The 143344-nt window shown below is 38.2% G+C and overlaps 1 protein-coding gene and 1 long non-coding RNA gene across 3 annotated transcripts; both read left to right on the forward strand.

The window, feature by feature from the left end:
* Positions 1-35823: 35823 nt before the first annotated feature.
* Positions 35824-37195, forward strand: LOC131432226 (uncharacterized). Its single transcript, XR_009229818.1, has 3 exons — positions 35824-35973; positions 36367-36668; positions 36729-37195. It is a non-coding gene; the product is annotated as an uncharacterized LOC131432226 (long non-coding RNA).
* A 13131-nt stretch (positions 37196-50326) lies between these two features.
* Positions 50327-117015, forward strand: LOC131432876 (lysine-specific demethylase 5). Of its 2 annotated transcripts, XR_009229985.1 has the most exons (5): positions 50327-51230; positions 112898-114634; positions 114693-115583; positions 115642-116819; positions 116880-117015. XR_009229985.1 is itself a non-coding variant. In XM_058599435.1 (4 exons), the coding sequence occupies exons 1-4, from the start codon at positions 50907-50909 to the stop codon at positions 116716-116718; spliced, it is 4029 nt and encodes a 1342-aa protein (XP_058455418.1). In that variant the 5' UTR covers positions 50327-50906; the 3' UTR covers positions 116719-117015. The 2 variants fall into 2 exon arrangements, 1 of the variants encoding a protein (XP_058455418.1); XM_058599435.1 differs by having other exon boundaries at positions 115642-117015.
* Positions 117016-143344: the final 26329 nt, after the last annotated feature.

A 143344-nucleotide genomic window follows, 5' to 3' on the forward strand; every position in this document is an offset into this window, starting at 1 on the left:
ATCTCAAAGTATGCAGTATTCAACCCAAGCTATGAGAATCTAAAATGACAGAAAAAGGTTTCGCAATTACTTTTACCTGCTAATGCTCGAATTTGTAGTGGTTTTGGTTTTCCAAGAGGTACTGGGATGTAATTACTTCGATTTGTCATATTTTACTCTTTCTTTACAGCCAAGCGTCACAGATTTTCAATACATCGATGAAAGAATAAAAATTGAAATTCTGCTGCTGCTCCCTGCAGAAATTAGTTTGGTTTTGTCTTGTAACGTATTAAAACACACTGTTTCGAATTGATAACAAGAATTCTGCTTTATTTCGATATGTCTTAACTTATATAACTTCTCTCTCTTAGATTTATTCTGGTAGGGGAAGTTAGACTTTGCGTTTCAATTTCGGTTGGTTCCAAATTAATCACCAATGAGGTTTCAGTATCGCATAGTGTGTATAGTAGCCATTATGGATTAAGTAAACGCGAGAAGGTATTTACGTGTATAGTGTAGAGATGGGCAATTCGCTCCTGAGCTGTTCCAGTGAATCGAATCATTGAAGTGAGCTGACAGCTCACAGCTCTTTTCAAAAGAACCGCAGCTCACCAGCTCACTCATTTGCTACCCAGTTCACTGCATTATGACGAAGGGAACACGCTACGAGCTGATCGGATCTTCGGCTCTTCAAGAGATTCAATTTAGTCGACATCAATTAAAGATAAATTAATTCGCATTGCATTCATTGCATCATAACAAATTAATGATTCAATTTCGATCATGCATATGAAAGAAAAGCGGCGCACAAATTGAACCTTAAGTTCAAACTAAAAGAGCTGATGAGCTGATACATCGAATCGATTCACTTTGGTGAGCTGATCGGTTCGGAGCTGTTCACCAAAATGAGCTGTTTTGCACGCCTCTAGTATAGTGGTCAAAGCGTGCGCGTGAGTGTGTGGTAAGGAAAGAGAGGGCGAGAGCGCGTCTAATGAGTGGGCTGCTCGTGAGTTACCTGAGTTCTAAAGATTGTTTTCGCTGTTCTTGTTAATGGTTCCATATAATAAGTCATGCGTCGCGATTTGAATGTAGGTCTCGTGTTTGTAAGCATACGTTGTTGGTATCAAATATCTGCTTCGTATGTGTTATGAAGCTTTGGTCGTTTCATGACCTCGTTTCGTAGGCGATGTCATAATATCGTTGAATTTAGTTGCTGATTTTGAGTTTACCTTTATGTTTATAGGAAATGTATGTCGTTTGAAAATATCTGGTTCTTTCTAAAGTCTTTTGGAAAATGTACGGTTCTTTCTTGAGTTTTTGAAAAGTGTCTTTGGGAATGAATTCTTGAAGCGTTTCTTGGGAAAGTATGTATAGATGAAAGTTTAAGATGTTCATATCACATCATCCCTCTTTGAAAGAATGATGTAACGGAGTGAAATCATTCGGTTGTAGATTTTGTTTCGGTGAACTCGGTCTAACTCCCTAACATTTTTAATGGATATTACATAATTATCTTATAATAACAATAAGTGTTGATGTGTATTGTGTGTCTTCTGTTTACAATCTAATGTAAGTGTAATTTCGATTGGAATTTTAAAAGTGTACTGAATTTGATATGATTTGACATTGTTGTTAGGTTTTGATTAATCTGTTTTTGTGTACTATAATGGATTGGTTGGTTCTCGGGTTTTTGATTTTACAATTTGGGCTTAAAATTTCTTCTACAATAAAAGGTCCATCATAAAATGAATCTAATTTTCGTCTATTCTCTATTTTGAGGAAAACTGTTTCGTTAATGTCTAAGTGAATAGGGTTGATATCGTTTTCTGATGTAATAACTCTTTTTTCTTTACTTGTAATGAGCTTTTCTTTGGCAATTTCGTTTGATTTTTGTAATTTAAATTTAAGTTCTCTACTATATTGCTCAAAATTATAGATTAGTTCTGTTCCTTGTTCATAGATTTCTTGTGGTAATTTCGCTTTCTTTCCAAATATTAGTTCGTATGGTGTTATTCCGTGTTCTGAATGTGGTGTTGAATTGTAGTTAAATGCATAAAATTTCAACCATTCATCCCAGTCAGACTGATGCTCATTTACGAACGATCTCAGGTATTCGTTTAAACACCTGTGATTTCTTTCTAGCGAGCCTATAGTCTGAGGATGATAAGCTGTACTGAATTTTTGTTCAATTTGTAGTATTTTTGCAAATTTGTTCGAAAATTTCATTTTTGTATTCCGTTCCTTGGTCAGAACGTAAAATTGAACATTTTCCGTAAATTAGTAAGAAATCATAGATTAATGCTTTTGCAATAACGTTTGCTTCTTTTGTTGGTACGGGGATCAATACGACATATTTGGTAAGGTCGCATTGAATAGTTACTGCGTATCTATTGTTATTGTTGCTTTTTGGTAATGGTCCTATAGTATCGATGGATATAATTTCGAAAGGTTCTGAAGGGGTTGTTGTAACTACTTGTTTTTCTTTTGTGTGTTTCAATACTTTGTTTCGTTTACATAGTTCACAGGCCTGGATGAACTCTGCAATCGACTGTTTCATATTGTTCCATTTGTACAGTTCACGTAACTGTAAATAAAGTCTATGTTGACCAGTATGACCTCCGGTCGGGGTATAATGAAAATCATGTAATATTTTTTGGATTTCTATTTGATTTTCATCTCTTTTGGTGGGTTAAAGATTATGATTTGAATCGAATGCACTTGTGCGTTCGCAATCATTTTGAGATTTTCCATACTTATCATTTTGAATATATTGTCTTTCATACTGAGCGCTATTTTATTTTGATTCATATTTTGCAATATATTTTCTAATTTTCGAAATGCCAACTCTAAAGTTTGGTTTCCTTTTAACATGTATTGATGAACTTGTTCAACAATTTTCTCATTTTTCTTTATCATGAATCTTAATTCGGTTTTATTTATATCTGTTTCAAGTTTCAATAATTTGTTTGTTTCCGAAGGATTGTTTGTCATGTACATTGAGAGTTGATCAGGTTCTCTTGATGTACAGATATTTTGTTGACTCGTTTTATTTTGTAAATTTCGAGTTATAGACCTCGTGTTTACTCTTAAGATATTTAATTGTTTCAATTCGTCTGATGTTGTAACTATTCTTGACAACGCATCAGGTCCAACATTTGATTTTCCTGGTATAAATTCTATATTAAAATCATAATCTTCTAAATCAAGACGTATTCTTGTTAATTTAGAGGTGGGATTTTTCATTCCGAACAGATGTACTGATGGTCTATGATCTGTTCTAACTGTAAATTTTCTTCCATACAAGTACGGTTTGAAGTAATTAATGGCCCAATGGATAGCCGTTAACTCCTTTAGGATTATGGGTTTATTTTTTTCTCCTGGCGTAAAAGTTTTGCTTGCAAAAGCAACTGGTAGATGTCCGTTTTGCGATTGCTGTGACAGAACTGCTCCACATCCGATGTCTGAAGCGTCTGTCGTTAAAATAAAATCTTTGGAAAAATCTGGATATTCTAGTATGGTAGGAGATAATAAACTATTTCTCAGTGTTTCAAATGCATTTTTGCATTTATCTGTCCAAATGAATTTCGAATTTTTCTTCAATAATTGGTTAAGTGGATATGCTATTGTTGCAAAATTTGGTACAAACTTCCTATAGTAATTACAAAATGCGACAAATCTTCTAACTTCGTCGATATTTGTAGGTATTGTATAGTTTAGGAGAGCATTGAATTTTGAATCATCAGGTAACATACCTTGGTCTGTTATTTTATGTCCAAGATAGGTTACTTCTGTGCAAAAAAAATTACATTTCTGTGGATTGAGTTTCAAATTGTAATGTCTCAATCGTTCAAATATTTTAGCTAAATTCGTTATGTGATGGTTTACTGAACTTCCCATAACTACTATATCGTCTATATATATAAATGCTAATTCAGGTGTCAAACCTGCCATTGCAATAGTCATCATTCTTTGAAAACTATTTGGGCTAATGTTTAGTCCAAACGGTAATCGTGTAAATTGATAATGACCATTCCTAAAACTTGCTTCATTTAGAATTGGAACAAACTTTTGCTCATATTGTGGCGCTCCTGGTGGACGGATTTGGAAGCTCTTGGCGCCCACGTGTCGGGAATTTTGTCAGCTTCACGTATGATTTTTGACATTCCGAAAATCGACTGTACTTTGTAAACAATCAACATGGAAGCCGAAAGAAGGAAAAAAAAATTGTGCACAGTTATTTGGAAAATCCATTGTGATCTGCATCTAGGCTAGCTAAACAGCTGAAATTGCCCAGAAATACCGTATGGCGCGTTATCAAACGGTATAAGAAAACATTGACGACGATTCGGAAGCCTCAAGCCGATCGTCGGAGTCGAACTGACGACCGGAAATTGCGTGGTAAGATTTTGAAGACGATTAAGAAGAATCCTAATCTGTCGGACCGTGATTTGGCCAGAAAATTCGGTGCTGCCCGTAGTACCGTGAGGAGAACTCGACTCCGGGAAGGAATCAAGTCGTATCGAGCTAGCAAACAGCCAAATCGGACCATGAAACAGAATAGTGTGGTCAAAATTCGTGCTCGGAAACTATATGACCAGGTGCTGACCAAGTTCAACGGGTGTCTTCTGATGGACGATGAAACCTGTGTCAAGGCTGACTTCGGTCAAATCCCAGGTCAAAAATTTTACTTGGCAACGGCTCGGGGGGATGTTCCAGCCAAATTTAAATTTGTTTTTGCCGACAAATATGCAAGAAAATTTATGATTTGGCCGGGCATTTGCAGCTGCGGCAAAAAAACGAAAGTTTTCGTTACAAATAAGACAATGACATCGGAACTATACCAAAAAGAGTGTCTCCAAAAACGAATTTTGCCGTTCATTCGATCCCACGACCATCCTGTAATGTTTTGGCCAGATTTGGCAAGCTCTCATTACAGCAAAGCCGTTTAAGAATGGTATGCAGAGAAAGTGGTCCAGTTTGTTCCGAAAAACCTTAACCCACTCAACTGCCCCCAGTTCCGCCCTATTGAAAAATACTGGGCAATCATGAAGAGGAGACTCAAGGCAAAGGGAAACGTTGTCAAAGACATCAATCAGATGACAACCTGGTGGAATAAGATATCTAAAACGATGGACGAAGAAGGTGTGCGCCGCCAACTGAGCCGTGTTACAGGAAAAATTCGAGAATTCCTTCAAAACCGTGACGAATAATTTTATCCGTATTTTTTCTTAAAAGTATGAAGAAAACGCTACATTTGTATAAAAAAAGATCTTGAATACAATAATAAATAACTGAAATACAGGCAATTGTCTTTGTTCCAATTCTATTTGAAGCAAGCTTTAGTTGAAAGTGCTGTAAATTTTCTAGATTCTTCGTCAAGAGGTATTTGATGAAAACCTGACATAAGATCCAAGGTTGTAAAATATTTAGCCCTTCCGAGTTGATCCAAAATATCATCAATTCTCGGTAGTGGGAATTTGTCTGCTAGAATTTTTTTGTTTAGTTGTCTAAAATCGACAACTAATCTCCACTTTTTCTCCACGTCGTTTGACTTTTTGGGCACCAGTAGTATTGGTGAATTATATGAAGACAGTTCAATTATATTACTTTCAAGCATTATATCAACTTGCTTGTCAATTTCGTTATATTGAGAGTGAATTGTTTTATAATTAGGTATATACACGGATGTATTGTCATTTAGATTAATGTTCTGTGTATAAAAATTATTTACTGTGACTTCTTCATCAGTAAGGCAAAATATATCTTGGTATTGAGTGATTAAATTCTTGAATTTATCTCTGGCAAACGTAGGGATTTTATCTACGTTTATATCATTGAAAATTTTTTCACATCTTTGGAAATTATTTTTATTTTTGTTAATATTCACTAGTGAATAGTCTCTTAAGTAGCTAAGGGTTGGTTTAAACTTAGAATGATATACATATATGGGGATATTATTGGTATTTACAAATTTTACATAGGGTTTTGTTGGGGAAATTATGGTGTTTCCGCAGAAAACTCCTGGTATAATTTCATTAGAGTGAACTATCATATCCTCTGGTATATTCAAAAAGGATATTCTTCTAATAACCTCGCTGCGAGCGGGTAGAATGAATCCTTCATTTAAATTATCTTCTATTGGTATTGCTATTTGTACAGCTCCTATATGGAAGTTAAGTAACCAAGATTCATAGTCTATTATACACTTATATTTTGCTAAGAAATCTCGACCTAATATACCATCTGCTTGAATTGGTAGATTAGCTGGTACCAGGTGGAAATTGTGTTTAATAGTTAATGAGTTATTAAAACATAGGATGGTATTTACTGTGCCTAATGTTTCTATATTAGCTTCGGTAATTCCATTGAATTTCATCCTATCATTAGTATTCACAATTTGATCTGGGCGGATATTTTGCGCTTTGAATAATGAAATATCTGCGCCGGTATCGATGATTAAGTTGCATACAGTATCACCTGTCATGTGCACTCTGACACGGATGAAATTAGATGCTTTAAAATCTATTGTCATAATTTGGGTGTATCCATGTAGCAATCGTCCATCTTGTCGACATTTCCGGTCAATTGTTACTGGTGGGTTAAAAAATAATTACCGTTTCTATTTTCGTTATTCGAGCAAGGTGTCTGCAAGTTTCCCTGCAATGGTTGCTGTGTGGACAACTCATAGTTTGTTCGTTGTAGGTCTTGAGGAATATGTGTCATCGATTCAGCCATATGATATACTCGCCTATTATTCTGGTAAGAGTTCGGTTGTTGGTAACCATACCGTGTTTGGTTGTTTGGGTTTTGATGTCTATATCGTGATTGATTGAAAGAAATTTGATGTCCTCCTCTAGGGAAGTTATTTGAGTTTTGATACTTGTACGACCTGTAAGTTTGATTTTGCTGACCATAGTGTGGTCTGTCACTTTTTTGCCGTTGGTTGAATTGTTGGGGGTGTCTACTATTACCTCTGTAGTTATTAAAGTTTGATCGATTAGCCTGATTTTGTCTATCGTTTTGTGGTTTGTTTTTGTTATACTGCAGCATTGCCACAGTTTGTTCGGTACTAGAATTATCGTTTTCTATTACGATGTTTAATGCTTCTGATAGGTTGTCAAATTTTCCTATCTTCAATAGCATTTTGATTTCTTGATTATTTGAAGTGGCAATTAATGATTGGATTGCCGCTTTTTTCGCTAATTTCGAAGCTACCACGGCTGGTACTTCCTCTCTGATATAAGCCTGTTTGAGCTTATCAGCTAGTTGGTCAACTTCTTTCGTGTAAGTTGACATTTCTTGACCTCTTTTTGGTTTAGAATTTTTCAAATTCGCCATTGCTAATTCCGAACTACCTTTGTCTGTACAGTTTGCGGAAATTTTACTTTTTATTTCTAAATATGTAGCTGGAGTTTCGGTAAACAAATCTCTAGCTTTTCCAGTCAATTTCGTGAGGATTAATTGAATTGCAGCAGCTGTTTGTGCTACTGGCACTATGGTTTCTACTAGTGATAGAGCATCGTTAAAGGACTTAACGCCTGTTGCATTACCATCATAAATGGGAATCAACGACGCTAATTCTGATGCTGTTTTTATATCTAGTGCCATTTTAGATTTAATTAAATTTAACCACACTAATATTTTGGCTATAATTTTCAATCTAAAATTTCTTTTTGCTAGATTAATGTCACTGTTTGCTCTTAATAGTGAGTCTTCTTCATGCGGCTTCAAATCTTTTCCGCTAACGGTAATATCATTCACCTCAGCCTCACTGTCGTACTTTTCTTCGATAACGCAAGTGTTATCTAGTATGTAAATGCTTTTGGCATATACTAGTTTGAGTGCTGAGTATGTTTCAACTTCTTCATTTCATAGACTAGACTTTATTCTAGATTCAAGAGTCTTTAATGTTCTTCTATATTCTGCGAAAAATTCCTGCAGTTGTATTCTTTTTGTTTCTATATTATTTAGTGATCTAGGTCTATATTGACTTTTTACTAAATTTTTATTTTCCTTCTTTAAATAAGACTCGATTTCACGGAGTCTATCCACTTAAATTTGTAATTGAACCCATTCATTATAATACCAATGTGTATACTTTTTGGAAATTGTAAATAATATTTTATTTTATACTAGATATATCTGTTTTTGGTTTTTTAGTTTTTATAAAATCAAAAAATTTGCCTACTATCACCCACACTTCTGGTGGTATAGGATCTTCCATTATAAAAATTTTAAATAGTACAATTATATAGTAAAGGTATTCAATATTTCGTGACAGTAGCGTTGGTGTACTTATCGTCTTCTTCTGGTGTTCCAGCGGGATGTCCTCCAGTTGATTGTTCCACGAAAGTTTCGTCGTTTTCATCTAGTTGCCATAAACGAAGAACACATTCTTGTTTAATCAGTTTATATTTTTCGTGCGGGTGCTTTATTTTGCTCCTCGCTTCATACACTGTTCCCTTTTGGGTGTTTTCTCTCATTACACAGTCATAATTTTTCACACTTTCTCTCACCGTACAGTAAAAGTTTTTCTTTACTTGATCATTGAACCGTGATCGTGGCTAATGAAACAGCTTGTTTTATTTCGCGCTGGGTGCGCATTCGTTCGTAAGTGATTATTAATTTATACGCGAAGTATAGTGTCAATGCGATGACACCAGCTACGCACAGGTATGCGATCAGATTTAGGGATGTTGCAGATGTTTCTGCTGTCTTCGCATGGTTTTGAGACACCACGTTCACTACGTTAAGTACGTGCTCATGGGTGACTGTGTTGTCTTTACTCTGGTCGTTGCCCATTTTATTCTTCTCTTTTTTTTGTCGGGCTGCCTCACAATTTTTCTTCCCGAAGTTCGAACAATTCTTTTAGTTCATTTATTATCCATCTCCGTGGAATATGTCGCACGGCTTCACGGCACACACGTTCTAACACTGCTTCATAAGTTTGTTTCCTAAAGTTTTCGGAGTTTGATTAGCTCACTTGTACACCTCTTAACTTATTATCACTTGGAAGGTTTCGCACAGTACTTTTCTAACTATGATCATATTCTTAACTTCGCTTTTTTTTTCACTAAGTTCATTTCTAAACTGATAGGCATTTCTGATCTCCGCGATGCAAGCTCGGAATGTCCGGTCGCCATAACGTAATAAAACACACTGTTTCGAATTGATAACAAGAATTCTGTTTTATTTCGATATGTCTTAACTTATATAACTTCTCTCTCTTAGATTTATTCTGGTAGGGGAAGTTAGACTTTGCGTTTCAATTTCAGTTGGTTCCAAATTAATCACCAATGAGGTTTCAGTATCGCATAGTGTGTATAGTAGCCATTATGGATTAAGTAAACGCGAGAAGGTATTTACGCGTATAGTGTAGATATGGGCAATTCGCTCCTGAGCTGTTCCAGTGAATCGAATCATTGAAGTGAGCTGACAGCTCACAGCTCTTTTCAAAAGAACCGCAGCTCACCAGCTCACTCATTTGCTACCCAGTTCACTGCATTATGACGAAGGGAACACGCTACGAGCTGATCGGATCTTCGGCTCTTCAAGAGATTCAATTTAGTCGACATCAATTAAAGATAACTTAATTCGCATTGCATTCATTGCATCATAACAAATTAATGATTCAATTTCGATCATGCATATGAAAGAAAAGCGGCGCACAAATTGAACCTTAAGTTCAAACTAAAAGAGCTGATGAGCTGATACATCGAATCGATTCACTTTGGTGAGCTGATCGGTTCGGAGCTGTTCACCAAAATGAGCTGTTTTGCACGCCTCTAGTATAGTGGTCAAAGCGTGCGCGTGAGTGTGTGGTAAGGAAAGAGAGGGCGAGAGCGCGTCTAATGAGTGGGCTGCTCGTGAGTTACCTGAGTTCTAAAGATTGTTTTCGCTGTTCTTGTTAATGGTTCCATATAATAAGTCATGCGTCGCGATTTGAATGTAGGTCTCGTGTTTGTAAGCATACGTTGTTGGTATCAAATATCTGCTTCGTATGTGTTATGAAGCTTTGGTCGTTTCATGACCTCGTTTCGTAGGCGATGTCATAATATCGTTGAATTTAGTTGCTGATTTTGAGTTTACCTTTATGTTTATAGGGAATGTATGTCGTTTGAAAATATCTGGTTCTTTCTAAAGTCTTTTGGAAAATGTACGGTTCTTTCTTGAGTTTTTGAAAAGTGTCTTTGGGAATGAATTCTTGAAGCGTTTATTGGGAAAGTATGTATAGATGAAAGTTTAAGATGTTCATATCACAAAGAGCAAAGAGTAATGTTGGCAATTATACTACAAACGAATTTCCAGACATGGTGATAAATTGGTTGCACTGCTGAGTTCCCATCATCACATTCATAATGTAAATGTCTAACCGCGAGAACGCTTCCGATTCGTTAGCTCATTTGTATATATATATATATATATATATATATATATATATATATATATATATATATATATATATATATATATATATATATATATATATATATATATATATTTATATATATATATATAGATTTTATGTTACACTTAATATTTTGTTTGTTTTCCCTCCCGTGGTTGATGGGCTTGACGGTATTGCAAACATCATCAGATACGATTAATTATTGTTACAATTTAATAGAAATATGTGTTATAACATTTAGTTTAACCGACGACACGACCAGGCGCTCCGAAGGAAAATCGGAATAAAATTTGTTCGTGAGCGATTTACCGCCAGTTACCGCAAATATAGCGACCCCTTGTTAATGATAAAAATTAAATTCTTAAGTAACACTGTTCTAGTTGCTACAACATAGTTACGAAGGTACCCTAGAAATAAAAATAAACAAATAAATTGAGAAAGTTCGTCTGAATTCGAATATCGCAACATTGCTTCTGGGAAGTTTTGAAGATTGTTTAAAATATTTCTCATTACAGATTTATAATTTCAGTTTGACCAGATGGTGGTGTTTTTGAAGAGCCTTCAAGCTTTTTAATCGAGTAAGCTTTCAAATATGAATCTCCAGAAAATATACGAAATCTAGCTGTGTATATACCAGATTTCGCTGTGGAGCTCTACATAAACTTCGACTGCGAACTTCACTATCAATTAATTAATTGTTTCAGTTCCTGCTAGCATCTCATCAGACACAGTCGACAATTGCTTACGGTCGAGACGATAAAAACAAAAACAATACAGTGTAATTGACAATAGAGTGTACGAAATGAGCAAATACGATTTAATAAAGCCTGAAACTTGGCCAAATTCAATCTGTATTGATTTCAAGCCATGCAAAGTTAGACCAGCAGCAACCGAAATTGAAATCTTGCTTAAGGAACGAATGCATCTAAACGTTACTGATGTAAGTGAGATTCAATTCAACAAGGCGTCTAACTGTGTGTACATTATGTTTAAACGTGAAATTGCATTCGCTTCGATTAACAACGAGGTGCACAGCGTTGAGTGTGACAACATTAAATACAAAATTTCTGTGCACATGGTGGACAATACCATACAAGTACGCGTGCATGACCTTCCCCCGCAGTCCAGCGATGAGTATGTTCGGGAAAGTATGTCGCAGTACGGTGAAGTTCTTTCCATCGAAAGGGAAGTATGGCGAAATTTTTTTCCGGGTATCCGGAATGGCGTGCGAGTGGTACGTATGCAACTACGTAAAGCAATTCCATCTTACATCATTTGTAATCAAGACTGGAAACATCCGTGTAAAACGCTGATTACGTATGAAAATCAACTGGTTACATGTCAGTTTTGTGAACAACCTGCACACTACGGCAAACCTTGCACTGAAACCGCAAAAACGACATCTTCATACAAAAATAAGGACAACCGCCCAACAACGGAAACTAGTGAGCGCAGTACTCCTGTTGTACCATCAAACCCACCAGCAACTGCAATTAATGCACAACAAGGCGCGTCTACAGCAACTAATAACCAACCCAAGAATGTGAATTACAAGGAAAACGAAGAAAAAACGGAAACCAATAACGATACAACCGATGCGGCAATGGAGGACGAGACGAGCCACGAACAAAGTGCCCCTCACTCATCGCAAGATAAAAATGGAAGCTTCTCTCCCCCTAGAAAAAGGGTGACAACGAGATCCAACGGTAGAAAAATTATTTTATGTAATAAAAACAAGGCTTATTCGGCCACGTAAAGCTTGTACGCAAATTGGCCTGAATAAAGAAATTTAAAAAAAAAATAATTGTTTCCTGATAAGAAATTAAGAGAGCGTGTATAAAACAGCCCAAGAATACGGCCGGTTACTCACTCAAATTGTTATCTGTTCATAGAATAAATATCGATTCTACTATGACACGACCGACCGCAGTAAAATGCCTTTTCTTTTTTTTCAATGAAAAACTAAAAATAGTTGTTGCATTTTACTTTACATCTCGTTCAGGGATGTTCTGTTTGTACAAGTACCGAGTGTTTGAATACGGGTGGATTATCTTAAGTATGACTCGCAAAATTTTTAATTCTGTCATATCGAAAATACTTCTTCACTAAGAATCTGGGTGAAGTTAATCTAAGTCGTCTTAATCGTTTTAATTTTTCGTCATATTTTCCCTGTATGAGTTTTTATTGATATTTTGACGAATTGGTAATTATATTCGATAGTATCAATTTCGAATGTAGGGAAGAAAAAGATGCTTTGATTACACCCAAATTGGAGCGAACATAGTCACAGCTACACTACACCGGTGCAGCGCTAAAAACAAAAAACGGCATTATATTTCCTCTCCTTTTGATCCTTTTTCTATCTTGACGGCTGTCCACAAACTTGGATTTCTAAGCATAGGCGCATAAGCAAACGATTTTGCAGCCGTTTTTACAAAAATCGTTAGATGGAATATAAGCTAACCATTTAAATTAAACCCATAATACATTTATAATTGCAATTTCGTCTTCTTCCTTTGCGACATACAATAGAACCATGGTTAAATACTTATTGATTTGTTTTGTTCTATTTCGTTTTTTTGAATTGAACAACAAACGTAACCAAGGATATTGTTATTCTAGAATCAACAGTTTATCAACCTGGGTTGCCAGTTCCAAACATATTTACCAAAATCTCATTTTGACATTACGAGTTACTGAGGGGTAGTTAAATTTACGATACAGTTTTAAAAGCGAGTGGCAGGTCGTGTCGTCGGTTTAACTATTGACCTTATTGAATGAGGTATGAAATGATTTGAATAAGATGTTGATTGCAATACGCTCCAACATCCGGAGTTGGAGAGGCCGGTAGGGCTTAACTGAGCTCTTTTTTATGTTTCATTTTCATACTACCGGTCCCTATTACCAGTGTGAAGAGGAAGTTAAGTGGAGTGAACGTATCCCAATTGGGTTTCACACGATGACAACAGGTGAACGGTGAATCGAGTCCATATTTGACGTTTATTGGTGGTTTGTGTACAATGGATTACTGTGGAATGAGATAGAATATTGTAGAATAGAACGAAATAATAATGGCTTAACCAATGAACAAACCACTGATAGCTGTCAAACGATGTTCATCCAGCTTGTATTGTGAGGATGTATCGTTTGGGATCTGATGGATGAGATGATGTGTGAGTGAAATGTAAGAGTAAGTGCATGCACGAATGGTAATAAAGGCCACCATTTCAGCTCAGGACTAAAGATCGACCATTAGAAGAGATAGAAATTGGGTAACGGTGCCCCCATTCATCTCAAATCTATTAGTCATTTCATATACGAGAACCATTAGTTATAGTGAGATCTGTTGGGTAATGGTGTAATTTCCTCATATTGAAAGATGCGTTTATATGGCGCGCATGCGCTAACTCGGCCTGATACAAACTAACGGGGAGGAAAACACATTTTGGACAGGGCTGTAAAGCTGATTGGAACCCTTTCCCCACCAAAATGCTATGCAAGGAAACTATAAACATAATATTTTGTTTGTTTTGAAGTAATCGGCTAATACCATGATTTCTCGTGTATTTAAATAACCGCGAGAGGACAGTTTAAAGCAGATATGCATTTTAGCAGTTACATTAAGGAAGTTACAATGTATACTTTTCGCGTAGGAAGTAAAGGTACATACTATTACTTCCGTATGCGCTGACAAACCTCTGAAAGCTCGTAATCAAAAATGTTAACAGAGTAGATTTCCTACGTCCCATTATGTACTACGAAAACTCAGAGTAGATTGCATAAATAATGTGAAAAAATGAAAATCTATGGTTGACGAATATATGAAAGAAATGAGTCTTTATAAACGTCTTTATAATCGAACGCCTTAGCTAATGTTTTTCAGAGGAATGTTCTACTTTTTTATTTCTTTGATTGTGGCACAGCATGTGTAAATTTGAACGCACAAGGTTTTAAAAATTTATTGGAAATTTTATTCTCACACGACAAAAATTTGATTCTGTATTCTTAACAGCTTTCATCGAACAACCTGCTTATTGTCAAGATGTCGAGTTCCAAAAGAAGAATGAAATGATATGAAATACCAAGACTATACTCATTGTAGAACAGAGAGCAACAAAAAAAGGGAGAGAGGTATAAAAGATATTTGCAAAAGGATGTCTGGTTTGATATAAATTCAGTTGGTACAGCATCAGGTTTTAGGCTGCATGGAGTTTATGAAAAAATAATGAAGTTTATGTTTATCCAAACAATAAAAATAATTACCCTTTCGATGTATTCATTACACCTCGAAACATTGAAGGCTTGAAATGTGCAGAGTAAATTCGCCGATGCTCTACTTGGATTCCTGAGCCTTTTTTTTTCTTTTCCAATGATGCCGCAAAACTTAATCCAATCTTGAAGTCTAGTTTATATTGTTTGTACGTTATAATAAGGTATACAAAACAAAAATGTATATCATTACCTCTCTGTTTGCATCAGAAATTTAAATAACGATACGAGTGGAAATTTTCTCCGACAATTTTCAATACAACACAGTTTTCCCATTTTAACCAAAGTCAAAGTCTTGGCATTACATTCCTTTTGTGGAATTTGGCCTTTCTGTTTCAACAGACTTCGCAGCCGATCCTTAGTGTACAGAATCATTGCATGGCTAGTACTATGGATCCTACTGACACTAAGGCCCTCATTACCGTTCTCACTTCCACTTTCACATTCACTTCACTTACATGTCACTTCACTTGATTTTTCCTATTACCAGTATCACGCATAGTGAAGTGATCACTGTAGTGGAAAAAACTAATATTTTCGACAAAATGTTGGTGGCGTGATGTTCATAATGACATTAAGTTCATCCAAATAATTACTTTTGTCTTTGAAGCGACTTCCGTGCTAAAGACCTAAATTCACTTTACTCGATTTTCACCGTGACGTGATACCGATAATAAGGGTCACAATCACTTCACTTGGTTTTCACCGTGTAGTGATACCGGTAATAAGGGCCTAAAAATCCTTCCAGGTCGGGGCTTGAACATACGACAACTGGCTTGTAAGACCAGTGTCCTATGCATTGAATCGCCAACCCGGGCCGACCAACCTATTTTAACCAACTACTCGTTAAACGGTAGCGAAATGAGAGACAATGTTGACATGTAATTTTGTTCTATTCATGGCACACTTCGGTCGAAATGTTAACAATGCAATTAATCTCGCGCTCCACCAAGCGGTGTGTGCGGTCATTTTAGAAAGTACCGGGAACGAACTAGATTTTTTTAAAAATATTTGTAAGCACATACATGTTTTTATTATTTATCTTTGATACTGATATGTGTTCCGTTGTAGTCTTCTGCTTCTTTCGCTTGCGGTAGTAAGCTTTGTATTTCGTTTGGAGATTCCTCGATCCCACCATAATCAACACGTTCACAACGACAGCCTAATTCAAAATGAATTGTTTCTGTGTCATTTTTTGCATAAATATCAGTTGATTAATCTTATTTTTGTGTATTACATCAACGTTTTACAGTACAAGTGTTTTGACCCTTTGGCCTTTCATCTTTGTTGTCCATACGATTCATTATTAATAATAGGTGTTTTAATTACCCTTGTTTTACATACTAATGTTTAATCATAATATTTATTTTAATTATTAATAAAATATCTACCTACTTATAACTATCCCTAACCTAATACGTGCAAATTTTGAATTATTTGTATTACAGAAATTGAGCACCTCTCTTCAAATTTCGTGCAGCGTTGTTCGAATTTTTGGGAGGCCATCTCATGTATTTCACTAGTCCTTGTCCAAGGGGGTAGATTTAGAATCATCTTTAAGATCTTACTTTGAATGCGCTGAAGCCTAAGTTTGTGCATTCGTGCACAGCCCCGCCAAACCGTAGATGATTTGTTTATAGACAGCCATCTGATTCTTCAGGCACAGTTTAGATGTTCTACAAATCAGCGGATACAGAGACCTAATGAGTATGCTGCATTTTTGAACGATTTTGTCAACATGTAACCTGAATATCAGATGTCTATCAAAGGTGAGTCCTAGATAGATAACTTCGTCGGACCATTGGATGACCTCTTCACCGAATTGTATTCGGCATTCGTCTGATGGAACAAATTTTGGAGATCTTGATTGATCTGCATTGATCACAAGTTTCCAGCTTGTTAAACATTCAGTTAGAAAGTTCAGACCTGTCTAAAGTTTATTCTTCAGAGCATTAATGACACGACCTTTGCAAAGAATGGCAGTATCATCAGCAAATTGTGATAGAACACCACCATCCGGAAGAGGTGGGATTTCTGATATAAAAATGTTGTATATGATGGGACCTAGGATACTTCCTTAGAGTACACCAAAAGGAATAGTAAATCTTTCTGAAAGTACATTATTCAGAGAAACCTGTCATTATCGGCGGTCAGCAGTGAGCTCATATACACGAACTCGTCAACCACCTCGATATCGTCACCGTCTTTCAATATTCGTGGTGTGAGGTGCAGTGTTTCTTCTCTAGAGCCTCTTCCTCTCATGTATTTTGTTTTTGACGCATTTATGGTCGGTCCGATACACCTAGCTTCAGTTTTCAGTCCGATGTAGGTTTCCGTCATCTTCTCAAGGTTACGTGTCACAATATCAATATCGTTATCATGTGGATCATGAAACTATTTTAGAAAATTCTGCGGACATCGACACAGCAATTGATAATTTGAATCATTATATTATCGAAGCTAGAAATCTTTCAGTTCCCAAAGCTCAAACTAAATTAAATTCTCCTATCATCGATGACAATCTTCAACTGCTCATTCGGTTGAAGAATGTTCGTCGACTACAATATCAACGCTCTCGTGATCCTGCTATGAAAAACATAGTTAAGGATTTACAAAAAGAAATTAAACATAGATTTACTCTTTTGCGAAATGAAAATTTCGCTAATGAAGTTGAACAAATTAAACCATATTCTAAACCTTTCTGGAAACTTTCTAAGGTTCTTAAGAAACCTCAGAAACCAATTCCTGCTCTCAAGGAAGGAAATCAAATACTTCTTACAAATGGCGAAAAAGCTCAAAAACTTGCTCAGCAGTTTGAGAGTGTACACAATTTTAATTTGAACGTTGTGAGTCCTATTGAAAATGAAGTCTCACTGAAATATGAGCATATTATTACTGAAATATGAGCATATATATTCTTATTGAAAATCTTCCCGATGTTGCCTTGAGACTCCTGGTTAAAATTTTCAACAAGTGGTTTTCATTAGCTTACTTCCCAAAAAGATGGAAAAACGCCAAAGTAATTCCTATCCTGAAAAATTAGCTTACTTTCTTCTATCAGTAAACTTTTTGAAAAAATTATCTTGTTGAGAATGATGTCTCATATAAATGAGAATTCAATTTTTTTACCAGAACAGTTTGGATTTCGTCATGAACATTCAACTACTCATCAACTTGTCAGAGTAACGAACATGATAAAAGCAAATAAATCTTCTGGGTTATCCACTGGAGTTGCTCTTCTAGACATAGAAAAAGCATTCGACAGTGTTTGGCACAAAGGCTTAATAGTAAAAATGTCTGATTTCCAGTTTCCTATTTATTTGACCAAAATGATTCAAAATTATTTAACTGATCGTACTCTTCAGGTTAGCTATCAGAATTGTAAATCTGAATTGCTACCCGTACGAGCCGGTGTTCCGCAGGGTTCGAGCGTAGCTCCAATCTTATATAATATTTTCACTTCTGATCTTCCAAATCTACCCGTTGGTTGTCAGAAATCGTTATTCTGTGACGACACAAGTCTGTTAGCCACAGGTAGAAATCTAAGAGTGATCTGCAGTCGCCTACAAAGAAGTTTAAATATTTTCAGTGATTATCTGTCAAAATGGAAAATTAAACCAAATGCAGCAAAAACGCAATTAATTATCTTTCCTCATAAGCCAAGAGCTTCTTTTCTTAAACCAAACAATAATCACATTCTCAAATTGAATGGCTTGGAATTGACATGGTCTGATCAAGCTAAATACTTAGGTTTAACGTATGACAAAAAACTCACTTTCAAGGATCACATTGAAGGAATCCAGGCAAAGTGTAATACATATATTAAATGTTTATATCCTCTTATAAACAGAAATTCTAAGCTTTGTCTAAAAAAGAAATTGTTAATTTATAAACAAATTGTCAGACCAGCCATGCTTTATGCAGTACCAATTTGGACAAGTTGTTGTTCCACCAGGAAGAAAACGCTTCAAAGGATTCAGAGTAAAATTCTGAAAATGATTTTGAAGCGTCCTCCCTGGTTTAGTACAAATGAGTTACACAGACTCACAAATATAGAACCATTAGATGTAATGTCACATAATATTATAAGCAAATTCCGACAAAAATCGATGCAATCTTCAATTGAATCGATTCGCTCTCTCTATTAGTTAGTAAGTTAGTATATAAGTTTCTTTTCCCCATTACACAATACAAGTAGGTTTAGAATTTTCCCTACACAAAAATCTCAGAATTGCGGAAGCAAATAATGTCCTCACGGTAATAACCAAATAATATATATAATAGGGCTGAAAAGTCACCACTTGTGGCTGAACACCCAATTTAAATCCTAATAATTTAATTTTAACTCATATTCCAATAAATAGTTATTAAAAAAAAATATCAATATCGTCAGCGAAGCCAAAAAGTTGTACAGACTTTCGGAAGATCGTACCACTCGTGTCGATCCTCGCTCTTCGAATCACACCTTCCTAGGCAATATTGAACAAGATACAAAAGAGTTCATCACCTTGCCGTAGCCCTCTCCGTGATTCGAAGGGACTCGAGAGCGTCCCAGATACTCGGACGTAGCACATCACTCTATCCATCGTTGCTTTGACCAATCACGTCAGATTATCCGGGAAACCGTATTCGTGCATTATCTGCCATAGCTGTTCTCGATCGATTGTGTCGTTTGCCGCTTTGGAGTCAATGAATAGGTGATGCGTTGTATTCACGACACTTCTGGAGTACTTGTCTTATCGCGGATATGTGATCGGTAATGGCGCGGGCTCCAGTAAATCCCGCTTGGTACGGCCTTGCGAATTCCTTAGCTATTGGTGATAGACGACGCAAAGGATTTGAGAGAGTAGGCGGCGTTCAGCAATGTGATTGCGCGGTAATTGCAACAATCTAGCTTGTCGACCTCTTTGTAGACGGGACATTACCACTCCATCCAACCATTCCTGCGGTAGAATCTCCTCCCAAAATATAGAAATCATCCAGTGTAGCGCTCTAGTCAGTTCCCCTCCTCCATGTTTGAGCAGCTGGTCATTGCCCGCGGCTTTGTTGTTCTCAGCTTGCCGATCGCCTCACTTATCTCCGACAGATCAGGTGCTGGGAATCTGTCGTCGGATGAGCGTGCACCCAGATTGATTCCTGTGCCGTTCTCTGTACCTTGTGTGTCATTTGCGCGGTACAGCTGTTCCATCGCTTCGCGATCTTTGTCTTCCTGGTTGCGCTTTTACCTCCAGAAAACCGTGTTCTGTATGTTCCGCGCCTGTCTGTATCGTTCCTCGTTCGCTCTCGTTCGGTGTTGCAGCATCCTCGCACTTGCTGCGTTTTTCTCTTCGACCAACTGCTGACATTCGCCGTCAAACCAGTCATTTCCTCGATTCGATAACCTCGTACCTAGTACGGTTGCAGCAGTGCCACTCAGATTTTAACCAAAAGTTAAAATTAACCACGAAATGGTTCACAGCCTTAGAAGACCCTAATTAATCTCGCACTCTATCATTTATAGCAAAACCTCCCCACGATATGAGTCTTCTGGAGTACTAGTGGGAATGAGTAATTCAAGCCTGGATTTCATTTGTCTTCCAAAAACAAGCATGGACGGTGAAATTTGAGTTGTAGGGTGTTCACTTCTCCTGTTAGGATTTAATAGAGCTCAAACTGGATTTCTTGCCGCTCACAATCCAAAGCCTTTAGTTTTTCTTTAAAAGTGAATGAATCGTTCCGCTTGGCCATTTGTAGCCGGATGACATGGAGTTCCCATTTTGTGTGTGATGTTGTTTCGCTTCAAGAACAACCCGAACTGGTCTGACGTAAACTATACACCTCGATCACTGACGATAATGGAAGGTACTCGATAGATAACAAAATATTATTGTAAACGGTCGATAGTAATATCACAGACATGACAGTATGAGTAAATTCTTATAAAAATAATTTTTCGTGATGCACTAGTTCTACCTATATTGTACTGCGCGAACTATTTACTATCTGTACACCCCTTGTGTTACGTAAAAGTTTTTTTTACTAGTTGGTTTCCCCTCATTTGTCAACACCGATCAGCTGCTTGCAGGGATGCCTGATTTCATCAAAATATTTGAAAATGAATCGTCACAATAAATTATTGGATTACGTTGATAATATATTTAACTTTTTCGCGATGTTAGAAGGTAACCATTTATTTTTCTCAACGTTGCTCATCTAGATTATTTTTTATTGTGTTGGTAATTTTCACCCGAAATTAAGTGGCGGCAGACAAGAAACAAGTAAATATTGTAACAAAACGGGTTCGATTTTGTATTGCGTTGGAGGATGAGAAGTAGGCATAGTTTTGGCAATATGTATTAAATCTGTATCCTGCATGAAATTCGCATGGACGTATACAAATCAATACATTACTGGTAATTCTGTATGAATGGCAACTCTGTTGATAAATGAAAAAAATAAACACAGTCTAGATGACAGATAGGATGTTTTTGATAGGGTAACGTGGCGCCATCATGACACATGTGAGTACTGTCCCAAATAAAGGAATATTCGAAATGACCGTTAAAAAGATTGAAGAATCTAATTTGAGTGTCCTGTCTGTTAGTCTGTGGTAATATCTGCTGTCATATTAGAGACAATCTTAACTTCTGGCCATTTTGTAAATGAATCAATTGGAATGGTTCTGTGGCTTTTTCTCAGCAATGCGTTGAAATCTTCGTGGGATTTTTCTGTACTCTGGCACACTTACAGCAGTCTTTTGCTAATTTCTCAATGTCACAATCAACAGTTCCCCACCAGCAATACGATCGTGCCAATGATTTCATTCTGGATATACCAAAGTGTCCTAAATGCAGTTATTCAAGCACTGGTCACCGTAGCTTGGGAATGATGTAGACCCTTATGCCCCTCATTTTACCATCCATCTGTATTAAGAACTCATACTGATTGATACCAAATTTATCGCTACCCTCAACATTAACAGTTCGGCTGAAAAGTTCGTATCGTTTAATAGAAACACACATTTTTTTGCCAAAATTCGTTTTTATCATTCAACATAATTGCCATCAGAGACGATACAGCGATTATAGCGATCTTCCAACTTTTCGATACCATTTTTGTAGTACGATTTGTCCTTTGCCTCAAAATAGGCCTCAGTTTCAGCGATTACCTCTTCATTGCTTCTAAATTTTCTACCAGCGAGCCTTCTCTTGAGGTCTGAGAACAGGAAAAAGTCACTGGGGACCAAATCTGGACAATACGGTGGATGAGGGAGCAATTCGATGCCCAATTCGTTCAATTTCAGCATGTTTTTCATCGACTTGTGACACGGTGCATTGTCTTGATGAAACAAAACTTTTTTCTTCTTCAAATGAGGCCGTTTTTTTGAAATTTCGTCCTTCAAACGCTCTAATAACGCTATATAATAGTCACTGTTGATGGTTTTTCCCTTTTCAAGGTAGTCGATGAAAATTACACCATGTGAATCCCAAAATACAGACGCCATAACCTTACCGGCCGATTGTTGAATCTTTCCACGCTTTGGGTTCGGTTCATCGCGTGCAGTCCACTCAGCTGACTGTCGATTGGACTCCGGAGTGAAGTGATGGAGCAATGTTCCGTCCATTGTTACATATCGACGAAAAAATCGGTATTATTTCGATATAACAGCCAAACACTGCTCAGAATCATCAATTCGTTGTTGTTTTTGATCGATTGTGAGCTCACGCGGCACCCATTTTGCACAAAGCTTTCTCATATCCAAATATTCGTGAATAATATGTCCAACACGTTCCTTTGATATCTTTAGGGTGTCAGCTATCTCGATCAACTTCACTTTACGGTCATTGAAAATCATATTGTGGATTTTTTTCACGTTTTCATAGGTAACAGCCTCTTTTGGACGTCCACTGCGTTCATCGTCTTCGGTGCCCATATGACCAGTACGAAATTTTGCAAACCACTTACGAATTCTTGCTTTGCCCGGTGCAGAGTCTGGATAACACTCATCAAGCCATTTTTTGGTATCGGCGGCACTTTTTTCATCAAAAAGTAGTGTTTCATCAACACACGAAATTCCTTTTTTTCCATTTTTTTCACAATAACAAAAGTTGCTTCACTCAAAATGCAATATCGCACAAACTAATAATCAGACAGCTGTCAAATTTATACACGTATCTTTTGAAGGTTGGTACTAACTGAAAATGGTATGGATTTAATTCTAGTGGCCTCTCATAGAAACGATACGAACTTTTCAGCCGATCTGTTACTTCCAAATTTCAGTCCTTAAATAAGATTTTCCACACTAGAGTCCTCTTTTGTTCATTTTGCCAGGTCTTCTGCTGTATGAGGTATGATTTCGATTTGATTTGCTTCAACGAGGTTCACTTCCTTGATCCGATGTAGGCTGTTCGAATTATGTTCTAGCCCCGACCTGGAAAGATTCGTAGTGTCCGTAGAATCGTAGCACCAGCCATGCAATGGTTCTGTACACTCTGAACCGGCTGCGAAGTCTGTTGAAACAGAAGGTCAAATTCCACAACAGGAATGTAATACCAAGGCTTTGCTTTGCTTTGTTCGAATTATGAATTGGTAACCGAGACATCGCATTCGCATTTGCATTCTCCTTCGAAGGCCGGAAGCGTATTTCATAATCGAGAGACTCGAGGAAGACAGCATAATGCTGCATTCGTAAAGCACTGAGGGGCGAAAGTCCTTTGTGAGGTGCCAAGATCTGAGTAAGGGACAGCAGGGACTATGTCTAAGAGCTTGACCATGGTCCTAACTATGGCATACTGGCTACCATACCATCCACGGATACGATACGGTAGATCGAAATATATAGAGAAGCTAGGGTTGCCAGTTGCTGTATTCTACTCCTTCAGTAAAGCAGGGTGGAACCGGCTTGAAATGGCGAGTAGGCTAATGCCGCAGCTGCCTTCCGTTCCATAAAACGCCGTCTCACTTTCAGCCACCTGGTTGGGATGACTGGGTGGAAGTAGGTTCAGATGCCCTTTTCCTGATTTGCGCTGATCCGGCTCTGAGCGTAAAGCTAACCCTTGCATGGCCTCACTGCACCGCATAGGTAACCATGGGATCACGATAGCGACTACTTTCGGCTGGGCTTGACGGTAGTCATAAGGGGGACCCATATAAAATGAGTTCTACACCATCAACATCGGCGTCGAGTAAGGAGGTATACCCTTTCGAAAGAGGGGGTTTGAGGAGGTCTCCATCCAGAACGGGGGCGAGAGAGGAGAGCGAAGTGGTAGCTGAGGGGACGAGCGACAGCAATGCCCCCGTCAAATCAGTGGACCAGCCTGAGTCCCGGGAGCAAGGGAACGAAGTAGTCAAGCCGAGTATGACAACGGCCATAGAACAACCCGACGCGATTATCGAATTCACGCAGGAGAAAACTAACATCAGCAAGGAGCTGAAGGTGAACTGGATGGATTCTCCAGGTAAAAATCGCCTGACTCCCAAGACCAAAAGGAGTAAAGACCCTGGCGGAAATGATGGGGCGAAGGAACGAGGCGAGGGGCTCAACCCAAACCTCAGCACTCGACCCCCGGATCCGAGCCATGAAAGCGAACCCGGCGAGAATCAGCCTGAGCAACCAAGGCTGAAGGGAAGAAGAAGGAAAGGGTCCAAAAAGATGCTAGGCCCATTCCCGAGAGGAGGTTTAGGGACAAATGCGAGGTTTTGTTGGTTAAGGCCGACAAAGAAAAGTACGCCGATGTGCTCAAGGCCATGCGGAGTGAGACAAAGCTAGCCGAAATTGGCAAAGAGGTTCGCAGCATACCTCGCACGAAAACGGGAGGAAAGGACCACAGGGCACCCAGAAAGCTACATTCAAGCTATCGGCCACGGATGCTAAAGGACTATTCACACATATCCGGTCCGCTTCAGTGCCGGCACGACATCGTGCACGGATACTGATATTATTTCATTCGTTTTCATTCGTTCACACCTAGATAAGGACAGATGCTACTAGAGGCCCTCGTCAAATTAGACGTCGTGTTGGCGAAGGATGGACTGAAAAGTACTTTCCAGCGGAACGGAGTCGAGTCGTTTATCGACCTAACTTTTTGTAGTTCCGGCCTTGCCGAAAAGCACAAGGAGGAGTAATATTCCCAAAACTCTAGCGTGGAAGGTTGCTAACTTCGACCGCGAAACGTTTTGCGCTACCCTTGAATTGGAGGAGCACAACGCGAACCTGAGAGGGGACGAGTTGGTCGCTATCTTGTCACGGGCGTGTGACGCGACCATGCCTAGAAAGGCTCAACCGAGGACCAACAGACAACCGGTCTACTGGTGGAACGAGCAAATTGCACGCCTTCGCGCATCCTGCCTCAGAACTAGAAGGATGCAAAGAGCTCGATCAGCGGAGATGAGGATGCAGAGGAACACGGTGTTCAAAACGGCGAAGTTAGCACTAAACAAGGCCATCAGCGCAAGCAAAAGAGCCTGCTTCGACCAGCTATGTGAGGGAGCCAACTCCAACCCATGGAGCGATGCTTACAGGATGGTAGTAGTCAAAACGCGAGGGGCGCTAGCACCCCCTGAACGTAGTCCGGCGAGGTTGAAGGAAATCAATGGTTCTCTTTCCCCATCAAGATACGTCCCCCTGGCAGCCAGCCCCGCTACCAGCGAACGAAGTTGAAAATGTGACGAACGAGGAGTTGCTCGCTGCGGTGAGATCGCTCGATACAAAGAAAGTCCCGAGGCCAGACGGTATCCCGAACGTGGCTCTAAAGGCGGCTTTAATGACAAAACCGGACATGATCAGGGAGGTCATACAGAGGTGTCTGGATGAGCGTATGTTCCCAGACATTTGGAAAAGGCAGACGTTGGTACTATTACCGAAATCTGGGAAACCCCCAGGGGACCCATCGGCGTATAGACCAATCTGTCTGATCGACACTGTGGGAAAGCTCCTTGAGAAAACTCAACAGGCTATCCCCCTTCTACGAGACCGAGGAAGGCACACGTAACACTCCAATCACGGCTGGAGTACCACAGGGATCTATCTTGGGCCCGATCCTGTGGAATATAATGTGCGATGGAGCACTGAGGATGAGGCTCCCTTCGTGTGTCAATATAGTCGGGTTCGCGGACGACGTCACACTGAAAGTCTACGGCGAATCCATCGAAGAGGTCGAACTGAGTGCATCACACTCCATCTGCTTGGTGGAGGAAACTGCAACTCGTGCACCACAAAACAGAGGTGATGGTGGTAAACAACCGCAAATCGGATCAGGAGGCGTTGGTACATGCCAGAGATTGCGTGATTCCCTTCAAGAGATCACTGAAGCAATTGGGTGTGATGCTTGACGACAAACTCAGCTTCAGTAAGCACGTTGAATACGCCTGCAAGCGCGCATCAATAGCGATCGCGGCGCTCTCACGAATGATGGTCAACATCTCGCCTGTCCGCTCCAGTAAACGTAGGTTACTGGCAGGAGTGGCAGTTTCGATCCTCAGGTACGGCAGCCCGGTATGGGCGTCGGCCTTAATGTGGAACGCAACGCACAGATGCTGGAGATGTGGTTGGAAGTATGATGCCTATCGGTCTGATAGTGAATGAAAACGCGGAGTGCTACAGCATACGAGGAGACAGGAACGCCCGTAGGGCCTCCAAAGCCGCTTCTCTGCGCAGATGGCAACGAGAGTGGGACAGCTCAACCAAGGGTAGGTGGACACATCGGCTCATACCTAGAGTCTCAAGTTGGTTAGAAAGACCTCACGGAGAAGTGAACTTCGGCCTGATGCAATTCCTCACAGGCCACGGGTGCTTCAGGTGGTACCTCCACAGGTTCGGCCACGCGACATACCCTGTATGTCCTGGCTGCCCAGACGAGATCGAGACGGCAGAACACGTCTTGTTCGCATGTTCCCGTTTCGCGGCTCAAAGGAGTGAGCTATTGGAGGCATGTGGCATTGACCCTACACCGGAGAACCTGATCCAGAGAATGTGCCACTGCGTAGAGAACTGGAACGCACTGTCGACCGCGGCATCCCAAATTGCGGGCATATTGCAGCGGAAATGGAGTGCGGAGCAACAACAGGCAGCCGCGACCGCTGGTCGCGTGCAACCGTAGTAGGTACAAGAGAGATCAGCGAATAAACGTCGGTCCGGGAGACCCTTCTTCGTCGGAGTAGTCTAGATCCTTCGTCGGGGACTAGACGAGTAGTACGTAAAACTGTTAGGATCGTCGGGGCGCCAGTGAACCGGAAGCTATCCTCCAACCGGAATCGCTGGATCGACCCAGGCATCCTATCGGTCGGGCGTTGACTGGTATCGAAAGCGTCGGTTTCGGAAGAGCCTCCTTCGTCGGGGAACTCTCCGTCGGTGTATGCTAGATCCTTCGGTGGGGGCTAGTCGAGTAGTCGCCACAACACCGATTCGAGTCGTCGAAGCGCCAGCGAACCGGAAGCCATGCTCAAACTGGAATCGCCGGACCGACCTCGGCACTCCTTCGTGTGCCTCGTGTGGTTTAACAGAGGACTCGGTGTCGGGAGAACTTCCTTCGCCGGGGAACTCTCCGTCGGAGTAGGCTAGATCCTTCGTCGGGAACTAGATGAGTAGATCGTGGCGTAATACCGTTAGGATCGTCAGGGCGCCAGTGAACCGGAAGATGTCCTCCAACCGGAATCACTAGATCGACCCAGGCATCCTCTCGGTCGAGTGTTGACGGGTATCGAAAGCGTCGGTTAGGCATCCTTTCGGTCGGGTCGTAGACGTGTACCGTAAGCGTAGGTTCGAGGACTTCCCTCGTCGGGGAACCCTCCGTCGGTGTAGACTAGATCTTTTGGCGGAGACTAGTCGAGTAGTTCCACGACATCAGTTTTGAGTCGTCGAGGCGCCAGTGAACCGGAAGTTACCCTCCAACCAACATCACTGGACCGACCTCGTCATCCAACTGGTCGATCCCTCGAGAGCAGGATGCTGATCCCCATTCTGCATAAATCTGGGGAGGGTGCTGTGAGCCTTCCGCCCCGAAGTAACACATAGCGGTGGTGCCGGGGAGGTAGGGTTGGAGATCCAAGGTGTTTTAGTGGGTTGTTCCAATTAACAGTTGCATAGTCCTGTGGAGAGTCCCACACTCCGTGCGTAAATTGCATTTCACCTTGTAAAAAAAGATCTCAGTAACAATTTTATTATCGGTTACAAAAATGAACTTTCGTCCATAAATGTGTTCGTAAAACTTTTTCACACCAAAAGTTATTGCATAAGCATCTTTGTCGACTTGTATATCGTTTTGTTGACATATATTTATGTCGTTTTCGCTTGAGCAAAAAGAAACTGACCCAAGACAGTTTCATCAAACAAACATTTTTCACGAAACTGTGTTGATTCCGCATTTAGCAACGGGGGCTGATATAAAAATCAGGTTCGAAACTGACTCGATTTTTAGTTCAACAACGTTAAAACTAGGTTCGACACTAGCTTCAAACAAACGGTTTGACAACAGTTAGGGTGGAAACTGGGTTAGGTTTGGCATCAAGCGAAAACGACATTAGTGTCTGCGACGCGTAATGTATTGGTCATTCTGTTCCATCTGGGTACAGGTACAGCATCCACACCATAAGGCGATGCATCGATTGCAAGTACAAGCGGAAGTTTTGGATCGTAATGCACCAGAACACTATCTGATTGGATTTCATTTTTGACCCAGCATTGATGCTTTCTTCTCCTTTCAATCCGGATTTGCAGCAAACCGAGTAAAACGCGTTCTTGTTATTAATTGATTTACAACTCAGTGACAGTCAAGGGGCAAATCACTCTAAACTTTGTCTGATCTCAAACAAGTTTTACCGGGAGTAAAAAAGTTTAGCAGGGTTCTCGCTGGATTAGAATGGGATTAGAGAAGTTTAGCCGAGATCTGGAAAAGTATTATTTTGACATAAGAAGCTGTGAACGTGGGAGCAGAGATGCCAGATATTTTTCATAGAAAACCTGTATTGTTTTGTATAAAAAATCTGTATTTATCTGTATTCAGAAAGGAAATTTCGGAAATAAAATTATGTTTGAAGATGTTATTCCATTAGATTATTATTATAGAATGGCAGATGCAAAGAGAATTCCTTTATATCGTAAGTCCTTGCCGCACGGACATGAACATTCAACGACGAAATTTAATTGTTTTTGTTATCAACCAGTGTTGGTGATTGCCGAAAATTTCACAGAAGCTATATTGCTATCTATATTGTATACAACATTTTCAATCCGGTAGAAGATGCTATAAGAACTCGAGTCATTCAATGCATGAACCGCGAGAGAATTTTTCTACATTCCTTCGCTCCACTTCATACTCTGAGTATTTCTCGGCCCTTAAAAAAAATTACAGTCTGATAATGATCGTTGCTGTGTGGAATTTTTCAAGAGACAATCGCAAGTTGACAATTAATCTGTATAAATGGCATCTCTGCGTGGGAGCTCGAATGACAGATACACTTCAAACAAGATTAGGCAAAACTAGGCTGGATTAGTTTTAAATTACCCAAATTTATCTAGACCAGTTGGGATTAAAAGAGATTAGAGAAAATTGTTTTGGAATGACATGAGTTTATTAGTATGAGATTGTCTAGAGTTTAGAGTGATTTGCCCCTTGGTGACAGTATTATTTTCTCTCTCGTATCAATGACAATCAATGTGTGTAGACATGTTATAAATAGTGTTGCTAATTGTGGCTAATTCTCATCATATGAGCCAAAGACATCGAGGCAACGTGCATGCAGTGAATAGATTTGTGCAGACTTACCCGTGGTGGTGTCCTTCTCGTCATGTACTCTTCCGCCGCCATTAGAATCCTCGCTGCAGCCCAAGCGGGTGACGTTAGCACCACGGTGTGCCTTTAGCAAACTTCATGCCGTGCAGAAAACGCCACCAAACTACCGAAGAAATCTCCAGATGGTGATGTCGAGTTGCCTCACGAGGCTCCACCTTTGCACGGTGACAGTACGGGATGTCTCGTTAATAGACGGATTCGGCCAATGCAGTTGTGCACCGGACAAACGACCACTCCTGTGGCACTTGCTTCGTTTTTATGCGCAATGTCTTCCAGAGGGAACCCGTGATGGCTCACTGCTGGAGCTGGAGTCACGATTCAACTTCCACTCTGCTCGGCGTGTACAGACCGATCGCCGTTCGTTCCGAAAAAAGACTCACAACTGGTGGCGGATGATGGCCTGGCCACGATTTGAACGGAACACTCCCACTCTTCCCGGCGTGCACAGACCGAAACCCGCTGGTTCCGGGAAAAACTCACTACCGGTGGCCTAGCCACGATTTGAGCGGAACTCTTCCACTCTGCCCGTCGTGTACTGTCCAACCACGCTGGCCGGCGGAAACTTAAAACAGACTCGTGCCAGCACTATCTCACTCTGACTGTCAAGTCAGAGTGAACCAGTGCGCCCAATTTTCCAGATTTATAGTTTTGTCTGCACTCTTAATTAAATCTACCTACATGCACGTAATATTTAAATTTACTTATATTGTTTATGATTCGGTTTTCATAAACTAAACGTTACAATAGTATTGTTCATTCACTGTAAAACTCAACACCCATCTAGTAGATAATCGGAACTGATATGTGCCTGACTACCTCAAAACCGTCGTCCGGGTGCAAAGATGCTAGCAATCGTAATAAATTTTCCTCATTATTTCCAAAAGTTTTAGAAAAAGTTGTTATTTATGGTTATTTAATGTATTGAAAGTTTAATCACAAATTGCTGATTATATTTTTGATAGCTTGTAGGAATAATAATGCTGTTGGGTTAAATACATCAAGAGATATAGTAAAGTAAGTCATATTTACGACAAAAAAATAATCAAAGTCCAGATGACAGACTGATTGTTTTATATGGTAACGTGGCGCCATCATGACATATACGAGTACTGACCCAACTAAAGGAATATTTGAAATGACCGTTAAAATGATTAAGAAATCCAAATTGAGTGTCCTGTCTGCTAGTCTGTGGCCATATGTTCAACATGAATCCACACTAAAAGTCATTTCTACCTATTTTTTCAGGAGAAATCACTCATTGTCGAGGTCTTCTATAAGCTACCCAAAATTGAGTCGTTATCTATTCAAACTTTGAATTGATCTTAAAAAATGGGTAGCGTGCTTTGTTATGGCATAACACTTTGGGCAAACTTACATTTACCCAAATTTTGAGGTCATCGCTCGTTACCTAAAATTGGGTATATGCACTTTAGTAAATTTTGGGTCAGTTTTGACCCAAAATTAGAAAGCGGCTGGTAAGAGTGTATATATAAATTTAGATCCCTCTTAGAAAAAAACATTCAACGGTGGTCCTTCGTTGGTCCAATACGTTGGATCATTGGTCCAATGAACGTCCAATCAATCATTCAACGGGAGGCCAACACGGGACCTTCGTTTGCCGATTTTGAAACATACCGTTGAACCGAATGCTATTTATTTCGTTCAACAAACCTGGCAGACAGCGGTCCATTGTTGAGTCATTTTGTCGTGAATACGACTTACTTTACTATGGGGCGCCTTTTCAAAATTTACCCTCTGAGAGAGTGATAAGTTTAATTCTTGCTACATGCCATCGGAAATATGAGCACAATTTTATGATAAAACTTTCAGTTGTGAGACATATTCTTAAATAGTTCACAATTAAACTTTTCTGAAATGTTTGGTATAAACGAGTATCAAAGAAGATAATTCATAAGGCGCGTTTGCCTTTCTCGTATTTTGAAAGCTCATAGCTCAGTGATCTGTAGAAGGATTTATGTAATCTAACTACCAATAGAATCGAAAATCTTCAACTTGAACGTGTATTACAACAATATTGAAGTTTTTCAATAGTACACTATTGAAAAACCTTTTTGATTTAACCCTAAGACAAGACCTGACATCTGGGGGGGCTGCTTTTGTTCCAAAATGGACCAGTTTCTGATTGGCTGATTTTGATGTTACAACCTGCACATTGTGAAAAGAAAAAACTTTTGCAGGGTACGCGAGCAATGATGCCAAGTATAAAGAAAATCAGAAAACATATTTATTAAAATGTATAATTTTAGCTCACCTATGAAAATGAAAATTTTCGGAGAATGTTTCACATTTTTTTTCAATCTCATTGGTAATAAATGTTTATAGTGGCAGGACTGTGTAATTAAAATAGGCATCAAGCCGTTTTTCTTTTTAGTGAATTATAGGTAACCAAAAAATATTTGTTAAATTACTGTAAACTCGAAAATGTGTTTAGTTTCACGAGAAGAATGAACTGTCGTGTTCCACACTGTGATCGCATTAAGCATTTCTATCCAAACCTGACTTCTTCCGGTTTCCAAAAGATCCGGTAATACGGCAACAAAGGATTCGATTTTGCGTTCAACAAGAGATATTTCGTGGTTTGTCATCAAAGCTCAATTAATTGTTTTTAAGCATTAATTTATTTTAAAGAAATGCTTTCACCAAAACATGTTTTATGTTTATTTCAAATCAAAAACCTAAATTCTAAAAATTTATATGTAATATTTTTTTCCTAGCATAGTTATTAAAAAATCTGTAAAGATGGCTACACTGTAGCCGATACGTTGGTATTTATTCCACAGGGTGAAAATGACGAGAAGGATGATTCGGAAGGAAGAATAAGAAGCCAGTTGTCAGGTCTTGTCTTAGATTTAACCCATGACAGCACCAGCCAATCAGAACGCGAGATGTCTGCATCTATACAAGAGCATCCATATAAAAGTTGAATGGGTAATTTTTCCTACCATTTGCTGATCAACTCTTCCCGAAACAAGACACACGACAGCAACATCGAGGACCTGTCGTCTCATTGTTTCCCGATATGAATACACGAGACACTGTTAGCACAATGACACCGAAAAAGGCAGCCAAAAAGTCCAGCAAGGCCCAATGCCGAAACAAGACACACACGAGAACCATCTCAGATCTCAATATTTCCTACCAAAAGATTCATCAAGATGGGAGTTAAAATAATTTGCACCGTCACTTACACATTCAATTACGAACGGCAATGCGAAAGCGAAAGAGATGATTTTGAACACATCTTTATACTAGTTTACAAATATGCCGTGCGAAACAGAGTTGCCACAGATCAATATGTATTTTTGTCGCGATTACTTTAGTATGCGGCCGAAAACAAAAATTGTTAGAACAAATGTTTCCACTTGATTTGCGCATTCTACTTTCCAGGCGTATCAGAACTGGCTAAACTTAAAGCAATTCTAAATATTTCTTTATCACATTGATGTGGTCGTCCTGAAAAGGACGGGGTTTTCAACGGATGGCCAGCTGCAGATGGCGAGGGATGATTTTCGTTTTCTTGTTGTCACGGGCAGCGTTACCGGCCAATTCCAACACTTCGGCAACCAAGTACTCCATCACTGCCGCCAGATAGACCGATGCACCAGCACTGACACGCTCGGCGTAGTTCCCCTTCCGAGGCAAACGATGGATTCTGCCACCAACTGGGCACTTCAGACCAGCACGGTTTGAGCAGGACTTTGCCTTGCCCTTCACTGTTCCTCCTGTGTGCGTGTTTCTGCGTAAAAAATCCACAATATGCTGTTAACAGCTCGACGACCAATTCAGGATTACTGGCTGCCGCTCTGCTATCTCTCTCTTTCATATCGTTTCACTGTTTCCCGTTCTGCGTATAGGAAAGGAATTCTAACTAAGGGGACGCCCGTCCACCGCTACCACTAGCACGTATAAAAGGAAATGTGATGTGAGAAATAGCGTCATTTAAGTTAGAGGTGTGCAAAACAGCTCATTTTGGTAAACAGCTCCGAACCGATCAGCTCACCAAAGTGAATCGATTCGATGTATCAGCTCATCAGCTCTTTCAGTTTGAACTGAAGGTTCATTTTGTGCGCCGTTTTTCTTTCATACGCATGATCGAAACTGAATCATTGATTTGCGAACGCAATGCGAATTAATTTATCTGTAATTAATATCGACTGAATTGAATCTCTTCAAGAGCCGAAGATCCGTTCAGCTCGTAGCGTGTTCCCTTCGTCATAATGAGGTGAACTGGATAGCAAATGAGTGAGCTGGTAAGCTGCGGTTCTTTTGAAAAGAGCTGTGAGCTGTCAGCTCACTTCAATGGTTCGATTCACTGGAACAGCTCAGGAGCGAATTGCCCATCTTTAATTTAAGTTAAAGCAGCTACTCTGAACGTACGAGACACCATCAGCACGATGGCACCGAAAAGATGGCAGATTTGTACCGTCACTAACTCATTCAAGTACGAACGGCAATGCGAAAGCGAATGTTGAACACATCTTTATACTAGTATGGGGTCGTGTGAAAATATGCCATGCGAAACAGGGTTGCCATATATACAGATTAATCTGTATTATCATTATTATTATTATTATTATTATCATTATTATTATTATTATTAGAATCACTTTTGCATACCGAAGATCGTAGATACATTTCAGACCAGGCCATTGCAATTGTCTCGTACTGAAATTTCGAGAAGAATCAGATATCTTCGAACTTCATAGCTTCAATAAAAATTAACTACAAATTTGTCACTAGCTTCCTATATTAGCAAATTAAAAAGGAATTGTTTCAAGTTTGGAATATATAGTTGTAGAATAGTAGCTGTTTAATGTAACTAATCTGTACTTTAATGTAGGTGTATCGCTTCAAATTCTATTAGTGAATAAGAGGAAAGCTTGCACAATTCATACAATCAATCAACTAACTGATATTCGGAAAAGTGATGGGAGCGTGTCAGTTTTTTCGTATTCACGACATCCATTTATGTCTCTGACATTACTCACCCGCCTTTTTAATATGAGGAGTTGGAGCCCCGTTGGACTAGTTTTACTGGACAATTTCCGAAGTTTTTTCCACTTATTTTTTAAACTAATACTACATACCTGTACAATACTTCTACTTCACGTAGAATAACCACAGACTAACAGACAGGACACTCAAATTAGATTCTTCAATCTTTTTAACGGTCATTTCGAATATTCTTTTATTTGGGACAGTACTCACATGTGTCATGATGGCGCCACGTTACCCTATCAAAAACATCCTATCTGTCATCTAGACTGTGTTTATTTTTTTCATTTATCAACAGAGTTGCCATTCATACAGAATTACCAGTAATGTATTGATTTGTATACGTCCATGCGAATTTCATGCAGGATACAGATTTAATACATATTGCCAAAACTATGCCTACTTCTCATCCTCCAACGCAATACAAAATCGAACCCGTTTTGTTACAATATTTACTTGCTTCTTGTCTGCCGCCACTTAATTTCGGGTGAAAATTACCAACACAATAAAAAATAATCTAGATGAGCAACGTTGAGAAAAATAAATGGTTACCTTCTAACATCGCGAAAAAGTTAAATATATTATCAACGTAATCCAATAATTTATTGTGACGATTCATTTTCAAATATTTTGATGAAATCAGGCATCCCTGCAAGCAGCTGATCGGTGTTGACAAATGAGGGGAAACCAACTAGTAAAAAAAACTTTTACGTAACACAATATTTTGATGAAATCAGGCATCCCTGCAAGCAGCTGATCGGTGTTGACAAATGAGGGGAAACCAACTAGTAAAAAAAAACTTTTACGTAACACAAGGGGTGTACAGATAGTAAATAGTTCGCGCAGTACAATATAGGTGGAACTAGTGCATCACGAAAAATTATTTTTATAAGAATTTACTCATACTGTCATGTCTGTTAGTCTGTGGAATAACATCAAATCTTCTTTCTACATGAAGTTAACACCTAGATCTTTGCAAAAGAAAAAGCAACAACAAACCGTTCCAGCAAACTGAATGAATGTTTTGTGCAGTATGTCGTTCAACAAGCGCTCAACGACCAACAAAATAGAACAGCCTGCTGAGAAGGATGGAATATTTACCTAAATTTTGAGTAAGAATGTACTCAAAATTTAGGTAAATATAAGTTTAGTACAAGTTTTATGCCATAACAAAGCACGCTACCCATTTTTCTACGATCAAGTCAAATTTTGAGTAGATATCGACCTTATTGAGTGATTTCGCCTAATAAAATAGGTAAATTTTTTTTCAGTGTCTGCACTTCATAAATTTTCCCAATGTATGTTGAGTGCACGATGTAAAATACACTGGTGGCGTGATAATACATTTTTGGTTGCGTTGATTATATTCTCACGATATTAAGTATGGCGCGCCGGGATTCAGGCATGTAAACATAAACAAACGACCAGTTCAGATTGGAATTTCACTTCTAAGTTACTCCGGTAGTCGCGCAGCCTGGCGAATCTTTGGCACTAATTGAAAATCTGGACATTTTTGCTTGAAGGGCTTGCAAGGTAACGTCGAAATATAGAAAATTTCACACACATCCGATCATTTAATTGAAGGAAGGATTTGGCGGATCGCATTGTGGAATCTATTACAGTTATCATGGATAATGGAGTGATTGTGCTGTGGCTGGCATTTGAAATGCTGGTGATGCTCTAAATGATTCCGAATTGGATGATCAAAATGTTGCACTTATCGATAATTTTAATTGATAAACAAAGAAGACCACACTTTGATTGTCGTTTAACCGATCGGTTAACCAATAATGAATACATCTTGGTTTTACAGTTAATAATCGATCAAACGATATCCGCCTGTAGCTCTTCAGACTTTTATGTATGGTTTATAAGGTTTTATTTGACTTATATTTTTTTTGTGACAATTTATTGTCATCGCTTCAGCGTTCTCACTAAGTAGGTATTTGGCAAAAATGATGTTTTATCAATACCACAAGGAGACATCAACCCATCATGAAACACCGAAGATGACAAAATGAAATCATTCCAGACTACCGATGTTCATATGGAGGCCGAGCGAATCGATCCATTTGTTCGCTCGAAGTACACTGAAAATTTACACGGTGGAGAATGTTACCCGCCGAAGTTTTCTACCCCTTCTACTCTACTCTACGATACAGGCTTCAGTACGCCCGTGAACTCATACTCAGTTCGAATGGTTCATTACAAGTTTCTATCCGTAGTGCGTAAGTGCTTTTTTAATGATGGTCGATGTGTTTCTGATCTTGTTAATTTTTTGTTTACAGAAGGAAGGTGCTGTGACCACTAAGTTTGGCTAGATCAATGCCATTTGCTTCTATCGAATCCGTTTCGGAAAATTTGTTTTTGCCGGTACTATCAAATGGAATGAAATCCGACGTGGATTTACAGCGAATCGAAGGTTGAGCTAAAATGTCCTCATTACCTGTGATGATTGAAAATATCATCTAGTTGTTGTTATAAGGTATGCTAATGATTTATCTAGTTGTTGTTATAAGGTATGCTAATAAATTTGATTAGGCCTAGAAATTCATTCTCTATATGAAAATCTTGTGAAAATAACTTAAAGAAGACAAAAACAGAAGAGTTTTATATTTCATATGATCTTATATATTTGACTAGCTATTGATACACCATCCCAGTCAACTCGTCTGGAAATTCATTCGGAATTCAGTATAATTTCCAAATGGGTCCCGAATCAGATGTACAAACCGATTTTGACAGGGATCTTAACTTGGTGTAACAACATGCAGAGAAAAAAATTGTAGAGATAACAACTTTGGGATTTACAAAACGATTTATTTTATTGAAATAGTGACAAAAGAAAATCATATTTTTATTCCAAATCTTGCTGTTTGAAACTACAAAACATAATATAATAGATAAATTGAACCATTTTTTTCTTGATATAAAGGTATAGTAGGATTGAATCAACGTAGACATGACCGATAACATCAACTCAACTTTGGTTAACATGTAATAAATAGTTTATTTCATTAATAAAATCATCCGGAACAAATACTTTGTTCATTTGACTAGACCAAAATTTTGGTTTAAATCAAAGAGTTGTTGTTGAAAGAAAAAAATAGTTTAAAGCAATCATATTCTACCTATAGAAACCATCAAAAATCAAATTTTAAAATTTAGACAATTTTGCTATTTTAAACATAGTCTATTTCTCTGCGTGTTGAATCAATTTTGGTAGCCGTCTGGTGGCCATGGCTGCCGAGGTAGCGAAAACGCTATACGGGTAGCGTTTTGGCTACCTGGACAGCCATGGCCACCAGACGGCTACCAAAATTGATTCAGTGACGGTTGTCAAATCCAATTTGACAAAACAAAGTCGCCTGTATCTAAGTTAGCCGAGTGTTTTCAGCTTCTCATCTTCGCTGAAAACGTCAAAGATTTAAATGTGGAAAAATCCTGGTGGATACGGTTTTATCGTTTGAGTTGTATATCTGGCAGCGTTTAGTCAGCCATCTGGCAGCCATGCGTATGCGGGTGTGAGTATGTCGCTAATACCCAGTGAGTTTTGTCAAGCCGCATCGTGCTAATTATTGAAGACATATATGCAATAAAAATTACTGCAATGCCAAGAGAACAGTTGAAAAAGGCATAAAACATTCTATGAAAATCTATAACACGTAATGGAACTGTCTTTTACTTGGTTTCCCGAATAAAAAATATTGTAGAAAAACAATACGATTTGTTGTTACCACACACTCAAAATAATAATCATATTATAGTTACGTGAAAAGTTATGTGAATATTTTCCACCCTACTTTTCACGTAGGTTTTAATGGACTGGCATTTAAAAGCTGTTTAATGCATAATCCAGTAAAACTTACGTGTTTCATAGGTAAAATGTAATGTACTGTTCATATCACATTTATCTATCAGTTCATATCAAATTTAGATACCAGAAAATTACTGTTTCTGTTCGAGTACTCAGTCAGGAATATCGGATCAGAAAGAAAATACGTCTGGCTTGAACGAGCTTCAGACAACTAATGAGAAAAATTTTATTTGTTACTAATAACTAACATATTGCTACGTTGATCGTGGCAACGTGGTTCAACACTCCTCCTCAACATCGGTCGAATGGATTCCAATAGCTTCACGAAACTGACGTAATTTAATTGCTCCTAGCGGTTTAGTCAAAATATCTGCTTCCATATGCTCCGTGGAACAATAACGCATTTGAACAATTCTATTTTCGACTAAGTCCTTCACAAAACAATATTTGATAGCAATATGCTTTGATTTTCGAGATACTCTATCTGCAACTGTGAGTGCGATGCAACTTTGGTTGTCCTCATTCACTTGTATTGGTAACCTTAATTCTATTTTCAAATCCTCCATCAATTTACGAAGCCATTGTAGTTCCTGCATACATTCCGCCAAAGCAATATATTCTGCCTCTGTGCTTGAAAGTGCAACACTATTCTGCTTCCTGCATCCCCAACTCACAAGACCATCACCAAACTTTAAAATGTAACCAGTGTTTGATTTACGATCTCCTACTTCACCAGCCCAGCCAGCATCGACGAAACATTTTACTTCTAGCTGCTTACTGTCTCCTAGATTTAGCCCGTGATTAATTGTGCCTTTGAGATAGCGAAGCACCTTTTTAGCCTCACTCCAATCTGCTACTGTTGGGTTTGATACACGTCTTCCAAGAATCGAAGTTGCTATAGAAATATCCGGACGTGTGTTTATGGCTATATACAACAAAGCTCCAATAAGGCTTTGATACACATCCTTCTCCGAAAAAGTGTCGCTATCCTCCTCCTTTTGTTGTATGAAGCCACTTGCCATAGGAACTTTAGATATTTTGCATTTCTCCATTTTGAATCACACGAGAAGTTTCGAAATGTAAGACGACTGACTTAGCATATACTGGTTCTACATGTTTTCTTACGTGAATCCCCAGGAAAAACTTTAATTCTCCTAGTTCCACAATTCTGAGTTTTCTTCTTAGAACTCCTACTAGCGCTTTATATTCATCCTCGAGATGACATACCACAATTATATCATCGACGTAAATTAACATGTACGTAAATCGTCCTTCAATTTGTCGCATGTAGAGACAGGGATCTGCATTCGACCGTTGGAAACCAATATCCTGTAGTACATTATTTATATGCTGGTTCCAGACACGAGCGCCCTGCTTTAGACCATATAAACTTCGTTTTAGCCGACAAACTGTCTCTTGATCATTACAACCGTATCCTGGAGGCTGCTTCATATAAATCTCCTCCTTAAGCTCTCCATATAAATACGCTGCTTTGATGTCCATGTGTCTCACACACATATGTTTTCTACTGGCCAACACTAGCACTGTCCGAAAGGTTGCTTGTTTTACTACTGGAGCAAACACCTGATCATAGTCACTTCCATACTTCTGGGAAAAACCTTGAGCAACTAATCTGGCTTTAAATCGTACTATCTTCCCAGTTTCGTCCTCCTTACATTTGTAGACCCACTTACATCCGATAGCTTTACGGTCCGGGGGTAGCTTGGTGAATTCCCACGATCCGTTTTCCCGATGTGAAGCCATTTCTTCTTCCATTGCCAGCTTCCATTTGTCTCGGTCAGGACTTTCGATAGCCTCGGCAAAAGTTTTTGGCTCTACGTGTGATAGGGCCAATACAATGGTACCGAATCTCTGTGGTGGAATACCGAAGTTTGGTCTACTGGATCGTCGCGTAATCTCAGGTAAATGTTCGTGATCATCCACAACTTCTGATTGATGATTGTCATTCTCTCCCTGTTCGGTGATTAATCGATCTTCCAACTGAACAGCTACTTCTGAGTCAGCTACCGCCTCAATTTCCACATCTCCAGTTGTTTCGCTACATGATTTGTCGTCTTCAAGTTCCAAGAACCGTACACCACGACTGATAACGACATTTCCAGTCTTCGTATCGAGTAATCTGTACGCTTTGTTCTCTGATGAGTAGCCAACAAAGGTCATTTTTATCGCTTTTTTATCAAACTTTTTACGTTTTTGAGCTGGTGTCCAAACAAACGCTTCACAACCAAAAATCCGTAAATGTTTCATATCAGGCTTTTTGCCAAACCATATCTCGAACGGCGTTGTCGTAATAGCTGTAGAAGGTAATCTGTTTTGCAAATAAGTTGATGTATTTATTGCTTCTGCCCAAAATCGTCTGGGTAGACCAGCATCCAATAACATGCACAATCCCATCTCGTTCAAAGATCTATTTTTTCTTTCAGCTACTCCGTTCTGCTGAGGAGAGTATCCAGCGGTATATTCAGGTTTAATTCCTTCTTCTTTGTAAAATTCGCGCAAACTTTTACTGCTGTACTCACCACCTCTGTCCGAACGAATAATTTTTGGTTTTTTTCCGAATTGGGTTTTTGTAAATCGTACGTAATCTTTAATTCTTTGTTCAACTTCGCATTTTTCTCTCAAAAAATAAACCACCGTGTATCTGCTATGGTCATCTATCATGGTCATATAATACCTACAACCACCAGGAGTCTCCGTCATTGGTCCGCAAACGTCGCTATGAACTATGTCGAGAATTTCTCTTGATGTCTTCTCGGCTACTTGAGGAAATGATGGACGGGACATTTTTCCTTCGATACAGTATTTGCACGTAATTCGAAGTCTACAGCTTGATACATTAATACCGGACGCCAATCCCTTCCGTTCAATGACATCAAGAACATTCGGATCGCGATGGCCAAGTCGTCTGTGCCATACGTGCTGACAATCGGTATTGTGTTGTTTGTTGTTCACGACGAGAGAACGTCCGTCTGCGACATTCAACCAGTAGAGACCACCAATTCGATCAGCAGTTGCAATCACCTTTTTATTATACACTGAAATGAAAATCTTATTTATATTCATTAGATTTGTCATATGAATCATATGCAGAATATAATTCATAGAAATTATATGGAAACTTATAATCTTTATTTAATGTGTACGTCAAATCTAAATGGACGTTATCATAATGAAAGTTATAAAATTATCCCATATAATTTATATGGAAATCCGATGGAAGTCGTGAATCGTACTGCTTGAAGCTGAAGAAATAGTTGTGTCTCCGATATTCATCAACTGCTCCAGACCATTTTTGTTTCAGGAAGTTCCGCATCTCAATGTAATTTTAAATCGCTGACAAGACAGCTCAACCAACTTCGTTCAAGGATATGCGTTAACGGACCATGAAATATATATCCGGTACATTTCATTACTCTATCTGTCTAGTAAGATTCATTTTTATTTTCAGTCTCGGGATCTCACTTGTTTTTCGCAAATATCATGAGGTGCTCCCTTACCGAACGGAATACTAGTAAAGCTTGAATCCTCAAAGAAAAGTAGTAGTTGGCGATTATCTGCTATTCGTATGAGCTCTATTGAAAGTTATATATATATATATATATATATATATATATATATATATATATATATATATATATATATATATATATATATATATATATATATATATATATATAAATTTTTTTTAAACTGGTCATATGGTATATATGAACCTATCTAAATAAAATCGAAGTGAATATTATATGCGCTTCATAAATTGTTCCAATGTATGTTATACGGATATCTAGTAATGGTTATAAGACGCGCCAATCAATTTGACCCAGACTGGAAATTTCATTCGTTATATGGAAATCCTGTAAAAATAACGTTAAGAAGAGTTTTATGTTTCATAAGATTCATATATTTGACATGATGTTGAACACATCTTGTAGCTATTATTGGAAATGCTAATAGTGCAAAATCATTAGAATATCATATAATGTGAAAAAGAAAATTTAGCTCAGTGTATATTAATTTACAGCCCTTCGAATTGAAATCTGCTTTAACACCTTTTTCTGCCAATTTTGCTACTGATATCAAGTTAGAGCAAATTCAGCAGCTGCAAGATTCATATGGGTGGTCTATAATGTAAATGAAACTGAAACAAACGTATCCCCAGCAATCCGTTTTAGTTTTATTTATTCGACCAGTTCTACTGTCAAATTTAAAACTGGTATACAATGCCGTTCTATTTTTTCTATATTTGAAACACAGATAAAACGCTGCTGGGGCTGCCAGTTTATTTTGTTATAATTTCCAGATTTAAATTTTAAAACTGACATAAATTATGCATCTAGAACTAGAACACTCCTGAATATGCCCTTAGTCTCGAGCTCAGGAGCAAAAATAACGCCTGTTAAAGTTATGGTCACTTTTTCTTCGCTACTTATTAAGCACTCAATCACACAGTCGCCGATACCTTCCGTTCGTAGGGGTTTACCGACGACACGACCAGCCACTCGTCTATTAAAACTGTATCGTAAATTTAACTACCCCTCAGTAACTGGTAATGTCAAAATGTAATCCCTTGAAAAAATGTTGAAACTGGCAACACATGTTGATAAATTATTGATTTTAATTAACAGTTACCGTAACCTTGCTTACTGCATTTTGAAGATGTCAGAAATGTAAACAAAACAAACTGCAAATCGGATATTTTAAAGCGAATAATTAAAATGTATTTTCCGAGTGGAAAATTCTTTTCCCGTGGAAACTGCTTCAGCATCAGAGCAGTGGATCGACTAGTCATTCGGGTTTTCTAAAAGAATTTTTCTGTTGTGAAAACCAAAAGGATCCACTTGAAATTGAACGAACGAAGTTTTCTACGGATTTAAAATCCTACATTCAAGTCTGAGTTATGGATTTTTTTTCATGAATTGTATTGATATGCTAACATTTACAGTCAGCCCATCGATAAAATAATTGGGTTAAAAATAATGTGAGCTGTGAGTGTACTTTCTATTTGCAAGCGATAATCAGTGATCGTAAGACGACGCAAAAATCTTTAGAAATCTTGAAAGTCGAACAATTGCTGATGGAGAAACAAAACTAATTTCCTAATTATATTTATCAGAATTATTCATTTTTATTATAAAATCCGTGTATTGCACTTATTGTCAGAAGAAACCAAGGGGAGAAACATTTTCTTCAAGCAAAAATATGCATAAAATAAAAAAATATCTGGTAACTTAAAAGAACTATCTATTTCTTTTGTGCATCCGGATCAATATAATACTTCTCGAATTTGATTAATTATACTATTTTTCTTGCGTAACTCTCATCTTGAGATTGAAAGTGCTATCAAAAGTATTGGTTTTGTTTTTTTAGTCATGCATCGATTGTGGCACAACAAATTAGGCGATGATTAGTACGGTTGCTTTGAATACGAAAGATTTTTATAGAAAAAAACGTAACGTGGAATTCAAAAGTTGCTTATGTTTCATTTTTAATTATTTTACTTCCTTTTTCATAAAAATATTGATATTATAAATCCGTCTCCTGAGCTTTGCCTCTGTAATGACTGTTAATGTCCTACTTCAGGAACACTGCAATGAATAGAAATGATTCTGAATAAAAAAATATGCAATAAACAGGTTGTTCAAGACAATGTTTGGAGTGTTATGATTGTATGTTTACATACAAAAGAATTAATGTTCTCAAAATACAGAAACAAAATTAAGGCACCTACTTTAATTGTACTGATGATGGCTGTAGCATTTCATTGGTCTACATCCTCGAGTTGTTCTCAGGAATTCACTGAACGCAGAGGGAACCAAATTAAAAACTTATGGAACGATTCCACAACTTTCACAAAATGTTTGTTTATTTATTCTGGGGATCCTGGGTAACTAGTTCATAGCAACTTAAGCAGTGTTACGCGAGAAGATTATTTTTATCTTTATCAGGGGGTCGCTATATTTTTGGTAACTGGCGGTAAATCGTTAACGGACAATTTTAATGCAAATTTTTATTCGGAGTGCCTGGTCGTGTCGTCGGTTTTACCATCCGCCGACGATATAACTGGTCTTGCACTGTTGTCCAACCGTACGAATGCATTACGATCTTTCACTAAATGAGACGTAGCACCTGAATCAATTATCCATGACTTTGCATTTGGTTGATTTGAACATACTAAAAACGTGAACGACTCCTTTTGGTCGTTTTCGCGCACTGTTTTTACCTTTTCTTTAGGTTTTTTCTTTTCATTTTTTCCTGCAGAATTTCTTTCCGCCAAAAACAGCTTACATTCTCGCTTCCGGTGCCCCGGTTTTCCACAAAAATAGCAGCTAATTACCTTCTGATTGTTACTAATCTTCAGTGCCAGTTCTTCCATACCACCACCTCTTTGTTTTGCTTGTTTCTCGGCCTCGTCCATGAGCTTGATTTTCACCATTTCGAGAGTCAATTCATCCTCGTTCCGAGCTTCCAATGCTGTCGTCAAAGGGTTGAAAGAATCTGGAAGTCCACGTAGTATAAGTGCCACCTTTAGACACTCCTTCATTTCAAATCCGGAGTTCTCAAGCCTAGCATACTGTTTTTCTATATCAGCTAGGTATAACTCCATGTTGCCTCCAATCCGGTAATTCTGGTTGGTAATGAGCCTGAGCAGCGTAAATTTTTGTCCCAAACTAGTTTTATTGTGATGCTGTTGTAATGCATCCCACGTCGTCTTGGCTGTCGGTTTGTTCCGAATAATAGCGTATTGGCTCTCATCCACTGTTAATTGAATTGTCGCCAGCGCCTTTTCATCACCTTCTGTCCAAGCAGCAGTCAATGGATTCGGGGGAACTCCTGGATCGATGAACTTCCAAATCTGCTTCGCAATAAAGCTTGTACAGAGAACGACCATGCTGAATAATTGGAGTTATTCAGCTTCGGCAATTTTCCCCACTCCATCTTGAGCTTCACGACTTTTACGGGTTTTCAGAAAACGATTAGATCTTCAATCTTCTATATTTGATCCTCCTGTACTGGTACTGGGCCCATAACCTGTTCGAGTACTCAGTCAGGAATATCGGATCAGAAAGAAAATACGTCTGGCTTGAACGAGCTTCAGACAACTAATGAGAAAAATTTTATTTGTTACTAATAACTAACATATTGCTACGACACAATTAGTTTCCATGGCATGTTGTTATCGTTGCTCTTCTAGAGTTGATCGTGGCAACGTGGTTCAACAGTTTCATATATTGGTTGAAGTCAAAAGGGAGATTCCAGATTTTCATATAAATCTATGAAATGAAAAATGCCATGAAATATAAAACATTTATTTCAGAAAATTGTCATAAAATTCCAATGGCTTAAAAAGCAACTAATAACGTCGTGGTATCTCCAATCGACAAGCCTCCAGAAATCGTTTTTGTTGTCACTGCCATCCAACCGAAGCCGAAATCGAGATCCAAGAACTCCCACAACACTACCGATGCAGGTTGAAGTCGCGTTACATGGTTCCAGTGTCTCTAGCTTCATACCGACGGCCTGTTTGAAGTATTCGGCAGGAGCGGGTAAACTTCCGGACTCACGCAGGCACTCGGTCCAGTTGAACACATGGAAACTTTCATACTGGAATGGTCCGGTCGATGGAGTAAAAAATTGCAATTAAATAACTTTTCTCACAAATATTTACACTACTTACACTTCGAGGGCCACTGCTCGCCATTTTCAAAATCGAGTTTTTCACACTGGAAATTCAAGTAGATTGTTTGACGTTTGGTCAATTCACGTAAACCTTATGTGATGACTCTATTCATTTTAGGGGATGTTCGTATAACATTCATTTTCGTCACGTAAAATATTCAATTTGACATTTGAAACCATTCTACGTGATTTTTCAAGTGAATCGAACGTGAATTTTTATTTGAGTGTCGAAAAGCCAAATTTCCGGTAGCGACACCAGCCAATGAAAAATGGAACCAAGAAAAGGATGATTCTTTCGAAAATTTTCATATCGGCAGTAGTGATTTGCAACACTTTTATCGCTTACTCAATAGTACAAATAGATATCAGCAATAAAAGTACATTCGGAGTAGAAGAAAATTGATTTCAAAGTGATTACTACTACTTTTTTTAGTGTAAACTACGATTAAACATGGCAAATTTTCAGAAATGTGTGAAATCGGGTAAGGTTAGGTTTTTTCGGATCAACATTTTTTTGAACAGAAACCAGTGTAATGTTGAATTTTCGAGTACTAGAGTATATAGCAATCGAGTACTATTTATTTTGGATACTTTATTTGTTATTTCCGGGCATCTGAAAAATGGTATCAAACCAAGTTTAATGCTCCATTCTGAATATACGATTGATTTCGCACAATGAACTAAGATCAACATTACTACCTCAGCGTAAAAACTTTTTCTTCAACTTCTACTATGATTTTTCAAATGCATGTGCCCGTTTTTATAAGAAATAGTTGAAAAGGTGGAGTAATTCAAAATTTTTCTACCGATTTGACAACTCTTGCTGAATGTATCATCTCTAAACTCCAGCAGCTCCTCTACATTAAAGTTTTGCGACAATGTGCCAATCGTTCCGGAACGTAGTGGAACGTTTTCAAAGATCGCGGTGGACAGTCGAGTAGTGTTTCCAACATAAAGCAAATTTGAAATTTACACAGGATTTTGAAAAAATTTTTTCGAGCCTGTATATCTGTTATCTGTGTTGTTACCAAACCTTCCACAATTTTGCTTTGACAATTGAAAAATAATTTAATATATTGTTATACACTATTCAATTATTTGTGAACATGCTTTTTACAATAGAATGTATAGGTTGTTAAGTATCGTAACAATTCAAACCATGAAATTTTCTCATACATGTTTTCCTGGAAAGCAATCGAATTTACAGTTTGCATATCTTTCGAAACACCATGTGTACAATAAATTCAATTGTGAATCGTAGCAACAATATATTGAATCGTTAGAAATAAAAACAATCTTGTCAAGATACAATGAAATATATTGTAACACATAGATCTTCAAAATGTTTTCCACAGATTTATAAAGATTATAGCGGCCCTTACACGAGTCATTGAAAATGTCATTACTAAAAAATAATATCATTTAAATGAACGTGTATGGTGTAGTAATGACGAGTTTTCTATCAAATTTGAAATACATCATTACTTAGTCACCATTAAAAATGACAAAAATAATTCCCGTGTAAGGGCCGCTTAGGATCGAAAATATGCAACACAGATAATACACAGATTCAAGCACAGATTTCTCAAGATGAAACACTAGCGGCCCTTACACGAGCATTAAAAATGTCATTTTAAATGATGACTAACTAATGATGTAATTCAAATTTGTTTGAAATTTCGTAATTTGTGCACCATTACACGTTCATTAAAATGATATTATTTTTTATTAATGACATTTTTGATGACTCGTGTAAGGGCCGCTACTGATTTTAAAATAGCAACTCTGGTTATAAGTTTATTACTTACAAAACTCTATATGCTTTTTCCGCAGTGTATGATTATGTGTTAAAATGTTTTTACATCAGTGTAAGATTGAACCCACCCACATTATCGAAATGACGGAATGCGTAATGAATTCTTACTCGACTGCATGATTTTTCAGTGCTCGATCGGTTCAGTGCTAGAATTTTCGCCTAAGTTGGCAGCTCGATCAACCTGATTGACAGTGACATTATAAATGTCATTGAATATTCGCTCATTTTATGAATGTGTTAGTGTGAAATTTAAGCGACTTAAGCCATTTCACTACACTCCAGATGATGCTGACTAAGGTAGGCCGTTTTGTTAATTTCCAGCGAATTTCAATAGTTTATATTGGGATTCTAAGAAGAACTGGTTATTTACTAGTTCTGTATATCCGAAAAACATGAAGTTTTAAATTTGTATATTCAGTTATATAATGTTTTCGTTTAAACATAAACTGAAAATCAGCACGAAAACGTGCAAAATCAGGAAAGAAGAAAAAGAAGACGAATTGACAATTCAGTCCGCATCTTCTCACTCAATTCCGAATGATTTCCGAATCAACCGGTTGTAGGCGAACCGGTTCATTCGGAATCGGTTGTTGCACTGGAATTGGAATTGATTCGGAATTCATTATGATTTCCACATGAAATTCCGAATGAAAATTTCTCGCCGATTCGGAATTGATTCGGAATCCATTCGGATCTGATAATGTCCCACTTAGAAAAAAACGTTCAACGGTGGTCCTTCATTGGTCCAATACGTTGGATCATTGGTCCAATGAAAGTCCAATCAATCGTTCAACGGGAGGCCAACACGGGACCTTCGTTTGCCGATTTTGAAACAGACCGTTGAACCGAATGCCATTTTTTTGGTTCAACAAACCCGGCAGACAGAGGTCCATTGTTGAGCCATTTTAAACATGAGGAGTTGGAGCCCCGTTGGACTAGTTTTACTGCAGAATTTCTGAAGTTTTTTCCACTTAGTTGTTTAAACTAACAATACATACCAGCACAATACTTCTACTTCACGTAGAATAACAACAAATTTTCGTTCTATGGAAAGGTAACACTTAATTTTCACACTATTTGTGCAAGAGAAAAAACAACAACAAACCGTTCCAGCAAATTGAACGAATATTTCGTGCAATATATCGTTCAACAAGCGCTCAAAAATCAACAAAATTGAACGGCCTGCTGAGAGGGGTGGGTGGTTATGCCCGATTCCGAATGAACCGGTTCGCCTACAACCGGTTGATTCGGAAATCATTCGGAATTGAGTGAGAAGATGCGGACTGAATTGTCAATTCGTCTTCTTTTTCTTCTTTCCTGATTTTGCACGTTTTCGTGCTGATTTTCAGTTTATGTTTAAACGAAAACATTATATAACTGAATATACAAATTTAAAACTTCATGTTTTTCGGATATACAGAACTAGTAAATAACCAGTTCTTCTTAGAATCCCAATATAAACTATTGAAATTCGCTGGAAATTAACAAAACGGCCTACCTTAGTCAGCATCGTCTGGAGTGTAGTGAAATGGCTTAAGTCGCTTAAATTTCACACTAACACATTCATAAAATGAGCGAATATTCAATGACATTTATAATGTCACTGTCAATCAGGTTGATCGAGCTGCCAACTTAGGCGAAAATTCTAGCACTGAACCGATCGAGCACTGAAAAATCATGCAGTCGAGTAAGAATTCATTACGCATTCCGTCATTTCGATAATGTGGGCAGAGATGTCAGAAATTCTATAGAAAATCTGTATTGGTTTGTTTAAAAAATCTTTATTAATCTGTATTCACTAATAAAATGAATTTTTTACCACAAAATGATGCTAAAACATGTTATTCCAATAGATTGTGGTTGTAGGATGGTAGAATCAATCAGTCATTGCCGCACTCACAAGAATGTTCAACGATTTCAGTTTTTTTTAAATTATCTTTATGCACAGCATTTAAATTGCAATTCCATATACTCATCTAGTTTGAAATTGTTGACTTCATAATTTGACATGGAATTTCAACGCCAACGTCAAGTCGGGTCATACAACTCTCAGTTTGAAAGTAAAGTTTCATGATGCCTAACTTCCTTGAATATCAGTTCAAATTATTTTTAATGTATAATATAAATGGATTTCTCAACAGATTTCCATATTAATGATTTGTTCGTTGATTAATAGACTTTTATCTCGTCATTGGAATCAAATGCTGAAAGATAGCTCAGACAGAAAGGTTATATATTTTCTTTCTTACTTTTTGCGAGATCTGTATAAATCAGTATTAAATTGAAGAAATTTGTATAAAATCTATACTCTGTATTAAGTCTGTATGAGAATGTAAAAATCTGTATAATACTGATAAATCTGAATAAATGGCATCTTTGCCCCCAACAAACTTTGACTGCGGCTCGCACACATTCTAATTTCGTATATGCATAGATCTGTGCACTCTGCATCGGTGTGGGTAACAAAGACGTCAAATTGCTCAATAGAGCAAATATATTAGAATATCATGTAATGTAAAAATGATAATTTGGCTCAGTGCATGATACAACACAGGGTTCACTTGAAGAGTATTATTCACGTTTCGTTGATATCTAAACTTTATTCCATTACTTGGCATTATAATAGTTATCTAATAAAAAGTGATATGTATTTTTGTCGTGCTACAACTATTTTCTTCAGAAGATTTTTTGTTTTCGTTTATGATCAGTGTTAAGCAAAATGTGAATATCATGTTTCGAGTAGCCCGTTTGTGGTGACGAACCTTCACAACGCCATACGCAAATCAGAAGCTATAGTGACACGATATGTTTTTCAATGAGGGTGAAAAGAACCTACCTAAATCTTTAATTACTATTTCAAAAGTAGCAAATATATCAATTAACCGTAAATCCGTTCCAATTAGATGCAGTTTTCTGAATTAAAAGTAGAGCATTTGCATTCATAGCGAAGTAGACCTGTAATTTTGTTTTCGAAAGACAAAACGCGCTATTTGATTTTGTAAAATTACAAAAGTATGATATTGTGTGATGCTAGTGAACTGTTGCAAGAAGCATTGAAAAAATCAATGCAGGAAAAAAATTTTGGAGATTAATGATCCAGGTTCATTACCAAAACTGGGAATTGTGTGGCGCATCATGAAAAGTAAAAATAAGCTCGTGAATTCACCTGGATCGGTAGGTGAAGTGACTAGTGTAAGTTATCCTTTGTGTTCGAGTATAAAATCGGCCTCAAATGGAACAAATACATTAATTGGGGCTGGAAACGGAGAACCTGCAGCGTTGCCGCAAGTGAAGCCTCATATATCGTTGGACAAGTATGATGAGTTCCAGTTCAAAGTGCCTCCGGAAGCACCGGTATTTGAACCCTCTGAAGACGACTTCAAAAATCCTCTAATCTATATCAATAAAATCAGACCGATAGCAGAAAAATATGGAATATGCAAAATTAGACCACCAGCGGTAAGTTTCGGGAAAATGTTTCTTAAATTTTAATAACTATTAATTTCATTTCACCGAATTGAAGTTCATATTTCATATTCTTCGAATTTATCTGAATAATTCCTCAATGTAGCTTAGAAAACTGCAACCCTTTTTCGTACTCCATCTTTGTTTTTTTCGCAATGATTTTGTTTTCCATCGAAATGGCTATTTAAATTGGATATAATAAAATAACTTCAAGATTTATAGGATTCGACTACTTTCGATAATTATGAATTGGAAACATGTATATTCTAGATATGTTACTTTGGTTTCATAAACAATTTTTTGTATATTTCATATTGAAAAAACTTGTTTGTATATTGTATGTAAATTCTGTATATTGTAATAGTCGGATTAGAAGATGGAACGATTCACATGGAAGTTATAAAATTATTTCTCTAATCATTTAGTAAAATTTCATGTTATTTTGAAAATATCGGTACATATTGCTTATTAATCATCAATCATCGAACTGATGAACAACACTGAACTACTCCTTAGTTACTAATTAAAGATGGGCTTCGAAAAGATACACATTTGACATGTAATCCAGAATTACTATGAAAATCAATGTTAATTATGCAGTTTGAATATTTCCTGAAATAATTCAAGCCATCTACAAGATTCTGAAAATAATTCAACAATCATAAAAACAAATAAATAACATATAAATAATAAATAATTATTACAAATTTTCGGAATTTTAAATTAAAGTGTGTGCCTGGTTTGCCTTCCTCTATATAGGTAAAGTATAAAGAATCACGACTGATTGGAGTATAGAGGACCTTTAGTGTTATATAGCATTTGACTCAGCTCGTCGAGATCGGAAAATGTCTGTGTATGTGTGGGTTCACTGGAACGAGAGGGTTTCTCAATTTAGCTTTAAGGTAAAAGAAAGACTTCTGCTATAGGTTCACACAATAGTGAAGTTTTTTTTTAATGCTCTCGTACACTTGGCTTACAGTAAATAATATTATGTATTTACATGTTCGAACACAAGTACAATTAATAAAGAGGTGAAAAGTACAAGATGTACTCGATAGGGTGGACACTTCAGTCCTTTAAAGGTTAATTTGCATATAAATGGGAGCTTATTATTTAAATTTATACACATATCTTTGTCCGAACCTTAGAGAATCCCCTAAATGGTTCTTCGTCCGTACTGTATCCAGCTTGCATATCATCTCCTGGGTCGTCGTCTCGAATGCCGGGCATGACCCACACGTTAGACCTCGGCTACGAATCCACCTGGCATCAACTTCTAAGTTGCACGCGGAGCACAAGTGATTTCATGTTCCAATCGCTATCTGGAATGTATTAATAGAGCATCGTTTTAAGAATGTGGCTTCATTTGTTAGGTAAATTTTTGTTATAGTTTCTGTACCATATTGATCTCCCTATATCAGATTATCTAACCAATCTTTTGATTGTTTGTTAGTTTTCAACTAATTATTTTCGTTTACTTCATGATTTGAGATATTTGGTACTAACAAATGTTGTTTATAAGACTTTTTTGGATTAAATAAATCTGACATAGTCTTAGGCTTAAAACAGAAAATTCTTTCACTTGGAAATTGCCCGCGTGTTTCTATAATTCATCAGAAATAAATTAATCTGATTCTTCAATTCAACTTCATAAAATTCTGGTTGTGATAAAAACTTTTCCAGTACATCTGTTGTGGTCCTTATCAGCCTTCCGGCTTGTCCATTACTAGATGGATTATAAGGAGAGCTCTTAAGCACTTTTATTTTGTTTTTCAATAAAGGTTATGAAGGAAAATGAATTGAATGGAGGATCCCCGTCCGACACTGAAAAATCAGGCAACCCAAATCTAGCTTTTGAACAATCCGTACCTTTTTTCATCTATTCTACCTCTAACCACTTCGAATAAGAGTTTATAATTAATAGAAAAGTGTGATGAGAAAAATAGAAAAAATCAATATGAATTCATCTAAAGGATCTTGTGGTTGGTGTCCAATTAGACGAAATTTTTGGAACAACCCTCATGCTACCGCATACCTCGCAAGTAACAATATACTGTTCAATTTCTCTGTAAATCAAAAACCGATAAACCTTTCTTCTGGTCAATTGTTTCATCTTAACTACTCATGCGTGATTGGCGTGCAAAAGTTTCAGTATCCCGCTTTGCATTCGCTGTGGAATAACCACCCGGTCTTGATAGAAAATGATTCCGTCAATAATTTCCAAATTATTCTGATTGGCAAAAACGTCCATAAACCGGCAATCCATCACGCAAAAACTTCATTATCTGTTGTAAAAACAGGTCGTCATTTGTCCCTTTGGCAATCATGACAAAATCGATAGGAAAATCGTTACTAAAGTTTATACTCCTTAGAAATTCTAGGGTGGTAAGTGACCGGAAAAATAGGGAAAACCGGGAAAAAGTCGGGAATTCGGTTTCATCGGAAAAAACCGGGAAAAAGTCGGGAGTTTTAGTAAAAACTTGAGCTTGAGCGATCACTCCTGGTTGTTACTCCGTAACTGATCGGGCATTCGCTGAAATTGTACAAGGAGTTTTTAGATGATCCGATCTGGACTGGTAAATCATCTTTCAATGTACACCTTCTGGTAATCCCAGAATTCATTGATCAGTACCGGCGCCGGCCAGGCCCGAACGTAGATCGTTTAAGGAATGGGAAGGGATGTTAGTCCAACACTTGTTGTTACTAGAGGCCGTATATACTACTGCGCACTCCACAAGTGTCACGGGAGAAAGAAAATTTGTTAGTAAAAATTTCATGCTCGGATGCACCACTAAACTCACTGACTTCCCGACTGAACGTTTCAACAATACCCTATATTGAAGTCCCGGGAAGTCTTGATTCACAGCTCTTATTCGAGGAAACTGAAGAAGAATTTTCAATACTATCGCGTAAAGAATAAGAACTTCCCTATTTTTTATAAATGAAATTACAAAATAAACGAGTGAATAGGATTTAGACAAAATAATTGATTCATTGCATTGACATATTCTAAGCAGTTGTTATAAAATTATTTTAAATCACCAAGCAAAGGTCAACAGACCTCACGCGCGTCCTGATCCTTTATTATTTTAATAATTTAATAAAATTATTAATTGGTTATGTTGGTTGATCTGGGCAGCCGGCTACCGAGAAAAATATGAATTTATTGTTTGTAATATTGATATCAAGTGTTTTTGCCTTTCTCTATAGAAAGGTATTAGAATTGCTGGAAAAACCGACTTTCGAACGGAGCCTCGGAGACCCATAGTGTTATATACCATTCGACTCAGCTCGACGAGATCGGAAAATGTCTGTGTGTGTGTGTGTGTGTGTGTGTGTGTGTGTGTGTGTGTGTGTGTGTGTGTGTGTGTGTGTGTGTGTGTGTGTGTGTGTATGTGTGTGTGTGTGTGTGTGTGTGTGTATGTATGTGCACTTTTCGAAGATATTTGAACGCGCTCAATTTTCTCAGAGATGGCTCAACCGATTTTAACAAACTTAGGCTCGTTTGAAAGCTACTGTCGGGCCATTGATCAAGTTCGAAGATCAAATGGCTGTGACTTTTGGTTCCGGAGATATGATTGTATAAGTGACGTAACCGACAAAAATCGTGCTATTTGAACGCGCTCAATTTTCTCAGAGATGGCTGAACCGATTTTAACAAACTTGGGCTCGTTTGAAAGCTACTATCGGACCATTGATCAAGTTCGAAGATCAAATGGCTGTGAGTTTTGGTTCCGGAGATATGATTTTATAAGTGACGTAACCGACAAAAAGCGTTGTATTTGAACGCGCTCAATTTTCTCAGAGATGGCTGATCCGATTTTAACAAACTTGGGCTCGTTTGAAAGCTACTGTCGGGCCGTTGATCAAGTTCGAAGATCAAATGGTTGTGACTTTTGGTTCCAGATATATGATGGTATAAGTGACGTAACCGACAAAACACGTTGATTTTTACCGCTCTTATATATATAAGGGTGCCAAAATTTTGGGATCAACTCTATTTTCGTAAAGTTCTAGTGCTCAAAAGTTTAAGCACCTCGAAAAAAGCCTTCATGCAAAATTTGACCTAAATCGGACATGCTTAAGGGGTGCTGCCCGGTGGTAAAGGTTTGGCAATTTTCGATCTTGAAAAAGCACCATAGGGGGGAGTACATGAAATTTCCAAAATCGAAAATTTTTTTTGATGCCAAAACTCTTAAAACTGCATAAAACATCGAAATTTAGTGCCATCTCAAAAAAAATTTTTTTTTTAAATATCAACTTTCTGGGACTATGTGTGTGTGTGCACTTTTAGAAGATATTTGAACGCGCTCAATTTTCTCAGAGATGGCTGAACCGATTTTAACAAACTTGGGCTCGTTTGAAAGCTACTGTCGGGCCATTGATCAAGTTCGAAGATCAAATGGCTGTGACTTTTGGTTCCGGAGATATGATTGTATAAGGGACGTAACCGACAAAAAGCGTTGATTTTTACCGCTCTTATGTATATAAGGGTGCCAAAATTTTGAGTTCACCTCCATTTTCGTTAAGCTCTACTGCTCAAAAGTTCAAGCACTTCTAAAAAAGCCTTCATGCAAAATTTGAGCTAAATCGGACATGCGCTTCCCGGTGGTAAAGGTTTGACAATTTTTGATCTTGAAAAAGCACCCCAAATTTCATGGGAGTACATGAAATTTCCAAAATCGAAAATTTTTTTTGATGCCAAAACTCTTAAAACTGCATAAAAATTTAGTGTCATTTCGAAAAAAAAAATTTTTGAAAAAATCAAATTTCGATTTTTTCAAAAAAAATTTTTTTTTTTCGATATGACACTAAATCTTGACGTTTCATGCAATTCTAAGCCTTTTGGCATCAAATTTTTTTTTTTCTATTTCGAAAATTTTCTCCTCCCTATGGTGATTTTTCAAGATATATGAAAATTCCACTAAGTGGACTGAGAAGGCTTTTTTTTTAGATTAGCATCACTGTTCTCATACAAATAGGCAACGCAAATGTCAAGCACTAGTTTGGAAAAATGATGCTGACTGTGTGACATAAGCATGCTTTTGTGAACTACTCGAATCAATCTGAATCAATTGGTGTCAAAATTGGCATCCGAAATTATTTCATAAAAGTATGAAATATATTTTCATGAGACTTTTATGAAAAAAGAGAAAGGCATTATCACACCACTAGTTGGATTAAGGGGTTTTACAGCTTCATTTGATTTATTTGCACTTCAAAAATGCAAACTAATGCTAAATCCTCCAAATTAACAATAGGGTATTTTTTTGCGCGTCATTCAACGTAAAAGATGTGAAACATATAGGTTTTTCTTGATCATCAACTAATTGTTCAATAACATTACCTAGACCATAGCCTGATGCATCTGTAACTGCCACAATTTCTTCCTTAGGCTCAAAAAATTCTAAAATATTAGCAGAAGTTTATGTTTTCTTAATGTCTTGAAAGGCTTTTTGACAATTGTAATGATGCCATTCTCATATCTCACATATTCTCATATACAAATGAGTGGCATTCTACAAAATAATTTTCTTCGATTCTTGATAAACAAAAAGAACTCTCCATAAACTAGTATAACCTATAGTGTGAATCAGTACTGAGATCGGTTAGGCCATATCCGAGAAAACGAAGTGAGTCCCACTATTGCAGGTACTTCCGAAACCGGAATCCGGGAACCGGTATAATCAAAGTCGTTTCGGGAAAAGGGACTGGGATCCATGTTTGAGTCTATGGCTACAAATTTGGAAAGTTTTGTATTCGACTACGAGACCCCTCATTTGAACCTAAGTTTGTTGAAATCGGTCACGCCATCTCTGAGAAAAGTGAAGAAATAATTTGAAGTGACTTTATATGGCACAATCAAACATTTCAGTTGAATCCAAGTGTGTGAGAATCGGTTCAGTCGTCTCTTAGCAAAGTTAGTGCACCTATTTTAATTTTTTTGCGCATTCTGTAATTCCGGAACCGGAAGTCGAATTCGAATAAAATTCAGAAACTTTATGTAGGGTTACAAGACCTTTCGTTTGAATTTAAGTTCATGTAATTGAGCGCCAAATGAAAATTGAACGCCAAAAAATGTTACATACATACATACCCACACATACACACACATACAAACATTTTGCGTACTCGACGAACTGGGTCGAAAAGTATATGACACTTGACCCTCCAAGCGTCGGTTCAAAAGTTGGTTTTCACAGTGATTGTATAACCATTCTATATGAGAAAGGTTATACAATCACTGTGTTAATGTTTGCATTTGCAATTCTTTCCCAAACTAAAAACAATTTACACCGACAATCGTCTAGGTCTTTACCTAGTATTAAAACATTATCAAGATAAACTGAAACACTTTCAATTCCGGCCAAAATTTGTTGCATTATTTGCTGGAAGCGTTGGAAGAAGCCCCTTCTAGCAGACGGTTATATGTATGTATGTGTGAAGCCACCATCAGTTCAAAGCATTACCATTAATTATCAGATAGCTTTCATATAACTGCTGTTAAGAAGGCCAACATGGGAACATCCGGCCATATAATAAAGATTTTTGCTGTACCAGCTTAAACCCGCCTGATGGTTTGTTTGTTAGAAGGGTGCGTCTTACTCATTTCAGACCTTCAGGGAGAAACACAAAGCTTCCTCCACGTGACTCAGATTGGCAATCCACTCCATCATCTAGTCATTCACTTGTAAAATACCCTGATACATTCCCTGCCACTCGATATAGTTGAATATAATACAATATAATTTAATATAATACAATACAATATAACATAATATTATATAATATAACATAATATAATTCAATATCCCTAAGCTTTGGATGATGAGCTACAGGGCGCGTACCCCCCTTTGGCGGATGGGGGTGGGAGTCAATCTATACTTCGTATTGACAAAGTCGGACCATACCGAGATCGATCGATCGATCGTTCGCCTATAAAAGTAAAAAGATGAAAATTATTATGTTACCTGGATCGATCTCGGAGTGGACAGGACTAATACTGCTTGAAATTGACAATAGGCCATTAGGTGGTTTCGAGCATTCTTATCCATGGAATTGGTCACCAATTTGAATTATCTTGATCTAGTTGGGATAAATATTAATATATAATAGTCGTCCTGAACTGGTGGATTTAATTCAAAAAGGGGGACTATTGTTATCAGGAATAGGAGTAAATTGATATCTTATGAACCGTTTAGGAACTTTCAAATCTTTCCGATCCGGTTCGGTATCGGTACTAATGTTTACAAATTGCAATGACGGCGAAACTGATGGATCAGGTGTAAATACACTCTCAAATCGGGAAAGGTTTGAATGTACTTAGATTTCTCTAACTTTAACACAGATGTCATTTTCAAACAGAAGAGAAGTGTGAGATGTGTGTTTCTGGAAGAGAACGGTTCACGTGGACCATTTCATACAATCACATCTAGTATTTCTTTACGAAATACATGTAGTTCTTGTTCCCTGGATGCGTGCTCAACACTAGAGAGCCCAAAACCTAAAGTGCTCAAAAGCAGTCAAAATGATTAGATTTTCTCTTAAAAAAAACTGGCAGAATAACTGAAAGCTAATGCAAAGTGCCTTAGTGCATATATCGTTAAATAAAGAATAAAAGAGATCACGGAATTTTAAGCAATTTTAAGCAATCCTTCCATTGTGTACATATTGTGACTTTCCTCGGCAATCTAGTGTTGAATGCGCATCCTTACATTATATAATTTAACAAGCTTACTAACACCTGATTTTATTTTATTTTATTTTCTTGATGAGAAACGAGACTGTTGAAATAAAGGATTATCATCGAAAATTTAAGACCAAAGAAGTGTGAGGAAGAAAACCCCTAGAATGTCCCAGAAAAATGAAGCAAAATAGGTATTTTATGCACTATGATTTTTACTATCATATTTGTTATTATTATTATTGTTATTATTATTATTATTATTATTATTATTATTATTATTATTATTTTTATTATTCCTTTATTCTTGATAATCTATTAGCTTGAGATATTAACAGGTTTCCTGCCCAAGTGACAAACTCTCTGGCGAACTTGCAATAGAAGATGTTCGTATCTTTCGTTGCAAATTGATAACCGTAAAGGAATCTGTCGCTTGGGTTACATGCTGGAGGGAACCTATCAATGATAGGGTTTCCTCCTTCGTTACTAGTGTTCATTTGGGCCATAGCCTAGTTTGTCCGGTATGGAAAGTGCGGATCGTTGTAACCACCCCCCCTCGGGCAGAGTAGCCCATAAAGGGGAAAAAAATTTCTTCGGTGTACATTTTTCAATACTTGTTTCAAAAACGCGGAAATCACGACTTACTAAAACATATAGAAAACACTCTTAGCGATGCGAAAAAAAAATCTATATATAAATGCAGAGGTCATTCTTTGTAATCGCATCACGTAAGAACGGATGGACGGATTTACATGATTCTTTTTTTTTTGTTTGAGCAGTTTTTACCCCCACCGGGTTCGTGCATCAAAAAAATTAGGAAAACTTTCCGGAAAAGTGTGAAAAATCCATAAAATTATTTTGTATGGACAATGGAATTTTCCGTTGAAAAAGTCGTCAATGATTGCTAGATCTACGATTGGTGTTTGGCGCATAACGAGTTGCATAAGTGTTTGGCCGTCTAAGAAAGGAATACTAGATCGTTGAAAGAATCTTTTGGCGCGCAACGAGTTGTTTTGTGTGAAGTTTTCACTTCCATATTTGATTCATGTGATTCGTCATTCCGAGCCACGTGCTTAATTGGGTATCAACATTATTGCTTGCCAAATGATTGATGAAGGAACGCATATGAGTGTTCTAGCTATACCGTAAACAGGATCAAAAGTTCTTATATTGTTTACCAGAAGATGCACTGTGATTAATGTCGGACATCGTAGGCGTGAGTTGAACAAATTACATTATAGAACGATTTTTGTAGGAATTAAAGATAGGATTCTGCTGTTAATAATGAGATCAAACAAAGTGGTTTGCCTTGCATTTAGCATACTGAAGTTAATGGACACAATATTTAAAGGAATGTTAACTTGAGCTTTCTAATGTCCATGAATTACTCATTTTATCTTTCGGTTTTTAAAAATATCAAACTAACTTCAGATTGTGAGAGGAGAAAGAATATGAAAAATTTAGAGCCATAGTACTCAAGAAAGAGTAAGGGTTTGGAGATAAAGTTCGGAGAAGTTCGACGTAACAAGGTTCATTTAAGTGAGCAAAAGGTTCCTCCTTCTACCTTTTACCAGAGGAGTCGAACTAAGCGATGCGAATCATCCGAATTTACTAAATAATTACTGACTGACCAGAAGTCATAAATTAAAAGTGAAAAAAAAATATTTATCGCTAAATTGTTAATCGAAAATTGTTCCTGTGATTGTTACGCTATGAACATTCATCAAACACGACTAAATAATATCACCAGACTAGCGAGAAGTGACGAACTACAAGTCGCGAGGGTAGCTTTTGTAAATTTAAGGAATCAATTAAAAGTAATTATCTTAGTTATTTTTGCTTCACTTTTTATCCCATATGTCGAAACCATTAGTTTGAAAGAGATCTACAATTGTTGTTCGATGCACTGACTCAAAAGATGACATGGTGATCGGTGCATTCGCTTGATTTTTGCGTAACAAAAGCTTTTAACATATTCACAATATGCTTTTGAAATGCTTCAGAAGAACCAATTCAACGAACCCAAGTAAAATCAAGCGTATTGCTCGATGAACGAATTTCACTTGCAGCAGTAATATTTTTTGTAAATTTTCTTACATATATCATTAACTTTTTTTTGAATTTCCTACCAACTGTCGCTTTGAAAATTTTCTGGTAAAATAACTCTGAAATTATTAATCTTTTAATGCTCTCGCCTACTTGGCTTACAGTATATAATTGACTTTTTTGACAGCTCACTTACAATCACAAATGCAAATTAGATTGGTTTGTTTTCATCAGAAAACACTGTTACTGCGTGTCAGGAATCATAATTCACACCAATCTAGTAGCACGAAATCTTGTAGTTCATCAGTTCAAGCTGTAAAGTGTGATTATTTATTTCAGTTAGAACAAAAATTTAATAGTTTTAAATTTTTTTGGTTCTTAATTATTAGGTTAAGTTCACTCCTAACGATGAATCCGAAACATTAAATCCTACAAATTATTTGATATTTTATCATAATTCTTCACTTTCAAATAAATACCTACGGCAATTCGCGTAATAAATATACACAATAAATCTCCGATCTACAAATAACTCGTTTTGGCGACGATGCGGTTTACGCGCTTGGATATAAAACAGGAAACACCATTTTCTCTCTCAGCGAATCTTGTTTAGTGGCAGTGTTGTCGGTGTTGCCTGCTTAGTGACATTCCGCCTCCCGTAACACCGCATTTGTTACGCTGTTTTATCTGAATGACCAACATCATGGTCGCATCATTACTCCAGTCGATGTTTGCCCTATTGCTTGACGTATCCTTTCGTCAGTCCCTGGCTGGATTCCGACTACTACCCAGTTGTTCCACTTGTTGCTATCAGCAATCACGACTAGATCTCTTACTTCCAACGACTTCGTTTCGCTTAACCACTTAGTACACCTAAAAAAATTGGTAAGTAATCTTTGAGCGCCATCGATGCCAGAACAGGTCTAACTGATGACGAATCTGGTTCCAGCTTTTTTTGAGAGCTTCTCGATAGTCCACAGGATTAACTGCACTGCTGCACTCTCGTTAAACTGCCAAGCATGAAACGATTTGGCGTTAACGACTCTTTCTCTGCGGAATCCAGGGGGGTGTAAGTCAATGGTCTGGAGTTGACACTACTTTCCGCTTCAGCCAAAAGTATTAGTAACCCTTCATCATTCAGCTTTCTGCCAGTGTGAATACATTTGATCGCAACTTTGACTGAGCGCACCATCCTTTCCCAAGGACCCCCCATGTGTGGGATAGATGGTGGGTTGAAGTGCCACTTTCTGTTCGCGTTAGTAAATGTGTCGGCCATACCAGCATCGATTTGCTTCCTCAGTATTTTCTAGGCACCGGTGCTCCCCTGCGCCCTAAGAATCGACGAATATACAGGATGCAACTTTCAGTATTCAGACTATGTGCCACCTTCAGATGGACGGCTCTGATAGTGAGACATGTGAATGAAGCGACCCATCGTTTTTTGGCTACTCCGCCCCTCCGTCACTAGCAGGGGACCGAAGAAATCGACACAATCTCGCTGATGGTATAGGTGCCATTCTTGGCACGGCTGGAAGCGATTTGTATACTTTGCAGTGCTGCCACTGTATTAAACTACTCTATCGAGAGAAACGGTTGCTTCGCTACTTTTTGTGTACAACAGAGGCGAAGCTCTTCGGTGGAGAAATATTTAACCTAAGGTCGGGCCATTCAGGTCAGGTCAGGATAGTAAAAAAACTGCGGTCCAGTGAACCACGCATTATCAGATGATAGACATCCCGCATTACGCCATTTAGTTGTTTCATCGGCCACGTTTAATTTAATTGGCACGCAAAACCATTCGCTACTATTACTCAGCGTGATTAATTCTCCTATACGATAGGCCACATATTGTCTGTACTTTCTGCTTTCTGATCGAATCCATGCCAACACCGTGCTAGAGTCTAACCAGTAAAACTTTCTTTGAAATTATACGTGTGATTTTCGCTGATAAATTTCGCTACACCCAGGACCGTCGCCTGTAGTTCAAGGTGCGGTATTGAAAGTGATTTTAGAAGTTTTTAGTTTATTTTGCCATTACTAAAACGCACGTAACAGAACCATCCATCATGTTGAATCGGAAATATGATGCACAACTGAAGGCTTCTTCACTTGCATCCGCTAATGTATGCACCTGCACAGAACATTTGAATCCGGAGTCGAAGCCAAGAAATATAGCATCTTGAAATTTTTTTTTTCCCTCTATGGGCTACTCTGGCCGAGGGGTGGTTACAACGATTCGCACTTTCCATACCGGACGAACTAGGCTATGGTGCCCAAATGAACACTAGGAACGAAGGAGGAAACCCTCCAGCATGTAACCCAAGCGACAGATTCCTTTACGGTTATCAATTTGCAACGAAAGATATGAATATCTTCTATTGCAAGTTCGCCAGAGAATTTGTCACTTGGGCAGGAAGTGTGTGCTTCACCCTGTAACCAGTCAATCATTGAGTCGTGCGTCTGTATCGTATTGGTATTTTGTCATCCTATCAACTGCTTCTGTGTCTTAAATGTCCTCGTCCATGAAACTTTGCAAAATTTCGCATTGTATCTGCTTTTCTATATATTTTTTCATGTCTGAAGCGGTACTTACGTTTATTACTTTAAAGATCCTAAATCAATGTAGATATGTTTGGTCTACTTACACTATCCAATCTAATTTATTCTAATTGTTTCTATCTTTGTCGATGTTACCTTACGTTTCCTTTTGCCCCATTGCATTGCTTTTTACTATACCGGAGAAACCTGTTAATATCACAAGCTAATAGATTATCAAGACTAAAGGAATAATAAGATTAACACCCTCATTCTTGTTTAGGGCCGTATGCGATACGTTCGAAAGTATATCAAATTCGTATTCCCGTTTACGTTCAAATCAATCACTATTTTAAACATCACACATGCATAAAACAACGCCCATCCAACTTTAAACTATCAGTTCTGGTACAGATTTTAGTTGTAATTAAAAATCTTTCCTATCATTTGTTATTTGACTTGTTTTTTTTTCGTTGACTTCGTATCATAATGCTTGCTTACGTCCGTATCGACCATACGACGAACACATGCTTTCGAACGAATGCGAACAAGCCATTCTTGTTTTCACTCGAACGTGTACGTACGCGACTCCTGTGCCAAAGAAGGATCGGCAGCGCAGGTAGTTTTTTAGGAAGATTCCAAGCATCAAGGAAGTGACGAATGCTACATAATAAATAAATATCGTACTCAGGACCATTTTGATTCAAGTCATCAGACTGCCATACATTTGAGCATTTCGCATATGGTTAATCACAAGAATTGGACCGATTTTATCAAGGCTTAGCATTTATTTGAAGAAGTTTACTGATATTTGAATTTTTTGTGACAAAAGAGTCGCGTTCAAATTCATTCGAGTTAAAACAAGAACGGTTTATTCGTATTCGTTCGAAAGTACCCGTTCGTCGTACTGCCGATACGGACGTAAACAAGAATGAGGGTGAATAATAATAATAACTACAATAATAATAATAATATAATTAATAATAATAATATAATTAATAATAATAATATTAATAATAATAATATTAATAATAATAATAATAATAATAATAATAATAATAATAATAATAATAATAATAATAATAAAAGTGATAGTAAGAATCGTATTGCATTTTACTTACCAAAAGTTAGGTAATTATATAAAATACCTATTTTTCTTCATTTTCTTGAGAGCATTCTAGGGTCTTTTTCTTGGTCTTAAATCTTCGATGATAATCCTGTATTTCAACAGGCTCGGTTTTCGTTGAGAAAATAAAATAAAATCAGGTGTTAGTAACCTTGTTAAATTATATAATGTAAGAATGTGCATTTAACACTAGATTGCCCAGGAAATAATGGAAGGACTGCTTAAAATTCTGTGAACTTTTTACCTTTCTCATATAAAGGGTGATTTTTTAAGAGCTTGAGAACTTTTTTAAACAATAAAACGCATAAAATTTGCAAAATCTCATCGGTTCTTTATTTTAAACGTTAGATTGGTACATGACATTTACTTTTTGAAGATAATTTCATTTAAATGTTGACCGCGGCTGCGTCTTAGGTGGTCCATTCGGAAAGTCCAATTTTGGGCAACTTTTTCGAGCATTTCGGCCGGAATAGCCCGAATTTCTTCGGAAATGTTGTCTTCCAAAGCTGGAATAGTTACTGGCTTATTTCTGTAGACTTTAGACTTGACGTAGCCCCACAAAAAATAGTCTAAAGGCGTCAAATCGCATGATCTTGGTGGCCAACTTACCGGTCCATTTCTTGAGATGAATTGTTCTCCGAAGTTTTCCCTCAAAATGGCCATAGAATCGCGAGCTGTGTGGCATGTAGCGCCATCTTGTTGAAACCACATGTCAACCAAGTTCAGTTCTTCCATTTTTGGCAACAAAAAGTTTGTTAGCATCGAACGATAGCGATCGCCATTCACTGTAACGTTGCGTCCAACAGCATCTTTGAAAAAATACGGTCCAATGATTCCACCAGCGTACAAACCACACCAAACAGTGCATTTTTCGGGATGCATGGGCAGTTCTTGAACGGCTTCTGGTTGCTCTTCACTCCAAATGCGGCAATTTTGCTTATTTACGTAGCCATTCAACCAGAAATGAGCCTCATCGCTGAACAAAATTTGTCGATAAAAAAGCGGATTTTCCGAATGGACCACCTAAGACGCAGCCGCGGTCAACATTTAAATGAAATTATCTTCAAAAAGTAAATGTCATGTACCAATCTAACGTTTAAAATAAAGAACCGATGAGATTTTGCAAATTTTATGCGTTTTATTGTTTAAAAAAGTTCTCAAGCTCTTAAAAAATCACCCTTTAGAAAGGTTATGCAATCACTGTGAAAACCGACTTTTGAACCGAGGCCCGGAGGGCCGAGTGTCATATACCATTCGACTCAGTTCGTCGAGTACGCAAAATGTCTGTGTGTGTGTATGTGTGTGTGTGTATGTGTGTGTGTGTATGTGTGTGTGTGTGTGTATGTGTGTGTGTGTGTGTGTGTGTGTATGTGCGTATGTGTGTATGTAACGTTTTTTTGCACTAACTTTTCTCGGAGATGGCTGAACCGATTTTCACAAACTTAGATTCAAATGAAAGGTCTCGTGGTCCCATACAAAATTCCTGAATATTATTTGGATCCGACTTCCGGTTCCGGAATTATGGGGTAAAATGTGCAAAAAATTGTGAAAATAAGTGCACTAACTTTTCTCAGAGATGGCTGAATCGATTTTAACAAACTTAGATTCAAATGAAAGGTCTTGAGGTCCCATACAAAATTCCTGAATATTATTTGGATCCGACTTCCGGTTCGAGAGTTATGGGGTAAAATGTGCAAAAAAAATAAAATATGTGTTTTAACTTTTCTCATAGATGGCGCGACCGATTTGCACAATCTTAGGTTCAAATGAAAGGTCCTGTGGTCCGATGCGTTATTCCTGAATTTCATGCGGATCCGACTTCCGGATCCGGAAATATAGGGTAAAGTGTGTTAAAAATTGTACAACATCACTGAAAATGGGGAAAAACCTTGAAAAATTTTTTAAATCGACCTCAAATCATTTCCAATTTGATGGTTTTTATCAGTAGACGGTCAAACAAACCGATTTCGGTTATTCTTTTAAGAATCGAATCGAATCTATATGCCTTTCTCATATAGAAAGGTTATGCAAGCACTGTGAAAACCGACTTTTGAACCGAGGCCCGGAGGGCCGAATGTCCTATACCATTCGACTCAGTTCGCCGAGTACGCAAAATGTCTGTATGTGCATGTGTGTATGTGTGTGTATGTGTGTATGTGCGTATGTGTGTATGTAAAGTTTTTTGTATTAACTTTTCTCGGAGATGGCTGAACCGATTTTCACAAACTCAGATTCAAATGAAAGGTCTCGTGATCCCATACAAAATTCCTGAGTATTATTCGCATCCGACTTTTAAGAATCGAAGAAAAATAATTTTGAAGAATTTCACAGTATTATATATGATAGTATGATTGATATGAGAAAGGCATCATTACACCACTAGGTGGATTAAAACAGGTTTTTAATTCTTTATTTAACTATGTATGCACTAAGGCACACCTCACTAGCTTTTATTTATTCTGTCACAGTTTTTATTATTGACTTTCTCTCTTTCAATCATTTTGACTGCTTTTGAGCAATTTAGGTCTATACTAAGTTTTGGGACTTCTAGTGTTGAGCACGCATCCAGGAAACAAGAACTACATGTATTTCGTGAAGAAATACTAGGTGTGATTGTATGAAATGGTCCACGTGAACCGTTCTCTTCCAGAAACACACATCTCACACTCTTAGTTAGAAGGTGACATCTGCGTCCAAGTTGGAGAAATCTAAGTACATTCAAACCTTTTCCGATTTGAAAGTGTATTTACACCTGATCAATCAGTTTCGCCGACATTGCAATTTGTAAACATTACCGATACCGAACCGGATCGGAAAGGTTTGAGAGTTCCTTAACGGTTCATAAGATGTCAATTTACTCCTATTCCTTATAACACTAGTCATCAAGTGTCATCCAGCGCATACCGAACACTCGATCAGTAAGGTCCCCATTGTCCAAAGCAAATTCTTTACCGTTCTATCTCCTAAATGACAAACAAATTCTGGTTTATTGAAAAGCAAGCCATGCATTTTGAATCCGGCGGAATCATGAATCATTTTGATATTCTCTTAGACTATTTGGCTGCCTCGATAGTTTCAAAGCTATCTAAAAGATCGTGTACATAGTGTGATCGGATTATGGTTTCAACTGCTGTTTTTATTATGTATTGCGCCGAGCAGGGCGAACAGGTAGAGCTGAAGGTCGTCACATTCTTTAGGAAAATGTCTGGTTCAAATTTTAGGATTCAAATGAAAAGTTTTAGGATCCTATAAAACAACTTGCTTTTCAGTCAGATCCAACTTCCGGTTTCGGGAATACAGGGTGATTAGTATAAAAATGTCTACATGCAAAAAACACATGCGGATTGATAAATAAAGGTATCATCTCACTGCTAGGTGGAAAAAAATCATCTCACTGCTAGGTTCAAAAAAACGATTCCATAGAACAACCTTTAAAGTTAGTATAATGAAAAAAGTTAATAATTAATAAACAAATAAAAACATTTCAAACTTGGGCCTTATTTTTTTTCTTTTTTTTTGTCGAAAAAGAAGCCTTAGAGGTTTAACACAATCTTGGCAAAGTTTCAGAGTGGAAAGATCAACACTTTCGGAGCAGTGAATTTTTCAATTACGACCCGCACGCGGAGCGTACCGCAGCGCAATTTGCTCGGAAACGGGCTTAACTTGTCGACAAATGTCGCGCCACAAATCGAATCCTAACCTTATCAGTTTATTGTTAGCAACGTTTCAGGCAGAAAGCGAGTAAAATTGGGACAAAGGATTTACGTGAGTAATAAAATAATGGTGACATAAAGTTTTTGCACAATTGCAATTTTTGCTATGATTTGGTTTTTCTGGTTTACAAAATCAAACAAAACTTTCATTTTAATTCCTTGTCTACGTGCGGCTCAACATAGTGAAACGATTGTGTTCCAGAAATGGTTTAAAATTTTCGAAACGATTTTTGAGAAATTTCTCTGCTTTTACATAACCATCCGAACATTTGTATATGACTGAAATGTTGGGTAGAGAAGATCCTTTCCTAGCCCACTCGTACAATTCATTCGCGGTCGAAATTTGACAATCATTGATCATTTTTAAACTTGCGCGACGTGCCATTCATTTGATAGTTCCTCCAGCACCGTCGCATGGCCCTTTTCGATGAGCGATGAGCGTGTTGTGCAAAACAATGAAAATCATGCTCATGATGAAAAATATTCGCAGTGTTTTACATTTTTGAATTGCTGAGGAGCGCCTACAGAGAGGTAAATGCACTTGCGTAAATGTGGGTACTATTGTGAAAAATATTGATTAAGAGCTTCGAGAAAAATATACACAGCCATTTCGATATTTTTCTTGGAATCAGAAATAATTACTAATGTTTTATGATCGATTTTGCTGTTCATTTTATAATAGAAAACAATGGGGAATATAGTCGCTTGGTCGTTGTTCCAATGAAAGCCATTAATGGCGTTTTGAATAACGAATTTTCCGCAAAATCGCAAATTATTAAACCTTCGTCACTCTTCATTTTTTTTCGCATTATAAAAATATGAAGTTTGTTTTCGAGCAATGAACGCATACATGTGCCGCTCAGCGATAGCTGAAGCAGAAAAAAAAATTCATCGTCGGAGAGCTCGGATCGGTCGGATCGGCATAATGCGGATAGCCTTTTCAGCCCGTATCCAAGCGAATTGCGCTGCGGTACGCTCCGCGCGTACGGGTTGTAATTGAAAAAATCACTGCTCCGGAAGTATTGATCTTTCCACTCTGAAACTTTGCCAAGTTTGAGTTAAACCCCTAAGGCTTCTTTTTTCAAAAAAAAAAAATAATAAGGCCCAAGTTTGAAATTTTGTTTATTTGATTATTAATTATTAATTTTTTTCATTATATTAACTTTAATTATTGTTTTATTGAATCGCATATTTGAAAGCTAAAGAAAAGAAGCACATTTCATGTCTTGGACGAATTTTTGTACCTTTATTAGATTTTACAGTATAGGCTGTTGAAAAAAGGCTCTGTTTTGAAAACGCGAAATATCATATCTCGAAAATTCCACGTACCATATTGAAATAAAAAAAACGTGTCGAATATTTTCGAGTTCTTTACCGAAAAAAATAGATGAAAAAATATTTTGGGTGGCTGATTTAGCGTGGAATGCCCCATATATATTATTCTTTTTTACGTCCGTATCGACCATTCGTACGAAAACATATTTTCGAACGAATACGAATAAGCCCGAATACCACAAAATATTGAAATATCAAGAAAATTCTTCAAATAAATACTACATCATGAATAAATCACTCAAATCCCCTTGTTTAAAAGTATGCAATACAGTAGTATGTATGCCGTAGTAAAAGGCTTGTTTTCTTTTTGGTGATCCTTCGAATACACGCGCGGTTACAAGTTTTTGTTAAGAATTCAACCGACCTAACGTCGTCCATATTTACAGTAATGTAACAAATCAAAGTAATTCCTGATGTATGAAGAATAAATTTTTTACAAGGTACTCTCCCAAATCTTATGCCGTCGACTTTCACCGATTGCTAACGAATTCGTGGGATAATATCAGGCAGGATTTATGGGCGAACGTGCTACCACGGACCAAGTGTTCGCCCTCCGCCAGGTGTTGCAAAAGTGCCGCGAATACAATGCACAGTGGTCCAGGAAGCAAAATTAGCAGGAAACAATTGTTTACGCTTTTATTATTGGGCTTAGAGATTTGAAGTCTTCGGCACATTAGTTGCAATTAATAAACTGCGTTATTCGGCCCTAGTGGTTTTAGGGTGGTCCTAAAGCAAACTATGAATTAAAAAATTATTTCAAAATCTGGATGAGATAGAACAATGCATCCTTCCACAATAATTTAGAGTAATCAATTTAAGGCAACTTTGTCGAAGATATTGGTTGTGTATCTTTAAACGTTTTTACATTAGAACGGTTTACATATCCTAAGTTTGGGTGGTTCTTAAAAAAACAGTTTTTATTCAATAACTTTTTCATTTGAATTTTCTTAACAAAGTAATGTTCTAAGAAATTCAGGAGCCTAGAAAGGCGAAACTTTTGGTGGAAGAAGAAAATTTGGAAAACAGTTATTTTTCTATCTCATTTAAATCAAATTTCCGTGCAAGTATTTTTGTACTTTATCATATAACATCTAGCTTAGTAATATACTAAGGAGTGTTAGAAAAAGGATATTTCATGACAAATATTTACAATCTATTCTTTGAACATTTGTCGTACGTATAATAAAATGTAACTTTTAAACTTTTTATCTTTCTCATAAAGAAAAGTTTTACAATCACTGTGAAAACTGATTTTTGAACAGAGGTCCATAGAGCCGAATATTATATACCAATTAAAAGTGTTTGTGTTTGTCACACTCAGTTTCAATGGGGATCTCAGAGAAATCTCCTAAATTTCATTTCATTTATATGCAATTACGTGGTGAAAAGCGCCAACAAATCAGGGGAAGAGGATTTTCCAAAACCACTTAGTAAAATTAATTTGAACAATATGTATAATCATATTACAATATTAGATGCCGTGTATTTTATGAAAGGAAAACTTTGTTAGTATTTTTGTTTGTTTTGTTTTTCAGAGAAATGATGGGATCGGAAGTCATTAGAAGCCTTAAGAACAGATCTTCTAAATTGACCTGCCTGTTGAATTTTCTTGTATTATTTTCCCTAAATCTTCGAATGCATTTGTTTCTCGTTTCTGCTGATTCTTCTGAGAACATTCCAATTGGAAGAATTGCATATTGTACAATAGCGACTCCATGCACAAGTAATTTGTGTACAGTTGGTGACAAAGCGTACCAACCATACAACTTGTTGTATAGTTCATGTGTACTGTTCGTATATATTCCGAAAATAGTAGTACAAAAATACTTGCACGGAAATTTGATTTAAATGAGATAGAAAAATAACTGTTTTCCAAATTTTTCTCATATTATATAAAAATGTATAAGCTATCACATGCAATCGAACATTTTTTTTCGGGTTGCGCCATTTTTGGAAACCGTTTTTTAAAAAAGGCGTATTTTTTTTGTTAAAATCTATCATAACTATTGAACCAGGTAGTATAACAAAAATCTTCTTCCACCAAAAGTTGCGCCTTTCTAGGCTCCTGAATTTCTTAGAACATTACTTTATTGAGAAAATTCAAATGAAAAAGTTATTGAATAAAAACTGTTTTTCTAAGAACCACCCAAACTTAGGATATGTAAACCGTTCTAATGTAGAAACGTTTAAAGATACACAACCAATATCTTCGACAAAGTTGCCTTAAATTGATTACTCTAAATTATTGTGGAAGGATGCATTGTTCTATCTCATCCAGATTTTGAAATAATTTTTTAATTCATAGTTTGCTTTAGGATCACCCTAAAACCACTATGGCCGAAAAACGCAGTTTATTAATTGCAACTAATGTGCCGAAGACTTCAAATCTCTAAGCTCAATAATAAAAGCGTAAACAATTGTTTCCTGCTAATTTTGCTTCCTGGACAACTGTGCAATGTGCCGACACATCACTTATTCATCGATTTCAAATCAGCCTACGACACAATCGATCGAGATCAGCTATGGAAAATCATGCACGACTACGGATTGCCGGACAAACTGATACAATTGGTCAAGGCTACGATGAATCGAGTGATGTGCGATGTTCGAGTATCGGGAATAAACTCAAGTCCCTTCCAAACTCGCAGAGGGCTTCGGCAAGGTGATGGTCATTCGTGTCTGCTATTCAACATTGCTTTGGAGGGTGTGATAAGAAGAGCGATGATAGACACGAGTCACGATTTTCAGAAACTCCGTCCAGCTACTTGGTTTCGCTGATGATATTGATATTGATATATATTATAGCACGCAACTTTGAGAAGATGGAAGATACGTACATCGGACTAAAAGTTGAGACCAAGCGGAACGGACTTGACATCAATGTGTCAAAGACAAAGTACATGAAAGGCAGGAGCTCGAGAGAAGATAATGTCAGCCTCCCATTACGAGCTCTGATTGGCGGTGATGAAATCGAAATGGTCGACGAGTACTTGTACTTGGGCTCACTGGTGACTGCCGATAATGACACCAGCAGAGAAATTCAGAGACGCATATTGTCAGGAAATCGTGCTTACTTTGGACTGCGTAGGACGCTTCGATCGAGCAAAATTTGCCGTCGTACGAAGTTAACTATCTACAAAACACCGATTAGACCGGTTATCCTCCGGAAGGAAGACTACGTGAAGAAGGCGAATGAACCATGAACTGCACCAGTTGCTCGGAGGACTCGTCCAAACGGCCAAGGTCGGGCGGTTACGGTGGACCGGGCATGTTAGAATGTCGGAGAACAACCCGGTTAAAATGATCCTCGATCCCACGTGTTCGTTTTATTCGGAGTCAGAGTCACCCGCGTGTAGGTTCAAAAACGAAAACTGTATAAGATTCTATAATCTTAGCAAAAAAAATACAACATAACGCAGATGCTACTGACTGAACTGCAATCTACAATACTTTTTGATGTGGAACACATCTCTGTTTTCTATAGAGGGTGGCAAATTAGAAATTCAAGGGTAAATACAAGTAGAAATGTGGTCAGCCTTTGAACACTTACAGCTCAGTCAGTTTAGTTTCAAACAGTCATATCATCTCACCAATTGATTGTAAATATTTCTTCGTATTGATTTCAATGTTCATAGCCATGTATTTTCAATTATATATCATCGAAATGTTGATTAATAGCTAGCAGTGTCTAATTTGCTTGCTAAAAATCTCCGGCTTACCGGATTTCACGATATTTTTGAAGGAGTAAGCGATATATCAATGAGAAAGCAACGCTCTGATTGCACGCGAACCTATAAATATAGCTAACGTTTCAGTCCTACGTGTAGCATGCCAGGTTGTTGCTAGACAGCAAGACACAAAGCGCTATAAAACGATTTGAAGCTTGTGTCATGCGAGTTTGGATGAAATTCCTTGTTATGTCATTTTCGTCGTTGAGAAATTTGCAACTACCTCAGGGTAAATTTTGAGTGCTTAAGATTAATTTCTAATTTATATAAGTTATAATCGTGCAATTGTGGATTCAAAAGTGTGACGATTGATTGAACTGTTTAATTGAAAATGTAGATCAGTAGAAATTTTGGTTGCCTTGTTCCACATCAATGGCTCGAACAACCCCATGAAGCTGATACTTGTAGTTTTTTTTTAATTTGCATCTTTCACCACACCACACAATAATTATTTATTCTGTGGCATTCTGTAGCACTTCTTTGATGCTTAGAATCTTTAGACTGACAGTTGTCTTCTATCGGCAATATTGATAATTTGTTGATTGGGCGACGAAAAGTAGAATTTTCGCTGTAAACATCAACAGCTCGAATCAAACCGTCTTCTTCTGGGAAAACTTTTGCAATTTTAACTATTTTCCATTGAAGTGGGTGTACCGTTTTTGTTATGTAGCAATAGAATCATTCCAGAAATAATAATAATAAACTCAATAATAAACTAATAGAAAATTTTCAATTTCGATTTCGGTCAGAATCATTGAAAGTTCTTCGAAGTTCAATGCTTCAGAGGTTCCGATGATTTTCTTCATATGGGTTTTTACACTTTTCACGGCGACCTTCCATATGCTCAGGAGCATCAAGAGGTATGAAATGCCTTTCAATAGCTTTTGATTGGCAAACATACTCAATACGGTGATGTTAATGTTCCTCTTTGAACATACGGTAAAGCTGAAATCATTCGTGATTAGCACCACAGAAATTAGTTCCGTTATCTGATTGTAGTTGATGAACAATTCCACGTTGGCTGATGAATCGTTGCAGTGCTGTCAAAAATGCACTTGTTGTCATATCTGACACCAATTCCAGATGAACTGCGTTTGTTACCATATAAACAAAGACCGAAAGTATGATTTCACTATGGATGCCTTGCGTAAACCCTGTTTAATGTGAAACGGCCCAGTATTATCTACTCCTGTGACTGAGAATGCTGGTGTGGGTGTCACACTGCAGGAAGGAGTCCTGGTGACTGAACAGATGGTGAAACCAGCGTTGACTATCCAATAGTCACGTTGAAGAACGTGCCTTAATCTAGAAGGCCCAATATGGAGACGTTCGACATGTAACTGAAGAATGAAGGATCGTGCGGTGCAACTTTTGTTTAGTAAAATTATTGGGTTCGAAAGTCAAGAATCGGATTTAGCGATGCAAGGTGATGAACCGTTTTTCCGGATTTAAGTCTTAGAATTTCGTCACCATATTCATATTGTTGGGCTATCTTGAAGACCACAAGTAGTGCCTTTCGTTGTTCCGCTAATGTTGGTATTGCGTTGAAGCTGTAGAATTCTCTTTTTTTAATATTATAGATAAACTTCAATACAAGAGCTACGATGCGCTGCAATTTCTTAAATGAACTATACTTTGAGAAAACTGCTAATGATTTGTAGTAGGAAGTGCGATGATCAAGGGCTTCATTTTTGGCAATTCATTATCAGGAAGCTCAACATGCTCGACACATTGATCAGTTTCAACATCAAGAAGAGATGGCCCATTTCACCTAACAATATTTTTCGCTCGACCTTTGGGCGATTGTCCACGAGATACTATGTCAGCAAGGTTCTGTGTGGTAGGAAAATATCTCCAGACAAAATTTGTTGTTGAAGATTGTATATCGGCTACACGGTTCCGAGCGAAAGTATTCAGCCTTTCTGTCGGTTTCTTGAACCAACCTAAGACGATTTGGCTGTCTAACCAAAAGATGACTGTCGAAATGTTGTTTGCAAGGCTTGAAACACTTTCGTGGCAAGACGCGTCAGTAGTAATGCGGCACACAACTCTGGTTTGAAAATGTCATTTGTTTCAACGGATTGGATTTACTACAGAGCAGTGTAGTACCTGTGCCGATCAATCAGCTCGTATACTGCGGATGTGAACCGTACGCTCTCTGAGAGGTATCAGCGAAACCATGTAATTCGATAGTAATAAATTCTTCTCTAATGACTCTGCTAGGGATTCGAATCTCGTTGATTTCATTAAAAGCAATCTTGAATGTCCATCTTTTTGATAATCCACATTAATTGGTTCATCCTAGTCTACTTCATTACGCCATAAATCTTGCATTAATATTTTGCAGTAACTATCAAAGGTAAACCCTGCAAAGGCCCAGACCGGACCTGCTAGGCATACGCTACACGATAGGTAGCCTAGCGAGGTACAGCAGTAGTGGAAATGCCCCCGGAACCCGAGCGTGGAAGGTTTCAGATTTCGATCGTGAAACGTTTAGTGCTGCCCTCGCACTGGCGAACCATACAGCGATCCTGGAAGGGAAAGAGTTGTCGTCCTGATATGGGCAAAGCTTCCTCTGAACAATGCTATTCACGTAAGCAAAAAAGTCAGCTTCGATAACCTGTGTCAGGGTGTCAACTGCAACCCATGGGGCGATACCTACAGGATGGTTATGACCTAAACGAGAGCGGCACTAGCACCCTCCGAACATAGTCCGGCGAAGCTTAAGGAGATCATAAAGGGTTTCTCCCCTCAACGCGACACGTTTCCGTGGCCGCCAGCACCGCTAACAGCAAACGATGTTGAAAGAGTGACGAACGAAGAGTTGTTACCAGCGGCGAGATCGCTCAACACTAAGAAAGATCCCGGGCCAGATGGTATTCCGAACGCGCTCTTAAAGTAGCTTCAACCTCAAAACCGAACATGTTTAGGGAGATCATACAGAAATGTCTGGACGAGCGCACGTTCCCGGACATTTGAATAAGGCAAAGATTAGTACTGTTACCGTAACCTGGGAAACCTCCTGGGGACATTTGCCGTCAAAAACACATTAAATAGTGCTTGTTGGGCGGATATCGCTGACTTCCTACTTTGACTGGGAGTACTTGAAGGTCTGTATAATATTCAGGAAAGCTACTTCAGAGCCCGTTATTGCTCCAAGAGACCGAGGAAGGCTTACGCAGCACTCCTACCACAGAAAACCATCCTGGGCCGGTCTTGTGGAATATAATGTACGATGGAGTACTGAGTTTGAGGCTCCCCCCGAGCGTCAAGACAGTCGGAGCCAAGAGACGTCGGTACATGCACATGGAGTTTTTTCGTCGGACACCAGTGAACCGGAAGCCATCCTCCAACCGGAATCACTGGAGCGACCCAGGCATCCTGCCGATTGATCTGTTCACGGGTATCGGAAGCGACGGCCTATCGTCGGGGAATTCTTCGCCGGTGTAGGCTAGATCCATCGTCGTTGACTAGTCGAGTAGAAGCCACAGCACCGAAGTCGAGTCTTCGGGGCGCCAGTAAACCGGAAGCCATGCTCCAACCGGAATCACAGCACCGACATCGGCACTATTTCGAGTGTCCCGTATGGCGTAACACGAGAATCGATGTTGGGAGAAATTCGTTCGTAGGGGAACTCTCCGTCGGCGTAGTCTAGATCTTTTGGCGGGGATTGGATGGTTAGACGTCGGGGCGCCAGTGAACAAAATTCATCCTCCAACCGGAATCTCTGGACCGACCCAGGCATCCTGTCGATCGAACCGTTAACGGGTTTCGGGAGCGTCAGTCTCGAGGAAACCTCCATCGTCGTGGAACTTTTCCGTCGGTGTTGGCTAAATTCATCGTCGGGGAAAGCCGAATAGACATGACGTAGACCAGCCCTGGGTCGTCGATGCGCAAGTGAATCGGAAGTCATGCTCCAACTGGAATCACTGAACCGACCTCGACATCTTCCTGTAGCAAAGGTAGTGGCTCAAATTCGAGATCTAAATAGTTCAAAAGTAATAGAGAACGATGCAGACATCCATGGTAATACATAAGGCCGGGAAGGGTGCTTTAGCACCGTTAGCCTAACGATAGTTCCTAACGTACCTAATACGCAGAGCTTTCACCATTCATTCATCAATGCGAGGGGCTTGCAACAAAATGGTTCAGCGCAGCTACAGCACTCATGCCAACAGACTGAGTTACTGGTTTCGATGCAGGAAATATACACGAGCGAACAGATTGGAGAACGAACCATTCCATACATACTTGCCGACGAGCGTGCCGTATTACGTTTAATACTATTGAACCTTCCTGAAAAAGAGTATGCAGTATTCTCTTTTCTCTCAAATATAGGCAATTCGTTCAAATAATTCATCGGTAGTATAAGTGATTCAAGCACTTTATCGCTGGTGAACCATTCATCATCAAAGAATACTGTTGAATTTGAATGTAAAAATAATTTATATCATTAAAGTATTTAAGCATAAAAAAAATTAAATTTAGAAGGTTTCACGCTGCTGTAGAATAGACTTTCCACGTAATCTTTCACTACCAGTAGCTATAATTCATGTTTTTGAGCCAGTTAGAGCTTGTGTTCCTTCAAGTGTACGGAATAAGGAAAGTTTCGTAATGAATGGGCACTGCACTGAAGAATATTTCTCTCATTTCGGAAGATGATAAGCTTGATCGATAATGTTGCGCAATACGGTTTGCTTCAATGCATGTGCTGTTTAAAGCAAGCACCAAGCACTTGCAAGCACTGGTGGACATTCATGAATCAGAATTAAAAATAATTTATCTGCCGTATGAACATTTAACAGTACTTAGAACTAAAATTAGCGGCAGTGGGATTGATATTATTTATAATCTCTCATTGGCTCTCTTATCATACTTAGCACTTTTTGCTTCAATGTTGGTTCCTTTGAGGAACGATTTTTGCTTTTTGTAGCCATAGCCATCACAACAATCCTGAAACTATTAAAGCTCAAACAAAAGTGCGAATGCGAGCGAAGTTTGATCAATATACAGCGAATGTGAAAAGGAAATAAAAAAGAGCTTTTCATATTGAGGTTCATTCGTTCTCCAAGTCGTGGCTGATTACGATGCAGAACGAACGATATTCGCTCGTAGCTTCGCCTTGTAATGTGGAAGAGAATGAGCAACTAATACCACTTCTATATGTTTACCTTCCACGTCCAGTAGTGCGTTAATTCACAAATACAAACAAATGTGAACCAAACCCATCAGACCAGAAGTGGATGATGAATGGTTCAGTTGTTAGTACATTCATGAACCAAGAAGCGTATGAAGGATATTCACTCTAATTCGGTTCATTCGTTTTCCAAGCACTGCTAATACGTAATACCTAACGATAGTTCCGTGAAGGTAGGGTTGGAGATCCAAGGTATTATAGTGGATAGTCTCAATTATACAGTGGTAGTCCTGTGGAGAGTCCCAAACTTTGTGCGTAAATGCATTTTATCTTTGAAAAAATTAAACGCAGAAAAACAACAACTACTTCTTCTGTGAGCATATCTGCTGTGTGTGGGTTTTGCTTCAAACAAGAGTGATTGCATCATTCAACTTCTGGTCGCTTTGGAGAAAAAGAAAACGAAAAGAGGGCAAGGATGGGAAACATATAAAATTAGCCGTTCTTATGGCTCTGAAAATGTTTAAAGAACTATTAAGATTGCTTCTTTGCAAATCGAAGGTAAAAAGCATCAGTTTAGTGCGAATTTTGAATAATTAGATTAGCCCTGTGCACTTTTTGTACAAAATTTGCACCAAACGAACGTTATCCTCCCCACCCCCCTCCTCCCACGTGGACTGTCGTAGACTATTGCGAACACTCCACCCCCTCCCTCCACAAAGGTCTACGTACACTTATCGCTTTCACAAAACATTTTGGATTTTGGTTTAATATATTGTCATTGACAAATAGTGTCATTATTGTTTCATTCACTGATAGCTTACATTGAGTTTTATAGTTTCGTTGGAAAAAATAATGAACACGATTAAAAAAACTACAAGTATCAGCATCATGGGGTTGTTCGAATGTTGTGGAACAAGGCAACAAAAATTTCTAATGATCGACAATTTCAATCAATCGTTACACTTCTGAATCAGCAGCAATTGCACGAGAGTCTGCTTAGATTGATCTTTATTAGGAACCAACACCGAACACGCGTACCCAAAATATAGACTGTATGTTTTGATTTGTATTTGTTTTGTACCCGACGTAATTACATCAATATCCCAAATGTATGCAATTATATCTTTGTACATATTTGAGATACGAATTTCGATATTTAAGCTTCTCTTCGCCAAGCTAGTGTTCAAGTTTTGTAAGTACGCAGTTAATTTTATAGTTTCTCTACCATTACTATCATTCTACGATTTCGGTTGAAGCGATAAGCTTTTTCTCATTTTTAATCGAGTTCATCGTATATAAATTAAAAATTAATCTCAAGCACTCAAAATTTAGCCTGGGGTAGTTGCAAATTTCTCACACAATATCAAAGCAAACCAATTCAAGCTTCAAATCGTTTTATAGCGCTTTCTGTCTCGCTTCCTAGCAACAACCTACCGCTGGCATGCTACTCGTAGGCAGGGTTGCCACATTTAAATCTGCATTCAATTTTTAATCCACACTCTCAAAAATCTGTAGAAATCTGTATTTCTTGCCAAAAATCTGAAATCTGTATATACAGAATCTTGATCACAAATTCATCTGAAAAATCTGTAAAATACAGATTAATCTGTATATGTGGCAACCCTGCTCGTAGGACTGAAACGTCAGCTATAAATTCGCTTATATTTATAGATTCGCGTGCTTCCAACAGCTTCGCTTTTGCATCAATTGACCAATCAGAGCGATGTTTTCCGTTTGATATATCGCTTACTCTTTCAAACCCGTCGTCTGCGTTAGGAAAGTCCGGCATGCCGATTTTTTTCAGAAGACAAAATATGACACTACTTGCTATTAATCAACATTTCAATGATATATAATTAAAAATACATGGATGTGAACGTTCAAATTAATATGTAGAAATATTTACAATCAATTGGTGATATGATATCACTGATTGAAACTAAATTGACTGAGTAGCAAGTGTTCAAAAGTTGACTACTTGTATTTACCCTTGAATTTATAATTTGCAACCCTATATAGAAAACAAAGATGTGTTCCACATCAAACCTTTTCCTTTTCCAAACTAATTTTTTGCAGTCAAATTTTATCGAAAACTAAACCAACGAAAGTCAAAGTAATCTCAGAATTCAATGATAGTTATTGTCAATATCCGTTGAATCTAGTCGAAGTATATTTGCAATGATTTTTTGATTCGATGATCCATGCTTTTCAAATTTATTTCAGCAATGTTATTAAACTTTTCGACGTTATACGGGCCGTGTAGCTTGTTTGTTGATGGAATTGACTCCTATTTTTTCCATAAATACATTTATTGCATATGCATTTATAATTTTTTCTTCGTCGTTGCATCCACAATTCGACAAGCAATAACATTTATACTTGAAGTCGGAGGAATGTCTAATCTTTATAAAAAGAATAACATTTCTTAATTCCCAAAAGCACTCCACCATAAGGAGAGTCTCTATCAAGAAAATTAGTACTTTTAACCTAATACATTTGGAATATCATATTAGTATGTTGGTATTTATTATTAAATCTAAACACTGTTTTAAAAATTGACTTCAATTATGGAATCGATGGTACGCTCTCTGTGAGACAAAGAAGTTCTATTGTGAGATAGTACGCCACGGCATGACGCACAATTACTCATTGTTCCATCCCTTCCGTGATTATATCCCATAGAATAAATTTGGTTGTTTAGAGGTTATCCTATGTTTGTGCTTAGGCCTATAATCGTTATTACTTTTCTCTACGTTTCGTGTTAGACTTCAAATTGAAATGCTTAGTACAAACTTGAACAGTTCAATTTGAACCGCTAAACAGAGCCATTATAAGCCGAAAACAACGTTTTCGTTCGGCACGTTAGTAAAGACGTGGAACTTCGGTGCAAAATATACGTTATTTTTTGCAAATCGACTTCATATTTTCTAAAACGATTTTTTCAGTGTAGGAGTAGACTCAGACTTTTTTACATGTTTTAATTCGAAACGAATTTTGTAAAAATCACTCATACACAACTTTTTTGTAGAATCTGTCAGTTTTCGACTCATGTCAGTCTTCATGTACTTCAAGTTTCATTAAAAACTGAGAAGGTGCTGCCAAAATTTGTTCGAGTAAGCGCAAAATTCGTCACTTATGTAATGGATGATCTCATGGATGAAAAATCAGGGGTGGCATTATGTATCTCGATTCAATTTTTTTCGAATCGACCATGTTTCGTATTATGGTTCTCGATTCGAACTCGATCATCGAGCTTCGTTCGACTTCACTCGAAGAGGTATTAGATTATCGAAAAGTTTTGGTATTATGAAACCAAAACAATCGTAAATGACAAAACTCGATAAGAAATGGTCGAAAGCTTTATTGCTATCGACTTTGAATTTTCGAATGCGTTTCTTTTTATTTAAAGGTAATTATCGATAGCATCATGGGTTTTCATAAACATATTAGCGTTGAAAATCTTTATTCTAATGAACCGTTATATATGTTGATTTGATATATTTAGTGTGTTTGGCATATAGTTTAAAAATCATATCAATTGAAAGATGCATGGCATTTAAAAAGATAACAAGAGTAAGTCGAAAATAAACGGACTTTTTACTCAAACGGATAGTGGGAAAAAGCGAAGGAAAATGGGATTTTTTTTATTTAATTTAGACTTTTTTCAGTCTAATCTGAATTACTTATAATGTGTTGTGATTTTCTGCGCTATGTTCGATTTATATTAATCAATTAACCAATAATCTTAAAATTAAATATGAATTTTTAAGAATTGAAAATGGGTATTATTTACATATCTGGAAAACTTTATTGAAGCAGTTATCAGCTCAATTGCCAATTCTTTCAGGGTTTGTATCGTTTGATGGATAATTTATCGTCCACTGCAAATGATTCAATCACTGTCCTGCAGTGGAATTGTCGGAACATCATGACAAATTTAATTTATTTTAAGTTTTATTACATAGTTTCAAACATGGCGTTACATTTTAATGACTAATTTTCTAGATAGAGGCTCTCCTTATGGTGAAGTGCTTTTGGCAATTAAGAAATGCTATTCCTTTTATATGGATTAACATTCCTCCGACTTCAAGTATAAATGTTATTGCTTTATTGTTAATTATATATATATATATATATATATATATATATATATATATATATATATATATATATATATATATATATATATATATATATATATATATATATATATATATATATATATATATATATATATATATATATATATATATATATATATATATATATATATATATATATATATATATTTATATATAAATGCAGAGATCATTCTTTGTAATCGCATCACGTAAGAACGGATGGACGGATTGAGATGCTTTTTTTTTGTTTGATCAGTTTTTACCCCCACCGGGTTCGTACATCATAAAAATTAGGAATACTTACCGGAAAAGTGGGAAAAACCAATAAAGTTATTTTGTATGGACAATGGAATTTTCCACTGAAAAAGTCGCCAATGATTGCTAGATGATCGATAGGTGTTTGGCGCATAACGAGTTGCATAAGTGTTTGGCCGTCGAAGAAAGGAATACTAGATCGTTGAAAGAATCTTTTGGCGCGCAGCGAGTAGTTTTGTGTGAATATGCATACTTGAATTATGTGATTATTCATTTCAAGCCACGTGCTTAATTGGGTATCAAAATTATTGCTTCCTAATGACGTTTTCGCTTCAGAAAGTTAAAACTGACCCAGGGTAGTTTCATCAAACACTTTTAACGATGCTGTGTTGGTTTCGCATTTAGTATATGGGATCTGAGCAAACCTTCACAGAAAGAAATAATGTAATTTACACGACATGTAAATCAATAGCAACATGGAATAGACATGGGTTGAATCGAAAGTTTGATTGAAAACCATCATCGTTGTTAAACTAAACTGGATTGCATTGAAATTTCAATGAATTGAACTGTATCTTTCAATTAACGCATAGCTTTACGATTGAATTATATTGAAACGTGTAGCATTGTAAAGATTCGATTTTCAGCTCAACAATGTTGGAACTAGGTTCGAAACTAGCTTCAAACAAACGGTTTGACAGCAGTTAGGGTGGAAACTGGGTTAGGTTTTAGAAACAAACGAAAACGACATAAATGATTGGCGGAATGTATATGACTGTTCTAGAAATACCGATGTAGGCAGGAGAAAAAGTTCTGATATTGTTCACCAGTTAATGGATTCTGTGTAATGGAGTCAGATGAATAATATTGGTCATTGTGAGCGTGAGTTTAACAAATTAGAAATTTTTTGAATGAATCAACGAAAGGATCGTGCAGTAGAAGTGCTAAGGTCAAACTAAGAGACATTCCTTGCATTTTGCCATAGAATGAGTTAGATTACACTAAACGCACATAATAAGTGGCAATTACAACAATGTTCAAGATGATTACCATAATGGATTGAGACTGCAATTTTCTATTTCATATTCTGTGAAGAATGTTCGAATTGGAATGATAATTATCAAATTAAAATTTAAGCGTCGTCTCTCCAAGCAACCAAAAGTTTCACAGTACTTGAAAAATATCCACTTTATTAGAGCTATAGAGTACGTGTGGCACTTTTTGGCAACTTGAACGCACAGAAAAATTTCTGGAAAAACTTTCTCGCTGCTTAAAAGCTGTACAAGGGACCACTTAGAAGTTTGTTCTGCTGCATCGGGTGAACATTCAAGTATGAGTAATTTCTTAAAATACTGTGTATGCTTCATAAGCCAAATCTTCATTTACGAACTTCTGGTTACTTGGACTAAATACAAATTGTAAATACATCCTACTCTACCGAATAAACAACCCTAGAAGAGAAATTCTTCAACATTGTATTAAGTTTATCAATACAAAATTCTGGTTAAGGACTTTTTTGTCGATTACCGAAAGCAAGAATCACATCTGGAAGAGAAAACGTGGCACCTTATATCATTTATGTCGAAGCCATTAGAAAGGGAACTCTGTTCAGTGCATTGACTTAAAGGATGAGATGACAATCTGTGAATTTGCTTATTAGGAGTATTTCACATTTTCACATTAACTTTTGATGATATTTCTCAGTTGGTGATAGTACTCAGAAAAATAATGGAGAGAAATGTTAATCACTTAGGCTGTGAACCATTTCGCGGTTAATTTTAACTTTTAGTTAAAATCTGACACTCGAGTGGTTAATATGATGTTGTCAAAAATAACCCTGCTCGAGAGCATGGTTATTTTTGACAGATCGGTAGTTATTTTCCAACACTGAAAAAAATCTCGCAATGAAAATTCTAATACTAATTCTTTAGTTGAAATGATTTCCAGTGGAAAATAAACCCAAATAACTTTCCGTCTGTCAAATTTTGAAATGGGCCACAGTTTTAGTCAAATTTAACTACTTGACACCAAATAACCACTCAAGTGTCAGATTTTAACCAAAAGTTAAAATTAACCGTGAAATGGTTCACAGCCTTAGTCGTTTGACAATTCTGCTGTTTGAAAACATAAATTCGAGCAAATAATTTTTAGGCGAGATGAAGTTCGACGGGTCAGCTAGTATATATATAGTTCCTGCTCCACGATTACTTCTGGGAGGTTTCAACTCGCCCAATGGATAATGTTTTAAGCAATTGTCTTGTGAAGACCAACTAAAGAAGCCTGCAACACAAATTTATTCTCATTCTCATAAGACAACCACGAGCATGCGGCGTGCTTTTACCGCTCTCAAGTAAATTTTGCCAAGAACGAGGCTCAAGCGCTCTCGTCACATGAGATAGCGCGGCGCGCTTGTTTCATGCGATCTACGAGCGGTTTGTGCGTTTTTTCATCCCCTTTATTTATTTCTTTAGGATAGCAAGTTCATTTCTTACACAAGAAACGTAAGCGTACTTGCGACTTGTAGCTGAGATTAGAATTACCAAATAAATAAGTGGTAGCGAAGAAAGCCGTGCACATTTGGCGCAGTTCATAACGAGAGATATATTCAAATCGAAAATACTGTATTCGTTAGTGTGATTCTGAAATGCTAAATAAAAAATCAATCAATTTTCTAATGAGACCAGCCACATGTCACACCTTTTATTCGACTGTATAGTGAGTTATGAGCATTATATGATTACAAATTTCAATATATCTATGTATTCACTTAGGTTGAAAAACTCGATTAGGTAGTTTTGAAATAAAAAATCTTTCCATGTCAGGACTCGAACATGGCTTGTTAGACCGGCGTTTTGTAAACCGCAAATCGAATAAAAACATCTAGTGCAACACCGGACACGAGTGTCGTAATGCAAAAATCATTTAGGAACATCTTTTTTTGCAAGAACCGCGAAAAAACTTTCTGCAAAAACCGAATGAAAACTCAGTCAGCCGAAATAAGTGTTTCTATATTGTTCTTGTATTTATAGTTCTTTTGTCGACATTACTAATAATCTGGGAACCATTTTCTTCCTGTTTGCAAAGAACTAGAAATCGGTGCTGGCATGGGGAAAATCCTGGCAGTTTTACCGATTTGCCTATCTCTTCGAATGGCATATTAGTTTGCTGTTTTTATGGCCATGAATTCCAGAAGTTTACGACTTTTCATCGTTATTTATTCAACTAGTAGCTTGCATTTTGTATATTTTAAATTCCATAACTGAATGGTGTTGTCTTCAACAAACGTTTGGTTTCCGTATAATAGAAACTGTTGCCAAATTTATTTAACAACTGCCAAAGGGATTAATTCATGTAAACCTCGAAAAGTTTCTTGATCATGCCTTCTGTTTCCAGGCTCAATATTTTGCAAATGTAGGTAGATGTTGCAATCACTGGGCTTTCTTCTGCTATATACTTTTAAAACATATGCACAACTTGGTTAGAAAACTGTTCATTTAAACTAAAGCTAAGTCTCGTAATAAACTGATGAATCAATCCTCCTTCGGTTAGGGCGTAGAACTGCTTCTTGTTTTAGGAATACGTGTAGTGGTTTAATGCACAGTAGCGCCTCTAGAGTACCAGTAGGAGTTGTCGTGAATGCTCCTGTCATCGCCATTAGGACCATCCTTTGGAGATGATTTAACTTTGACTGAATTGTCGCAACTTCTTATTTCTGTCACCATACAAGACATCCGTATGCTAAAATTGGTCTAACGATAGTTTTGTAGATCCAATGAATGTATCTTGGTTTGAGTCCCCATGATTTTCCAAAAGCTCGTCTGCATTGGCCGATAGCCACGCAAGCTCTTTTAATCCTGAAGTCAATGTGAGCAAACCAATTCAGTTTTGAATCAAGAATAACTTCGACGTATATAGCTTGATCAACCACAGTGACCTCTGAACCGAAAAACTGTAACGGACGAGCTCCTGTGATTATCCTACGACGAGTGGAAAGCACCATTGATGTTTTGCCAGGATGTACAGATAATCCAACACCATTGCTCAACAGATTGCAGAGCTTGCTGCATTAAATCAAAGAAAGTGGTAATGTTTATATCGGTCATCAATATATGATAATCGTCGGCAAAACCATAAGTCGGAAATCCAAGGTTATTAAGTTTCCTAAACAAACCATCAGCGACTAGCGACTTCCATAAAAGTGGGGATTGTACACCACCTTGAGGACACCCACAGACACTTAGCTTTCTAATCTCTGCTTGCCGAAGCGATGAACAAAAAAATTTTAAAATACAAAAAACACAAGATATTCCGTTCACGACTGCTGGGAATATAATATGTTAAGTTTTCTTAGTGATCATGGCAAATATAGTGATCTTAATTGCGAATCATCAAAACAGGACCGTCGAGAGAAAATTCGTGCCCGGGATGACTGCAATATTACGGGCCCCTAAACATGAAAATCAAAAAACATCAAGAGATTTTAAAATACATTATTTTAACAAAATAATTTATTTGCTAATTTTGTTTCGATTTCTGATGTTTTGTTTTGTTATGAAGAATGAAGAAAACAATTTTGAATTTCCGGGCCCCTGAAATAGTCCAGGCCCGGGGGGATTCCTCCCCTTACTCCTCCGCTCTCGACGACCCTGCATCAAAATGTTACTCAAAGTTTTTGAAATGTTCATAATACACTTAACTTTGTTATGAAACACGTGCAATGTTCTGTTGGAATCACTATTCATAAAAATCTGATCCGCTATTCCTGTGAAACCGATAAAAGTTAAAATTGGAAGACAAACAGATTTTATGGATTAGATTAAAAAAAATTCTTATCGACAAAGCTTTACTCTATGAGTTTAATAAATTTTCAACACCTCAAAAAAATTTAAAAACGTACAATGCTAGCAGTAAACATAATTCCTTTTTTTTTTTATTTTTAATATGGTGGGCATTCGCCCTTTGGGTCAGAAAAAGATTCTGACCCTATGTGCGAGGTTGGGAATCGACCCAGGATGGTTGCGTGAACATGATTCTGTATATATAATGTTATGTTATGACAAAAAAGTTATTTAAGAAAGAAACTATGTTAATTTTGGGTGCATCGAAGTTTTTTCATATAAAAAGATAGGTTTTTCGTTGACTTGGACACAAACAGGCATCGTTGCATATGTCGTTCATGGTTATTTATTTATAAATTCAAATCTGGTACTCTGATTCAATTGTATTAAAAATGCTCAAAAGTTTCTACAGATTGCATTATAACGTAATAATAAGAATTATTCACAGGGTGGCAAGTGACCGGGAAAAATTCGGGAATTTGTTTTTACCGGGAAAACTGGGAAAAAGTCGGGAATATACCGGAAATTGGGCCAACATCCTACTTCTCGTTTTGGAAGTGTTTGGCTTGGCAGTTCTGATTTTGACATTCACAATTCTCGGTTGATTTTTCAGAAGGCCGCAAGAGCACAGATTCTGTGTATCAGATAACAGATTTTTTAAACATTTTTTAGCATGAGATTTTTACACATTTTTATGAATATTAAAACTAATAGATTTTGAGATGTTTAAATAAGTTTCCAACAGATTTCTATGTACTTTGTGCATCACGGATGGTAAACATGTTTTTCATTTAGAAACACAGATGTTTATTTGGCAGCTCTGTATGCAAATTCTTCCCAGGTATAGTAAATTTCAATATTTCGTCTCTATTGAGAAATTAAGGTTTTATTCAGCATTGCTGTCATTTAGTAGAGCGTCAGTTTTGTACATAAAATCGGATTTTCGTCGTGGTTCAATATATATGTCTCGTAACAAATTAACCATTATTGTATACTTCAACGAATTACAAACATAACTATTCATTTTTCGTATTGCTTGGATTAGTTAGAATGACTACTTTTTCGACGCGCTATCTTGATCAATTTTCTTGGTGTGCAGCGGAGCCAAAAGATACCAATTCAGCGAAATGTACGTGATCCAACAAAACATTCACGATTCATTCTAGGGGTAAAATGGCATTTACTAGTCACGAAAACGGAAAGAGGCACAGAAGTTATGCGAAAGTTCGTTCAACCAATTTGCGACTTTCTCACTTTTCAATTTTTAGTACAGAAAATTCAAGTTCAGGTAAGCTGGCATATGAATTAGTTTTCATTGTTCACGGAATCAACCGATATGTCCATCTACCAGACGCAGCTGCATCCCATTCTCTTTGCCACCTTCTTAGCGATTCATTCCTCGAGGTTTTGCGGATACCTCTTATATCCCTACGAATATAACACTCGTAATTCTCCTCCAATAGGATTCTGATAGGGAGCATTCTAGTAATTATTCCCATCGCTTTCAACGATATGGTCCGATATGCACTCGCGACTCTCATGCTCATCAGCCTGTACGTGCTGTTCAGAAGTACCTGATTTCGTTTCGTTTTCATTCCGGAGACCCAGACAGGGCTCTCGTATCTGAGAACTGATGTAGCAACACTTGCTAGCAGTCTTTTCTTGCTGCTGCTTATCGTCGAGTTGTTTGGCATGATCCTGGTTAGAGCTGAGACCTTCTTTGCTGCCTTTCCACATGCATAATCAATGAGACTGTTAAAGTTGAGCCGGTCATCGATTATCACGCCCAAGTGTCTCACTTCGCGTTTTGAAGAGATGATGCACTCCCCAACTGGGATTTCCGCCTTGTAGTTACTAATTAGCAGCACCTCAGTCTTATGATGAGCTATCTCAAGCTTTTTCTCCCCCATTCAGTTTCCCACTATGTCTATCGCCTCCGTGGCAAGAACTTCGACTTCTTCCCGGGATTCTCCAGTTACTGTGAGCACAACGTCATCCGCGAATCCAACAATCTTCACGCCCCGGGAAAGCCTCAGCTTCAGTACTTCATCATACACCGCATTCCAGAGCGTTGGGCCGAGGACTGACCCCTGTGGAACACCTGCGGTGATTTGAATTCTTCTCTGACCTCCATCTGTTTCATACAAAATCATCCGATTACGGAAATAGCTTTTCAGGATTCCACACAGATAAGCCGGCACATTCAGTCTGTGCAATGAACGGGCGATTTCTTCCCAGCATGCACTGTTGAAAGCATTTTTTTACATCCAGGGTGACCACCGCGCAGTAACGGTTCCCTCTTCTTTGTTGCTTATACGCTGCCTCCATGATTTGAATGACAGTCCGAGTAGCATCTACTGTTGGCTTACCTTTCCAGAAGCCAAACTGAATGTTCGACAGGCCATCCTCGCCCTCTGTCTATTTCAACAATCTATTTAGTCTCTCTAGCAGTTTGCCTACAATATCCAATAAGCATATCTATCTGTATGCTGAGGGATTTCCGGGAGACTTGCTAGGTTTCGGTAACAGCACCAGTTTCTGCATTTTCCAGATGTCGGGAAAATTTCCGTCATCGAGGCATTTTTGAAACGTGGACCTGAACATATCCGGATACGCTTGGATCGCTGTTGTAAGAACGATGTTTGGGATTCCGTCTGGTCCTGGAGCTTTTTTCGCTTTCATGGATTTCGCCGCCGCGATCAACTCCTCATTCGTTACTCGAGCCTTTTCTTCGTACTCAACTGGCTCGTCGTACGGTTGTTGGTGGCCATATCGTAGCTTCATGTTGCGGGAACAGCCCTTCAATGATGACTTTCAGCTTTTCCGGGGACCTTTCGGGTGGAGTAGCAGGGCCTTTTATTTTTGACATAGCAACTCTGTAGGCGTCTACACAAGGGTTCGCGTTAACGTTTCGATAGAGTTCTCCAGGCAGGCTTTTTTGCTTAGTCTGATTGCATTGTTGAGTGCAGCTTTTGCCGCTTTATGCGCTGACTTTCGTTCTTCTTTTTCGGCGTCATTGCGGGTGCTTTGCATTCGCCTTCTGGCTTGTAAGCAGTTCATACGCAGATCAGCAGGCTCGTAAAATTGCTCCTGTTAGTTGTTCAGCATTCAGGTTCAGCAGGGTGGGTTCATACCTAAGTGCCTCGATGAACACGTCCTTGTTGAAATCTACCATTTTCCACTTTCGCTCTCGTGTCTGTTTCCCAAATGATTCCCTCTGCGGCCGGTACTCAAGGGAGTACTGGATCGCTTGATGGTCACTGTGGGTATATTCCTTACTCACTCTCCTCTCACAGCTTCCTATCAGTCCTGGACCACTAAATGTAACATCGATTATGGACTCACAGCCATCTCTTCGGTACGTACTAGTGGTGCCTTTATTAGCCAGATTAGTATTCAGCGTTGCTATGGCCTCTAGCAGACTGCGTCCCTTTGGGTTGGTGAGTCTGCTTCCCCATTCAACCGCTTAGGCATTGAAGTCCCCGGCGATAATGGCTGGTCCTCGATTAATAAGTGCTTCCGTCAGTTTGTCCAACATCCGGTTGAACTGTTCTACAGTCCATCGCGGAGGTGCGTAGCAGCTGCTGATAAAGATTCCGTTAACTTTGACGATAACGAAGTCTTCCTCTGCGCAAGATACGACTTCTTCAAGAAGATATTTCCCCAAGTTTTGGCTTTGTCAGCTGCCCAGTTCCCATCATCGGGTGGGATTTGGTATGGTTTCGAAATTACACGTCAATCTTGGATTATGCCACGGTTTGCCTCAGCAGTGGTTGCGCTGTGTCACAGTGATTAATGTTTATTTTCATTACCTCCACTGTTGTTTAGTAGCAACCGCCTGTTGGTAGGCCGGACATTTTAAGCCTCCTGCCATAATTTCTGCCTTCCTCATCTTTACAGATCATACACTTCGGTAGTTTCGTGCAATCAAGTGCCTTTTTCGTCGCATCTTGTACAGAGGTTTGTCCTGTCTGGCCCTTTGCAGTTGCGGGCCAGGTGTCCGAACTCTTGGCACCTGTAACAGACTTCCGGATGCCAAGAGATACTCAGCGGACAGATCGACCAGCCTACCTTGATTTCCTTGATTTTCTATTACTTTATTGGCTTCGTCCACCGGCAGCGTTGCATATTGCGTCCCGTAGGGTCCCTTTCTCTTGCGAATGGCTATATATGCTTCTCCTAGTTCACACTGTGATTTCAGAGCCGATCTGAGCTCCTCTTCTGTTGTAACCTCATCAATGTCTGTACATTGTAGAGTCGTTTTAGAGCACATGGCCTTAATTTTAACCTTCTCACCCATGATTTTTTCAGCCAGTTCTTTGTATACTGTGCTGCTGTTCTTCGATCCCTTTTTTAGCTCGAAGATCATGTCACCAGTTCGAGTTCGTCTTATCCTTTGAACGTCGGCGCCAAGTTCGACCAGCTCCGGAGCTGTTCTCATGGATCGTTAGACTTCGCTGTACGAGTCAGCAATTGCTTTTACTATATTTGCTTCGCCTTTCTTCCTCTGCTTCACGAATTTACGTTCTTTCTCTGTTTTTAGAATTGATGAAAAAACCGACTTTTTAAGTATCTTTTTTCTTTCGACGGTCGATTAGCTGCCCACGGGGTGTAGCTATCCTCACCCGAGGTTTCTCCGACCCGTTTCGTTTCTGCGTCGGTACGCTGATCGCAATTGTCTCTATGGATTCGCCAAAGCACTATTCTCATGGTTTTGATTTATTCCCCCTCCGGTCCGTTATCTCTACCTGTTGAGATCCCATGGGTCCCTATGTAAACAGTGAGGTCCATGCAATGGTTGACATCGGTGCCTTATAACACCGTGTACACAGCCGGATCGGTGTAAATCAGGAATGATGCATCTGAACCTACTGCCCACCAGTATTGGTGACAGGCGTGTGTGTCTGTATGTGTGTTGTCAACAAAGAGGTCGAGATCTCAGAACTAGTCGCAAATGAAAGTGATTGCATAACCTTTCTCAAATAGAAAGGTTATGCAATCACTGTGAAAACCGATTTTTGAACCGAGTGTCATATACCATTCGACTCAGTTCGTCGAGTACGCAAAATGTCTGTGTGTGTATGTAACGTTTTTTTGCACTAACTTTTCTCGGAGATGGCTAAACCGATTCTGACAAGCTTAGAATCAAATGAAAGGTCTTGTGGTCCCATACAAAATTCTTGAATATTATTTGGATCCGACTTCCGGTTCCGGAATTATGGGATAAATTTGCAGAAAATTGTGAAAATACATCTCTGAGAAAAGTTAGTGCACTTATTTTCACAATTTCTTTCATATTTTAAGAATAATTCCGGATCCGGAAGTCCAAATAATATTCAGGAATTTTGTATGGGACCACAAGACCTTTCATTTGAACCTAAGTTTGTGAAAATCGGTAGCGCCATCTATGAGAAAAGTTAGAACACATATTTTCATTTTTTTGCACATTTTACCCCATAACTCCGGAACCGGAAGTCGGATCCAAATAATATTCAGGAATTTTTAATGGAACTACAAGACCTTTCATTTGAATCTAAGTTTGTGAAAATCGGTTCAGTCATCTCTGAGAAAAGTTAGTGCACTTATTTTCACAATTTTTTGCACATTTTACTCCATAACTCCGGAACCGGAAGTCGGATCCAAATAATATTCAGGAATTTTGTATGGGACTACAAGGCCTTTCATTTGAATCAAAGTTTATGAAAATCGGTTCAGCCATCTCCGAGAAAAAAACGTTACATACACACATACGTACATACGAACATTTTGCGTACTCGACGAACCGAGTCGAATGGTATATGACACTCGGCCCTCCGGGCCTCGGTTCAAAAGTCGGTTTTCACAATGATTGCATAACCTTTCTATATGAGAAAGGCAAAAACAAAACACAAGAGGTGAACCGATAGTAAATAGTTTGCGCAGTTCAATATAGGTGGAACTAGTGCAACACGAAAATATATGTTTAGTAGAACTTACTCATAGTGTCATGTCTGTTAGTCTGTAGCTGTATTACAAAGCAATGCACAGTGGGAAAAAATCTATTCCACGATCAGTCTTCTTCATCCAACACATGCTTCGCACTCGACAGAATGTGTCCGATTGTAGATTCGGAACTGATTACAAAACTGAATCTCTCGATCCCAATCTTGTACTCATGAAATGTTCAGTAAATAGGGAATCATCACGTGTGAGAAATTTTGCCTGATTGTAATGACTGAAACCAGTTGCGGAATTCGGACAAGCGGAAACGTGCATCAAACAGTCCAGCACACCTTCTGTTGATGTCGAGGCCAGTTTTGACCTTACGTCGTCCACTTCTCAGAATTCTCAATACCCGTTTAGTGGCCGAATCACCATTTTTATATGCAGCTGATTCTGTTGCTCGCAACAATTCTTCTGATAAATGTTCCTGTGACAACTTACGAGCATAAGTTTCTCTACTTCGTTCTTTCAAGCTGACATGATCCGTAGACTTGCGTCCACGGGTGTTGTTACACTTTGACGGAGTATGTGGCGATATCTTCATGCATGAATGACATAGAGATCTTAAAGCATTTTGTGAGTCAGAATCTAAGAAGCAGATCAAGTGAACTTACCATGAACGGTGCATCCAACCAGCGAGTTTTTCTATCGAAAAACCTATCTTTACTGCCGGTACTCCTCCAGAGTGTTTTAAATCTTTTTTCCATCATTTTTTCAAACTACGATTTATCACATCTTCACTAGCTGTTTAGTTTTGGTTTAAAAAGGCTAGCACATTCACGCTGTCCCGATTATATAAATAAACTTCAACGAGCTCTCGATTGGAAAACATTTTTAATCAATCCAAATCAAAAGTGAGAATGACAGAAAGAATAAACGTGTGATGCAAGAGAGGGACACGAAAAGTTCAGTTTGGAATGACGTAACAAAAAACTAAAAGTAATGAAATGTAATAGAATGTAATAAAATAAATAGTAAAAATTCAGTGTGACAGTAGTAAGAAATTTTAGATAAAGAATGTAATGAAAATATGATAAAGGCAATAAAAATGTAAATAACGTAATTAATTTTGAAATCGAACATGTAATAAATTAGATCTTCGTGCCCCTTGGACGCAAGGTTCATCAAATGTGCATATCTATGTGTGAGTGGAAGAACTTGTTATGCACGGAGAACTTTCGTTACTCAAATTGAAGGTAAAAATCACCATCGCAAAGTTCACGAACGTAAACTTAGGTAACTGTCTCTTCTTACAATCAAGTCAAGTATAAGTTACTCTATTTGATTCTCCAGACATTTTTCTATAAGACAAGCTATTAATAATGAACTTTCAACTAGGTTCCTTTAGTATTAGAGGGTGTTTTATATCGAGAGCTCACGAAATGGAGGATGGGGTGAAATAGCTACCAAAACGTTTCGTGCGGCAGTATAAGTTCTGGCATTCGAATCTACAGACTTTTTTACATAAGATAAGCTAGATTTAGTAAACTTCCAATAAGTTTTACCGAGATTTAAGGACTGAAGGATTTACAATAAGATATCATGAAATGGAGGAAATGGGGTAAAATAGCCACCAAAACGTTTCGTGCGGCCGGTGCACACTCTTCCATTCGATTCTCCAGACAAGCTATTTCAGTAGACCGCACTCGATTTCTTTTCAAGTTACAGAACAAATATTACAGAAAAACGAGCAGGGTGGCGATTCGTGCGGCCATTAAAAACCATTCCATTGAATTTTTTGGATTTTTTTACATAAGAAAAAAATTTCCCACTGTGCAATGCTTGGGAGCAACGTAAAACACGATTTTTTAAACTGTTACATACAATTGTTTCTGAGTACCAAAAATACTGTGTACAGCATCCTTTTTCATGACATTTTGCCTCGGACCGATTTTAGCATGGTTAGTTTTTGGCAACAAAATCGTTAGAATATGACATATGTAAAACAGACGGTGGCAGCATTTTCGAGTTGAAAGCAATTCCATGATTATATTGATTTAAACTAATTACATGCTGGGAGAACATAACACCCATAACCAATCGAATCAGTTTGTCGAGATCAGCAAATGCGTATGTGACAAATAATTTCACTCAATTTTCTTGGAGATGACTCAACCGTTTTCTACAAACTTATATTCATATGAAAAGTCGTATGCTCCTAAACAAGCTTCCTGAAATACGTTTATGTTCGATTTCTGATTCTGGAACAACAAGTTGATATGTGAAACGAGATTAAAATTTTGTAACTCATTTTTATCGTAGATGGCTGAACCAATCTAAGATTCAAATGAAATCTAAGGATTATCTAAGATTCAAATGAGAAGTCTTGCTTTTTAGTCAGATCCAACTTCCGGTTTAGGGGATACAGAGTAATTAGTATGAAAATGTCTATTTCATATAAATTAATCAGGTTTATCCGGTTTGCAGATTTGGATAGCCAGATTTGGATAGATAACCAAATAAACTTATTTCAGTTTTAGCGGTATTCAGTTTTCGATTCGGAAAGTATTCTAAAATTTAATTACCACTACGATTTCTCAAAGATCTACACTGATTTTCAAACATTTTTTTTTAAAATGCAAACTATACAGGTGGATTCAACTGACTTTGGCCACACCAATTTTCGAATTCCAATTCCAGTATCAAATCGTTTCTCAAAGCTCAATCGTTTTCTCATAAAAGGTCAAATCGAATTTCAAAAACTATAATTTAAAATTAAAGGATTTATGGCCCTATACTAAATTAATGAATTTTATCCAATTCTGACTTCTGATTCTAGAGCCACATGGTGATGGTTTTGATGAACCAATTCTAACAAACTTTGGCTCATTTGAAAGCTACTCATATGACTGTGACTTCTGGTTCCGGAGATATAATGGTATAAGTGACGTAGCCAACAAAACGTGTTGTTTTTTTTACCGTGCAATTTTCTCGGAGATGGCTGAACCGACTTTAACAAGCTTGAGCTCGTTTAAAAGCTACTATTGAGCCATTGATCCAGTTCGAAGATCAAATGACTGCGACTTGTGTTTCCGGAAATATAATGGATCAAGAGACGTGACCGACCAAATGTGTTGTTTTTACCGCGCATGTTTCTCGGAGATGTCTGAACCGATTTCAACAAGACTAGGCCCGTTTGAATGCTTTTGTTAGGCCATTGATCAAGTTCGAAGATCAAATGGCTATTGCTTCTGGTTCCGGTGATATAATGGAATAAGTGACGTAACCGACAAAACCTGTTGTTTTTATACCGCGCAAGATTCTCGGAGTAGGCTGAACCGATTTTAACAAGCTTAGGCTCGTTTGAAAGCTACTATTGAGCCATTGATCAAGTTCGAAGGTCAAATGACTGCGACTTCTGTTTCAGGAGATATGATGGTATAGGTGGCGTAACCGACAAAACACTTTGATTTTTGCTGCTCTAATGTATATAAGGGGATCACCTCTAATTTCGTAAAGCGCTAGTGCTCAAAAGTTTAAGCACCTAGAAAAAAGTCCTTATGCAAAATTTGAGCTAAATCGGACATGGGTAAGGGGTGCAAAAGTACCATTGGGGAGAGTACATGAAACTCCGAAATCGAAAAGTTTTTTTAATGCCAATAATCTTAAAATCGCATAAAAGGTCGAGATTTAGTGTTATCTAAAAAAAAAAGAAAAAATTGACTCTCTGGGAAGTCCCAGAAAGTCGATTTCCAAAAAAAAAATTCTTTTGACATCAATTTTTTTTCGATTTCGGAAATTTCATGATAATTTTTCTAGATCTATGAAAATTCCACTAAGTGGACTAAGAAGGGTTTTTTCACTCTTCTCATACAAATAGGCAACGCAAATATCAAGCACTTAGTTGGAAAAACGATGACGACTATTGTACATAAACACTGAAGCATGATTTTGTGAACTACTCGTATCAATCTGAATCAATTGTTTTACACCAATGAGCCCAAATTAATGTCCGAAATTATTTAATAAAAAGATAAAACATATTTTCATGAGAATGATATAAAGCAAGAGAAAGGTATTCTCTCACAACTAGGTGGATTGAGAAGGGGTTTTTAGATTAGCATCACTCTTCTCATATAATTAGGCAACGCAAATGTCAAGCCTGATGATGCCTACTATGTGATATAAACACTGAAGAATGCTTTTATTAACTATCGATTCAATCTGAATCAATTGGTGTAAAAAATTTGATAAAAAGATAAAAAATGTTTTTATGAGACTGTTTTGAAGACAGAGAAAGGCATTATCACACCACTAGGTAGATTAAGAAGGGTTTTTAAAATTCAAACCGATATAGAAGATGACAATCCAAAAAAGCTTCGAAGTTCGACTCCAAACTATTGCAATTTGTTCGTCATATTAGTTTGGTCAAACGAATCGTTTTGGGTTTTGCTCTTACACTGCGAAATCAACTGTTATTCATTGTATCATAGCATATTATTTCATATATTATCTTCTGTTATGTTATATTATGTTGTATGGTATTATACTGCATTGCATTATATCATATTATATTGTATTATATTATATTATATTATATTATAAATATATGTATTGTGTTATATTGTATTATGTTATGGTATACTGTTAGAATATATTGTGTAATGTTGTATTATATTGTGCTATATTATATTATATTATATTATATTATTTTATACTATGGTATATCACAGAGAACAGATATCCAATAGACATTCATACGTGCAAAGTCGTGTACAACGGTGATTTTTAACGGATTTTCACTTGTATGCTTTACACAGCTTTTTAAAAATGTTTGTACTAGCTAGGATGTCTGTTCTCTGTAGTTATAGTATATAGTATAGTTATATTGAATTATATTATATTATATTTTATTGTACCCTGGGCTTTGGATGATGAGCTACAGGACGCGTACCCCCGCTTGGTGGATGGGGGTGGGAGTCAATTTACACTTCGCGTATTGACAAAGTCGGACCATACCGAGATCGATCGTTCGCTTGTAAATGTAAAAGATGAAAATTATTATGTTGTCTGGATCGATCACGGAGTAGACAGGACTAATAATGCTTGAAATTGACAATAGGTCATTAGGTGGTTTCGAGCATTCTTATGCCTGGAATTGGTTCAAATTGGTGAATTATTTTGATCCAGTTGGGATGAATATTAATATATCATATTCGTCCTGAGCTTGGTGAATTTAATTCTAAAAGGAGGACTATTGTTTTCAGGAATATGAGTAAATTGATATCTTATGAACCGTTTAGGAACTTTCAAAACTTTCCGATCCGGCTCGGTATCGGTAATGTTTACAAATTGCAATGACAGCGAAACTGATTAATCAGGTGTGAATACACTCTCAAATCGGGAAAGGTTTGAATGTACTTAGATTTCTCCAACTTGGACACAGATGTCACCTTCTAACTAAGAGTGTGAGATGTGTGTTTCTGGAAGAGAACGGTTCACGTGGACCATTTCATCCAATCACACCTAGTATTTCTTCACGAAATACATGTAGTTCTTGTTTCCTGGATGCGTGCTCAATACTAGATGGCCCAAAACTTAGTTTAGACCTAAATTCCTCAAAAGCAGTCAAAATGATTGAAAGAGAGAAAGTCAATATTATAAACTGTGACAGAATAAATAAAAGCTAGTGCAGTGTGCCTAAGTGCATATATCGTTGAATAAAGAATTAGAAAAGTTCACAGAATTTCAAGCTATCCTTCCATTGTTTACATATTGTGACTTTCCTGGGCAATCTAGTGTTAAATGCGCATCCTTACATTATATAATTTAACAAGCTTACTAACACCTGATTTTATTTTATTTTTATCACGAGAAACTATCAAAATAAAAGATTATAGACAAAAACGATATGGAGCGGAAAAATTCTAGGGTGCCACAGGAATCCCAAAAGGAAATTTAAAACAAATCAAGAGTCCCAGTAAAACGACGAAAAATTGGTATTTGCATGTAATAACTCATTTGATGACATATTAACTTTTGGTAAGTCACAATATTTCTATTTTTATTATTACTTTTATTATTATCATTATTATTATTGTTGTTGTTATTGTATTATTATAAATATTATTGTTATTATTATTATTGTGATTGTCACTATTATTATTTTTTATTGATATTATTATTGTTATAGTAATTATTATTATTTCTTTATTCTTGATAAATTATCACATTAAGATATTAATAGGTTTCTCCGGCATAGTCAAAAAAGCGATGCAATGGGGAAAAGGAAATGTAACGTAACTTCGACAAAGATAGAAACAATCAGAGCAGATTAGAATGGATAGTGTTAGTAGACCAAACATATCTACATCTATTTAGGAACTTTAAAGTAATAATCGTTTGTACCGCTTCAGACATAAAAGACTATATAGGAAAGCAGGGCCAAGACCGAAGCGGATACAAAGCGAAATTTTCCAAAGTCTCATCGACGAGGACATTTAAGACACAGAAGCAGTTGGTAGGATGTCAAAATACAAATACGAAACAGACGCACGACTCAATGATTGACTGGTTACAGGGTGAAGCACACACTTCCTGCCCAAGTGACAAATTCTCTGGCGAACTTGCAATAGAAGATATTCATATCTTTCGTTGCAAATTGATAACCGTAAAGGAATCTGTCGCTTGGGTTACATGCTGGAGGGAACCTATCAATGATAGGGTTTCCTCCTTCGTTCCTAGTGTTCATTTGGGCACCATAGCCTAGTTCGTCCGGTATGGAAAGTGCGGATCGTTGTAACCACCCCCTCGGCCAGAGTAGCCCATAGAGGGAAAAAAATACATTGTATTATATATTATTGTAGTATACTGTATTGCATTATATTATGTTATATTGTGTTATATTGGGCCGTATGAATAAAACGTAGCATGCTTGAATTTCGGTAGTAAATGCTACATGTGGATCACGTTCCTGTCAAAAGCAGAGACTCTACTACATAACAATTTTCGATCATGTAGTATTTACTACAATTTCTCGGTAGGTAGCTCCACAGGTTGCTACTCGTGTGTTTGCTGATAAAATGAAGTAGAAAAATTAAATAAAGTGGCATTTTGCAGCAGTAATAACGTTTCAGGCTTTGTGCATACTTTTTCCAGCTTTTCTGGCTCCGAGTCGATACGGCATGCAATAAATGTTCAAATTCAAAGGTAGCATTAACTACACGTTCGAACTTGTTTTTTTATTCATGCCAAATGCGTTTTACTCTGTGGACTTTGTTTTTGAGAAGATACTACAAACAACAGACTTTACTACATTTTATTCATACGACCTATTGTGTTGTATTATATTATATTGTATTGTATTATATTATTTTTTATATTAATTTATATTATATTATATTATATTGTAGTATATCGACAACGGAGAGGGACAGGGAGTGCATCAGGGTATCTTACAAGTGAATGACTGAATGTTGGAGTGGATTGCCAACCTGAGTCACGCGGGGGAAGCTTTGTGTTTCTCTCTGAAGGTCTGAGGCCTTCTAACAAGCAAACCATCAGACGGGTTTAAGGTGGTATAGCGCATTTCTTTATTATAAGGCCGGATGTTGTTGCTGGAAGGCGCCGGGTCCTTAAACCCATTTTGGCCTTCTTAACAGCAATTATATGAAAGCTATCTGATAATCAAATTTGGATCTACTGTAAGTCTCTATCTCTGGAAGTAGCGTAAATACCGTGATATGATGTGATGTGAAGTGAAGCCACCATCAGTTCAAGTGAAACAACTAGACCTGAGCAGCGAGAGAGGTAAATAACGTCGCGAAATGTCATCTATATAATTACCGAAGCGTTTTACATCTGTTCACCGCACTTACATTTTCTTCTTTTTCAATAAATTTACGCGGCGAATGACTTCCCTAAAGCACATAAACTTTGTGCCTGACCTAACACCTATTATGTTATTTTCACCAAATTATGCTTTAAGTCTTAATTTCTGCTTTTTCACGAACGCTGGTGTTAGCCCGGGTTGGCGATTCAATGCATAGGACAAGCCAGTTGTCTTATTTTCGAGTCCCGATCTGGAAGGATTCTTAGTGTTAGTCGGATCCATAGTACCAGCCATGCAATGATTCTGTACGCTAAGAATCGGCTGCGAAGTCTGTTGAAACAGAAAGGCCAAATTCCATAAAAGTAATCTAATGCCAAGACTTTGCCTTTTGTGATTTTGCTTGGAGTCCAAGTTTGATTACGATGTCGCCCTTGGATCAGTACTCTCAACAGTTGAATTAAGAAGCCCCGATAAATTCAGAAAGGCCCCTTTTCATACTAAAAATATTGCTGCCTAACTGGAAATTGTATATATTTCAGTTTTATATATATCTGGAATTCACTGCTAACTCTTAAATGCGAAATGTTCATTTCTGTCGTTTTACGTAAAGGTGTTCTAAATTACACATACTGGGCATTCTTGGGTTAACTAACCTCCACATGTACTCAATATACATATTTTCATTGCTATGGATATATATCATTGCCGCGCGATCGCGTCGCTTGGGTACATCATGAGTTAACTTGCCTGAACATGTTTTCCTCGCTTCGTGGTACTGTTTTTACTGACTGATGCAATACGTTGAAATAGGCTTCCGTGAGCAATGTAAAAAGTTCCCTAATATATTATCTGTACTAGCTACGGTATAATGAATTATGTTATTGAAAGATCTTTTGATATGATTTCGGTCTGATCTTGATCTATGATAAAATTAGGGCTGTTGCTTAAGGTGAAATGTAGCGTCTTAAAATGCGCGCAAAATTTTATACGCTTCAGTTGAACGAACCATCGCACAAAGCGTACCAAGAAAAATGGACACATAGAAACAAGAAATTTTTTCAATGATTGAGCGCAGTGGGCTTACCTCTCGTTATATTGGCTTGTAAAAAAGACTGGACGTAATGGATTTTTGAATCCTTCACACTTTGAATATATGCTAATTCAATCGTTATTGTTAGTGATTACTCTTACACTAGAGCTATAAATCATGAGTAATTATGAATGATTAACATGAGGTTATATGTATATGTATTGAATAACTTGCTAACCATGTATATGCGTGAGCTTAGTAGCAAGCATGAATTCTTCTTCAAAAGAACGATTGAAGACAAGAGAACATTAAGTATTTTCGATACGTAAGAATTTACGTAAGAGTATTTACTTGACTCGTATGAGTTCATCATACCATGCAGTTAAAATCATTTAGTGAATCTTTTCTCAAGCTTATTTTTGGAGCACGAAATTGAATATAAAGTTATTTCGTTGTTCATTATTATTCAATCGATTTTGAAAGCAAAATCAAGCGTTGATTCATTGTATTCATAATAATTGAAAAACCAATGAATTCCAATAGGTTTTCCATGCTGGCTGGCTCGAAGCTGACCCTCAATGTTTATCACTTTGTTTGTATATCTGGTTAATGAACGATAATAATTGGCTTGTATTCATTTCATTCAGTAGCTTGTCAATGTTGAAATTTTAGTTTTGCTATAAAAATCGCTACAATCTAAAATAATACCTGTTTTACGATATTACACAGCCAAGCATTATTGCATCAGCAACATCAATGCATTGAACTCAACAGAGTTGGACATTATTAGCATTATAAATGACAGCTACTTAGAAAATATACGACTTCGTACAATACCCATTTTATTGTATTCAACTCATTTTAACACAAAACCTAATGCTGCATAAATTCGCGTCATTATTTGATTTGTTATTTTTACTCACGATATAATGCAACCGAGTCCACCGTGCATTTCTCACACCACCTCAATACGAAACAGCAGCGCGCAAGCAATAAAAAAATGCAGAATAATTTATGTAAACTTTTTCAATTTTCGGTTTTTTTGGCTAAAATTTTATAATTTTGAGTTGCATTTTCAGATTCTTTGTGGAATTCTGCTGCAAACACTACTTTTCAGTTCTAAAATCATCCCCGTGGAACGGAACAGTAACCGTTTATACATTTCAAAAACCAATTACGGCTCGGCAAAGCAAAATTTAAAAATTCTAAGAATACTTAGTTATAATAAATTTGATTTCGAAAACTTAAGTGTTTTTGGTTTTTCGAAAATCGGTCTAGATTTTGAATAATTGATCAAAAACGCGTTTTTCGCATTCCGCTACATTTCACCTTAAGGACTTGCCAGTGGATGCGGGTAGACTTACAGTAGCCCCGATATGACTCATCCATTCACCTTCTTACTTTAGCTGTTATCGAAAAGCGAACAAAAAGAGTTGGGCAGCTATGTAAGTAGAGTCACTTACTCGTATTCCGCGGGAATAAAAGATGCTCTTTCAACCATAAAATTCAGTGCATTGATGAAGCATATCGCTATACATGCTTGAACCCGCCTGATGGTTTGTTTGAGAAGGGCGCGTCAGACTCATGTCAAACCTTCAGAAGGAAACAAGTTTCCTTCAAGTGACTTGGGCTGGCTATCCACAATTCCTTGTCCAGTCATCAATTCGTCCGATGCCCTGATGCTCCCCGTGATAAATGTTGTATATTGATAAATACAATGAAACATAGTGTAATGAAATTAATATAACATAAAATGATATAATAGATTACAAAATAATACAATATAATATAATATAGTATAATATAATACAATATAATTTAATTTAATATAATATAATATAATAAAACATAATATACTATAATATAATATATTAAGAAACAATATGCAAAATAACAGCTGATGTAGAGTGTCAGTTATGCTCTTCTATCTTCGCAATACTGCAGGAAGTAGAATATTTCTCTTCTAATAGTAATAATAATATCCACATATATAAAAATAATATATAATATTATTATTGATGATTAATTAATAATAAAAAAAAAGTACAGGTGTGTAATGTCAGAGACATAACTGGATGTAGTGAATACGAATAAAACTGACACTCTTTCTTTATACTTCCGAATATCAATTAGTTGATCGATTTTGTTAATTGTGCAAGCTTTCCCATTTTTCACTACTAGAATTTGAAACGATACACCCAAACTACAGTACAGGTTAGTTACATCAAACATTCTGACACACAAAGCAATCTTTATAGTTCTTTAGGTAACATTTAGAGCCATTAGAAGGGTTGATGATCCATTTCCCGTTGTATTTTGCTCCAATGCAAACAACCACCAACAGGATGATGTAATCGTTTGAGCGTTTGAGGTTTTGTACAGCTGCTTTCATTAATAGTGACTGCTGCTCTCGATGAAAGAAGTCCACATGAAATCACGACCTGAGCGTTTGAGGCTTTATACCACGCAAAAGGTCTGCTTTCATTGCCAACTGCTCCACCTGACAATCGAAGTCCATATAAAAGTATTGCCGACTTCTCCACCTGACGATTGAATTCCAAATGAAAGCACTACCTGAGCGTTTGAGGTTTGGTACCACGCAGAAGGTGCACTCTCCGAAGCTGCTGGTCCCACGACGTCTGTTTCTGTTCAACGCACAAGAAGAAATGATCGATTTTTGACCACGGTTCCCCTTTTATACGCAGTCAGTCGAAGATATGTGCCTGACTACCTCAAAATCGTCGTCCTTGCGCGAAAAAGCCAAGCAAAAGTAATGAGTTTTCCGCGTTGTTTTCAAAGATGGAGAAAACTTAATATTTGAGTTGTTTGTGGTTATCTCACACTGTTCAAAATATTATCCTAAATTCCTGATCATATTTTTGATGAAATGGTGAAAGAATTATGTTGCTACCGTTAATACAAGTCGAGATATTCACGATTAAGTTCTGCCCATTCTTTCATATGGCTAATTTTGAAAAGGCACCCAATAGTAAAGTAAGTCGTATTCACGACAAAAACAATATAATATAGGACAATTAAATATATAATAAATAATAGAATGAAAAAATTATATGTTGCGATATGCTATGATATATATTACTATGTATAATGGGCTTGAATTTATATGCCATTTCGCATCCTTTCATTATGCCATCAACGCATTCCATTGACCAATTGTCACCACAGACACACGTGTAGACATGAGACAGGAACCTGTGAGGACCAAGCTCATCTTGTGACGACCTTGATAATAATAATAAAACATGATGTAATGAACAACAGAATTATATGTTGTATTATACTATAATACACATTTAGGATTTTAGGATGTGCTTTAACTTACAAGTCATTTCGCACCCTCCCATTCTGCTACTAACGCAGAAGGCGATAGCTCCCAGTCGACTCCGTTATATTGACCAAATGTCATCATAGACACACGGGGAGCAGGGTATGAACGAAGCAGTGAAGATGAGTATACATGCTTCACGGCGTATGACATTCATGAATATACCTACTTTATGAACCATGTCGCTTTTGAGAAAGCGTGAGCCTTGTTGCTTTATTGTAATGGCTGTCCATGCCCGAGAATGGAAGAGAGCAAACAATATTCACCCATACTACTGTTTCTTCTTCTCTCGGTAAGAGACAAGGTCTAGCCCCATGACTCATTGCAAGCAAACTCTATTCACGAAGCTAAAAAGTGATGAAGATTATATATTCAGTTTTCGCTAACAGACATTTCACATTTGTTTATACCGAATTCATTTTGTGTGCACTGCCACCGCTAGAGCTTCTATTAGAATAAATGTTTTGCTGTAATGGGGACATGTGTTTTTCACAGCTCTCACAGCTCAAAGCAATATACAATGAAAATTCAATAAAAAATGTTCAATGCGCAATACTGATTAAAAGACTTATTTTTTATCCTACTGGTTGATTAACTATCATACACTATTTCGATTAAACCCAATTAAACGCTATTCAGCAGGAATTTGATTTACAGAAGTAACAAGAGTGCAGTTATAATATTCAAGTATAACTAAGAATTATTACCCTCTAGTAACTTGACACGAATTAAATAAGTGATATGCAACAGTTTTCGTGGTATAAAGTCATCATCAACAGCCGTTCTCGTTCGGAGAGCCAGTCATCAGAATGTAATCGGTCAAACCATTACTGAAAACTGAATATATAATCTTCATCACTTGCTAGCCCTGCGAAGAGAGTTCGCTTGCAATGAATTGCTTTGTGAGAAGAACGACTTTCAGACCACGAGAGAGAAAATTCTGTTCACGGTTTCTGTGCTTCATGAAGACTTTAATACCAGCACACTGTACCATCTGTGCATATGTGGAATATATTTGCTTCCATTTGCGTTTTGTTTGTGTGGTTCTTTTTGGCTGGAAAGACGTCCTCATTGTGAGCGGTGGAATTGTACGTTCTTAATGTAATGGAAACTATATATTCATTCACCGATGAATGAATATGGCAAACCCTGACGGGGAGGCATGAGCTAGGAACTTGTGAGGACTCAGTTATCTCACCATCTGGCAGGTGTGGCTCTGGAAGTACCGTAAATGATGACGAACAATTCTAAAGTGGAACTTACTTCGATATCTTATGGAATGTTCAATCGATTGTCACACGTTTTGATTTGAATTCGATCCGATTTGCAATTCCGACATTACAGGGTAATGAGTGATAAAAATCTCGAACTGTCGTTTAAAATGACGGTCATTAAAATAATGTCATGAGAACTAAAACACCGAATTGCATGCAAAAAACACATGTACATTAATTAGTATAACATACAGAAAGAAACAGTGCTTTGATCGCTTAGGTCATTCTAAAAAACGAAGTGGGTTCACTATTATATGTACTTCCAGCAGCGGAACTCGAGAACCGGTATAATCGAAGTTGGTTCGTACGGCCACCAACTAACATAACGTACAAACTCTACTAGTTTTTATTCAAATTTTGAACATTGCATACGATTTAGCCATCGTACTCTAAACGACGATTTAAATTTTTGTTGTATTCGAAAATATGCAGTAATTTTTGGTAGGACCATAAGACCTTTCATTTGATCCTAAGATTGGGAATATCAGTTTAGAAAATTTTTTTACGGTTATTGTATCGCCAGTTTAAATGACGATGCGCAATATTTAACACACTAACAACCTATAACTCCAGAACCGAAGTCGGATCTAAATGAAATTCAAGAATTCCGGGACCATTTCATTTGATCCTAAGATTGGGAATATCAGTTTAGAAATTTTTTTACGGTTATTGTATCGCCAGTTTAAATGACGATGCGCAATATTTAACACAGTAACAACCTATAACTCCAGAACCGAAGTCGGATCTAAATGAAATTCAAGAATTCCGGGACCATAAGACCTTTCATTTGAATCTAAGTTTGTGGAAATCGGTCAAACCATCGCTGAGAAAAGTGATCTCTCACTTAGTTATCTCAGGTGAGAGATCCATTTTGGAATATAGGACAACTATTTCCGGTGCTTCCGGAACCGGAGATCGGAAACCAGGATAACCAGGATAAGTTGCCTACTGATAATGACTATCGATTTGTGTAGTTTTGAGACCAGTTGAGAAATGATTTTGTTTCGCAGGTTTAAGTGACGTGTACAATATTTAACACACTTTATCCTATAACTCTGGAACCGGAAGTCGGAACAAATGAAATCCAAAAATTCCATATGGCACCGTGAGACCTTTTATTTGAATCTAAGTTTGTGGGAATCGATTAAACCATCGGTGAGAAAAGTGAGTGAGATTCATTTTGAAATATATGATCACTATTTCTGGTGCTTCCGAAACCGGAAATCAGGATAGCCGGAATCGGTTTGATTTGTATTTGGTCACAATATAATTCATTTGGTAACTAAAATCCATCCACATTTTCTGAATATTGTATACTTTTTTCATTTTCATTGTCAGTAAATGTCTAAGTAGAATTTAAACGTCAACCGTGTTTACACGATTGAGTCACGTTTAAGTTCTGCTTAATAGCGAGGGTTGGTGTCAAAAGTAGGGTTTAGTTTATTTATTTATTCTATTAATGTAAATAATTCAAAAAAATTACATTCTTCAAATTAAATAATGTATATATATATATATATATATATATATATATATATATATATATATATATATATATATATATATATATATATATATATATATATATATATATATATATATATATATATATATATATATATATATATATATATATATATATATATATATATATATATGACGAAGCTAAAAATCCCACTCGACTCAGTGTCAGACACTCGTGAAAAATAGTGCGAGCAGCACCGCTCTCCGGATTGTTGGTAAAATGCAGGCCTCCGTTACAAAAAGGCTAAAAGTTGCTGCTTTACCTGGATATCCTGGTCATCGTGTAGCTGTGTCATCGCCCCTGAAGCAATTGCCACTACCACCAAGTCGACCAACGAGCATCACGGCCGCAACGGTGCGTCAGAGTACAGAATCTTCAACAAAAAACTTAAAAGTTTAATATTCTATTGTTTTTACCTTTTTTTATATATATAAAAAATAGGTATAGAATTCGCTCAAACTTTCGAAAAATTTTCCGAGGCCCGGAGGGCCGAATGTCATATACCAATCGATTCAGCTCGACGAACTGAGCAAATGTCTGTGTGTGTCTGTATGTGTGTTGTCAACTAAGAGGTCGAGATCTCAGAGATGGCTGGACCGATTTTGATCAAACTAGTCGCAAATGAAAGGTCTCCCCGTCACCCAGAACGCTATTGAATGGTTTTGAGATCGGATGTTTACTTTTTGAGTTATACGAAGTTTTATGTCAAAATTTTCAGTTTTTTGACAGTATCTGTCACATTTGACCTTGAAAACAGAATATGTTTCCATACTTAGATTTCGCTCGGTAATACCTAACCAACAAGCCATAGATTGTTAAAATCCGTCCATTTTTAACGGAGATATCGATATTTTTGTGTAAGCCTTATTCCAGTAGAAGGAATTTTGAGCGCTGTATGAAAAAGCAATGCTTGGGAGCAACATGAAACACGATTTTTTATACTGTTACATATAATTGTTTCTAAGTACCAAAAAGACTGTGTACAGCATCCTTTTTTATGACAATTTACCTCGGACCAATTTTAGCACGGTTCATTTTTGGCAACATAATCTTTCGAATATGGCATATGTAAACCAGATGATACCAGCATTATCGAGTTGGAAGTAATTCCATAGTTATATTGATTTAAACTATTTACAGCAATAAATGCTGGAAGAACATGACTTCCATATACCATACGACTCAGTTCGTCGAGATCAGCAAATGCGTGTGTGACAAATAATTTCACTCAATTTTCTCGGAGATGGTTAAACCGTTTTCTACAAACTCAGATTCATATGAAAAGTCGTATACTCCCAAACAAGGTTCCTGAATTACGTTTGGATCCGACTTCTGATTGCGGAACCACAGGATGATATGTGAAACGAAATTAAAATAATGCAATTAATTTTTCTCGTAGATGGCTGAACCGATCTAAGATTCAAATGAAATCTAAGAATCATCTATGATTCAAATGAGAGGTCTTAAAATCCTATAAAACCTCTTACTTTTTAGTCAGATCCGACTTCTGGTTTAGAAAATGCAGGGTAATTAGTATAAAAATGTCCATTTCACATAAATAAATTTTATTTCAGTTTGAGCAGGATTCGTTTTTGGATTCGGAATGTACCCCCAAATTTTAATTCGCACTACAATTTCTCAAAGATGTCTACACACTGCTCAGGTGAATTAACCTGATTTCGGCTACACCGATTTTAGAATTCCGGTTCCAGTATCGAATCGATTCTCAAAGCTCAATCATTTTCTCAAAAAAGATCAAATCGAACTTTAAAAACAAATATTATAGGACTTAAGGTCCCATACAAAATTGGTGAATTTTATCCGATTCTGGAATTACAGATGATGAGTTTATAAATTTCATGTAAATTGTTTGGCGTAATAATTTAATGCCATTCGAATCATTTTGGGCTATGCTAATTCCTGAATACCGGCTCTGGAAGTACCATAAATAATGACGAAAAACTTAATTCGACATCTCATGGAATGTTTAATCGATTGTCGCACGCTAAGATTGAAATTCGATATGTTTTGCAGTTTCGGCATTACAGGGTAATGAGTGATTAAAATCTCAATTTGCCGTTTAAAACGACGATAATTAAAATAATGTCATGAGAACTAAAACACCTAAGAATATCCATGCAAAAACACATGCGTATTGATTAAAAAGGTATCATCTCACTGCTAGGTGGATTAATCACGTTTTTTTTTATTACAAAATATAGTGCCTACGATTAAAATTGTACGGTCTTTTTATATACAAGCTGTGTCGTTCATTTTATGTAGGTTTTTTTGGGTAACTTGTTTCTGCTGCCGATACTTTGTGACCACAGGGAAGAAAAATCCGCCCAAAAATCTGCTAGTGAAGTGAAATTTTTCCGGAGACCAAGAAGGTTAACGACCCTGAACTGGTGGTTCGCGGTATTAAAGAGACCACCAGTAGTGATATACAAATCCATACGTAACTATTGGCGCCCAACGCAAAAAGAAGTGCTTTGATTCGTAGACCAGGAGTAAACCACTTTTTTCATCGGGTCTACCGGAAAAAAAATCAATGCACAACGTTCATTTCTTTATTCGCGTAGTCATTAGATCGATTGTGTTCAGAAGTTATTTCTGAAATTAATTGTGATTGGTGTTTTTGTGAGTTGTAGCGAGTGATGCAAAATCTTACATCTGACACGTCGTCAAATGTGATGGGGGAATAATTCTGCATAAAATGTTCAAAACGACGAATGTTACAATGAGAGATTCTCTTTGTTTACTTTCTTTTTTTAATCTGCACTGAAGAAATTACCGAAAAAAGCAGGAATATTTCGCAATAATCGAAAGAGAAAGTAAACAAAGAGAGTCTCTCACTGTTACATTCGTCGTTTTGAACATTTCATACAGAATTGATCGTTTGTATTTTTTATGTAAATCTACCTGAAATTGGTCAATACATACAGACTAAATTTGACGCTTAATCACACGATTAAACGAATGCCAAATTTTATAACGAAAACTGCCAAAAAAATCGATTTATCCAGGCCAGGCAAGAAATAAAAGAAAAATTGAAACCATCTTTTTCGGCAAAGAACTCGAAAATATTCGACACGTTTTTTTAATTTCAATATGGTTCGTGGAATTTTCGAGATATGATATTTTGAAATTTCGCGTTTACAAAAAAAAACTTTTTTCAACGGCCTAAACTGTAAAATCTAATAAAGATACAAAAATTCGTCCAAGACATGAAATGGGCGCCTTTTTCCTTAGCTTTCAAATAAGCGATTCCATAGAACAACCTTTGTAGTTTATTTAATGAAAAAAGTAATTTTTAACAAAAAGATTCAAACTTGGGCCTAATTTTTTTTCTTTTTGCTTTTTAATATAGAAAGTCACTGTGAAAACCGACTTTTGAACCGAGGCCCGGAGGGCCGAATGTCATATACCAGTCGACTCAACTCGACGAACTGAGCAAAAGGCCGTGTGTGTGTGTGTGTGTGTGTGTGTGTGTGTGTGTGTGTGTGTGTGTGTGTGTGTGTGTGTGTGTGTGTGTGTGTGTGTGTGTGTGTGTGTGTGTGTGTGTGTGTGTGTGTGTGTGTGTGTGTGTGTGTGTGTGTGTGTGCAATTTTCTCGGAAATTTCTTAACCGATTTTTACAAACTAAGATGCAAATGAAATGTGTTGAAATTGTTTAAAAAGTCCCCGAGAAGATGATCCATCGGATTTCTGGTTCCGGAATTGCAGTGCGATTTGTAAAAATTTTCAATTTCATGTGTATTTTTTCACAAGCGATGGCGAAACGAGGTGCACATTTTCATAAAATTTACTGGTAAATTCATCTAGTTGGTAGACCTTGTTAGTTAGTGGATATATGAATCTACTTTGGGACTACTAGTACCCGATTTCTCAGCAACGGTAAAATCGATTTTCACAAATCATGATTCAAAAAATAGCTCTCAGTGTCTTAAAAGACACTGTGCAATTTAATCCAGATCCGATTTCCGGTTCCGAAATTAGAGGGCAATATGTACCTAAACTGGCATATCAAATTATGCAAAATCGGTACGTGCTGGTACGGAAGAAGAATCGTGTAATATTGTTTGATTTTAATTAATATTTCAGCGGAAAATTGTTTTGTAAAATATGATCAGTCATGATATCTTAAATTGCATTTGAAATCATTTATTTCCCCTTTATTTAATTAATCATAGTAAATTAAATTATATACTTTTAGAGTTGGCAACCACCATTCACCGTAGATGTTGAGAAGTTAACATTTGTTCCACGAGTCCAACGTCTAAACGAACTAGAAGCAGAGACACGCATAAAACTAAATTTTCTTGATCAGATCGCAAAGTTTTGGGAATTGCAAGGATCATCATTAAAGATTCCTATGGTTGAGCGTAAACCTTTGGATCTCTATACATTGCATAAAATAGTGAACGATGAAGGAGGCATCGAAATTGTTACAAAGGAACGCAAATGGTCGAGAGTTGCTTGTCGCATGGGATATCAACAAGGAAAAAATGTCGGCACTAATTTAAGAGCACATTATGAAAGAATTTTATATCCTTTTGATACATACCGTTCTGGTAAAATTATAGATTTGGCGAATTTGGAAACCGAACAAGAAGATTGTGAATACAAGCCTCATTCAATCGAAGCTCGTCAGCAGGTACAACCGCCACCCGCAACTACCGCCAGAAGATCTCAGCGTTTTGCTCAAATGAACAAATCAGCCAGCATTGGAGCAGAGAACGACTTATCTCGGTTTTCACCAAACAAGTACCGTTTGAAAAATGTATATGGCACTAGTACAAATGGATCAACAAAAGGAAAGTCAGACGTAACGTATGCAACAAATCCACACGATCCAATGGCAAAGTATATCTGTCACATGTGTAATCGAGGCGACGTAGAAGAATCAATGCTACTTTGCGACGGATGCGATGCTTCGTATCATACATTCTGTTTGTTGCCACCATTGCAAGAAATTCCGAAAGGTGATTGGCGTTGCCCGAAATGTATTGTTGAGGAAAATTCTAAACCGGTTGAGGCATTTGGATTTGAACAAGCTCAACGAGAATATACACTTCAGCAATTTGGTGAAATGGCCGATCAATTCAAGTCCAACTACTTTAACATGCCAGTTCATCTTGTTCCAATAGAGCTAGTTGAGAAGGAATTCTGGCGTATTGTTTCGTCAATAGACGAAGATGTAACTGTTGAGTATGGAGCAGATCTACATACCATGGATCACGGTAGTGGATTTCCAACTAAATCCTCATTATATCTTTTACCGGAAGACCAAGAATACGCTGAATCAAGCTGGAATCTTAATAACCTTCCAGTTTTGGACGAATCTATCCTAGGGCATATAAATGCGGACATCAGTGGCATGAAGGTCCCATGGATGTACGTCGGAATGTGCTTTGCTACATTTTGCTGGCATAATGAGGATCACTGGAGTTATTCTATAAATTATTTACATTGGGGTGAACCAAAAACTTGGTACGGCGTTCCTGGAGCAAGGGCCGAAGATTTTGAAGCGGCTATGAAGTTGGCTGCACCTGAGTTATTCCAATCTCAACCGGATCTACTGCATCAACTGGTTACTATTATGAATCCAAATATTCTCATGAATTCAACAGTACCAGTATACAGAACAGATCAACATGCGGGAGAATTTGTAGTTACTTTTCCACGTGCATATCACGCTGGTTTTAATCAAGGCTACAATTTTGCGGAGGCAGTAAACTTTGCTCCTGCAGACTGGATGAAAATGGGACGCGAATGTGTAAATCACTACTCTAAGTTACGAAGATACTGCGTATTTTCGCATGATGAGTTAGTCTGCAAAATGGCACTTGAACCGGATCGGTTGAATCTTGGAATTGCAACCGCCTGCTATATCGACATGGCAGAAATGGTTGACACCGAGAAGAAGCTAAGAAAAAATCTACTAGAATGGGTGAGTAAATAGAATGAGGTATTACATAAAATTCTAATAATAAATAATTTATATACAGGGAGTTACAAATGCGGAACGTGAAGCTTTCGAGCTACTTTCTGACGATGCCAGACAGTGTGAAATTTGCAAAACAACGTGTTTCCTTTCTGCGGTAACATGTAAATGTACTACAAATCTAGCTTGCCTTCGTCACTTTGCAGAACTTTGTGATTGTCCAGCCGAGAATCACACTCTCAAGTATCGTTACACACTTGACGAACTACCGTTGATGGTACAGAAACTTAAGGTTAAAGCGGAGTCATTTGAAAAGTGGCTTTTTAAAGTTAGAGATGTACTTGATCCGGCAATTGATACTAATATAACGTTGGAGGAACTACAAGAAATTGCTCAAGAAGCGGAGACACAAAAGTTCCCCAATAGCGTTATTCTAGAAAGGCTTAATTTCTCTATACTGGAAGCACAAAAGTGCATAACCGTCATTCAGCAACTTGATATAAATAAAATTCGTACAAGAACTCGAAATACAGCTGAGTGTGCCAAGTATAAACTATCTTTAGAAGAGCTTGATATGTTTGTTAATGAAATCAACAATTTACGCTGCATAATTCGTGAAGGAGACAGTGTACGTGAATTACAAAAGATTGGCAAAGAATGGGTGAAACAAGTTGAATGTGCTCTCAAAGCTCGTTTCAAAGATACAAATATTCAGCAGTTGACGCACCTCATAGAAGAAGGAAATTCTCTGTGCATCGAATTACCACAAATTATGTTGTTGAGAGATCGACTAGCACAGTTCAAATGGTATAAACAAGTGCGTTTGTTACGCGAGAATACAATCGATCGTATGTCATTAGATGAAATCAAAAAAATGCTAGATGATGGAATGAAAATACTTCCACATACAGTTCTAGAGAAAGAATTAGCAGAACTTCATGGAATTATGTTGCAGGTAAGCTACACCACCTTAGAAAATGAATCACCATCAACATATTTTACTGTCGTTGCAGATTATGGACTGGGAACAATCAGCCAGTCAATGTTTCAAAACGGAAACACGTCATAAAATTAGTGAAATTGAAACCCTTCTGGAAAGGGCCCATTTGATAGAAGATTTCTTGCCATCACATAGTCAATTACGGGACGCATTGCAGAAATCAAAAGAATGGCTACACGCGATCGAATCATTGGAACGCAATGAGAACTACAATTTTTTCCACACTTTGCAAAATATTGCCAATCGGGCAAAGTTGCTGCCTATGGAAGCAGAAAGACAGAAGCTTTTTGAGAGTATGGGAGCTGATTCAGATGGTAAATTGTCTTTGTCGTGTTTAGGGTACGGCGATTCTGCTGCCAGTAGTGGAATTAAAAGGAAGCAACTGAGTAATGTTGATGAAGTCATCAAGAAAATCAAGGATGATCCTTGTATTACAGAACTTGATGAACAAATTTTGAAAGCGCAAATACTTTGCTGGAATGATAAGAACAAAGTTAGTGCATTAAGTCTATCTTGTTGGTATACAAGTGTTGAAGAGAAGTTTGGCGATAGCAAAATTGTTTATCATTGTGGAAAATGCTCTGAAATCGCAAGAAAAAAAACTATCAAATTATATAAGGAAGAGAAAAAAGAATCCTTAAATGAGCCACTAAAACCAGACATGGACTTCAAAGTTGAATTGAATCAGTTAGAGGAAGACGCACAAGCAACGCGAGAGTGCTTTGACGATTTCGAAGATGAATATAATGAGGGAGATGATCAAATGAGTGACCCAGAAAATCAAAGCGATCGAGACAGTGAAAATACTCATGCTGAAGATGAAGAAGGAGCATGTGATACATTCATTGGCGACAGCGAAGACAGTAATTTAGACATCGATTATTCGAATAAACTTGGTTCAAATAATGAAGAGAAATGTACCAGCCTCGCTAAGCATGCTACCAGTTCACTATACAGTGACGTTTGTTCATTCGCTAATATTACTAGTCAACAAGGTAAAACTTCAAAACAAAGGTTGACTGCTGGTAAAAGTGATACTTCAACGTCTGTAGAAACATCTGCGATAGATCCAAGAGGAGTTATATTTTAAACAAAACAATACAAACTCTTAATAAGTAAATAGTACCTTCTCTATCACATCCTGAGTATGCGAGCTTTTGCTTCCTCTCGCGTGGAAAAGTAGTCGAACGTGTTTGTTTACTTGTTTATTTCAATGTCTGCAATTTGGTTAATCGCTATTATCGTTTCCAGATATCAACGCCACCTCTGAATTATTCTAGAAATAGATGTCTATAATATTATTATCTATAAGTTCAAATGTCAGATACAGAAGTTAAATACAATATTGAAGTCAAGTCTCGTATCATCACAGCTTTGGATACATAAATGGAAGTTGTTTATTTATTGTGAAATTTAACGATTCCCAGATTGAACGTTTTTTTTTGGTATTAAAAAAGGCCTCACTCTTCACCAAATACATTAATCCTATATCCAAAATTCAAAACTACTCGCGTTAGATTTTTCTGTCGTTACCTAGTAGCTTAGATCTGAGGTGTCCTTTACTGTACCAAGCGGTTATACGACTTTCCCTCGAAAACCATTCCCCAGAAAATAAAGCAACGAAATATTACTCCCAGAAAGTACCATTTTCCAGAATATCACATTCCCAAAAGTACTAATTAGTAGGAGACCAAAAGTACTAGATAGTAGAAGAATTCATTTCCCAAATATAGTATTCCCCAGAATAAGGTTTACAGGAACAGATGTTTCACCAGAAAAGCATCTACTAGAATGAACCAGTCCCACGAAAATAATTTTCCATAACGAACTAATTTCCAGAAAATGTCGGGAATTCTCATAAACTGTAATTTTCAAGGAATCAGCAACTTGGATAAGATGTTGATTGAATTACGCTCCAACATCCGGGGTTGGATAGGCCGGTAGGGGAGTTCTTTTTGCTTCTCTCATATAGAAAGGTTATGCAATCACTGTGAATACCGACTTTTGAACAGAGTGTCATATACCATTCGACTCAGTTCGTCGAGTACGTGTGTATATAACGTTTTTTTGCACTAACTTTTCTCGGAGATGGCTGAACCGATTTTCACAAAATTAGATTCAAATGAAAGGTGGTCCCATATAAAATTTCTGAATATTGTTTGAATCCGACGTCCGGTTCTGGAATTATGGGGTATAATGTGCAAAGAATCGTGATAATAAATGCAATATTTTTTTCGGAGATGGCGCAACCGATTTTCACAAACTTAGAATCAAATGAAAGCTCAAGTAAGCAGGTCTCATACTTAATTCCTGAATTTCATTTTGATCTAACTTCCGGTTCCGGAGTTATGGGGTAAAATGTGCATAAAAATGAAAATATGTTTTCTAGCTTTTCTCATAGATGGCGCGACCGATTCTCACAAACTTAGGTTCAAATGAAAGATCCTGTGGTCCCATACGGAATTTTTCAATTTCATCCAAATCCGACTTCCGGATCCGGAAATATAGGGTAAAGTGTGTTAAAAAATTTATACCACTGAAAAGGGCGAAAATCCGTTGTAGCAATCGTCCTAATTTGATGTACTACGTTCTCACCTGAGAAACCGAGAAGGACCAAAATGTAGCAATCGTCCCAATTTGATGTACTCCGTTTTCACCTGAGAAACCGAGAAGGACCAAAATGTAGCACTGATACACTTCAATACTACTTGTTAAAAAGAAAGAACTCTAATGAACAGTTTAACAAAAATTTATTTTTGATGAATTCAAATTTACGTCTATCTTTCTACCAATAAAATTTTCTTCTGTCTAAAATTTTCATTCCGTTTCTAGTTGCTTGCTTTGATCATCATTTTTAGTTCGTAACATTCTCCGGGCCAGGAACAGAACTGTTTGCTTGGAGTAGTACAATTTTACTCATAGGTCTTGTATAAACTGATTTCGATGTTCGGACTGTAACTGTTCTTACATTGCCGTCTGATCCTTGGTAAATTTTTTCAACCAATCCTTTTGGCCAGTTTCCTCGGTGTAAAGATTCATCCACTATCATTACAAGATCACCGACGTGATATTCATGATAATTTCTATTATCTGGCTTCTTATCAGCTCCGGACGATACGTAGCTATCCATTTGCGCCAAAATCTATCCGCATAAATTTGAGCATGTTTGTACGCAGCTCGACAGTCCAGGTCTCGTTCATCAAAGGTGTGGTCAAATTGGATAAAATTATTTCGACCAAGTAACAGCATGTTGGGTGTTATTGGTTCTGGGTCTTGGGGATCCTCTGGTACGTGAGTCAGAGGTCTATTGTTAATTATATTCATTGTTTCACATAGTTCTGTGCGTAATACTAAATCTGTTGGACTTCTTTCTTGTAACATACAGCGAAGTGCAATCTTCACAGAACGTACTAAACGCTCCCAACATCCTCCAAAATGCGGAGCACCAGGTGGAATAAACTTCCATTGAACACCTCTAATGCTCAACGAATCTTGGATCTGTGGCTGATCCAGAGTTCGCACAAGCTTCTTCAATTCCGCATCTGCACCCACGAAGTTTGTACCATTGTCAGTCATAATGCATTGCGGTAAACCACGGATGGACATGAAACAGCGAATGGCCATAATACAGCTTGCTGTATCAAGCGATGGGACGACTTCAAGATGTATTGCTCTTACTGTCATACATGTAAGCAACACTACCTACCTCTTTTCAGTACGACGCCCCATTTTTACTGATAATGGTCCGAAATAATCAATTCCTGTGTAAATAAATGGGAATACGAACGGGGTTGTCCTCTCTAGTGGCAGGTTTCCCATTTGTGGAATGGTCGGTTTTGCTCTATACCAGAGATGGCATTTCACCAGAGTTATACACGCTAGAGTCAGATTTTTGCCACACCGAGGATGAAAAAAACGAAGCACCGCACAAAGAGGAAAGCGCACTTCTTCTCAGTGTCGAATAGACAGCATTTGAGTGTGTGCTTGTGGTTAAAGCAGCTGGCGCGAGTGAAACACATTCTCTTCGCATGAATCGCTCACACGCGCTCTCGTCTTTTTTTTTTTTTTACAAGGTGAAATGCATTTACGCACGGAGTGTGGGACTCTCCACAGGACTACCCAACTGTTGATTGGAACTACCCACTAAAACACCTTGGATCTCCAACCCTACCTCCCCGGCACCACCGCTAGGTATTACTTCGGGGTGCAAGGCTATTGGTGCTCACAGCACCCTCCCCAGATTTATGCAGAATGGGGATCAGCATCCTGCTCTCGAGGGATCGACCAGTTGGATGACGAGGTCGGTCCAGTGATGCCGGCTGGAGGGTAACTTCCGGTTCACTGGCGCCTCGACGACCCAAAACTGATGCTACGTCGCGGAACTACTCGACTAGTCTCCGCCAAAAGATCTAGTCTACACCGACGGAGGGCTCCCCGACGAGGGAAGTCCTCCCGAACCGACGCTTACGGTACGCGTCTACGACTCGACCGAAAGGATGCCTAAGTCGATCCAATGATTCCGGTTGGAGCGTGGCTTCCGGTTCACTGGCGCTCAGACGATCCTATCGGTATCACGCGACGATCTACTCATCTAGTCCCCGACAAAGGATCTAGACTACTCCGACGGAGATTTCCCCGGCGAAGGAGAATCTCCCGACACCGAGTCTCTTACACCACACGGGACACCCGATGGAGTGCCGAGGTCGGTCCCGCGATTCCGGTTGGAGCATGGCTTCCGATTCGCTGGCGCCTCGACGACTCGAATCGGTGTTGTGGCGGCTACTCGACTAGCCCCCGCCGAAGGATCTAGCCTACACCGACGGAGAGTTCCCCGACGAAGGAGGCCCTCCCGAAACCGACGCTTTCGATTCCCGTCAACGCCCGACCGAGAGGATGCCTGGGTCGGTCCAGTGATTCCGGTTGGAGGATAGCTTCCGGTTCACTGGCGCTCTGACGATCCTAGCGGTATTACACCACGATTTACTCGTCTAGTCCCCGACGAAGGATCTAGACTACTCCGACGGAGATTTCACCGGCGAAGAAGAATCTCCCGACACCGAGTCTCTTACACCACACGGGACACCCGATGGAGTGCCGAGGTCGGTCCCGCGATTCCGGTTGGAGCATGGCTTCCGGTTCGCTGGCGCCTCGACGACTCGAATCGGTGTTGTGGCGGCTACTCGACTAGCCCCCGCCGAAGGATCTAGCCTACACCGACGGAGAGTTCCCCGACGAAGGAGGCCCTCCCGAAACCGACGCTTTCGATTCCCGTCAACGCCCGACCGAGAGGATGCCTGGGTCGGTCCAGTGATTCCGGTTGGAGGATAGCTTCCGGTTCACTGGCGCCCCGACGATCCTAGCAGTTTTACGTACTACTCGTCTAGTCCCCGACGATGGATCTAGACTACTCCGACGAAGAGCTTCCCGACGAACACGCGCTCTCGTCTAAATACACCCAAGTGACCACTGGCGCGTGATGGTGAGCGAACACTTCTGTGAACTTCAATTAATAGAGAGTAGATCTGGCCTTGCTATGAAAAATTTGCAAGGAAAACCGAAAATTTTACGATAAATTGTTTTATTTTGCTGATTTTGCGTATCCACGCTTCATCTACGAAAACCATACAGCAGAGTGCTCACCGGCGTGTACACCTCTGTGAAAGTATCTGCATCCACCGCAGAGAATTTATTAGCTAATGCTCTAGCACTTTGGTGCGATTCAGTGGAAGAGGTAAAAGGAAATAAACAAACGCACTCATGATGCGTGCACACTTACACAACAGTGGTGTATAAATGTGAAAGAGAAGAGCTCTCGTTGAAGTTGTCAGTGCGAGGGGAGAAATTTTGCTTGCTCTTCGTCACACAGAGGAGATAGACATCTCTGCTCTATACTCACAGCACTTGATACATGACATAGTGTATTTCTTAACTTGAGAACGGAGTTTCAAAATGCGATGTCTTTCTTCTATGTTATTTACAACAGTTTCCAATCCTTGATGTGCATTTGCGATATGATACATGCGAATTAGAAGGGTCGAAAAATTGTGATTGTCAGGGAAGATAACGGGATTATTCACTTCAAACGGCTTACTATTATCTTGTATACGACCACGCATGCGTATGATTCCATTATGCAGAAAGGGTGAGTATGTTTTCAGTCTACTGCAGCTTTTTACGAATCCGGTATGTATGAGGCTCCGTAACTCTTGGTAAAAAACTTCCGATTGAACTTTTTCATACCAAGCATTTCTTGCATTATCCATATCGTATACAGTTATTTTAAAACATTTAGGCTTCTCACCTTTTGGCAGTGCTAGAATCTTCCTCATTTTTAGGTAAAATGCAAAAGCAAAGTCCTGGCATTACATTCCTTTTGTGGAATTTGGCCTTTCTGTTTCAACAGGCTTCGCAGCCGATTCTTAGTGTACAGAATCATTGCATGGCTAGTACTATGGATCCTACTGATACTATGAAGGTAAAATAGTAAAATGCAGTAGATCTTAATAACCGATTGAAGTCAGAGAATCTCTTGATATCAGGTAGCTCGATCAACTCATTTTCATGGATTGTACAACATATAAGATTACCTGAATCAGGAACAATTATTTCAGCTTGAAAGTTAACAAATTCTGAGGAAGACAGATCAAATGATTCGTCTTTCGGCCAGGAAACGAGATCCTGATACAGATAATCACAACCTCTCAACCATTCTTGCATGCTGCTAAATTTTGATGATTTCGTTGCCGAATCTGCAACGTTCAACTGTGATGGAACCCAATGCCATAAAGCTATTCCATGTCCGTTTTCTTTGATTTTCATTATTCGTGAACCGACATACGCTGTAAGCTTCTGATTTGTGTTCAACCAACTCAAACATATTTTTGAATCCGTCCAAAAATACAATCCTATCACTTCTATTTTAATTTCGTCTTGGACAACTTTCATCATTTGGCTTGCTAAAGCACATCCTTGAAGTTCAAGTCTTGGCACCGTTGATGGTTTCAGTGGAGCAACTCTTGATTTCGCAAACACTAACGTAACGTGTGTTTTACCCATTTGACGATGAAGCATATAAATTACACATGCGAAAGCCTTATCGCTCGCGTCACAGAAAGCATGCAACTCGACATTTGTGAAGTATGGTACATCAGAGAAATAATATCTTGGTACACGTAATTCTTTCAGTTTATCAGTTTCGTTGAACCACTCTTTCCATTTTGTAGTCAAACTATCCGGAATTTCGTCATACCAGATTGTAATCTCCACAACTCTTGGAATATAATCTTCAGATGTATTGTTATAGGACTAAGCAGGCCTAACGGATCAAAAATGCTCATCATGAATTTTAGCAATTGTCGTTTTGTAGGCATTGTAGAGTTCAGAGTCAAATAATAATATCAAGTTATGTAACAAAAGCAAAAAAATAATATAAAATAAAATACCATTGAACAAAAATATAGGCACACGCGTTCCTTACTCAAATAGAAAAGAAACCTTTCTTTTCTTCTCCAGCAGCACTGCTCCCCCTATATAGTAAACAAAGTAGTATTACCCAACGTCGCTATAAAAATCTTAAACGCTCAGACTATTAGTTCATTCGATATTCGGACGTGGTGGTGAGCAGTTCTCTCCCAGCAACAGCAACAGCAGCAAGCCTTCTGCGTGACTATAAAGTCTCAAACGCTCAGGCTATTATTCGATTCGATATTCGGACGTGGTGGTGAGCAGTTCTCTCCCAGCAACAGCAACAGCAGCAAGCCTTCTGCGTGACTATAAAGTCTCAAACGCTCAGGCTGTTAGTTCATTCGATATTCGGACGTGGTGGTGAGCAGTTCTCTCCCAGCAACAGCAACAGCAGCAAGCCTTCTGCGTGACTATAAAGTCTCAAACGCTCAGGCTGTTAGTTCATTCGATATTCGGACGTGGTGGTGAGCAGTTCTCCCCCAGCAACAGCAACAGCAGCAAGCCTTCTGCGTGACTATAAAGTCTCAAACGCTCAGGCTGTTATTCCATTTCGATATTCAGACGTTGCGATCAAATCAGTACCATGGAGTCTCTTGGAGCGACATCGCGTGAGAATCACGACAGGCATCATGTCACCTGAATGAATCTTTTTGTCCAGGTTTGAGAAATTCAGTGGAAATATGATTTCATCTGAATTAAGATCCCATTCAATACCCAGTACACGAGTTCTATTTGTATTGTTTTCGGCTATCAAACTAGGGAATCTCTGAGAATCTTGATCCACTCTACGAATAATAACCTGATGGAACATTTCTTTGATGTCCGCTACGAGTCCGATTTTCTTTTTCCTGACACGCATTAGAATTGCAATTAATGGGGGAACGAAATCAGGACCTTTCAGTAGCAAATCGTTCAGAGAAAATCCATGGCATTTGGATTTGGCGTCCATTACCAATCGGAACTTATTTGACGTCTCTACGCTGAAGTGAGGTAAATACCAGGTGTTCGCAGTTTTGGCTAATTCATGCGGCTTCAATTTTCGGGCATATCCTTTTTCCACATATTCCTCAATTTTACTGCAGTACTTTTTTGCATATTCCGGATCTGAATCTATTTTCTTTTCTATAATATGAAGTCGACGAAGTGCCTGTGGCTTGCTATCTGGGAATGTGAAATTGTTATATTTGTATAACTGTCCAACTTCAAAACGTTCTCCTCGACGAATGATTGTGCGATTCATTATATCCAGTGCACGTTGATCTTCGTCTGCCATTTTTGGTGATTGGTCGGTAATGCCAAAGTTTTCTACCTTGTACACCTCTTTCACCAAGTCTGTTAGTTCGATATCGTCATTTCCGGAGCATAGAAAAGCGTGATTGTCGTTTGATTCACCAGCGTTCGGTTTTATTACACCATGTATTGTCCAACCTAGATGACAGTGAGTTAGCTGCACACCGTTGACTGAGTACTGCACTGTCTTGAGGGGTACAATTAGACCAGCGTTATTTGAACCAATTAACATACAGGGGCGAGTGTTTTGAATTGTAGTTAATGTCTTCATTTAACATCGGGTATAACTGTCTAATCTGCTCAATGTCAAATTTCATCGACGGAAGATCAATATTTCTTACTGTACGAACATTATTTGCCGTGAATCACTTTGCTTGTAGGGACGGTCCAGAAATTTGGAAGGACAACATCATGGACTGTTCTTCTTTATGTGAAATACCATTGGTCCACATATAATTCACCGAAGAGATTGGTCCACGCAACCTGATTTTTGTTGCTATAGCAGCATCCATCATTGATAATGAAGATCCTTCATCAAAAAGAGCAAAAACTTCTTCTATTGCATTAGGACCAGGAACATTAATTTTACTACTCTAAGCAAAGTATTTGCGTTTTTACTATTCACGTTGCATACATTAGAAATTAGTTGTTCTCCATTATGCACTAGTTCATGATGATTCTTTTCGCAAATTAAACATTTCTTCTTAGATTTACAGTTTTCCTTGTGTGATCAGCTTTTAAACAAATATAGCAGACTTTACAAGTATTTGCAGTTTACCTACGTTGAGCAATAGATAATTTGCGAAACTGCTCACATTTGTCTAGGCTTGCATGTGATTTTGAAGAACAAAGTGAACATTTCACAGATGATTCTTCATCCCGACTATTTACATTGAGAACCATCTGCTTGGGCTTTATTGGGTAGCTTTGCTTTTTGGAATTGAAGACAGGATTCAGATTGGCGAGTTGAGGTCCATTTCATCCTCCAACCAACAAATAAAACTGTCGAAATCGATTGTTATATTGTTTTTGATTAAAGCAGCCTTATGTCGAATCCACATTTGTTTGCTGAACACAGGCAGTTTTTCAGCCAGGTGTGAGATAAGTTCTGGATTCATAAAATAACTATCTGCTTTAACATTTTTTATTGCAGTTCTGGTTCCAATTACCACGTTGTAGAAAGTTCGAAAGGACTCAATGCTTCCCTCCTTGATGCTCTCTAAATTTCGTAATGCTTCCATTCGATTGGCTACCACCCATTCCGCACGTCCGAAATTGGATTTTAACATTTTCATAATATGTTTTACGTTTTCAGCAGACGAAAGCAGTGCTTCTACAGTTTTGCGAACTTTTCCGTGAAGTGCTCTGTTCAACCTCCTTAGATTATCACGATCAGTTAAATTAAATTATTCTGTGGAAGATTCAAATTCGTTTTCAAAGATTGTCCAATCCATTGCATCGCCGGAAAACGTGGGGAGCTCTTTTATATTTCGATTTTGTAACGCTTTGAAAGCTTGAGATAAAATTGCATTGACTCCGGACTCAGTGACGGGTACATAATTTTTTGATTCTACTAATGGTCGGGTAAATCGAGAAGTTTCAATATTCTCATTTTTTGCCTCTCCATTTCCAGATTTAGATAACCATTTGAATACACGTGTAGAAGTTCTGGTGCACGCACTTGATCTGCTTGATATGCTAGAGCCGTGACTTGAACCAGATAATATTTCGTTCTTTCTCAATTCGCGTTCATGCTTCCGTTTTAAAAATTCTGCTTTTTTCTTTTCCGTCTTTAGAACTAAGTCTTGTTGGATCTGTAATGCTGCTAGTTGTTTTTTTGCCAGTATTCTATCACGTTCAATTGAAGCCTTCAGTTCATCTTCCTCAATCTGCTCTTCCAACAACAGGGCTTTCAGTTGGCTATCAGTTTTGCTGATTTTGGAAGACTGACTTCTGCTTGAATGCTTAATAGAAAATGCATCATCATTAGAACTACTGGAAGTAACGACATTCATGTTTTCCGAGGGGTTTTATTAGCAGTTGATACTGATTTTGCTTGTTTGGATTGCAGATTTGGTTTTTCCTGCAGATTGTTGTTGAGTGGAGTTCTGTACATATTTTTGTTATGTGGAAGACACACTAGAAAATTGTTGAATCGATTCGGTACTATTCCTTGATTTTCTCTATTGGAGCGGCGTAATTGATATTCCATATAAACTGACGTTGAAAATTCGCAGCACCAAAATGTAGCAATCGTCCTAATTTAATGTACTACGTTCTCACCCGAGAAGGACCAAAATGTAGCACTATACACTTCAATACTACTTGTTAAAAAGAAAGAACTCTAATCGTTGAACAGTTTAACAAAGATTTATTTTTGATGAATTTGAATTTACGTCTATCTTTCTACCAATAAAATTTTCTTGTCTAAAATTTTCATTCCGTTTCTAGTTGCTTGCTTTGATCATCATTTTTAGTTCGTAACAATTGGAATCCATGTAATGTCCAACCCATACGATAGATTAATGTGATAAAACTTCTCATCAAAATTATAAAAATGTATGCTGGCAACCCGGTACAGTTTGCTCATATACGAGAGAGTACAAGAGAAATACGATGCGCAAAGGGAATTGAGCGAGTCACGTGATCGATTTAAAACTCAACACGTGGCCCTCTGTCCTCAGACCTTAATGATGGATCAAAGACTTTTGTACCCTTAGAACTGAACAAAAGAGCAACAGCGATTGATATAACATTAGCCACTAGTAGTATCTACAATGATACAGAATGGAAGGTAATAAATGAAAGTATAGGGAGCCACCACCTAATCATACAAATAAATTTCATTTTTCAAAGTAAAGCAATATCAAGACCTCAATACACATATAATAACAAGAAAATACACGAAGAAATAAATAATCTAAACTTGTCAGAAATAAAAAGTATTAACGATTTTCAAAAAAATATTTAAAAAATTTACAAACATAATAAAATTAAAAATAAGTACACTCCAAAATTCTGGTGGTCCGAAAAAGTAGACCAAGCTTGGAAAGATAAACAAAGAGCAAGAAAAAATTTCAACAAAAACTCAAACTTAGAAAATCATTTTATTCAAAAAACATCAAGCAATTTTTAATAGAAACAAGCGAGAAGAAATTCAAAATAAGTTTATCGAGTTTGTTTCTAGTGTTGACCCAAAAACAAGCTCGAATGAGTTATGGCATAAAATTAATAAAATAACAGGTAAACGCAAAACTCAAACAAATAATATTTTACACGACGACGAAAATTTAGCAAATCAATTTATTGATAAGCACTTTGGTATAAATGACATTAAATTCTTGCAATCTTCTTATAATTGCATTAACTATGATGAATATTCAAAAATTTAAAAGAAAAAAATGTCATCACCAGGAGAAGACATTATCAATAGAATCTAAAGAATTCTTAATAAAAGAAATTAATAAATGCAGGAAAAATTGCTACCTACCGATAACATTGGAAACCATTAAAATAATAGCCATTCCAAAGCCTGGTAAAGACCAATCATCAATAGAAGGAAAAAGACCAATATCATTAATACCAACAATTACTAAAACAATAAATACAGAAGTTCTATACCAACTACAAACCTCCCTAGACAATAATAATTCGGATGATCATTCGGATTCCGTAAAAACAATTCAACATTAACTTGCGATAACTACCTGGTAAACAAAGTAAAACAAAATAAACGGGAAAGGTTCCTAACGGCAGTACTATTCTTGGATCTATCTAACGCTTTTAATACTGTTGACAACTCATTGCTGGAACAAATAATGAATAATTTTTCCATACCATCAGAAATAATAATGTGGATAACAAGTTTTTTCAAAAATAGAAAAATAATATTCAATACAAGAAACAAAACCATAGAGAGATTTATAAGTAACGGACTACCCCAAGGCGATGTGATGTCCCCGACACTGTTTAATATATACACTGCCAATCTACATAATCTCATAGAAAACGATATTGAGCTAATGCAATTTGCAGATGATTTTGCTATCCTAATCAAATCAAATACCGTAGAAAATATAAATCAAAGAGGATAGATTTTTATAGATAAATTTATAACAGAAATTACTAAGCTGAACTTCCAAGTAAACGTCGATAAAACAAAAGCAATGTTATTCCAAAATAGAAATAATACATTAAATATCAAAATTGAAAACAAAATAATCGAAACAGTAATACAGTATCCTTACTTAGGCATAACTTTCGATAGATTTTCAAGTTTTGGAGCACACATCAAAGAGGTAAAGAGAAAAGTGAACGATAGGTTAAATATGATTAAAGTAATATCGGGAAGTAAATCGGGAAGTCACTCCCAAACCATGATAATTGTCTATAACTCGCTTATAAATAGTATGGTAGGATATGGTTCATCGATATTTTCAAATTAAAAAATGACTAATTTAAAAGGCCTACAGACAATCACAAACACATGCTTAAGAAGAGTAACAGGCTGTACCCGCACCACACCATTAAATACACTCATGGCGATAGGAGGTCAAAAACCGGTAGAGAAACAACATAAACGGAATACAGCTAAAGAACTTGCAAGATATTTTCATTCCAAAAACGTAGTTTCAACACAACTCACCTATAATAATAATCTTATAGATATTGATAATAACAAATTATCTTATTTAGAATAAACGTACATTGAATATCACGAAATAATTGTTAAAGTAACTTCATTGGAGCAAATTGACACAAAAATCAATATTACAGTAAAAAGCTCTTTAGAAGGAATGGCAGGAAGCAAACATAATTCTAGTTTAATACAACTACGACAGGGTACACTATTTACTATAAACGGTAAATATAAAGGTAGACCAAAACTTTTTACGGATGCATCCAGAGGACATGGAACATGTGGCGTTGGTGTATTTAACGAATACACGAACTCAAGGATTACGTTGAGACTTGAAACAGAGACGTCTATAACAACAGCGGAAATCATAGCAATAGATATAGCACTCGATGATATTGATAGAAATGAAATTAGAAACGCAGTTATATACACTGATTCAAAATCGGCCTGTGAAATGATAAACAATACATTAATTAATGGTGTTGGCAGTAGATTAATTACACATATTATTTTAAAAGCACTACGATGGTCAGTAACAATTCAATGGATACCTAGTCACATACAGATTAATGACAATGAAATTGCAGATGCACTGGCAAAAAATGGTTTAAATGAAACTAGTATCATATCTAATGATATAAGATTCATATTTATGCATAGAACGTCGAATCACACAAGAAACCAACTCGTGGTATCATGATTATGCTGTAGAAAGAGGAAAAGGAAACAAATTTTTTGAATTTCAAAAATCAATAGAAAAGAAACCGTGGTTCTACGACAAAGGATTGACTAATGACCAATCAGAGCGCTGCTTTCCCTTTGATATATCGCTTACTCCTTCAAAACCGTCGATTATGGCAGGGAAATCCGGTATGCCGGAGATTTTTTGTAGCCAAAATAGGACATTGCTAGGTATTAATCAATATTTCAATGATATAAAATTAAAAATACATGGCTATGAACATTCAAATCAATACGTAGAAATATTTCCAATCAAATGGTGACATAATATTAATAATTGATACAAAATTGACTGAGCTGTAATTGTTCAAAACCTGACCACATTTCTACGTGTATTTTTCTTGAGTTTCTAGTTTGCACCACTATATAGAAAATAAAAATGTGTTCCACATTAAAAAAATACGGTTTATCGGAATATATGAAGAAGCTAGGGCTGACAGGAATCCGCTATTGTGCGGTAGTAACGCTAAACGTTAAGGCGTTGGTACATGCCGGAGATTGCATGATCCCCTCCAAGAGATCACTGAAGCAATTGGGTGTGATGCTTTTCGACAAACTCAGCGTAGGTTACTGGCAGGAGTGGCAGTTTCGATCCTCAGGTACGGCAGCCCGGTATGGGCGTCTGCACTTGGTGTGGAACGCAACGCACAGATGCTGGAGAGTACGCATAGACTGATGTGTCTTCGCGTGATCAGTGCATACTGTATCGAGGGATGCGGCCTGCGTGGTTGCAAGTATGATGCCTATCGGTCTGATAGTGAAGGAAGACGCGAAGTGCTACAGCATGCGAGGAAAGTCCGTAGGGCCTCCAAAGCCGCTTCTCTACGCAGATGGCAACAAGAGTGGGACAGCTCAACCAAGGGTAGGTGAACACATCGACTCATACCTAGGTTCTCGAGTTGGTTAGATAGACCTCACGGAGAAGTGAACTTCGGCCTGACGCAATTCCTCATAGGCCACGGGTGCTTCAGATGGTACCTCCACAGGCCACGCGACATCTCCTGTATGTCCTGGCTGCCCAGACGATATCGAGCCGGCAGAACACGTCTTGTTCGCATGTTCCCGTTTCGCGGCTAAAAGGAGTGAACTACTGGAGGCATGCGGCATTGACACCACACCGGAGAACCTGATCCAGAGAATGTGCCACTGCGTAGAGAACTGGAACGCAGTGTCGACCGCGGCATCCCAAATTGCGGGCATATTGCAGCGGAAATGGAGTGCGGAACAACAACAGGCAGCCGCGACCGCTAGCCGCGTGCAACCGTAGTAGGCTCAAGAGGGATCAGCGAATAAACGTCGGTCCGGGAGAACCTCCTTCGCCGGGGAGTTCTTCGTCGGAGTAGTCTAGATCCATCGTCGGGGACTAGACGAGTAGTACGTAAAACTGCTAGGATCGTCGGGGCGCCAGTGAACCGGAAGCTATCCTCCAACCGGAATCACTGGATCGACCCAGGCATCCTCTCGGTCGGGCGCCGGAGAATTCTCCGTCAGAGTAGTCTAGATCCTTCGTCGGGGACTAGACGAGTAAATCGTGGCGTAATACCGCTAGGATCGTCAGGGCGCCAGTGAACCGGAATCAATCTTCCAACCGGAATTACTGGATCGACCAAGGCATCCTCGGTCGGGCGTTGACGGGAATCGAAAGCGCCGGTTTCGGGAGGGCCTCCTTCGTCGGGAAACTCTGCGTCGGTGTAGGCTAGATCCTTCGGCGGAGGCTAGTCGAGCAGTCGCCACAACACCGATTCGAGTCGTCGAGGCGCCAGCGAACCGGAAGCCATGCTCCAACCGGAATCGCCGGACCGACCTCGGCACTCCTTCGGGTGTCCCGTATGGTGTAACAGAGAACTCGGTGTCGGGAGAACTTCCTTCTCCGGGGAACTCTCCGTCAGAGTAGTCTAGATTCTTCGTCGGGGGTTAGACGAGTAAATCGTGGCGTAATACCGCTAGGATCGTCAGGTCGCCAGTGAACCGGAATCTATCCTCCAACCGGAATCACTGGATCGACCCAGGCATCCTCTCGGTCGGGCGTTGACGGGAATCGAAAGCGCCGGTTTCGGGAGAGCCTCCTTCGTCGGGGAACTCTGCGTTGGTGTAGGCTAGATCCTTCGGCGGGGGCTAGTCGAGTAGCCGCCACAACACCGATTCGAGTCGTCGAGGCGCCAGCGAACCGGAAGCCGGAATCGCGGGATCGAGCTCGGCACTCCATCGGGTGTCCCGTGTGGTGTAAGAGACTCGGTGTCGGGAGATTCGCCTTCGCCGGGGAACTCTCCATCGGAGTAGTCTAGATCCTTTGTCGGGGACTAGATGAGTAGATCGTCGCGTGGTACCGCTAGGATCGTCTGAGTGCCAGTGAATCGGAAGTCACGCTCCAACCGGAATCATTGGATCGACCTAGGCATCCTTTCGGTCGGGTCGTAGACGCGTACCGTAAGCGTCGGTTCGGGAGGACTTCCCTCGTCGGGGAGCCCTCCGTCGGTGTAGACTAGATCTTTTGGCGGAGACTAGTCGAGTAGTTCCGCGACGTAGCATCAGTTTTGGGTCGTCGAAGCGCCAGTGAACAGAAAGGTACCCTCCAGTCGACATCACTGGACCGACTCGTCATCCAACTGGTCGATCCCTTGAGAGCAGGATGCTGATCCATTCTGCATAAATCTGGGGAGGGTGCTGTGAGCACCAGTAGCCTTCCACCCCGAAGTAATACCTAGCGGTGGTACCGGGGAGGTAGGGTTGGAGATCCAAGGCGTTTTAGTGGGTAGTTCCAATCAACAGTTGGGTAGTCCTGTAGAGAGTCCCACACTCCGTGCGTAAATGCATTTTACCTTGTAAAAAAAAGGTTTTTGGCTTGATCACAGATTTTAGAAAAAATGACCTGGCATCCCTGAACGTCTTCGTTAAAATTAGTTCAATACTTTCTTTACCGGAACATCCACACGCTTCGGCCATCAAGACGTTCCGTGACGGTGACGTTGTGTGTGTGTTCAACTAATTTTGAGATGACGGTGACGGACCGTCTGAATAGTACTTTTATGGGATAAGTGACGCTACCGACAAAACGTGTGGGTTTTTACAGCTCAATTTTGTCAGAGATGACTAAGTCGAATTAAAAAGCCTAGTGTCGTTTGAAAGCTACTATAAATTGTGGACCATGTTCCAATATTTTTTTTTTTTTTTTTTTCAAATAAAATTTTTATTAGGCTCATTTGCTTTAGCTTAACGTGGCCGATTGTCTTGTTGTTAGGGGGAGAGAAAGGGATGCCGTATTACGGGGCGGCATACTCCCCAGTTAGTAAGGGGACATAGGGAGGGTGGGACCTACACAGTATTGAATTGAAATTTGAATACATCATTGGTTTGTGGCATACATCTTTTAGACACATTTTGCGTTCGATGAATCTTCATGTTTTTCAGCTTGTAGCAATGAAGAGATTATTCTGGATTGGGATGCTTCGTTGGTGTGTTCTGACGTTGATGTGACGTTTTTGGGTAGCTTCCAGCAACTCAGTCAGTTCAAGGCAGGTGCATGCTCCGAAGCATCGTTTACACAGGCCATACTTCCAGCAACGTAAAGAAGAGTGCGGTAGAGCTGTAGACGAGAAAGAGATAGGGAGAGCACTAAATTTGAGCATTGATAGTTTTCAAGAAGTTATAGATGAGAGTCATATAAGGAAGATTTCGAGTTGCCAAGACGTCGCGGACTGGTACGAAGGGTGGTATACCTCGGGCCCGAAGGGAACCTATGAGTTGGGACCTGGCATCACAATACTCGACACATGTCCAAACAACATGTTCGATGTCATGATAACCCTCACCGCAAACGCAGACACCACTCTCAGCGAGCCCCACACGACGGAGATGCGCGCTGAACATATAATGATTAGACATGAGCCTTGACATTACACGAATAAAGTCTCGGCTCACGTCTAACCCCCGGAACCAAGCTTTCGTCGATACCTGTGGGATTATTGAGTGTAACCATCGTCCCAGAGTTCCACTATTCCATGTATTCTGCCAGCTAGCTAGAGTTTTCTGACGACAGCAACTGAAAAATTCATTGAAGCAGATTGGTCTTTCATAGATATCACCTTCTAGTGCGCCCACCTTGGCTAATGAGTCCGCCCTCTCATTGCCCCGTATGGAACAATGTGAGGGGACCCAAACCAAGGTAATCTGGTATGATTTTGCAGATAAAGCACTCAATTGTTCCCGTATTTTCCCCAGGAAATACGGTGAGTGCTTTCCAGGCTTCACTGAACGGAGAGCCTCAATGGAACTGAGACTGTCCGATACAATGAAGTAGTGATCTGTGGGCAGAGTGTCAATGATCTCAAGGGTATACTGAATTGCAGCTAGTTCTGCGACGTAAACTGAAGCTGGATCACTGAGTTTATAGGAAGCGGTGAAATTTACATTGAATATACCGAAGCCAGTGGACCCGTCTAGATATGATCCGTCAGTGTAAAACATTTTATTACAGTCGACTTCTTTAAATTTATTATTAAAAATTTTTGGGATCTCTTGAGGGCGTACAGGATCCGGGATTCCACGAATTTCCTCTTTCATGGATGTGTCGAAAAACACAGTAGAATTAGAAGTATCCACAAAATGAACACGATTGGGAACAAACGAAGAAGGATTTATATTCTGAGCCATGTAGTCAAAATACAAGGACATAAAACGGGTTTGTGAATTAAGCTCGACGAGCTTTTCAAAGTTTTCTATCACCATCGGATTCAAAATGTCGCATCGGATTAGCAGTCGATATGAGAGATCCCAGAACCTGTTTTTCAACGGTAAGACGCCCGCCAGCACTTCAAGACTCATCGTATGGGTTGATTGCATGCAACCCAAGGCAATACGTAAACAACGATACTGAATTCTTTCCAGTTTAATGAAATGAATATTCGTAGCGGAGCGGAAACAGAAACATCCATATTCCATTACTGACAATATCGTCGTTTTGTACAACCTGATCAGGTCTCCTGGGTGAGAGCCCCACCAAGTTCCGGTTATTGTACGAAGGAAATTGATTCTCTGTAGGCATTTTCGTTTCAAATACCTAATGTGACATCCCCAGGTACCTTTGGAATCGAACCAGACCCCGAGATATTTAAATGTGAAAACCTGAGCTATGGTTTCACCCCCTAGTTGAAGCTGTAATTGCGCAGGTTCTCGCTTCCTTGAAAATACAACCAGCTCAGTTTTCTCCGTAGAGAACTCGATACCCATTTGAAAAGCCCATGTCGACAAGTTGTCGAGGGTATCTTGCAATGGTCCTTGGAGATCGGCAGCTTTGGGTCCTATAATAGACACAACACTGTCGTCGGCAAGTTGTCTTAGCGTGCAAGATGTGTTGATACATTCATCAATGTTATTTACGTAAAAGTTGTATAAAAGGGGGCTTAAGCATGAGCCCTGAGGAAGACCCATGTAACTGAATCGCTTTGTCGTCAAATCACCATGCTCAAAATGCATGTGTTTCTCGGACAATAGATTATATAAAAAGTTGTTCAAAACTGGTGAAAGACCATGCTGATGCAACTTCTCAGATAGAACGTTAATGGAAACTGAATCGAATGCCCCCTTGATGTCGAGGAAAACTGATGCCATTTGTTCTTTACGAGCAAATGCCATTTGAATTTCTGTTGAGAGCAACGCTAGACAATCGTTCGTTCCTTTGCCCCTGCGGAACCCAAATTGTGTATCTGAAAGCAATCCATTTGTTTCGACCCAATTGTCTAGACGGAAGAGAATCATTTTCTCCAACAATTTCCGAATACAGGAAAGCATAGCAATCGGCCGATACGAATTGTGATCGGAGGCTGGTTTTCCAGGTTTTTGAATAGTAATAACTCTCACTTCTCTCCATTCGTGTGGGACAATATTACCCTCGAGGAACTTGTTGAATAAATTCAACAAGCGCCTTTTGGCAGAGTCGGGCAGATTTTTCAACAAGTTGAATTTAATTCTGTCTAACCCCGGGGCTTTATTGTTACACGACAAGAGCGCAAGCGAGAACTCTACCATCGAAAACGGTGTTTCGTTTGTATTCAATGTCGCGACGCGGGATATCTTCTGTTCCGGAACAGAATCAGGACATACTTTCTTAGCGAAATCAAATATCCAGCGGTTAGAATATTCCTCGCTTTCGTTCGCGTGATTTCGATTGCGCATGCGACGGGCCGTATTCCAAAGAGTGCTCATTGCTGTTTCTCTCGTTAATCCGTCAACAAACCTTCGCCAGTAACCGCGTTTCTTAGCTTTAATAAGACTTTTCATTTGAAATTCTAACGCCGCGTATTTCCGATAATTATCTGGAGTTCCGTTCTTTCTAAACGAGATGAAGGCTGAAGCTTTTTTCGTTTTCAGCTCTGAGCACTCTTTGTCCCACCATGGGTTGGGAGAACGCATACTAGTTTGCGCGCTAGGTACTCGTTTCGTCTGAGCTTGAATTGCGGTGTCAAGAATCAAGCCAGCCAAAAATGTATACTCTTCCTCCGGAGGAAGCTCCTGTGATGTTTCTAGTTTCTCAGATATCGAGCTCGCGTAACGTTTCCAATCAATGTTTCGTGTGAAATCGTACAAAACATTGATTGTTTCCGATGGTCTTCCACGGTTGGTGATAGAAACTATGATCGGCAAGTGATCGCTACCGTGAGGATCACAGATTACCTTCCACTTGCAATCTAACTGTAGCGAAGTCGAGCAAAGGGATAAATCCAGCGCACTTGGTTGTGCTGGCGGTCTAGGGTTCCGTGTCATTTCTCCCGTGTTTAGAATTGTCAAATTGAAGTTGTCACACAGATCTTGGATTAACGAAGAACGATTATCATCATATAAGCAGCCCCATCCTGTACCATGCGAGTTAAAGTCCCCTAAAACCAGCCGCGGTGAAGGAAGAAGTTCTATGATGTCTGCGAGCCGACGATGCCCTATCGAGACTCTGGGAGGAATGTAGATAGAAGCTATACATAGATCTTTGCCTTTAATATTAATTTGGCAAGCAACAACTTCAATTCCCGGTGTCGAGGGGAGGTTAATACGATAAAATGAATAGCACTTTTTAATCCCTAAAAGTACCCCTCCATAAGAGTCTTCTCGGTCCAGGCGGATTATGTTAAAATTATGGAAGTCGAGGTTGATGTTAGAAGTAAGCCAAGTCTCACTCAAGGAGAATACATCGCAATTATGAGTATGTATTAAGTGTTTGAAAGAATCAAGTTTTGGGATGATACTTCTGCAATTCCACTGAAGCACAATGATCATATCTTCGATTCTCAGTGGTAAATTATCCATCAAAAGATACGATCGCTGCAAGGAGGGGCCATTGTTCAGTCAACTGTTTTAAAAATGTCCTTACTGTTGGCAGTAGAGCAGTTAGGAAGCTTTTCAGAGGATCAGTAATATTGAAGGCTGTTAATATCCAGTCCACGATATCAGAAAATTTCAATAATCCAGCGTTTGTTGGATTTTCTGGTTGTGCTTTGGGGTCATTCGGGTTTTTTGATGCCCCAGGAAGTGCTGGGTACTCCTTATCATCCCTAAGTTTTTTGAACCCAGGAGGTGTTTGCTTCGGTTTTGAGTCAGCACTTGTTGTTTCCGTTTGGTTCTTTTGTGACGAAGAGGACAGTCTGAGGCCTTTACGAGGAAGCTTGGGAGAAGCCAGATTTTGTCTTTTCCTGCTTCCTTCAACCTGTGTGTAGGAAGGTCCTTCGCCTGGGTCGTCAGAGGTATCCTCTTCAACTGGCAAGATTGCAAACGGGTTCTCAGGGGTCGATGGAGTGGTTCTTTTTAAGATTTCCGCATAAGAACGTTTGGAACGTTCTTTCACGGATCGCTTCAATTTCTCCGCACGCTGTATGTACGTAGGGCACACCGAAAGATCATGAGGATTCTCCCCGCAGTAGCAACACTTTTCCGCTGCTCTTCTGCAGAGATCGTCCTCATGGGCCTCTCCGCATTTGCCGCATCGCAGTTTGTTGCAACAATAGGTTGCCGTATGACCTAACTGTTTGCAGCTTGTACAATGCATTACCCGCGGTACATACAGCCGAACAGGTAGACGAACTCCACTCACTACCAAATAATTTGGAAGTGCAGATCCGGCAAAAGTCACGCGAAATGAGTCCGATTGGTAAAATTTACCATCTATCGATTTGGAGTGCAATTGCTTGCACTCCAAAATTTTCACTGGATGAAGGTCGGGGTTTTTGAAACGGCCTACCCCGTCCTTCATCAGATCTTCGATTGTCAGACTTTCGTCACGGACCACACCGTCGATCTCCACCACATGAGACGGGACGTACACGCGGTACTCCTTCGTGAACAACTCGTTGGTAGCAATCCCGTTTGCTTGCTTCAGGTCGGACACAACAACGCGTAACTTGTTTGGCGAAACCTTATCTATTGTTTTTATTGCCGAGTAATGTTTTTCCAGGTCCCGAGCAATATTTAAAACTCTGAGAGACTTTAATTTGGGCCGGAAGTATACCACCCACGGACCCCCCGAGCCATCGTCTTGGTAAACTTTTTGGCGGGCAGGCAATATCTTAGAGGGAGATGGAGGCATCGGAGAGGGAGATGGCATCGGAGAGGGAGATGGTATCGGAGGGGGAGATGGTATAGGAGGGGTAGATGGCATCTCGGAAGCAAACTCAGCCTCTAAATGTTCTTCGTTCATTCGTTCAGCTTCGCCCTCCTCCGAGACACCCCCACTGTCATCAATATTCATATTTAAAGTGCGGGAGTAAAGAAGTCTCCCGCACTTGAAATGAGAAAGAAAGAAATAAAATGAAAAGAAAATATATGAATAGTAAAAGTTGAAAGAAAAAGTTTGAGAAAATACTTAACAGTATGTCACGGTAAGCTGTTAGGTGAGTTGCTCCTTCACTCCTTCGTTGTGCTTCAGCGTGACCTTGACTCAGGATTTGGCTGCTGCGATGCGGGTAGCAAACAATAGAAATAACTGCTGCCCGAGGATAGCACAATAGCGTCTACTGTTGATACCGATACAAAACCGGTGCACAGACAGAACTCACTTGCGGGGATGCTACTTTTTATCACTTTTATTTAATGCCTATACTACAGCCTCTGCTGTGATAGGCACCTTCGTCTTACCGATGTCGATTTTTAAAAAACGCGTGTGCTCACTTCGAACATTCGGTTACGAATGATGTTCCAATATTTAATGGCTGTCACTTCTGATTCCGGAGATATAACGGTATGTGACGTAGCCAATAAATAAACGCACATTTTGTCTCATTATTTGAAACCTAATGATGTTGATCAAATTTGAAAGGGTTAAGGCGACGACACGACCAGGCACTCCGAAGGAAAATCGGAATAAAATGTGTTCGTGAGCGATTTACCGCCAGTTACCGCAAATATAGCGACCCCTTGTTAATGATAAAAATTAAATTCTTAAGCAACACGGTTCTAGTTGCTACAACATAGTTACCAAGGTACCCTAGAAATAAAAATAAACAAATAAATTGAGAAAGTTCGTCTGAATTCGAATATCGCAAGATTGCTTCTGGGAAGTTTTGAAGATTGTTTAAAATATGTCTCATAACAGATTTATAATTTCAGTTTGACCAGATGGTGGTGTTCTTGAAGAGCCTTCAAGCTTTTTAATCGAGTAAGCTTTCAAATATGAATCTCCAGAAAATATACGAAATCTAGCTGTGTATATACCAGATTTCGCTGTGGAGCTCTACATAAACTTCGACTGCGAACTTCACTATCAATTAATTAATTGTTTCAATTCGTGCTAGCATCTCATCAGACACAGTCGACAATTGCTTACGGTCGAGACGATAAAAACAAAGACAATACAGTGTAGTTGACAATAGAGTGTACGAAATGAGCAAATACGATTTAACAAAACCTGAAACTTGGCCTACAAGGCCAAATTCAATCTGTATTGATTTCAAGCGATGCAAAGTTAGACCAGCAGCAACCGAAATTGAAATCTTGCTTAAGGAACGAATGCATCTAAACGTTACTGATGTAAGTGAGATTCAATTCAACAAGGCGTCTAACTGTGTGTACATTATGTTTAAACGTGAAATTGCATTCGCTTCGATTAACAACGAGGTGCACAGCGTTGAGTGTGACAACATTAAATACAAAATTCCTGTGCACATGGTGGACAATGCCATACAAGTACGCGTGCATGACCTTCCCCCGCAGTCCAGCGATGAGTATGTTCGGGAAAGTATGTCGCAGTACGGTGAAGTTCTTTCCATCGAAAGGGAAGTATGGCAAAATTTTTTTCCAGGTATCCGGAATGGCGTGCGAGTGGTACGTATGCAACTACGTAAAGCAATTCCATCTTACATCATTTGTAATCAAGACGGGAAACATCCGTGTAAAACGCTGATTACGTATGAAAATCAACTGGTTACATGTCAGTTTTGTGAACAACCTGCACACTACGGCAAACCTTGCACTACCGCAAAAACGACATCTTCATACAAAAATAAGGACAACCGCCCAACAACGGAAACTAGTGAGCGCAGTACTCCTGTTGTACCATCAAACCCACCAGCAACTGCAATTAATGCACAACAAGGCGCGTCTACAGCAACTAACAACCAACCCAAGAATGTGAATTACAAGGAAAACGAAGAAAAAACGGAAACCAATAACGATACCACCGATGCGGCAATGGAGGACGAGACAAGCCACGAACAAAGTGCCCCTCACTCATCGCAAGATAAAAATGGAAGCTCCTCTCACCCTAGAAAAAGGGTGACAACGAGATCCAACGGTAGAAAAATTATTTTATGTAATAAAAACAAGGCTTATTCGGCCACGTAAAGCTTGTACGCAAATTGGCCTGAATAAAGAAATTTAAAAAAAAATTAATTGTTTCCTGATAAAGCGTGTATAAAACAGCCAAAGAATACGGCCGGTTACTAACTCAAATTGTTATCTGTTCATAGAATAAATATCGATTCTACTATGACACGACCGACCGCAGTAAAATGCCTTTTCTTTTTTTTCAATGAAAAACTAAAAATAGTTGTTGCATTTTACTTTACATCTCGTTCAGGGATGTTCTGTTTGTACAAGTACCGAGTGTTTGAATACGGGTGGATTATCTTAAGTATGACTCGCAAAATTTTTTAATTCTGTCATATCGAAAATACTTCTTCACTAAGAATCTGGGTGAAGTTAATCTAAGTCGTCTTAATCGTTTTAATTTTTCGTCATATTTTCCCTGTATGAGTTTTTATTGATATTTTGACGAATTGGTAATTATATTCGATAGTATCAATTTCGAATGTAGGGAAGAAAAAGATGCTTTGATTACACCCAAACTGGAGCGAACATAGTCACAGCTACACTACACCGGTGCAGCGCTAAAAACAAAAAACGGCATTATATTTCCTCTCCTTTTGATCCTTTTTCTATCTTGACGGCTGTCAACAAACTTGGATTTCTAAGCATAGGCGCATAAGCAAACGATTTTGCAGCCGTTTTTACAAAAATCGTTAGATGGAATATAAGCTAACCATTTAAATTAAACCCATAATACATTTATAATTGCAATTTCGTCTTCTTCCTTTGCGACATACAATAGAACCATGGTTAAATACTTATTGATTTGTTTTGTTCTATTTCGTTTTTTTGAATTGAACAACAAACGTAACCAAGGATATTGTTATTCTAGAATCAACAGTTTATCAACCTGGGTTACCAGTTCCAAACATATTTACCAAAATCTCATTTTGACATTACGAGTTACTGAGGGGTAGTTAAATTTACGATACAGTTTTAAAAGCGAGTGGCAGGTCGTGTCGTCGGTTAAGGTGAACATTTTCGGTTCGAGAGATGTAAACCCCTATTCTGTACGTCGATCTATTCGAAATATTCCGATCGAATGTGCAATTTCCGATCGAGTTGGGTATGAACTCGAATATCATTCGTTCGAGTTGTTAAATTTTCGAACATTACTCGATCGACTTGCGTACGTATTACTTATGTTCGGTTTAGAATCGTTCTAATTTGTTTATACAAGTGTGACGGTTTCGTTTACTAAGGAATTAATAATATAAATAATATAGAACGTGTAAGTAGTGTTGACAGCAGTGCGGTAAAATCTCATTCTCAATCGAATAATATAAAATGAAAATGAAATCTATGGTCGCCGACCGTCACCATATCGATACTAATGTCGTTTTTCATTGATTCCACTCTCTCGGTGCCAGTGTTTTGCTCTGACAGTTGATCAATGAAACGGTTTTGAAAAGTTTGGTTTGCACGCTTGCTGCTCTGAAAAGAAAACGGGTGCAAAATAGTTGCCCGAGAATTGCCCCGAAAGTGCATTTTTTTCGTGCGGTGCAAATCAATGAAACACAGTGCACCTGTTTTGATTGCCCGACTGCACGAAAAGTGCACGAATCGAGTGTTCTCAGTGAAAAACGACATAATTCATTTGACTTTTGCTGCAATTTTCGAGTGAAGCTCCTAGGATGCATCGTCAGATGAATAATCGTACCTAGTCATTTGAAGTTTTGCTTGCTCAGTTTCAAATTCCAAGTAGTCTAGCTCCTTCTTTGTCTTTGCTCTTGGTAGTGAGCAAGTTTGAATGAATAGAATTATAAATGGAGTAAAGTATTAAATATGAAAACTGAAGTAGGAAACAATTAATTTATGTGTATTCTGTGATTGATATTTCAGCTATCTGGTTTGTCTTTCATCTAGTTTCTTGAACCAATTTGAATGTTTACATGAACCTCATTTGAAGGCCGCTCTCACACTATTGAAAGAGATATTTTGTTACTTCAAGAGATCAACTGACGGTGGTTAAACTGAGCTTGGATTGAAGAGACGCGAGTGATGAACTGAATGATGCTCGTTCAGGCCGTCAGCAAACATTGTGTGAGTCAGAGAGTGAAGTTTACTGCAGTAGAGAGATCGTCAATGTGTTCCACGTTCAGTTTCAATTGAATTGCATGAAGTTTTACTGCACTGGTTGACAGCTTTGATGGTTAGTGTTCGAAATTTCAAGTGTTCCCGAACGAGAGTCGATCGAATCATACAAGTCGAACGGAATAAGGAATGCAAAACTCGAACGAAAGTTTAGATTTGTTCGTATCGTTTCCGTCGGATTGCAGAATCGGGGTGGTAAAAAATATGTGACGTAACCGACATATCCCAGTGGTTTGAATGAATGTAAAATTTTTCGGAGATGAAAGAATCGGTTTCTCACTTGAAAGCAACTACTAGGTTATTTTATACAGTCACAATACTAATGGCCGAGGAAAGAATTTTATAAATGTTTTAAAGGCATTATCATACCACTAGGTGGATTAAAAAGGATTTTTTTATTTGAGCTAAAGTAATCCCGAAAGAATTTACAGCCAGTATGTCTTGGTTTTTCCCTGAACAAGTTTGAAAGTTTGAGTAAAAGGTGAGTTGATGATAAGTTTTGGTGTTTAACACTCCAAATACCATACCCGAAAAAAAGTTGGAACGGTAGCTTCGAGCTGTCATAGCTCAGCTGCTTTTCAACGAATCTCGATAAATTTTACACCCTAGAATTTTGTGAAGTTCGTAGATTGATTAAAAAACTTTG

Source organism: Malaya genurostris, chromosome 2, assembly GCF_030247185.1.
Source record: "Malaya genurostris strain Urasoe2022 chromosome 2, Malgen_1.1, whole genome shotgun sequence".
In the NCBI taxonomy this organism is placed as follows: domain Eukaryota; kingdom Metazoa; phylum Arthropoda; class Insecta; order Diptera; family Culicidae; genus Malaya; species Malaya genurostris.

Excerpts from the sequence above, each read along its gene's own strand:
- LOC131432876 (XM_058599435.1), top strand. The coding sequence starts at position 50,907 with ATGAAAAGTAAAAATAAGCTCGTGAATTCACCTGGATCGGTAGGTGAA. Across the intron at positions 51,231-112,897 it reads GCAAAATTAGACCACCAGCG|AGTTGGCAACCACCATTCAC; the intron begins GTAAGTTTCGGG and ends ATATACTTTTAG. Across the intron at positions 115,584-115,641 it reads TTCATGGAATTATGTTGCAG|ATTATGGACTGGGAACAATC; the intron begins GTAAGCTACACC and ends CTGTCGTTGCAG.